Genomic DNA, 132,448 nt, shown 5'->3' with positions numbered 1-132,448 from the left:
CCCTGCAAGTCTTCACTCTGGGCTTCTCTGGCTTATTTCTCCCCTTCTCTCTCCTGCTTCTGCTGCTCTTGGTGCCTGTCTCAATACCCCCTCCATGGCCCACAGAAGTAAACAAGTGAGCTTACAACAATGTAACCACTGCAGGTGCCCCAGCAGGCAGGGCAATCCTAACGGTGGGAGGGCAGAAAAGCCTGAAAGCCATTTACCAAACCATTTACCCTACAGTCAGCATGTGTGCTCTGACGTTGTCTCCACTCAAGGCCATCAGGCTGAAGTCATTCCCAAGGGCAGGGGTTATGGCGTTTGCAAGCTTCGGTCCCTATTCCTGTTTTTCTTAAGTGAACTTAGGATTGGTGATTCACTACAAAAGTTTTTCATCTTGGTCTCAGCCAGTTTCGTCTGCAAGAAGATAAACAGGGCAGGGATGAAGAATTTCTGCAAGAAAAACAAATGAAAACAGGGCGATGACCAGGGATTCCCAATGGCCACTGGGCCGGGGGTGTTCCTGAGGGAATGGAAAGACCAGGCACAGCGTTCAACAAGAAAGCAGAGCGAGGACGCGGACATCAGAGGAGACGAGTGCCGAGGAAGGTCAGCCTCTGGCGTGGGGGTGCCGTGAGAGGGTGGGCAGTGACAGGGGGCTGCAGGAAGTGGCTTGTGGTCAGTGACCTGGGGCCTGAGAGCGGTCCTCTTGCAACCGAGGTTTCCAAGGTGATACGGTTCCTGCTGAGGGCGACATCTGGGGTGTGACAATGGGCACAGACGGATTTATTGGCTGATGGACCTGTGAGGCCGAGCTGCTCAGCCACTGAGAAGGGGTTTCGGGTAGAGGGAAGATGGGGCGCAGGAGCGCGAGTTCTCAGTGGACGCGGGCAACACCTGAGAGGTGACCATGGCGAGGGGAGATGAAGCTGGGAGGATTCATCAGGGCGGAGGGGAGAGGCGATCTGGAAAGACTTTAGGAAGCGAGGGGGACAATGCACTCACTGAGGGCGCTGAGAGAGGAAGCTGCTCTGATAAGACGGGATAAGATCTGAGAAGATTCCTAGTCTGAAGTTGACTTGAAGCGTAAACCAGGAGGGGGACGGGACACTGAGAGTTATTCCAACAGAGGGGGGTAATGGCGGTCAGGCGGGTGGGGCCGGGGGGCGAGTTCAGAACATAACACGGTCCCTTAGGGGAATGTCTGGACAGGGCGAGATGAGCCTGTTGCATCCTGGAGTGGCCGAGGAAGCCCACTGCGACGGGGGGATGCCCAAGGGGCCCAGCCACCGACGGAAAGCGCTCTCAGTAGCCAGAACTGGAGCAACCCAAGCCACAGGTGGGCGGGAAGGGCCTGGATCACAACCAAAGTGTAAAGTGAACGCCCGCGAGTCCCAGAAAGTATAAATGGGTGATTGAAAAAATGAGGGGGCCAGGAGGATAGACACATCTCACATGTGGATGAATTAACAAATAGTCTGTGCAGATCCTTCACCCTCAAGAAGGTGGAACACAGGACCCCACTCCTCAGCTGTGGGCAGTGCCTTGTGACTGGGGCGGGCTGGCCGACGTGCCCCCGCCCCGGAAATGCACCACTTTGGTGTAAGGGTTATTTTGAACGGAGGGCAACTGAGCAGTAGCAGATGCAGGAAAATTCTTTGACGTCCCTCTATTTGCCTAAAAGCACTGAAAACAGGACATTCATTTGGAAAGAAGTCCCCCCACCCCGAGGATGGGGTTCACCATCTCTAAACTCAGCCCAACTAGGCAGGGGTGGAATCTACCTAACAACCCACCAGCTAGCCCTTCTCTTCCAGCAGCGCCCCCATGGATTTGTCTTCCCACAACTTGCCAACCTAGAAACTTGGAATCTTTCCCTTTGTCTTGGCCCTTCTCTGCAGAGATGCTTGTTGTTTCAAGACGCATGGAAGCCCACGGCCTAAGCTCCCCTTGGAGTGACTGGGTGCTGGGTGCTCCACCCGCATGCTGGGTGGGCGCACACACAGCCCTGTCACTTTTTCCTCTGGTCAGTCTCAGTCTATTTGTAGGGTCCCAGTCCATGACCCAAAGATGGGGCGAGGAAGTGCAATGTAGAGTGGGAAGGAGCCACGAGACACTTCACAGCGGGCAGCCCTCGCAAGCACGACCTCCGCCGTGATCACGGTCAGCCCCACAGGGACCGAGGGCATGGATGCCCCCATGGGATGCCAGGATCTCTGGGGTCTCCCTGCCAGCCCCCAAATCCAGCCTTAGTCCTGAGGAAAAGATCAGACACAGTGCAGCTGAGGGACACCCCACAGAAAACCTGATTCCTCAAAACTGGCTGAGTCATCCAAAATGAGGAGCATTTGGGGGACCATCACCACCAAGCGGAGCCCAAGAATCGGGGCTCCGGGGTGTGAGTGTGGCTGGGCTCTTGGGACAGGAGCAGAACATCAGTTTTAAAACAAAGGCAATCAGAGCAAAGTTTGGTCCATTCATTGTGACAAATGTTCTGTGCTAACAAAATATGTTACTAACAGGGGAAACTGGGGGTGGGGGGAACAGGGACTCCCTGAACCATCGTCACAGTTTTCTTTCTTTCTTTTTTAATTTTTTATTTTATATAATTCTTACATCATTTTTCATTTTTGCACAATGTATGCATTTTCATTTTGGTTATATTCCCCATACAATTGCACCCCCCCCTTATTTTGACCCTAGTCCTTCCTCTCTCCTTCCCCCCCCCGGGAAGTTGCTTGTTGATTTTGATTTTTACTTTGTATTAATTAGTCTTTTTCCTGGTCCCTTCTTTAGGTTTTCTAAATTCCTGCTCATCATCACAGTTTTCTAATCTAAAACTTTCCTCAAGTTTAAAGTTTAAGAGGACCAGGGCGGCGTGGTGGCTACAGCCAACCCCGCTGCGGGATACATGGGAAAGTTGTTGAGAGGAAAATTTCCCTTTTTTTCCCTTGCTTTCCTTTCTAGTGCCTCTAAGGAGATAGCAGAACCCACCGTGGTCACCATTTCTCAAGCTTTTAGGGAGAGGATCCCACTTCCAGCCTCCCCAACCGCTGAAGCGTGGCAAGGCTGGTAGTGGGGCCCTCTAAAGGGTTCAAGGAGTCGGGGTAAGCCCGATTTTCACAGATAAAACTAAATGGAACACATTGCATCCTTTGCATCTGAATTCTCTTCCTCGTGGCTTATTCTGACATGCAGCAAATAAATTGCCAGCACCCCCCCAAACCAGCTGCTTCCAGTCGGAGCGAATGGATCATGATTTAATGAAGACAGCCATCTGTTACAGGGTGAAACTCCTAATTAAGCAATATATGAATCAGAACAGAATTAGCCATCAAGCCATTAGTGTTCTGTCACCACTGGAAAGGAATGAGGCGTAGTGACCGCCACCTGGAACTGCCTTCTAAGCAAACACGGGAGCACTGGGGGGACCGGCCCTCACCTGAGACGCCGCGTGCCACGCTGGAGGGGCAGGCCTGGCGGTAATTGAAATAAATGACGCGTCCAGTGGAACTGGCATTCTGAGTAATGAACGCCCCTCCTGTTTGTTTGCCAAATGCCACCGGCCCCCCCAGGAGTGCCTCCAGCCCTCGGCCTCTTGCCAGGTTGCTCCAAGGTCTCCACACAATGTTCTGATTGGACAGCGGGCCCGCTGGCGGGGAGGCTGTGGCCAGCTCTCCTGCCCAAGCGCAGCCTGTAGCTCTGTGCCTTGCACACAGCAGGTGCTCAATAAATAACTTGAGTAGGAAGACGAAGGCATGAATGACCTTCCCAAGTCCTTGCTTTTCTCTCAGCTTAGCCCTGGGTCTCCAGAGAAACATTCAGTGGCTCCCTCTTGCCGCTAACAAAAATCCCTCACTATTACGTGCTTATCAAAAGGTTCTTAAAAAGACAAGTCGCACCAGCAGACAATGCGTCGCCCCACACACCCACGAAGAACAGAGCGCTTTGGGCTCAGCCCTGGCCCTGGGATTGTCCTACTTTGAACAGCTTTGCCGGGTAGCAGTGACCCCTCGCCCGCGCCTCTGCTAGCATTCTCTTTGCTCCTACAGGGAAGGGCGTTTTTCCAGTCTCCCTACTGGAAGAATTCTATTTCTTTTCCTTTTGGAAATTGTCTCTTACTTATTTAACTACAGAAAGCTCCAGTTCTACTTGTTAATGGGCCTGAGGTCTGTATATATAAGAAGAGTAACTGCTGCAAATACTTTTCCTTCTTGTTTTCTTCGACTCCACCCCCCACCCCACCCCACCTCACCTCCAGGCAGAAACGCTCAGAATGTCATCTGAGTTCCTTCTGCTCCTTATCTCCTGTTGGACTTGTAGTAGCACCACACTTAGCAAGTCTTTTCTCCCCAGAGTGTTGATAAATATCTATTTCTAGTTCTTCCAGGGCCTCATTCATGTCCTTTCCTTTCCATTACTTCTGCAGTCCATCCAGAATGCATTTTGAGGTGCGGAGTGAGGGGGTTCCTCTTGGCCCCTGACTTTTTCATTCTCCACGTGATGACAGAGATGGGAGACGAGACCAGGTTAAAACTAGACTCAACTGGAGACCACTGTGAGCCTCAGTGTGTCCTGGGATTGTGCCAGCAACGGGGGGCATCTGCAATTAGGACCCTGGAAAGGAAGCCTCAGCCACCTGAACACAAGTGGACGAAGAAATAAGTCCAGACTTTAAATGTGTTGCCACATCCTATTTCTATTCACTCTCTGAGATTTCAGATCCCCAGCTTTCCGCCTCCTACCAGCACACTGCTCCTCTGGGCCCCACAGCCCCCTATTGCCTCCCATGTAATTAAATACAGGGGCTAGCTGTTGCATGTTGGCCGGCTGGGTCTGTGCTGGAGGGGACTTTGACTTCCTTATTTTCTGTTGCTTCTATCCATCCCCCCACCCACCCACACACCACATTGTGCAGACAGCAAATAATTGGCACCTGTAACGTTCCCCCATGGGCACTTGCAGGTGCTGGCATCTTCTGACACTACCTTCTGAACACTCACGGCAGACATTTTTTTTTAAAGATTTCTTTTTATTTATTTATGCATACAAGAACTGGGGTGTAGGCCAGAGGCGTGGGGGGGATGGTGAGAGGATTCACCAGAGACAGAGTAGGGAGAAGAACAGGCAGATCTACTGAAATCCACTGCTGAGGGGAGCAGCGGGGAGGCAGGAGAGGTCTGCTGCGCCATGTGGGTCATCTCCCTGGCAGGGGATCGAACTCATGCTGCAGCGGCTGGCGATAGCTTCATAACACTGAGACTTCAACCGCTGCACCACAAGGAAGGCCCCACAGCATATATATGTTTTTTTATATATACTTTTTAACAGCTGTTGAGTGTAGTCCGCATAGTTCTCCCACTACCATAGCCCGGTGACCCATCACCATAGGCCCTTGTGCTCTTTCCTCCCCTTTTTTGGTCCCTCTCCCTACCTCTCCCCTTCTGGATGCCTTGAATCTATGGTCAGCTTGCTAGTTTTGCATTTTTCTTGACCTTTTATTTGGTCTCTCTGTGTTCCACATATAAGTGAAACCATCTTCTATTTCTTTTTCTTCTGACTTACTTCACTTGGCATAATCCCTTCCAGCTCCATCCATGCTGCTGTAAATAGTATGAATTTATCTCTTTTGATTGCTGAGTAATATTCCATTGTGTAGATATGCCACATCTTTTTGATTCATTTGTCTATTTGGGGGCATTTGGGTTGTTTCTCTCTCTTGGCTAGTGTAAACAGTGCTGCAATGAGCATAGGAGTGCAGGTTTACTTTTGAATTTGTGTTTTTGTGCCCCTTGGGTAGATTCCTAGGAGTGGAATTGCTGGATCATACAGTAGCTCCATTTTTAGTGTTCTGAGGACTCTCCACACAGCTTCCATAGTGACTGGACCAGTCTGCACTCCCACCAGTAGTGAAGAGGCTTCTTTATCTCCACATTCTCCCAGCACTTGTTTCAGCTTTTTTATGTGGTGCCCTGCAACCTTTAATATTAGAGGCCCCCATACCATTCCTGAAAAAGCAGCACTCACACCCCCTTCCAGACGATGGCATCAGGTCACTGGAGTTCCCCACTTGGGGCACCCCCTGTGCTGCTTCCACTCCTATGGGAAGAGCCTCACTCCTGTCTCCACATGGGGACCCTGCATAGGCAGGACCCTCCTCGTGGGTCTCCCCTATGTGGGTCTCCCTGCCTTGTGAGCAGAACTGAGCCCTCCCCAGTATGGGTACCTGGGGTGAGGACAGCAAGCGTTTCTTCCTGCCTTGGCATGAGAGAAAGGCAGTGGCTTCCCAGAAAGTCTTTCTAGGACTATGTTCTGGAGGCAGCCAAGCCCCTGCCTCCCGGGAAAATCGGGACCGTCAATGGTGAATGGTCACACGTCTGATCTTAGTCCTCCTGCCTGCGGACACCTGGCTGGAGCCGAGCTGCCCCAGCAGGATGCCCGTCCGGGGTGAGTGGCATTTTCCCTCTTGATGACCTCCTGCAGCCTCCTCCTCACCAGAGCGGACATAGGCCCTGACAACGGGCTCTCCACACCTGTCAGAGTCCCTGAAGCTCAGGTGGCAGCAGGCCCAGGGAAATTTGGTATTTTTAGGCTGCAGCCTGTGGAATCTTTCCCCTGGCTGTGGTGTGTTTCCGATAACCTCTGTCCACTCTGAAGGACTCCAGTATCTCTATCTCTATAGTAAAATAGGATTTCAGAGCCCCAAGGGCCCTTCTAGCCTCAGACATTTCAGATGAGGGACTCTGGTGTCAACCTTGCCCTCCCAGGCCTGGTCGACTTCCCACATGGCCCACAGAGTGATCTTTCAAATGCGAATCTGCCTTGTATTCCTTCAAAATCCTTCAAAACTCCGTCTTTCCACCAGGAGACGCACGCCTGCCTCTGCTGAGCAAGGCCTGCGTCATCCCGGTGGCAATACTATTATTTCTTTGGAATTGATGGCTTGGAGCCTCCTGGTGGGCATCGAGGCCCTCGACCCTTCCATGATGTGATCCCGTTTCTCCAGCTTGATGAAGTGCTCCACTTGTGCTTCTGGAGCGCAATCTTCACTGAGCCGGGTGGAAGGGTGTTGCCACTACTGTACAACTGAGAGGCTGGAGACTCACACTCTTCCTGGGCCACGTGCAGATGGTTGCTCAGGCAGGCGTGCACCACCATCCTCCTGGGCTCACTCCTGCTGGTCCTGCTGCGGGAACCCCAGCGTGGTGATGCCTGCCCACCCAGCCTTCAGGCTGAGCCTGGGGCGTCTCTTCCTGGAGGCGTCTCCTGCTCCCACTCCTGGGGCCATGTTGCGGCTCCTCCCCGTGCCCCTGTGTTGGCAGTGCTGCTGCACGGCCTCCTCCCCTCTCCAAGGACTTGGGTTTCCAACTCTAATCTTCCTTGTGCTTGTGGCAAAGTGGACACCCTGAGAAAGTGTGTCTGATGAAGGGAATGAGTGAAGACATAACACCCCGCGTCCACACTTTTCTACAAGAGCGCAGAGCCAGGATTTGCATGCCGGCGGGAGTCCAACACCTGGTTCAAACATCCACTGATGAGCGATGATGCCACTGCACGTGAGTCCCACCTACATCTTCAAAATATGGAAATGACTTTCAGTACTGACTGGGCTGCCCTACTGACCCAGTCATGCTGGAGCTCAGCTGTGACAAGTGGGCGGCTTCAAGTGACTCCTTTAAGCAGGGCACAAGGCCTTCCCTGCAGTCACTTGCCTGGTCACGTTAGCCACTCACTCCCTGCAGCTAGAGCTGTGAGAGGCAGAAACCACGTTATCTTTAGGAACTATAGAGCATAGCGCCCTCTGTCGGTCATTCCAGGGATTGCAAGGACCCCTCGCTATTTCTCTCGCTCATGCATCCTGCACACCCACGCGGCCAGGGCCCTATTGCCAGCACTTTGCCAAGAGTGGTGATAAATGGTGGCCCAGGAATACGCACCCTCCATAAGTCGTGTTGACAATGTGGTGAGGCAATCAGGGCCTTCAATAATCTATTACAAGGGAGCTGAGTATTTCTTGGAAGTGGACATTCATGGCGTCCTGGAGACCTCACCCAGCTGCCCAGGCTGGGGGGTTGTGGAGAAAGGACATACAATCTGTCCACTGCACCTCGTTCGCCGAGTGGCTACCACAAGTCAGATGTTATAATAGTTCTGGGGGTAGGAAGCGGGTCTGCTGCCCAGGAGTTCAGAGTCTGGGGAAAAAGGAGGACAGGAGACTCCAAACTTATGATAATGGCGGTGACAACAAAACAATAGCTATTAGACATTGCGTACATAGCTGTGATCATTGTAACATTATACTGTTGCAATTGTAATAATTCTGTTCTGCAGATGTGGACCTACCTGGTGTTGATATTATTATTCCTTTGGAAAGGATGGCTTGGAGCCTTCTGGTGGACACTGAGGCCCTCGAACCTTCCGTGATGTGATCCCTTTTCTCCAGCCTGATGAAGTGCTCAACTGTGCTTTCTGGAGCGCAGTCTTCACCAAGCCGGGTGGAAGGGCATTGCCACAACTGTACAGATGAGAAGCCGGAGACTTACACTCTTCCCGGGCTGGAGCTGAGCTGGGAGAGAGAGCTGGTCTCCAGCACAGGTCAGGTGCACAGCCTGGCAGGACAACTGCCTGCTGCTCAGCGGCCTGGAGCTCTGAGTCCATGAACATTTTCTCACTTTCTCCTTCCTCTGTCTCGTGTGATTGTCTTGAGGAGTCAAGATAATGTGCTTTCAGAGGTGGCACATTAACAGCCAATAGATGCCCTCTCTATGATTAGCCGTCATCAATTATTACATGCCATGTATTAGAGATGCCATCTATTATTATTATCACCACCCTCAAGGGAATATTTCCCCTACGCCTTGTATTTCCACTACGGTGACACTCCCAATTTCCCCACTACACGCTCCTGCCCCTTTCTCCAGTCTCTGGTGGTGGTGGGGCGGGGCGGGGGTGGGCGGGCAGCATTTACCTGCTGAGGGGATGGAATTGGGTGTTGGCATCAGCCCCTTCTGGGTCCTCATGGAGAGTTGGTTGCTAACTTGGGAGAACTGTCTAATTCAGAGGTAAAATTTTAGGGACCTTGCACACTGAGTCCTTTACCTCAACCTTGCCTTTCTCAGCTGAGGTTTGGATTGCCACCCCCACCACCCCCAGCTCCCCCACCTGCCTCCTGTGTCTTCTCCCTGTAATTTATTCTGAACTTGGGTGAGGAAGTGAACGTCCCCCTGCCAAGGCTAACACCAGGCAAGAGTGAAGCCCAGACCCTTCTGCAACTTCCCACCTGCTCTTGCTGTCTCTGAGGTCTTAGGTTTATGGGGCAGCAGAAGGTGGAACCCACAGTACACTTGCTGTGTAGAAGATTCCAGACTCACTGGGACCTCACGATTTAGGAGAATGATGTGGTGCCCACAGGAACCTGCAGTACAGAGATGGTACAGGGTGGAGAGAGCAGGCAAGGAGCTCAGCTCTCAGGAAGCAGCGTGGGCTGGGGACTAAAAACCCAGTAGCTGCATCACCGAGGCTCAGCGTCCTTCCAGCTCTGGGACTTGACCATGTTTATACAAAGGATTCCGAACTTGACAGGAGGCTCTTGGAAAGCTTGATCTGGGAATATGGTACCTATTCATACATTATTTTAGCCAAAAGGGAATATGAAGTTATATCTATAGATGGATCAGTCAGAATTTTTTAAAGCTGAATTTTAATTTTATAAAATTAAATTAAATTTATAAATTAAAAAAATCATTAGGTTTTTTCCGCTGGTCACTTCTAAGATCTAAGTAACTAGAAAAGACTCTAAATATCAACTAGCATACTTTTTTTTTAAAGATTTATTTATGCATACAAGAACTGGGGTACAGGCCGGGGGTGGGGGGGGGGAGTGAGAGGATTCACCAGAGACAGAGTGGGGAACAGAACAGGCAGATTGACTGAAATCCGCTGCTGAGGGGAGCAGCGGGGAGACAGGAGAGGTCTGCTGCGCCATGTGGGAAGCTCCCTGGCTAGAGATTAAACTCGTGCTGCAGTGGCTGTGGATAGCTTCATAGTTCTGTGTCTTAATCCCTTGCGCCATCAGGGCCAACCCCCCACCCCTCACCGCAGAGCAGTGGCTTTTCAACAAAAATATGAAATGCTGAGGAACCTCTCATCAAGTTATCACCCGACAGCGTTCCCAGGCACCGAGCAGGCATGCCTGGAGCTCCGCAGAAGTCACCCGCCTAGCCTATTTTAATAACACAGAAATAGGGCAGAGAGGGTCAGGTGATTTGTACAATGTGGGTGGGATCTTCAGGGTTTGAGTCCGGTTCCTTGACCCCCACACCTCCCAACCCCCTCTCTCCACACAACTTGGAAGACAAGTCTCTTGGGTGGGAAAGCAACTCCATTTTCTTATTCCTTTTCTCTTTCTTCACAGGCAGAAAGAGACAGATGAAAATGTGGATTAGGTCCATTGTCCCTCAGCATATGTTGCTATTAATAAGTGTGTTCTTTGTAGATTCATTAATCCACAGTGAGAAACTGAAAATGAGTATTTCAGATGCTTAATGCGATATCCCGGCTGCTCTGAGAACCCAGTCCCCCTGGACAGAGTGTTCTTTAATCTTTCTAAATGGTCTGTAATGGAACCTCTGGGCGTGCAATCAGGAACACAGTCTGTTATGACTTATTGACAAGATTTTCTAATAAAAGGCCTCATTAAAAAAGTGTCCCAGATGACAGAACTGAAGTTTATGCTCTTCCATGGTGATGTTTTGCAGTGGTTTTTCCTTCCTTTGTGGAAAAAAAAGCAAGGAGAATTTTGACAGAATTACCAATGACCTGACTTTAATATATCACATACATACATGTGCACGTGTATGTAAAATGCCATTTAAAATATCTGTGATGGTTTGTACTTAAATTTCGCAGGCTGGTAGAACTGTGCTGAATCTTAACTGTTAACCTTGTTGGCATCTGTATCACCAAGTCTGAGATCTTGAGAAGGTTCGTGACTTTTCCAAGGATGCTCTGCAAGTTTGGGGCAAAATAACCCAAAATCCAATCCTTCTAATCGATAGACCAATGTATTTTTCACAGAGTTAAGCTTCAGAAGTGACCCAAGGTAATTCAAAGCTTGTCATAAACTTTGTCATAAAATTATGTAGTCTTTTAAGTAGTCATAAGTAAAAGGAAATCCTTTTTTGTGGAAGGCACAGAGGACAAAAGGTAAGGGCACAGGCTTTGTTATCACACTCTACTCTTGGGTGAAGGAGGTTACCTACCTCATTAAGTCACACCCTTGTCCCTGATAGGATGGGGCTAATTAGCACACTGACAGGAATGTGAGGAGGAAGTGGCAGAAGACAGGAATACAAAGAGTTCCTGGTATGATGGATGGCAGCTATCATTGTTGGTGTTATCGAGCTGTTGATTTTCATATATAGTTGGCATGCTTAAGCATAGAAGAAATTTGCTTCTCTCCACACCAGTTGATGATAAATTCCTATTAACCTGTCAAATGCCAGATTTTGTGGAATCTGATTAAAGCCTATATTCCCTTGTCACCTAAGATCAACACTTCTTGGAGAATTGAAGGCTCAAAGCTATTTGTAGAGAAGACCAATTCTCTTCATCACACATCAGCTAAGCATTTCCTCTGTTCTGTTAGGCTGTAGGAATTGCAGACACAGAAATAGAGATAGTTCTGCCCTCCAGGGGCCCATGCTGAGGGGACCCCACTTGGACTAAAGTGGGTGGTGGTAGAAACACATCCCTCAGTGTGTCTGGATCAGGAATTAAGAAAGCGTTCAACTGGAAGGACAGAGAACGCAATGTGAAGATACTTATGGAGTTAGAATTATTCTGATTGGGACATACGGCAGTATCTCTGAGAGGTAAGATTTGGTTCCAGCTTTAAAGGATGGTAGGTCTCTGGCAATTATAGTGGTAGCCTCTAAAGTAGCCTCAACAATCCTACCTCTGGTATCCATGGTGGTGTTTCGATCTCCCCCCTTGAATAATTTATTTCTAGTGACTAAAAGTCACTTCCATGGTTACATTACCATTATTAAAGATTCTGACTTCCACTTGGCTGATTCCCTTCTTGGATGATATGAATTAAAGAGGTTGCCTTATTGGGGAGACCCTCATGACAAGAACTGGAGGGAATCTCTGGCCAATAGGCAGTTAATAACCACAGTTCTCAGTCCAGCAGCCTTAAAAAAATGGAATCCTGTTAACAAACATGTACATGGGTGTGGAAGTGGAGTGTTTCTGGGTAAAGCCTTTAAATTAGAACACAAGCAAAGCTAACACCCTCACTGCTGTCTTGTGAGATATCCCAGTGAGCTGTGCTGATTTCTGACCCATAGACACCAAAATAGTAAGTGTCTATTGTTTTAAGGTACTAATTTTGTGGTAATTCACTATGTAGCAGTAGGCGACTGACACAATTGCCTCTATGGGAAGGAACACAACAGCAGTGCCCATTCTGAGCAATGGTCCAGGAAGCTATTGCCTTCCCCACCACTCCACTTTTGGGGATATCTTAACGGGAAGATAAGATTAAGGTAACTTGCCCTCCCTGAGCATTGGATTTGTGGAACAGTGATCAGTCATTGGACTAGACCATAATGTTTGTGGAGAGATGCAGCAGGATGTGAGCTTGGGATGCCAGGCTATAGCTAAATAGTGGCGGGTCCTCAGTATCCAGCTAAGGACTGTGAACTATATTGGGAGACAATAGGGAGCCATTGAGGGTCCTGAAGCAGAGAAGTAATTTATTAAAGTTGGGCTACTGAGTATCAATCTCATGCAGTGTGCAGGACAGATCGAAAGGGGAAGACTTGGAAACCTCTGCAAAATCCCAGCAAGAGGTGGCCGGGGCCTGAACTCTGACTGGAGAAGCAAACAAACAGCTCCCAGAACAAACCATAATAGAATTCTCATTTGTGTTGAAAGTTCTCTGAACAGTCCCCTGGTTTGTGAGGCAGCAACTCGATCAGCTATTTATTTGACATCCAACCCATTTCCACGCCATACACAGTGACAAGCTCATATTGGAACTGGAAATAATCACAGGCTTGACTTTGTGGAAATGGAAGGAAATGTGCCCAAGATGGAGAAAGGACGTGATAGAGCTGAGTATTGTTTTCAGTTTCCCAGAGAAGACCAATTTATAACCTTAACAAGAGTGCCAGAGTCTCCATGCTTTCTCTGCTGTGCCTTCCAATGCCCTGGTTCTCAACCTAAGGACCCCTGCTCTCTAGGGATCCCCGAAGGAGGGTTGAATGATGTGCCAATCCTAATATTTTAGAAACACATAAATATCCCTGTAGTTCCTCATAACAGGGCAGCATAGCTTAAAAGGAATGACAAGTCTCTGGTTGGGGCTAGAAGTATAAACAGTTCAGAGTGGCAATTCTGGATGACCAATTAGAGCCCTGGCTGGAACCTTATACTTTTAATTAACAAAAATGGAAAAGCTGACTAATGACCACTTTAAAATTAGAGGATTTTGGTGGCGTTAGCCTAATGGAATGGTCAATAGCAGGATGCAGTTCTGGCTGGACTGCTTGTCAGCTGTGTGATCCTGGATAAGTGATTTCTTAGTAAGATGCAATTATTTTTCATCAGCAAGTCAGGGTCAATAGCTGTTGCCTTTCACAATTGTTATTTTGGATTAAAAGACATAATATATGCAAGGTTCCTGGAACACCATAAAGGGTAGCTATTTTTAAAATAATTGGATAAAATATTTTGGCAAAAGAGTGGGAAATAAAAGGAACTGTGCGTGGTTCTGGAAGCCTGATCACCACTCTTGCCTCTTGGTGCCAGGGGCACTGTTCAAATGTCTTCATTTCTCGCACACTCTTTCTTCAATCTTGAAGCCAAATTTCTATATGCTTGATACAATTCTCCCTCTATCTTTTTGTTAGAGTGATCCCTTAAAGGCACGTATCTAGTTATCTCATGCCCTGGGCAAGTTCTGAACTCCTTCCTTGGCATACAAAACTCTTAAAAATAAGGCAACTTCCTGCTTTTTCATCCACATCTCCCCTCAGTTCCCTCAGTGCTGTAGCCTCTTATACTTCCCCCAACGCGTTTTAGGATCCCATCCTTCAAACTGTTCCCTCTGCTGCGAAATGTTCTCCCTCTTTCTCACTATTCCTTTTCTTCAGTCTCCCACTAATCCTCTAATATCAATTTCAAATTTGACTCTGTTGTCCAATTTTTCTACTCCCAAGGACAATTTAGCTGTACTTTCATCTTCTAAGCACCCAGAATTTGATTGTAAAAGATAATAGGGCTTATCTTTTAACTCTTCTGTCTCTTGCAATAAGCTGGGAGCTTTTCGAAGGGGGTATTCTTCTTTGCATCCTGAAGGCAGGTCAGGTGCTTATCAATAATCAATGAATAAATGAATGCAGTTCCTCTTCCCCCTGGCTCAGCCGCACCTTTGCCCACCAGAGCCAAATGCATTCTTCATAACTTCCTTATTATCTCCTTAAGAATCCACAATTTGTTTTAGCTCACCACCTACCCATTTATTTTACATACACATCTTATCTTCCATACATTGTTCTTGTTCTGTGTTCTTTATAAATGTGTGTGAAAAAGAAGAAAGTCACTAACAACAAACTTCTGATAGAAATAAAATGATTTAGAATCAGAATACTATCATTTCACAGGTTAAGAAACTGAAATCAGAAAAAGAAATGATTCCCCAATTCACACATGGTAGACGACAGCCAGAATCAGGAACCAGCATCACAGTCAACCTTTACCAGCTTCACAGGAGACAGAACTGATGCTTCAACTTAAGTGGTTGTATTATTTTAATATCATTAGATTTTATTATTTACTACAATTAGAAAAATATTGATGTGTCAGAGTCAATGACAGGACTCATGGGTAGCGATGGTTCTTGTAGTCGAAATTTAACACCAGAAATCAACAGGCTTTGTTATCTTTGAAAGGACCTGAGATTAATGAAAGAGACTTAATTATGTTGACTTAGCTGGACACTTATGCACTTATGCAGTTATGAACAATCACAGAAAGACAAATGAGCACAAAATAACAGCACAAAACAAAGGACATGCCTGTTCCGGAAAGGGCACAGAATTTGAGGTCAGACAATCCACCTGTCTTCATTCATTGTTCAGACTTCATTCTGCCAACTCTTGTGTGACAGGGCACAAGCACTTCCCTCCCCCAAGTCAGTCTCCAAATGTGAAAACTTGCAATAAAAAAAAGTCCTTTTCTGGGAAGAAGAGATCAATTTGATAGTGTGAATGGCACTAGGACTTTGGTGGTGGGTGTGGTGAGACCTGTATGCATACAGTGGTGTGAAGCTGTACCCCCAACTCTATATAGTGTTGTAAACCAACAGCAAATCAATAAAATTTTATTTAAAACATACCTTTTCTCACTACAGAGTGAGGACATTTATGTCAATGCTACTTACCGAGCAAGGTGCAGAAGTTAGAGGATTTACCAGATGCTGTGCAAAAATGGTTGAATCAAAGAACAAAACTCACCAGCCCTTCCATACAGACCTGCAGACAGAGACATCATCCTCCCCTTAGGGTCAAAATAAGAAAGGCGTGCTTCCTCTCAGCACCTCTCTCCCACCCCGACCCATCCTGCATTTTACCCTATCCACGCTGTCCCTTCTGACTTCCTCTCCTCTTATTCCACACTCCTGCCCGGGTGAAGCCAACAGCACCTCCAGTGTGGCCCCTGGTCTTGCGTTGTCTTCCAGCCCAGACCCTCTCAAGACGACCCACATGCAGCGCTGCCCAGGATCTTGTTAAATGCAGGCTTTCCTTGATGGCAGCCCGGGGAGCTGGGCTGCCTAACAGGGAGGACCGGCACTGCTGGGCCACAAACCAGCAGGTTCTCATCCAACTCCAGAGTCCAGCCCTGCCCCTACCGCACAACCCACTCTCCACACTGCCCCCAGAGTGATCTTCTCAGGACAGAATAGGCCCGTGTCACTCTAGTACTTAAAACGTCCAGTGAATACACAAATTCGATGCCAGGATTCTCAGTGCTGGCTGCAGGTTTCAGTCACCTGGGAAGCTTTGAAAAACTCGATGCCCCAGGCCCAGTCCAGACCAATTAATTTAAACTGTCCAGAGGAGGGACCCAGGCTTTTAAAATGGCTCTGCAGGTGGGTCTGATGCAACTCCAGGATTGAGAGCCCCTGGCAACGAGGGTTCTCCCGACTCCAAGACTTAAAATTCAGCACATCCTTTAGCCTTCACCATCAACCCACGTAGATTTTCTAACCCCCGGGTGATAAAGCTGTTGCCCCTACAGTCAGCCTGTCTATTGGTGGTCCGCGCCTGACGCTGGCCCAAAGTGCCCCAACTCCCCCCCACATCCACCCACGCGATGGGTGACCTGGAAGCCCCAGCTCCCCCAGGGAATGCAGCATCTGTCATTGTTTCCAGCCTCTCTTCTGGTTCCTCCCTGAGCCCCCGCGGCCTCTGCTGAATTCTGAAGGGGGAATCTGGCATTTTCTACCAAGTGCTCTGATACTTGTGTGTGGCGGTGGATGGAGAGTGACAGCCCTGATCAGTCACCGCGTCCCCGCTGCAGGCTCGGCTCACTTCTCCCTGCCCACGGCGCCAGCAGACGCCGGGCTCGGAGCCGTCAGCGGTGCCTCTGCAAGGAGATGAGAGTCTCCAAATGTCAGGATGCCGGTTGCTGCTGTCAGCTTTTATGGCCCGTGATATTTATCAGGGGGAAACGATTAAGTCCCTCAGAACCAGGGATGTCTCTCTGAGCTCAGGTAGATGGAAGCAAAATGTACAGAGTGAGGTGTCCTGCAGAGCGTGGGCTGGCCTGACTTTGGGAAGGGCGTGTGATGTCAGTGGCCCAGTGGCCCCAGAGTCTCACAGGGCTGTGAGCTTGCCCTGGTGGCTCTTCACTTTACAGACGAGGAAGAAAAGAGCAGATTGGTGTGACATGCCCGGGGCCACCCAGATGCAAGAGTCAGGGCCAGGACTAGACTGCAGTCTGATACCATGGCCTCTCCACAGGGCAGGTGGCTTCCAGCATCTGGCACAGTACCCTGCACGGAGAAGGAGGGGTCAACTCAATCAGTGGATGGATGGATGCATGGATGGATGGATGGATGCATGGATGGATGGATGGATGGATGGATGGATGGATGGATGGGTGACATTTTCTGCCTTGCTGCCCTGGAGACAGCCTCCATCAGTCACTGGGGGCAGCGCCTTGGACAGCACATCACCTTGCTTGTCGAGGGTAGGATACCAGTTCTTTGTAATCGGTGTTGGAATGACTGATAGCCTGGGTTTAGCTTGTGAATGCTGAGTTCTGTTAAAGGGAAATAAATAATCAGATCCCAGGTACACTGGTCCACGAGCTCTTCCCTGCCCTGGGCCTCTAGCTCCTCATCTATAGAATGGGAGAGTTGGATGAAATTGAAATTCAGTGAAGCTTACCGAGGTAAACTTTACACCTCAGCAACCTTTCAACCTGAGGACCCAGGTATCATTAATTTCTGGATTTCACCAATAAGCAAATAGAGACACAGAGAGACTAAAGTCACCCAGTTCCTAGGTGGCAGTGCCTCCAGTCCTGATGGGCGGAATGTGGATGAAGGAAGCTTCCAGAGTCTGCTGAACAGACTGGCTGGTAACACTTGCAAGGGGCAGAGTTCAAAGCAAAGATCTGAAGACAGAACCTCTGAGGACTGCAAGGGGTGAGCGCCCCATCAATCGGCACTAGCAACTGGAAGCTGATGGTGGCAGAGGCATGAAGAAGGGAGGGAGGTGGTCACTAGCAGGGCAGGAAAGCTGGTTAAGAGTGCAGGAGACAGGTCGGCGCAGGACCATCCTCACACCTGGATCCGCAGGCAAGCTCACAGGCTACCGTGGGCGAGTAAGCAGAGCCCCGAGAGCTGACCGAACAAGGAGGCTGGGGTCAGGGTGTTGAAGGGAGGCTTCCCAGAAAGGCCGAATTTGCACTGGACTCGGGAAGGGGGTGCTTTGGCAGGCTGAGAAGGTAGAACTGAGGCCATTGCAAAGTGTGCCGTGGACTTTGTTCTGGCAAAATGCACTGGCTCAGATGCTGGCTTTCGGGATGCAGGTAGCACAAAGCCCTCCCGCTGCTCCTGTCTCTCCCCTGCTGGGTCTCCTATCCCAGGGGTAGCACTGCCCACACCCACCCAGTTACCCCTTAACCTCCACATTCAACCATTCAAGGTCTATGCAGTCCTTCTTCTCAATGACTCTCAAATTTTCTGCTTCTCCCCATTATTTTCTTCTCCCCAATATTTTCTGCTTCTCCCCATTAGAGCTCATGCACAGCTCGGGCCTCTGGTGGGTTTTCACCGGATCATCGCCTGGTCTCTTGCCCCAGGCAGGCATTTCTGTTTTCCTCTGGGAAACAACACGGGCAACTTGCTTCCGTCACTGCCTTTATCACCCAGCATCTCGTGTAGTGACCTCTTCGCCCTTCGTCTTGAGCCGGCACCTGGCCCGGAGGAAGTGCTCAGGGGGACTGAAGTGTTGGCTCGGACCATCCCTGGTGTTTCACTATGTCAGCTCTCGTGGCGCTGGCTTCCAAGGCTGGGCAGACAATGACCCAGCTGAAAGCTAGGGCAGGTCCCGGGGCATTGTCCAGCCCCTCTGACTCCCCAAGGGCACAGTCCCATCAACCTCCCCTGGCCATCAAGGCGGCATTTCCAGGACAGGAAGGCCTGGGCAGCTGCACCCCGAAGGGCTGGTGAAGGCAACAGCATTGTGAGCCTCAGTGGCAGCTTTGAGAGAAGAAGTGATGATGGTGGGGGTGGGGGGGAGCGGTTGCAGCAGCCTGGTGTTGTCAGGGCGCATGACGTGGACCCCAGGGATCCCATTCACCTCTCAGAGACTCTGCAACTCTGCAGCTGTTGAGGAAGAACCAGCCAGGCTTGGGGGCTTTAGCCAACTTCCACGACTTTTGGAAGAGTGGACAGCACGACACCCAGAAAAGAACGTAACTGGGAGTCAGGGGACAGGGGGCGCTGGAGCACTGGAAGCTGGCTATGGGGTCCAGCCGCCTCTGTGGCAAGGCACCCCTCCAGCCCAGCTGCCTGTCCCTGCTAAGGGACCCCTGCATGTGTGACTCAGACTTGCTTGTGAGGATTGTGTTTCTGTGGTTTCCTGCCACCAGGCAGCAGATGATGGGAGCAGAAGCTCTGGTCAAGCTAGCCTGGGCTTGTGCTAGAAACGGGAGCAGGTGACTGAGCCCGCGGATCTTACATAACCAGCCATTCTCTCCACACCCGCCCCTGCTCCCCACTCCCGAGCTCTGCCCCGGGCACACAGCTACCCTATCCCACCTCAGCTCTCCAGCTCCACCACCAGGACCTCCAAGCACCTCTCCCCCTCCCCCCTGCACTTGGTATAACCCAAGCTTCCTTCACGTCAGCCCCACAGTGTGTCTGGCGCCTGTCTCAGTGCTTGTTGCGACCCAATGGTACGCGCCTCAGAACAGGAACCTTCGCCTGGGTTAGGAGTTTTGGCGACTGTCCCTTCTCTCTCCTAGGCGTGCCCTGTGAGTCCACAGTGCCCAGGGGGCATCTGCTGCCTGGCCGAAGGGCAGCCATCACCTACTGAGGCCAGGTCCTGGTCTGGAGCCAGGCCTGCCCCATGACAGCTGCACCTCAGTGCCCATGGAGTGCGGCTCCCGTCCCCATCCTGGTGAGCTATTAAAGACCTTGTGGAGGAGCAGTCTGGGGATGTCTTGTGACACTCAGCATTTACCCCACTCACCTGGCGGTGTGTCCGGAGACGTCTGTGGGGGAGTCGTACAGCCCCACGGCTCCCCAGGATGGACTCGAGAAAGGAGCTGGGTCTCCCGGTGCCCTTCTGGCACCCTCAAGGTTGGAAAGGGGCATCTCAAGCCTGGAGGGGGTGCAAGGATCAAAGCACCAGGTTCCCGGGGTTGCTCCTCATTCCTGCTGCCCAGTGTCCCAAGCCTCCCCCAGCCCCATCTGCCGCTTCCTCTGGCAGCCTGCTCACGCCTAAGCTGGCCTGTCCTGCCATGTGGGCATCAGCCTGGCTCACTGTGGACTGCTGGCTGCATCCTGGACTGTTTCTTCCCAGCAGCCTTCAGCTGGATCCTTTCCAAACCCAAATTTCAGGGTGTCTTGCCGGGGGAGAACTTCCAGCACGTCTGTTCACAGCACAGGTTCCCAATAGTGTTCTCCGGGGCAGTAACAGTGCCTTGGGGAAAGGTGTGTGCCACGCTGGACAGAGCAGCACGCGTGGCCTTGCAGAGCCCTTCCAGTGCCAGGGAGGTTGGGACACTCCCGGAGAGGTGGGTGGGTGCTGTGCCCATGCTTATTGGAGAACCTCCTTTCCCTCTCGTGGAAGGGGCACTCGCGGAGGTGTGTGGGAGAAGCTGCCCTGAAGGATGGATGCAGCCCAAGCGCAGGACCCCTGGGGCTGGGCCCTGAGATCATGGCGTCCAGAGCACTGTGTGAAAACAGGCATTCTGCAGCCACAGAAGCCTGCGGTGGGAATAAACGAACTTGAATTAATGAGGAGGCGATCTCGTGCACCGCTCCCGGGAGAGGCGATGCTGTGGCCTTCTCCAGGAGACACTGATCCGACCCACACCCTGTGCTTTAAAGGACAACGGAACCGCGGCCCATGTGGAGCAGGGCACAGTTATTCCCCAGCCCTGGGCTAGCACAGGCCTCACCGCCACTTCCCCAGGGACTCGAGTTGGGGTCATTCATGGAGAAACACATTTTAGAGAGACGGGGAGGAAGTTACGCCCTCGGCAGCGCGGACCTGGCCTTGGAAGGGAGAAACACTGAAGCCAGCAGGGAGGAGCCGGAAGCCGTGGCAACCGTATTGACCTGCACTGGCTGGGGGCTGAAATAAAGCCTTCTGGGTGAGCAAATCATGTCAGGCCAAGGAAGAAAGCTCCCCAAGAGGAAGGGTGTGTAGAACCCCCAGGGAGGTCTGACCACACTCCAGGAAGCTGTTGTCCAGTAGAGTTGAAGAATCAGCCAATATCCCGGCAAGAGTTTTCTTAAGCATTAGTGCCTATTTCCACTGTTCTGGGGGTGGAGCCTGGGATAGAGCTTTGGGGAGTTGTCTTAGGACAAAGGGGCTGCGGATGGTAGTGGGACAGGCCAAGAAGCCAAGAAGTTTGAATTCAAACTTCCACCTAATTCCATGGGAAGCTGGAGACTGCGTTACCCCTCAGAGCTGGGCCCAGTTTGAGGCAGACTGGACTTTTGTGCCCCCCAATCAGTCTGTTCTTGGCTGCAGGCTGCCCGCCTCCTGGAGAGGTGTAGGTTTTCAACACTCTCTTCCAGAAAAGGAGGCTCCTTTAGCTGAAGACCCTGCTCCAGAGAGGGAACGGCTGAAGGCCCTTAGCAGCCAGCACTCAGAGCTTGTGGGGGATGGAGGCACTGGAGAAGCAGAGGGGGAATGTAGGGGTACACACAGCACCTGCTATCTTCAATGCCCACTGAACATAGCAGGTGGGGGAAGCCCAGAATGACTGTCAAAGGTCACATCACCCAGCCTCTGAATTTAAGGTGCTGTTGTCGCATGCCCTACATTTTCACCCACAGATCCTTGGAGCCAGAGGGCACCCTTTGATGGATCTGCTTTTTGTCCTTGCTCAGCAGAGCCAACAACTGCTGAACCTCAGGGTGGGATGCAAGACGTGTCTCTTTGAAACCGGTGCCATATTGATTTTCCCAGGCCCTGACACTGCTGCATCGGTGGTGACACTGTAATGAATAGCTTTCCCTCTTTGCTTGTGCCTGGGGGTGACTTTATTATGGTGAAAAGGGGGGGCTATTTTAAAAAACAGACAGCAAATCCCCCCTCTACATTTCCCTGAAGGATGAAAATACAGTCTCCAGTGAATATGAATGTTGGAATCATAGAATTTAAAGCCGGGAGCCTCAGAGACCATCTAGGGAGTCTGGCAAGGGGCAACTTTCAGTCCCAATGACAAGGCACCACACGCTTTCTTCACCCACTTTTCCTTTGGCAGATTTTCATTGTAAGCTGCAGGCATGAACACTTAGTCCCTTCCCCCTATTTTATTAACCAGACACAAGTGAGCAATAAAATAGCACCAGGATTTCCTACAATACCCTGTAGAGCCAACCAGAGCTTCTACAAGAACTAAGCTCTCACCTGGGTTGGTACCATTTCATCCCAAGGCAGATGCTAGACAGTTCATCAATTCTGAGAACCTGACAGGAGCAAACGAAGACTTCTGCAGGTGTTTTGAAAATAAAAACAGCTCTTGACTCTCACTATCGACCTTCAGATGCCTCTGGGAGTCTGAGAATGCCCAACTGGAACTCAGTGAATATTTTCATGCTGCAGAAGGGGAAACTGAGGCTGTGAGGGGGGATGTGATTTCCTGAAAGCCACACCAGGCAGGAGATCAGAAGTTTTCCTGGGAACTCAGCTCTGCTCCCCAGGAGCGTGTGCCTGGCAAGCTGCCGCACTCCCCACACATGGCAGCGAGGCCCTTCTTGAGGCCACCCTTTTGGAAGCCTGCCTTGGCAAGCCGTAGGGCGTGAAAAGCCAGCAGGAACATGGAAAGCGCAGGACTGACGCTTTTTAATGAGGAGAACCAGGACATTTTTCTGGGGCGTCTCTGAAGGTGATCCCTGCAGCACTGACCGACGATCCCTCCCACTTTAATAGCAGACTGGTGGCAATATCAGAGCAAATAAATTTAAGTGACATGTGGAGTACAATCGCAGAATTTAAACTGTAGCCAAGCACCATCATTTTTTTCCTGAAGGAGTGACACACAGCTGATTGATCGCATTCCTGAGCCAGATTTATAGGACCAAAAAGCTTTCTTGGCCACAAAGTGAATCAGTTCATGATCTTCAAGACTAATGGGTTGAGAGGCCCAGTCAAGCGGGGTCCACACAACTCTTTCCATCCAGGGGCTGGCATTATGCCTCTTCTCCCCTGTTTCCTCTGAGTTCACTGCCACACTGGCTCAGCCGCCACCCCAGCTGCCGTTCTCATTAATGAGTGTTCCTTCCGCAGGTGCAGAGAATGCTAGGAAGATGCGGGGTCATGGGAAGGATGTTGCTGAATTGCTTCCTTTTGCACATCCTGAAGTTCCATTAGAGTGACTTGATTCAATTTCATTCATTGATGTCTAAGCTGGACGAGAACTGAGAGAAAATCTAAATGGACATCTTCATTGTACAAATGTGAAACCGAGGCTCACGACAGGGGTGTCTCACCTGTGGTCACAGTCAATGACAGGCAGAACCAGGACTTAGAGCTGCTGGCCGCCCCACATGGATGGTGTGACCATGTGCTGTCCGCTTCCCACCTGGACAAAAATATAGTGGGTGTCATCAGCCACTGCGGACAGCACAGCCACGCATCTGTTCTTGCAACACTCACCTCCCTGGATATCCACTACATGCATGCACCAGGGACACAGCGATGGCACAGTGAAGGCTTTGATTTCATGAGCTTCTATTCTAGGGTGAGAGAGGAGCTGAGCAATAGATAAGGAAGCAGATAATGTCGGAGTTAGAAATGCTACAAGAAAAGAACAACGCCGTGTATGAACTTAGAAATTGATGGTTTTAGGGAGGCACATTGGAGACACTGGCCAGGAAAGACATCAGGGGGATGGTGTATAGAGGTGACTTTTGAGCAGAGACAAAGCAATGGAGCAACTTGTATGAAAAGTGTTGCAGGTGGAGTGAAGAGGAGGTGCAAAGGCCCTGTGGTGAGAGGAGCTCGATGCACTCAGGGATCAGGAAGAAGATCAATGTGACTGGAGTGGAAGGAGCAGATGGGAGTCTTTGGACACGAAGCTGGAGAGCTGGGTGTAGGCTAGATCTCCAGTGCGGAATCTGTGGATTGTGCTAAGCCATTTAGTTTCATTTGGAATGGATGGAGATGACCTGATGAACAGTTTTTAATTGTTAGTGTTGCTGATTGTTGCATGAAGAGTTGCATAAAAGTCCCAGAAAAAGCTGTTTGCTGGAGTCTAGGAGAGAACTGTGGCTGCTTTGGGCTTAGAAAGAATTGTTCGGATTCCTGTGTGTTCTGAATGTTGAACTAACAGCGTAGCTCATGGGGTGGATGACAGATACATCCACAATTGAGCCAACGGTGGTGCCATTGACTGAGATGAAGAAACACAAGGAAGGAGTGGCCTTTGGTGGGGTGAGCGGGGAGGGCCCCAGCTTCTGTTTGGGATGTGCTGAGTATGAGAAACCGAGGAAACAACCAAGTGGAGACAAAAAAGTAGGCAACTGATGAATTGATATGTGGGACTGAGGTTCAGCAGGGAGTCTGAAGCCCCTGCACAGCTTGGGGTCAGCAAGCTCTGACTGGTGGCCCACCTGGCCGCTGCCTGACTTCCATAAACGTGATCTTCCTGAAAGCGGCCATCCCCACCCCTGGGCTTATTGTCTGCCGGGCCTTTGCTCCGCAGCAGCAGGAGCTGCAGCCGGCTCTAAAGCAAAAACAAAACAAACCCTAAAATACTTACCACCTGGCTCTTTACAGAGAGCTTGTCAGCCCCTCAAGCGGCTCCAATGGAAGCCATGGAAGTGAGTGTGGAGAGGCAAAGAGGCGCAAAGATTTGGGGCTGGAAGCTTTCAGCACTTAGAGGGCCAGAGAGAGGCGGGGTCTTGCCTTCCAGGCGTGGCCTGGGGACAGGGGCACAGGGGGTTTGGGATGGTGAGAAGTTGGTGGCGGCTCAGGGGCGACCGTCAGAATTAGGCTGGGCGGTGAGCGCGGGCCACCTTGTGGAGATGACGCCATGGGTGGCCCCACTTCTTCAGGCTAAGTGGAGGTAAAGGAGGTGGGAGGCACGGTTGGGCCAGGATTTGTTTGGAGGAGATGATCAGCTGACAAGTAGAAATCTCTCGGAATTCCCAGCAAACCGATAGCCCACGGGCAACAGTACAGGAAAATCGCGAGGCAGCTGGGAATATTGGCGGAAGAAGCCTGCCTCCCTAACCCACACGCTCAGGGGGCTGGGTCCAGGGAGGGTCTGGGCTGGGGGATGGTAACCTAGCAAGGCGCACATGGGGAGAGAGACCAATGGAAATCATCTGCTGAGCAGCTTCCACGTCCCAAACATTGCAGTGGACAAGCCACGCCCTTCGTCCAGCTCCCTCTCACCAGGCCCCCGGAACCGGCCTGGTTCCTCTGACCTTGCAGGTGAGGAGAGAGACCTGTACAGGGGTGGACACGTGCCCAAGGCCACAGACTGAGCGTCGAGGCCAGAGCTCCCTGGCCCGCTCCTCCACCCCCTGCCCACAGCAGGGACAGATTGCCCATCCAGATGTGCCGTCTGCCTGGTTCCGCTTGACCAGATTCTGCCCACCCCTCTGGCATGCACCTACATTATTCACCCATCCAGAGGGCTTCAGATGCCACCTAAGCATCCCTGGATTCTTAAAGGTTGTAGGACTCGCAATCAGAGATAGCGAGGAGTCTTTCCAGGGAGAGACCTCAGTGGGCTCAGGCGCCTGGTGGGGGTGGGGGTGACAGGTGTGCTCAGTGTCTTCCTTGAATTCCAGCAGGCTGACCTTTCCGAGCACAGCTGGTGCATTGGGGGACAGTTCTTCTCAGCCGGACCCTTCTGAGCAGAGATGGGCAATAACCTTCACATGCCCTTCGGTCTGAGCGTTTGCTTTCACTTTGGTGACAGAAGACCCCGGGGGAGCGGCTCATTGAATGAACAGCCTACTTTGCGCCATGTGCCCTGTGTGTGTCGCTTAGGAGGATGAGGCGCTTTTCTGCAGCCCCTAAAGTCCATGCTGCAGGAGTGCGAGAGCCCGCACCACGTGGGCAAGGCCAGACCCCCCCAGGCCTGGTGTGGTGCTGGGAGCTGGCAGGGACGCTGCCGACAGCGAGGGGCACAGCCTCTGAGCGTCCTGCGTCATCACCACCACTGCCAAGGCTCTAGGACAGTTTTGCATCTCTGGCAGTTCCCAGCCGTCCTCCCCAGGGCGCTGCGGCTGCCCATCCCCATTCGGAGAGGCTTTTGACTGAATTCAGCACAAAATCAAAAGGCTGTTTTGGATTGTTCTCCTCCTCTGCTAGGGGACTGTCTGTCATTGGAGCAGATTTGAGCAATTGGCCCACCTCCAGGAGGGAGGGTCTGTAGGAATCTCCCACTGGGACCTGCCCTCCACAGAGCCCTCATTTTCAGAGCTGGTGACTTGCTGCGAAGTGGATTCAAGGCAGTACATTTGGATGTAACCCCATGTATCAGGGTCCCTGTCTCTCAAATCAGTTGACTCTGATCCCCTTGTGTAAATCACAGCCCTTCCCTGGATGCAACTTCTCAGGTACCCCTACCACCACCCCAGCCCTGTCAGGCATGTGGAGGGGCTCACAGCCTGGAGCAGAATAGGGACAATCATTGTAGGGCTTGTGCGTGAACGTGAGGCAGGGGCTCGGTGTGGTGCAGGGGAGGATGTGTCCGGGGCCAGAAGGTGACAGACGAGTGGATTTTCTGAGAATCTCCTGTGTATCAGGCCCTGCCCTGAGCCTATAAGCTGGACCCCCCAAGTAGGGAGGTCCTCCTAAGGCGTAATTCTGGTCTTGCAGTCTCTCTGCTTGAAACCCTTTGAGGGCATTTTGGCCCCGAGGGACAGAGACCCAAACTGTGTCTTATGCTCTGGAAGATTACCCAGCTCTGGGGCCTCCATCTTACACCACTTTCCTTTCTCACAGCTGCAATCAACCTGATGGCCTGTACAGTGTGATGCTAGCAGTCCCCCAAAGGTTCTTCATGCCTCTGTACCTCCACACATGCTGATCCTCTTGATCAGGAGGCCCTTCCATGTCTTCGTCTGGAGATAACATCGGTTTGCTCTTTAACAGAAGCACCACCACTTCTGAATGCACCACCTCTCCTTCTCTACTTTCCTGTCTTCTCCACTCCAGATGAGCTTCTTGAGGACAGCTCTGGGCCCTTCATCCTTGAACCCCCAATACCCTCTATCATCAGAGGGTACCCCCAGTATGTCTCTGAAAACACACGATATATGACAGAACCTCCAGGCCTATTTGCAAACAGACTGGTGGAGTATACCAAATTCCTTTCTAACAGGGTCTGAAAGTTCCTAGCAGCCGATACGTTCTCAGGCCCAGGGAGGCAGTTGGTGTACTTTAGGCCATTTGAGGCAAAGAGGGTCATCGGAGGACTGTGATAGGTGCAGACATGGAGGGAGGCACATTTCAGGCAAGCATAGGAGAGAACACGTAGAAAATCCCTGAGCATGTGGCCTTTGAGGCAGTTATGTCAAGACAACTCAGAGGGCAGCAGAATGCTCCAGGCTCAGCCAGCAGCTTATTTGGCCAAACACCCTCAAGCCAGCCTCGACGATACAGTGACTTCCAACAGCTGGCACAGTCTTCACTGTCCAAGCCCAGCATGTAGACTTTACTCTCTTATTCACCAACTTATTCAATCAGTTCAACACATAACCTGTTAAAAAGGTCTTTGCTGGCACAGTTTGAAGATGGTGAGAGTCTACCCCTGAGGGATAGGGAAAGAGGGGGTCAATCCAGTACCTGGGGGGGCTAGTGGTGGCTGCAAATACAGAGGAGGGCTCCCCACCTGATCAGGGATTCAGGAAAGGCTCGCAGTTGAGGGTGGGTAGTTGGAAACAGGGAGGCTTTCCTGGCTGAGGAATGAGCAGAATCAAGCCTTGAGGGTGTGAAGAAACTTTCCATATTGATGCGTTACCAGGTTATTCCTCATAGGTGGACAACAATGCCAGAGGGGGGCCAGAGGCTGGACCCAGGGAGGCTTGAACGGCTGGTCAAGGGTTGTTGTCTTAACCTTTGAATGATAAGAGTCACCAAAAGGTTTTGTAGAGAAGGACATGGTACACTTTACAGAGACCAGACTGCAATCTGGGCTATGAAGTGAAGTGGAAAGTGTGAGTTCTGGGTGGGGGGTAATTGCATCTAGGAGCACAGCCCATCCCAGCTCTGACCCTTGCTTGGACCCACTTTCTCTGCTGCCAACTCCACACGACATGCAGGTCTCTAGTCCCCTCATGGGGAGTTTGCAGGGCTGGATGCATGCACCCCTTAATGATTTTCCTGGGCCATTTTTGAGGTCATAGGGGACATGCTGAAGACTCAGACTCACCTTCTCATTGACCTGAGGCCCGTTTCAGGCATCTTCAGATTTCTATATGCTTCACAAAAACACAAGATGTCAGTTTCGGGGCCCTTGGAGGCCATGTCGGAAGCCCCGTGTGGACACACCCACCCTGCCCTTTCATCCTAGCCTAGTTCTGCAGGTGGCTCATCAAACACCATCGCCACAGCACTCCCAGGTGCAAGGCTGAGACCTCTCTCTCCTGCTCTTCTCTCCTGACTTTTGTTTATTTGAAAATATCTTATTTTCTCCTTCATTCTTTTTTTAAAATTTATTTATTTATGCGTACAAGAGCTGGAGCACAGGCCAGAGGTATTGGGGGGTGAGAGGCTTCACCAGAGACAGAGTGGGGAACAGAACAGCAGTCTGATCGATGTACACTGCTGAGGGGAGCAGGCAGTAAGACAGGAGAGGTCTGCTGTGCCATGTGGGTTGCTCCCTGGCTGGCCGGGGGATCAAACTTGTGCTGCAGGGGCTGCAGACAACCCCATAGGCTGTGTCTTAACCCCTTGCACCACCAGGGAGGCCCAATTTTCTCCTTCATTCTTAAAGGATAATATTGTTTGATGTAGAATTCCTGGTTGATGGGGCTCCCCCACCCCTTGAGCATTTTAAATATGTAATCCACTACTCTGTTTTCCTTGATTTCTGATGAGAAATCAGCTATTAATCTTATTGAGTATCCCTGGGTACATGGTGAGTCACTTCTCTTGATGCTTTTGAAATTCTTTACCTTTCGGATTTAACAATTTGATAATAATGTGTCTCAGGGTGGATTTCTTTGTGTTATCTTGCTTACAGTTCATTGTTTAGTTAAATATGCACATTCATATCTTTCATTAGGTTTGGGAAGCTTGGGCTATGGTTTTCTCAACTATTTTTTCTGCTTTTTTCTCCCTTCTTCTTTTGGGGACTTTATGATTCGTGTTTTGGTATGCTTGATGGTGTCCCAAGGGTGCCTCTGGCTCTATTCATTTTTCTTTATTCTTTTTTTCTTTATGCCTCTCAGACTGATTAATTTCAATTATCTTCAGTTTCTCTAATCCTTTTTCTGCCTCTTCTAATCTACTGTAAATGCCCCCAGTGAACCTTTCATCTCAGTGATCATGCTGTTCAGCTCCAGAATTTCTGTTTGGTTCTTTTTAATATTTTCTATCTCTTTATTGATATTCTCATTTTATTCTTTATCATTTGCACTATTTCCTTTGTTTTATTTTCTTTTAGCTCATTCAACTTATCAAAGTATGGATTTAATGTTTTTGATTAGTAATTCCAATGGCTGGTTGTAGAGTAAATGATTGTCAGGCTTTTCTGCCCTCCCACCATTAGGGCTGATGATGGATCCCTGCAGTCCTGAATGCATGCCTGATGGCGGGCACCTGGAGAAGGGTGTGGGCATGCATAGGTGGGTTCACCTGAGCTGAGACTGGGCTCGTAAGGGCGGTGTCATGGGACACTGGAAGAGTGGAGCAGAACTACCCAGAAGGAGAACAAGCAAGAGAGCAGAACAGAACCAGCAGAGAACAAGACCATGAGATAACACCAGAGAGCCCAGAGAGAGTGAAGATTCTCAGGGGGCTGGGAGGCCCAACCCCCACCCCGCACCCCTACTTGCTGTGTACCTGGTAAACTCAATAAAAGCCTGGAAAAGCCACCGGGAGCTCCAGGACTCTCCTTCGCCGACCTGCTCCAATCATAGAAAACCTGCCCTGTGCATCCTGCGGCTACATGGTCTTCCTCAGGCGTGGTTTCTGTCAAATTCTTTTCTTTTTTTCATATGAATGGACCAAGCGTTCCTGTCTTTTGTATGTTTTGTAATTTTCTTGTTAAAAACTGGTGTTATCATTCAGTAAATCTGGACATCACTTTATTACCCTTTTTAGGGAACTGCTGAATTTTGCAAGTTGCAGACTGAAGCTGTCCATTTACGGTTGTTCCAGTTGACTTTTGCAAAGGGTGCATTCCCTTTCGTGTCTACTCACTGAAATTTCTGTTCTATTATCTCTGCAGTCAGCTAATGACCAGTCAAAGATTTTATTAAATATCTGGCTCCAAAAAAGAGAGGGGAAATAAAGGGCTCTATTTCATTAGATCTTCCAGTAGATGCCCCACAGGGAAATGACTCCTGCCAAGAGGAACAAAATAAGGCAAACATCTGTGCCAGCCCCATGGGTCACTGCCAGACCAATAAAGATGCACAGCTCCAAGTGTTTAGAGAACAAGACCCCTGCCCACCCTATCACTAGCCCCCCTGCCAAAACCACTAACTGCATGCCCATAGATGCAGTGTACCGAGGAATGGCAGATGGCTGCTGGTTTGCCCACACCACTCAGTTATGCCATCAGCAGACTCGTCCCTCATTGGAAACTCCCCTAGTTGTTATAAATGTCAAATCAGGTTTCAGAGTTACAAAACAGTAGATTCCGATTGCTCCTTCCAGCTTAATGTTTGCTTTGGGAGGAAGATGGACGTCTAGAGCTTCCATCTCCACCATTTTGTGTGGTGTCATTGGGAAGAGATTTCAGGTGCTCCCCTCCAGGGTGCATTTGGAACATCATGGTCAGCTGAGGGCCCAAAGAAGAGAGGCAGAGGCTCAATCTCTTAGGAGTGACTTTAGGATTGGAGTCAGAGTAAGAGAGGTGAAAAGGAAGGGGGCATCGGGATCCTTTTAAATTCTACTCGGCCCACATCAGGATCTTGGGCAGGGTGGAAGAACAACTGACATCTATTGAGTGCCTGACGTTTACTCATTAATGTCTCACTGGTCTTGATAAATGAGGAAATAGAGGCTCAGATGGGTGAAGTGCTATTCCCCACACCGCACAGCTGGTAATGGTGAAGATGGGAATCCAGGCCACTCCCCCAGACTACCATGTTCTAGAAGGAGATTCTATGCAGAAGCTCAGCTTTGGAATTAAAATGTGGCATTTGACTAAACCTTCTCCTGGGTTACATCTCTTAGAGGTTAGGTCACTTCTGCTACTCTGCCTCAGTTTCTTCACCTCACTGTGGGGACTGGAGGTGGCTCATCATTTTCATCTTATTGATTCTATGGAATTATAGAAAATAGAGGTCTGAAATAAGCCTGAATAGGCCAGTTTAAAGCCTTCCTGGGACCCAGGGGGAGGAGTCAGAGCTGGTCAGCCTCAGGCAGTTCATGTTCCCTCTTGGAGCTCCAGCCCTTCTCAAAGTCACCAGCCTAGAACTTTCTTTTTTGTCTGGCCCAAGGGAGGACCAGCTGCTTTACTAAGTCTACCCATTCAAATGCCAATCTGATCCAGAAACACCCTCGTGAACACATGGAGAATCATATTTGGCCCAATAGCTGGGCACCATGTTCTAGTCCAGTTGACATACCATTAGCCACCTCAGAGAGAATCTTGCCTGGGACTTCACCATCCTGCAGAGCAGCTAGTCATTTGGTGGGAAAGTCATAGAGTGGCAGACATCAGTGTTGGTGCCATTGTCACCTTTTCTCTGGGCCCTCTGTTGACCTTCCTGTGCTATTATTCCTCAGCCACATGGAGCTGTTAATAGAAGCCATGCTGTGATGCTGTGAGCCCTGGGAGGTGCCGTGTGAGCACTCAGTAGAGTGTCTGGTGCATAGTAAATGCTCACGATTGTGAGTTATTCTCACTGATGGTCTTATGGACCCCTGTCCCTCCCCCCGATGGTGAGCTGACTCAGTGCAGAGTGAAGGCCACGGGGTTTGGATCAAGAGACAAAGCTGTAGAGAAAATCACTTGCAGTCTGTGTGCCTCGTGCCCCTTGTCGTAAATGGAGACTCTGTGACCTCACTGGGTTGCTTTAAGGATCAGAGAAAATCCAGATAATGTCTAGCCCCTGTGAGCCATTCAACAGCGCTGGTTCCATCTCCACCCCGCATGGCAGAGAACACACCTGCCTCTCCTGAGCAGCCCCTGCGAGCACCTGGCAGGCAGGCAGCACTCATGGGATAGGCTGAATGCAGGGCTTTGTCGGATGGAAAAACAAGAGCCTCCTTTGGGTCCAGCCACCGCCTCTGGGAGGTGGTCAGTGTGGCCAGCACCTCGCTGATGGGAGGCAAGGCAGACAGCTGGTGGAGGGAGCAAGGCCCTACTTCCGAAGCAGACAGAATCAATTATACTGGGGAGCAATTCAGAATAAAGTGGCAGAACATTCCAAGGCCCGGAGCCTGAGGTCTCCGGCCCTGGAGGATGCAGGTCCCGAGTGACTAGGCCGCGTCTCTCGCTCCAAGTCCACCAGGCCCCACGAGCCTCACTCCCAGGCCAGTGGTCTTCCTCGGGTCCGCCTGCTGTCTTCAGTCTGTGAGGGACCTGGTTCTCACCATGTGCCTGAGAGGCAGGCAGCGCGAGGGCAGTTACTCTCATTTTTCAGAGACAGGGCCTGGAGAAGCACAGGGCTTTTTCTGTGCTCACACAGCTGGTGAGCAGTAACTCTTCATCCCCAGACTGTGAAGACCCAACTGCTGACCTTTCCAAGCATCCCTGCTGGCTGGCCCAACAGGAAGGGGGGGGGGGCATGGCTCTACTTCAGACTGGTGAACACCCCCAGTGCCTGGGAAAGAGGATCCTTCACCTGCAACTGAATCTAAGGGGCTGTGACGGGAGCAGTACTCGGGGATCCCAAGTCAGCCCCAGCTGTCAGGACTGTCAGTCTGCACGCAGGTGACTTCCACACCTGCAGCGCGTGGCAGGGTCTGTCCTTCCTTGTCCACCCCTCGTGCTCCTCCTGTCTGTCTTCTCATTTTCTGCTCCTTCTCTTCCTTCTTTCACCGTCTCTTATCACATTGCAACACGAAGCTTTACATTTTAATGTACTGGCCTTGGGATAATGTCCCCCAAATCCTTTAATATCACCTAAGGGGTGTTCCTAAGCTGATGCCATGGACAGTGATTAGCTCTGAAAAACAGATAATAAATATGAAATAATATTAAATAAGTTTGTGGTTCTGCTTTTACGTCAGTGGGAATGAAGGGCCTATCATTTACTGGGCTCTAAAGTGGCACAAGTCCAGAAAGGCCGAGGTCTTCATTACAGTCTCATTGACTCGTTCTTAGCACAAAGGGAAGACAGCAGACACCTGTGTTCTCTGGGCTGGAGCCAAATAGCAGCAACTAAGCAAAGAGGTGTGCACAGGGGGCTGAGGAAAAAACAGACCAGGGTCTACGAAACATGACACATCAGAGAGGTTTGGGGATTTTTAAATCACTCAGTTCAAGATTAGCAACACTTTTCCTTCAGGAGAAGCAGCATTACGGGAGAATTCACTGTGTGCTTGATTATTTGCCAGGAGAGGGTGACTGACTGATGGTTCTTGCAGAAGTGACACACGTCTGGAGGAGAAACACAGCCCGTGTGCACTCACTCCATCTAAAGCTCCGCATGCGAAGGAGTGGGATAGACGGGGGCTGTGAGGACCGAGCGGGATGGAAGGGAGAGTTCCTGGGATGCTGTGGGCTGGGAATGGCACTTGGCATCCAAGAGTCTGTCTCTGGACCACGTGGTTGTCCAGAGAGCTTAGCCGTCTCGGGCCAGTGGGAGCCCAGCGCTCGGGCCGATAGCCTGTTGGCACCTTCTCCTGTTGGCACCTTCTCCTGTTGACACACCCAGCTCTGTCCCCATGAAGAAGCACGAGGCATATCCTTGGGAGATTCTGTGGGCTTAGTTACTGGAGTCACGTGTTCGGATGGAACAAGTCAGGTTCCAAAGTCATAAAGCCCTGAATTGGAATCTTGCCCACACACTGCTCATTGGCTGTAATTTGGGACAAGTCCCTTCACACTAACATTCTCTCCCTGGGCACAACAAGGGGATGAGGACGCCTGATGTTTGATCACGATGCTTTAATGAGACAGTATGCAGAGGTGCTCAGCCCCAGCCTGGCGTGTTCCTGTCCCCCACGAAGACCTGTCTCCCTAAAGGCCAGCCTTTCGGTGCCCTTGTGTTCCTGGAACAGGAATCTGGAGGAAAAAGGAAAAGCCTGGATAGAAACAAAATAGGTGTTCCACAGCTCAAGTGTTACCCCTGCTGGGGGTCCTCTGGCTCCGCTTTACCCACTACCTTGCTTGACTATCGAGCGTTTCCACTTCTTAATGGTAGACCCTGAATTATAATGGAATTAATAAAGGGAAAAGTAAGTCATAAGATATCAAGAAAAGGCACTGAAGAGTTTCTTACACTAAACCCTGGAGCAGAGCCAGTGTGTTAATTTTCAGGGCTTCCGTGCCACCCTGGTCACTTCAGCAGTGGAAGTGGATGGTCTCACCACCCTGGAGGCTGCCAGGGTGAGATGAGGTGCCCAGGGGTGGTTCCTTCGAGGGTTGAGGGTCTTGCTAGCTCGTGGAGGGTGGTTGCATTCTCCCTGAGTGTGTCTGGCTCCCAATGTGTCCTTTTTGTAAGGACACCAACCACGTTGGCTTAGGGGCCACCCACCGTTCCAGAGTAATCTCCTTCGAGCTCATTACATCCACAAGGATCCTATTTCCAAACAAGGCCACAGTGTGAGGTGCTGGGGTTAGACGTCAACCTATGGGGTTGGGAGAACTCAAGTCAACCATAACCAGCCTCAATCTGAAGTTGTTTAGTTCAGGGGCCTACAGCATGGATCTCCTACAAGAAGTACAATATTCGGTCCCAGAACAGCAAGTCACTCAGAATGACAAGCCCAGGATCATTAAAAAGAGATGGTTTGGTTCAGCATCTTCTATACACTTTAGGACAATTGAATGACTAACATGCAAGGGGCTGGGCATCCGAAGCCCACTCCAGGGCCCCTACTACTCACCAAGCACAAGTGGAAGCTACAAAATGCCTCTCCAGGCGTTTCCATGTGTTGAATGTCTTCAACACATAAGCAAATGAGGCCCTTGAGGGCTTGAAATCAACTTTGTGATTTTAATCTTCAACTCTAGGGGTCCCTAGACCATGCACCCAAGATCCTGGGTCCTACAGTGTTGGTGCAGAGCTGACATTCAGTTTCCTAACTGGCAAGCTCTGCTGCAAAGCTACAGGTCACCTGAACTAACCAGGCTGCAGACCGGGATCCAGTGAGATGTTCAAAGGAATCCGCAAGGCCTCTGGCCTCCAGGGCCCCTCCTCTCCAGCGAGCACATTAGTATTGCTGGCTGTGGGTTGCTTGCCCTGCTCAACAGGACTGGCACAGATAGCACCTCCTGTCTGCATCAGCGCTTCCCTGCAGATCAGAGGCTGCCTGGAGCAGTGGGCAGAGCACTAGGAGCACCAAAGAAGCTGGTTCTCCTTGCTTTGTGGAAAACAAATGTCTTGAGGAACAAATGACACATTCTCACTACCAAGGCACTCAGGCCATGAGAGGCTCGACTCTCATCATGGGGCAGGGAGAGCTGGCAAGCGCCTTAACCTCTTTAAGCATCAGTTTTTTAAACTGCAAAGTAGTGGTGACTTCCACACTGGTTGATTGTACATATTAAAGTATCTTGAAGACTTCAAGGTGTGAGACAGATGTCCTTTGTGGAGTTGGACCTCACCCAGATTTCTGCAAGGGGCTGATGTGCCCTCCCCCACTCCCCGGTTGATGTGTGCTTGGCTTGCTAACAGCTCACCTTTCATCCTTTCTGTGGGACAGCCCGTGACTGCTGGGCGCTGGTTTGTCCAGAAATGCCTGGAATGTACGGCCAGACTCCCCAGGAGTGCGTGTGGCCAGTAATCGACTGATGGGGTATAACCACCTCTCTCCCCTGCCTCTGCCTGGACAACCTCCATCGTGCAATTCAAACTCCAGAGCTTCCCCTGTGGGACCCGATCAAGGCCAGACTCCTCCTCGGTCTTTATCTAGCTTCTCCCCCTTCCAATTCCACATTTCTCCACTCCCTTGCAGGTTTGTCCTGAGAACACTTCCTTGTTAAATTACTCACTCAGAGATCTCCATCTCAGGCTGCATTTCCAGAAAATTGGACCCAGGACCAGATGCTCTGCTTGGTATTTTCATTTTGCATTATTTTCTCTTGCAGGGATGACACCTGACCTGATTTGACTCTAAGAGCTCTACACCCACTCTTTACACTGCCCTGAATGTTCTTCCTGAGGATCGTCAGCTGGCTGACTCCTTCTTGTCATTCAGATCTCAGCTTAAATGTCACCTGTGCAGAGAAGCCTTCCTAGGACATGATGTGAAGTGGTCATTTAAATTCCCGGCCGAGCTCTAGGCACTCACTGCTGCCTGCGCATCTCTTTGTTTATTACCCACCCCTCCTTCCCCTCTGGTAAGTGAACTTCAGTTTTCATCTCTGCCACAGCACTATTGGGCTGAACACTCTCTGAGGACCCCTCTCGCTTTGATGTTCCACTTTCCATATTCGAAATCAAACACAGTTAACATTTCAATAAAAAAGGCAGACAAAACAGAGCTGGGCAGGTCCTGACTACCTGCTCACATGACCTGGCACAGTCTGGTCCTCTCTTTGGCTGTTTCCTTGCCTGTAACCCAGAGGAAGAGAGAGGTGACCTCCCTCTCTCAGCCCTGTGTTCCTGATGGCATTTAATAGTTGTTGCTTCTGGTACCTGGGGACACACAGCTCCTACAGAATTGCTTATGTCAAACCTTCTTTGTTTTTTGTCTTCTCTTTAAAGCATTTGCAGTTGGCCGACACAAGGGCACAAAGATGCCTTTTTATTATTTTAGTGAGGCCTCCAGGCTTCGTTTTATTACCATTAGACCTGTGTCCCTCAAGTTTCATCCCTCCAGTCACAGATGCTGAAAAGAAACCTGGTTCTCCTTGCTTTGTGGAAAGCAAATGTCTCAGGGAACAAATGAGACATTCTCACTACCAAGTCACTCAGGCCATAGGAGACCCCAAGCGACTGGTTATAACACAGTGCAGGCATCCATTCATTCTTTGCAGCATTTATTCACACTTTGATGCAGCAGATATTTTAGTGAGTGTCTTGATAGGCTCTGAGGCCAAAACAGTGAACAAAACAAAAGTGCCTGCCTTCATGGAGCTTACATTCTTGTGTCACCTGCTCTCAAAGAGGTTTCACAGTGTTCTCCAGCTAAAGAGAGAGTAATGAGCTCTGCTCGGATGTCTTGGAAGCCAGAAACAATCCTAAGCACATATGCCCCTATTTGAAGTAAAAAATGATGGAGTTGAAAGCAGAAAAAGACAAATTTTTTAATTACAATTGGAGAATACAACATTTATCTCTCAATAACTAATATAACTAGATAGAAAGTTAGCAACAGCATAGAAGAAACCAGTATCATCAATGCAGATCTAATTGGCACTTGTATAGAACACATCACCCAACAAGAGCAGAACAGGCCTTTCTTCCATCACTCAGAGGACAGATAGCAAGATGGACCATTCCTGGACTGTAAGACAAACCTCAATACATTTAAAAGAATTAAAACATATAAAATGTATTCTCCAACCATAATGGAATTAAACTAGAGATAAATTACAGAAAGAAGAAAACATCTGGAAACTAAAAAAAAAAAAAAAAATCTAAATAGTCCATGGTTCAAAGTGAAAGTTTTAAGAGAAATTAAAAAATTCATTGAATTGAGTGAAAGTGAAAATATAACAAAATTTGTGGAATACAGTTGAAGAAAAGGGAAATTTAGGACACTAAATTCATATATTAGGAAAGAGAGAAAGTATCAATCATTTATGTAAGTGGCCCCCTCAAGAATGTAGAAAAAGGAAGTGAAATAAACTGAAAGCAAGCAGAAAGATAGAAATAACAAATGGGGCAGAAATTGATTAAATTGAGAATAGAAAATAGTAGTGATAAATCAATGAAACAGAGTTGGCTGATTCTTTGAAAAGATTCATAAAGTTGATGAACCTCCAACAAAACCAACAAAGAAAAAACCAGAGAAAACGCAAATGATCATTATCAGGAATTACATAGAAGATATCACTACAGACCCTGCAGGCATCTGAAAGATAATAAGGAAATGCTATGAACAATTCTACACACATAAATTTGACAACTTAGATGAAATGGACCAGTTCTTCAAAAGTACAAATAACTATTATTCACCCAATATAAACCAGATAATGTGTATACCCCAGTGGCTATTAAGAACATTAAAAATTTAAATTGTATTTATTTATTTTTAAAGATTTATTTATTCATGCAAACAAGAACTGGGTACAGGCCAGAAGGGGTGGGGGTGAGAGGATTCACAGAGACAGAGTATTTTGTGGGATTTTCTACATAGACATGTCATCCGCATTTGGAAAGTTTTATTTCTTTCTTTATGTTCTCTATATTTTCTTTTTCTTTATTTTTATAGCTTGCCTTACTGCACTAGCTAAAACTTTCAGCACTAGTTTGAATAAGAGGGGTGAAAGAAGTCATACTTGTCTTCTTCCTAATCTTACAAGGGAAATCATTGAATCCTTGACTATAAAGGACGGAAATAGACTGAAATAGACTGCTGAGGGGAATAGAAGGCTAGTCAGGAGAGGTCTGCTGTGCCATGTGGGTAGTTTCCTGGCCAGGGATCAAATTCGTGTTGCAGATAATCTCATAGGTTAGATCTTAACCCCTTGTGCCACCAGGGTGGTCCTTAAATTGTATTTAGAAATCTCCCTCACCCAAGCCTCCAAATGTAGATGCTTTCACTGGAGAATTCTTCCAAAGTTTTAAAGAAGAATCAATACCAATTCTACATAAAATCTTGAACATAGAAGGGGAGGGAATACTTCTAAGTCATTTATGAAACAAAAAGTGACATTACCTCCACCAAAACAGGCAAAAGTAGTGCAACAACAACAACAAAAAGACAACCATCCAACAATATTTGTCATGAATATAGATGCATAAATCTATAACAAAATATTGTACAATAAAATATTACAGTTAACATATTTTATATTTATAGTCAAAGATTCAATGATTTCCCTGTAAGATTAGGAAGAAGACAAGTATGATTTCTTTCACCCCTCTTATTCAAACTAGTGCTGAAAGTTTTAGCCAGTGCAGTAAGGCAATCTATAAAAATAAAAAAAAAGAAAATATAGAGAACATAAAGAAAGAAATAAAACTTTCCAAATGCGGATGACATGTCTATGTAGAAAATCCCACAAAATACTCTGAGAAGTAGTAAGTGAGCTAATGCAGGATACACTATAAACATAGAAAGTTCAAATGTATTTTTATATGCTAGCAATAACACTGAAATAAAAAAATGGAATGCATTAGCATTTTGGATAACTTGGTAAAATAAGTATTTAAGTATAAATTTAACAAAACATGTACAAGACTTGTGTGTTGACAACTATAAAGCACTAGTGAAAGAAATCAAAGATCTAAAAAAATGAAAAGACATACCATGTTCATGGATTGAAAGACTCAACATAGTAAAGATGGTAATTCTCCCCAAACTGACATACAGGTTTCCTATCAAAATCTCAGCATGACTTTTTGTAACTATAGGTAAAATTATGCTAAAATTTATGTAGAAAAGAATTTAAATAGCTAATTATTTTTTTAAATCCATCTACCTGATTTGAAGATTATTATGTAGCTACAGTAATCAAGTCTGTATGGTCTTGGGAGAGGGATAGACACCTAGATAAAAGAAACAAATACAGAAGCCAGAAATAAGTTGACACAAATATTCTCAAGTGATTTTTGCCAAAGTGCAAAGCATTTAATGGAGGAGGATAAACTTTATGCAAGGGTGCTGTAGCTGTTGGACATCCACAGACAAGTAAATGATGCTTAACTTATCTCACACTTACATAAAATCAAGTCAAATTGGATTATGAGTTTAAATGTTAAGTGTAATACTATAAAAATTTTTAGAAAGAAACACTAGAGAAAGATTTCAGGAACAATGGTTTCTTGGATGTGCTATCAAAACTCAATTCATAAAATGAAAAATTAATAAATTGGATTTCATCAAAATTATAAATTTGCTCTGCAAAAGACCCCATTTCATCCTCTGAAATTACAAGCTGTAGAGTGAGTAATATAGGCAAATCTTACTTCTGACAAAGCACTAGCATCTAAAATATATAAAGAACTCTATAAATTCAACATAAGAAAAACGATCCAATGAGAATATGGAACAAAGACATACAAGAGACATTTCACTAAAAAAGATACACAGAGGGCATAGAAGCATATGAAAAGATGTTTCAAGCCACGAGGGAAAGGCAATTTACTCCACAATGAGATTTCACAGTACATCTATCAGAAAGGCTAAGGTTATAAAATGACACCACCAAGCGCTGACAAGGATTCAGAGAAACTGGGCCATTCAAACATTGCTGGTAGGATTATGACATGGTATAACCATTTTTGAATTCTGTTTTTGATTTTTTCCAGTGAGTTAGGGATAAGAGAATATTCCCCCACCCCCATGCCTCAACACTTCCACCACAGAGGGAAATATTGATAAAACTTCCTCCTTTTCTATGAAATGAGACAAGCAGTCCTGTTCCCCTCCTAATACCTAGATGGACCTTCTCACCTAATCTAAGACCTAAAGACAAGGGTCCCATAATAGATGCTGGTGTCTGAAAGGCAATTTTCTAGAACATATATGGGGGAAGTTACAGCTAGGATGGGAGCTGGGCTGATTACAGGGCTTGTAGATCATCTTGGTGGGGAGGGATACAGTTGGGGAGGCACAGTTTTGGGGGAAGTAGTGCTCAATGTTGGAGGAAAAACTGGGCTCTGAGCTGAGAGGTATATGGGTTTGAAGCCACCTTCAACTACTTACCAGATATGTGAACTTCACCTCTGCCACTTAACCTCTTTGAGTCTTTAGTCTTTTGGAAGAGAAAAAGATATCAATTCAATCTGCCTCCTCAGGCTGTGGTGCAAATTAAATGACCTGTTTATAACATGTTTACATATTTAGTAGTCACTCAATAAATGCTTGTTAAAATCTTCAGTGAGACAGACAAGAAAGCTTTATCATTCAGGCACTGATCAGAGAGAGGAAGTCTGAAGGGAGTGCAGTCCCAGGAGGGGTTGCAGCAACAGCCCAGGGACATGGTCAGACACCCAGCCCCTTCCATGTCTGTGCTCAACATGGGCTCACCTGAGGGTGCCTCACCTGTGTACTAGATGCTGCAGGAGCAGCAATATCAGCTCAGGAAAAACTCACCCACACCAGCCTGTGCCTACCTGGGGCCAATGGCATTACCCTTGAACACCATGGGCTGCTTAGAGATAATGAGACTGAGATAATGAGGCTTAGAGATAATGAGACTGAGCTCTGAATCCCAAGATTTGGCCACCCTCCCCATGGGACACAAGGGATAGAGGGTTACCTGGGTAAAATTGGATTCTGTTAGGAAGGAGGAAGGTGGATGCTGAGTGGCTGCCCAAACATTTAACCAACCGCCTCTGTAAGCAACTTTCATTTAACCCCCTGAAATTCAGTTTCCTCATTTGTAAAACAGAGTGAATCTGTCCCACTATCTCTTGTGGGGTTTTGTAATGAGTGCCTGGGATCACAAATAAAGCACTTTGCCGTGGACCTAGATTGTAGAAGGTGGTGAAGAAACAAATACACATTTTGATTTAGAAAACTGAGCTATCACTCCCAGAGCTCTTACATTTCTTCATTTTCCATCTGGGGAAACTGAGGCTCTGAGAAATTGTCAGTGGCATGAATGCACAGCTGGCAGAATGCTCCAGACTCTGGGATCCATGACCTCCAACTGCTCTTCCTTCCAAGGACCCCAGGAGGGAGCAGGAGGCCACCAAAGGGAAGGAGAGGCTGCAGGAAGAGGCAGGGGAGTCTCCAAGGGGATCCCTCAGAGGGTCCAGCGGGGGGGGGGGGGGGAGGCCCCACAGCCCTGGCATAAGCCCCACAAGCCCTAGGCTACCCAGACCTGCTTACTCAGATGGCTTCCCATGGCTTCCAGAGCCTGCCCAAGGAAGAAAACCTCCGCATAAGCATCTCACTGCTGCCTTCTTGTTCAGCTCAGGAAGTGGCCCTTGGGGAGCAAACTCCAATAAACCACCTTCGGAAAGTGTGTGCTGGCGACCAGGGGAGAGGACATGCTGACAACGCTTCCTCTGGCGGGAGAGGAAGCTGAACTTGCTAATTAAAGGTCCCTTTCCGAGGGCCCCTGCCCCTTCCAGGGACTTGGCCCTTCCTTGTAGCTGCAGCTTTCCTCACCATCCCGCCTAATCTTAGGTTACACTTGCCATCTGCAAACACGAGGAGGGGGGTGGGGGTTGGGGGTGGTGGACTCAGCACAAACTCAGCTCGTGGGTCCCATGGGTCAAATCTTAGTTCTGCCACTTCCTAGCTGTGTGCCCTTAGGCAAGTCACTTAACCTCCCTGGACCTCAGGTGCCTGAGCTCTCGGATGAGAATGATACTTTTACCTACTCCAGATCTTCTGTGGCCTCAGTCCTGTCCTCCTCCCATCCACCTATGCCTGTCCTGCTGTGATGGTATTTGGAAATAGGGCCTTTGGGAGATAATTCGAGTCAGATGAGATCGGGATAATAAGGCTGTGGGTGGAGACCCCAGGAGGAAATGAGCACCCTCAGAGGAATCTCCCCACTCTTCCCCTCTTGCCCAGTGAGAGGCGGGCCATGTGGATGCCGAGAGTGTTGGCAGGACCTGAGCCGCCACCACCTGGTCTTAGGCATGCAGCTTCCAGAACTGGGGGCAAATTCAGGTCTTTGCACACCCAGCCTGTGCTCCTGTGCGAGCCCGAGTGGAGTGAGACAGGTGCACGTGACCTGACTCATGTGGTACATGGCATTCAGTAAGTGCTCATTAAATGGTAGGTTTTTTTTTTTTTTAACGACAGGGAAGTTCCATATTTGGCCTCACAGCTTATATGTGTGTGAGGCAGAGGGAAGGTCTATGTCAGTTCAGCAGGGGGTGGGGGCCCCGATGTTGTGCAGCTTCTAGTCACACTGGGGAGATAGACATTCCAGCAAGCTCCGGAGCCCCTCGTTCAGCCCCTTGCCCGCCAAGATTCCTGCCCATGCAGCTTGTACTCAGGGCCCTGAGCGAACGCATCAAGAAGGCACAGAGCTTCCTGGGTAACTGGGGGAGAAAGTGGTGCAGTCCTCAGGTCCAAGTGCAAATCTCCCAGCTCACCTGCCCCGTGGATGGTCAGCATGTTGGACCCAAGAGGGCAGAGGCCTGGCTTTCAGCCCCTGGAGCAAAGAGCGAGCGTTCTTGTTCCGGGCAGACTGTGAGCTTGGACAAGTTACTTAACCTCTCTGAGCCTCGGTTTTCTTATCACCAAAAGGGTCCTTGCCATGTGGCCGTGAGAGGCTGTGTGGTCCACAGTCGGCGCTCAGCCATGCCATGCCCTAATCACCTTGGATGGAGTCAGAGCCAGTCTGTCTCCCTGGGGTGGGGCAGGCGGCCCAGAACCTCCCGCTCCTCTCTCAGCTCCCCCTTCCTGCACTCCCCATTAAACAAGCCATTCCTGTCTCTTGCTGTGAGCCTGCTTTTGAGTCTGGCCCGGTGTTCTGAAGCACTTGGGTGGGGACCCACAAACGGGTTGTTCCCGCGTCCCCAGGATTACCGAGTAAGCCCATCTGACAGCATGTGTCAAGATGGGGGGCCAGGCAGGGACAGTTACTGGGGGAACTGGAGAAGGGGAAAGTCCTGAGGTGCTGGTTGGGGCTGATTTCATGGAGGAGCAGGGAGGAGGGGAGGGTGGGTAGGCAGGTGGGACTGAGAAAGTTCTGAGGAAGTTTCAGCCAGGTCAGCCCAAGGTTCAAGCCAAAGTCGTGGCAGGGGAGTCTCCTAGCACAGGAAAAGCTGCGGCACTGGCTGGGCGGTCTGGGCCTTGCAGGGAAGCTCGCCTAGGAACAATGAGGTGGGGAATTCAGAGCACAGCAGGCTCCTGGCAGCCACGAGCTGGCGGGGGCGGGGCGGGGCTGCACTTGCTCTGGCCGCCAGAGGACCTAGGCCTGTTCTTAGCCGTTTGTCAGAGGTTTTATAGGTTGTGGAGATCAAGCACCGCCAGCACACACCCTCCCCTCGCTTACTGCGTGTGTTACGACCTCGTGAAGAAGAGAGAAAGATTGTTCTAAAGGCAGGACGTTGTAAACATTTAGATATAAAAGTCCAACTTTTTCTAAATAGTTTGGGGCTGTTTCTCTTCCCTTCCACTTTCTTCCCTCCTCCTCCTGCTCCTCCTGTTAGGGGGAAAAGGCAGTCCCAAAGCTAATTCCATACAGGCTTTGTGGACTCCACCCCCACCCCAGTGTTAGGGGGAAAAGGTTGCCCCAAAGCAAATTCCATACAGGCTTTGTGGACTCCACCCCCACCCCAGGTCAAAGCCAAAGACACTGGGAACTCCAAATCCCATCACCACCAAAGGGAAGGTGGCTGGGACCTGAGGGTGGGGTTAAGCAGCCAGGTGGATACAAAAGGCAGACACATGGGCTTTGGGGGCTCTCTCCATTTTGGGGCCCTCGGCCAGCTCGCGGCGTCCGTCTAGCTCTGAGAGTGACTTTGGGGTTTCCAGGTCGTCGGATCGGGTAGGACGCATTAAAGACTTTATTTCCCTATTTTCTCCCTGAGTTGTACATTTTCCTTATTTCTTTTTCTCTTGTAAATAAACCTTTTATGAACCCTTTTGCGTGTGTCTGTAGTAGAGTATTCATAAGTCCCTTTAAAGCGCGCGGGTGAGGACCCACAGCCAGGAACCCGTTTAATATCGGGGTTGCTCTATAACAGCTTGATATCGGGGTTGCTCTATAACACTCCTCCTTATCCAAGTCTGAACCCCACCTTCTTACACCCCGCAGCTCTCTCTACCTCTGCTTCCGGTTGCCTCACCATTTACCATCTACACTGGGCCTGGTGACCCCACAGCCCCAGGATACCAGGCAGCCCACCTGCTCTTAGGAGGTCCCCACCTACCCTGGCTTCCTCAGGGGGCCAGACCCCGTCACCACACAGGGGCGGGCAGCAGAAAGCAGCACGTGCTCTCCCGCTTTGGAGGCTGGAGGCTGAAAGCAGGCGTCAGCAAGCGCCTCCCTCTGGGCGCTGAGGCCGATCTGCCCCACGTTTCTCTCAGCTTCCTGGTGTGGCTGCTGCCCCGACAGTCCTTGGCGCCACATCCCTCACTCCAATCCCCACCTTCACACTACTTGTCCCGCAGCCAGCTTTGCCTCTGCTTATAAGGACACCCACCCTGACCAGTCTGACTTCATCTTAGCTTGAGGGCACCCACAAAGGCCCCACAAAGGTCACATTCATGGGTACTGAGATCCGGCACTTGAAAACATCTTCGGGGGGACATAATGCAAGCCCCGATACCATCTCTTGGAGTAACATTGCATTACAGCACGACATAAGAGGCAGGCGAGGCTCATTCACAACACAGCACTTAACTGAGGGATTGGGGGGGATTCTGTTGCAACCCACGAGCTCTCCTCCGCCAGGGAGCCCAGCCTTCTTATCCTGACACCGTAGCTGCCATGGTAACACACACGCTTAGGTACCTCCAGGTCAGAGGGTACGAGGTTTTCAAAATCTAGAAGTGGACACGTTTGGGTGTATAATAGCCCAGCAAGTCACGGCTCCTGGAAAGGATGGCCTCGGAGAAGCAGTAGTAACTAAATGTGCAGTTTGTTGAACAGGAAATGCCCTATTTGTACGCAAGCTTATCTTAGCTGGCTAGTTTGAAATAGAAAAGGGCTCCTGTTGGATTTATTTTATAATTTTATTAATAAAAAGGGGTCATTTTGGCTTACGTGATAATGCTGACCTGATTGTTTAAAAGCATTTTTAAATGACATAAGATAAAGGTCGTAACTCTAATTTCTGACAAACAGGGCTGGAGAATTTGTAATTCTGTAGTGTGGTATGAACAGTCCTTGATGCCAGGGCCCCATGGCTCCCAGCTCCGAGTCAGGGCCCCTTAGCCTAACCCTATGCCGTCACGGCAAGACCTAACCCTATGCCGTCACGGCAAGACCCTTGCTCGCCTGTCTGCCGGAACCCCCACACGTGCTCATGCCCCCACTTCCAGCTCTCCACTCCCTGGACCAAGTGCTTGTGTTTCCCCAAATTCATGTGTTGATACTCTAACCCCATAACACTGGGGGTGGGGCATTTGGGGGAGACAGCTCATGAGGGCCGAGCCCTCACGTGGGATGGAGAGAGAGTCCTGGACAGGACAGGACTCAAGGAAAAATTTTGCAGAAATTTTGCCACTCAGTCTTACTGTGGCCCCCAGCCGGTAAACAAGAGCTTAGAGACCTGATGACTTTAGGCCAGGACACCTGCTGTTATAAACCCCTTGGCTCATTGGTTTTCCAGTAATTTCCCCCAGTCGGGGCACTCAGAGCTCTTTCCACGGCTGCTCAAGTTGGCTAATATGGGGGGAAAGGGTAGTTTGAAGAGACCCAGAAGAAAAAGAGAATCACAGACCTTGAGACCAGACTGGCTCCGCCTGGCACCAGGCACACGGCCCCTGTGAGGGTGTCGCCTGGAGGTGCTCACAGCCTGCACCCCGACAGCAGCTCACAGGCGCGGGCAGCAGCAATAACAGGCGTTAGCCAAGTCCACTCTCCTTGCTTGCTCAGACAATCAAGTTCAACTTTGTTCTCTGACCCCATTCTGAGGCCTATATGGACCTCAGCTCCAGCACCTTGGGGGTCTCTTGAGTCCAGAGAGGTCTCCCTAGAGTTCTCTTTCCTTGCTCTTTTGCTAACCAACTTAGGCGATGCCTTGCCTGCTCCTGCCATGTCTGAGGAGACATCTCTTCAGTCTCAAGAGCCCTCCCGGGACCCTCACCCATCCCTCCAAATCCCGCAGTGGATGGCAGCTGGCAGCAGCTGGCTGACTCGCCTGCCCTGTGGGGAGCCTGGGGTTGGGGTGAGGTGCCGGCGTCAGTGCCCTAAAAGGCAGAGTCTGGAGCGCTCTCTTGTCCTCCCTCTGAGGGTGAGGACACAGTCAACAGGCAGCTGTCTGCAGTCCCCAAGGCGGTCCTCGCAGAGCCCGGCCACACTGGCGTCCTGGCCTCTGACTTCCAGCCTCCAGGTTGTGAGAAACACCTGGGTGCTGTTTCTAGGCCCCGGTCTGTGGCGCTTGCTCAGAGCAGCCCGAATGGACTCGGATACCACTTTGCCCATCTTTCAAAGACCAAGCACCAACGTTGTTTCAGGGAAAGCTGTTCTGACCAGTATCAACAGCAGGACTCTGCCTGCCACCCAGTGGGGGTCAGTCAGCAGCCTGCCAGGTATGGCTGAGTCCCAGGTGTTTTGGCAGTGGGGCTGGGGGGGTGTGTGCAGCAGCCAGCACAGAGGCCATCCCTGCCCCTGCTGATGGGCTGGCCGTCCAGCAAGACTGGGGACGGCCGTCCCCTCACCTCACGAGGCTGGAAAGAGGCAGGAAGGAAAGCCTGGATTTAAGCTGACCCTCACTGTGAAATGCATTTACTGCAGAGTATCCTAGAAACCTCCCGTCAACGCACCCGAGCACCATCACCTCAGTCCCTGTGCTCCTCCCGCCCTCCCTCTGCATTGGTGAGGGAAACTCTATGGGAACTACACCGAGGGGTTGGGGGAAGCAAATATGTTCAAAAATGAACAATGATAAAAAATTAAAAAAAACTAATTAATAAAAAAAATTTGAAAAAAAAACCCCTCCCTTCAGTAAACTCCATATGACAGTCATTCCTTCGTGTTTCCTCCGCTGCAGGATCTTGTGTTTTCAAACGTGGAGGGGCCTGATCAGGCTGCTGCTGACCATGGGTTTTAAAAAGAACTTACCTTCCGCAAGCACGTGCCGTGCCCCTGCCACCAGGTGCTCGTACCTGACTGGAGTTAGTTGATTTGGCAGCACCACGGAGAGGTGGAGTTTATCTTAAATGGAATCCTTAATTTTCACTTGCAATGTCTTCAAAAAGATTACATTCTGGGGCAGTGTTCAAACAAAAGTTGGTAAAGGCAGAGGAAACTGAGTTGGAGCTTCAGGGGGATTTACTAAAAGGAAGCAAATATTTGAAAAGCGGGGAGGGCCTGCCCCTCTTCCTCGTTGTCTAGAAAAGCATCAACCCAGTGTTCGCTGGACCTGGGCCAGGAGAACACAAACCCCACACCTCAGTGGCTACTGTGGATGTGTGCGTGTGTGCATACACTTTGAATTTATTTTCTTTTTTCCCCAACTTTATTAATGTATAAATGATACACAAGAACACTGCATATATTCAGTGGGGTGCTTGGTGGGTTTGTGCCTCCTTGGGCGCATACACTGATGACATCACCAGAATCAAGGTAATAAACATATCCCTTACCTCCCAAAGCTTTTCTGTGCCCCTTTGCTTTCATTCATTTGTAAGGACACTTAACTTGAGATCTATTCTCTTGGCATATTTTTAAAGATTTATTTATGCATACAAGAACTGGGGTACAGGTCAGAGGTCTGGTGGGTGAGAGGATTCACCAAAGACAGAGTGGGGAACAGAACAGACGGATTGACTGAAATATACTGCTGAGGGGAGCAGTGGGCTAGTCAGGAGAGGTCTGCTGCACCATGTGGGTAGCTCCCTGGCTGGGGATCAAACTTGTGCTGCAGTGGCTGAGGATATCTTCATAGGTTGCATCTTAACCCCTTGTGCCACCGGGGAGGCCCCAGCACATTTTTAGACACACAGCCCGTGTTGCTGAGTATGGGCACGATAATGTCCAACAGATCTCCAGAATGTACTCATCTTGCACGGCTGCAGCTTTACCCGCCTTCCACAGCTCCCCACTTTTCCCTCTCTCCCCTCCCTTGTCTACTGCCACCCTTATTTCTGCTTCTGTAAGTTTGACTATTTTAGATACTTCATATATGGGGGAGTTCCCCAGCATTGTCCTTCTGGCCTACTTCACTTAGTACGATATCTTCCAGCTCCATGCTGTAAAGATGGTATTATTTCCTTCTTCAGTAAGGTCAAGTAGTATCCCTGTGTGTGTGTGTGTGTGTGTGTGTGTGTGTGTGTGTGTGTCTACATATACCACATTGCCTTGTTTGCATATCTTGACTATGTGACTGATATGTCAAAGAGTGTGAGAGAGCTGGTGTCGCTTCAAGATCCCAGTTTCCATTATTTTGGATTTAGAACTAGGAATGGGACTCTGTATCATGTTGTAGTTTTACTTTTAAATTTTTTAGGTACTTCCATACTGTTTTTGTGTAGTTTTCCACCATTTTGCTCTCCAACCAATAGGATTCCAGCATCAGCACACTGCCGCCAAGGCTTATCCTAAGAGGTGTGAGGCTTTTTGTGGCTTTGACGTGCATTCTCCAGATAATGAATAATGTTGAACAGCTTCTCATAAGCCTGGTGGTCATTTGTATGTCTTTTGTTTTTTTAAGATATGTCTGCATATAGGTAAGTTTTTGTCTTGTGAGATAAATGTAGAATAATGGAGACACACGTGGAGGGATGGACACACGTGTGGAATGATGGACACTCGTGTGGAGGGATGGCACAGGTCAGGCAATGCCATTAGGTAGTGGCCGGAGAAGTTAACTGCTCCTTTAGAACAGATTAGCAAAGGCTCAGGCTGGGAGTCAGTGTGATCGATCCAGGCTAATGAAAGAGAGTGGCTAGGAGTCATGATCTGACTTTAGAGAGCAGTATTGTAACTTCTAGCAACAGAAATTCAATTAGGGGGGAAAAATATTGAATTTATCCAAGTAGGAAATTCAGACTGAGCACCAGTGTCCCCTACAAGTCCTGAGTTATGCTGCCATTCTCAGGACCTGAGGAAGGCAGCTGCAAGTAGGGGGGCAGGAGGGAGCAAGGGAGGGATCCAGGAAAGCCAGTGGTGTAAGTTTTGGGCTGAGATCAAGTCCAAAGGTCGGAGAACGCAGATGACCCAGCTTGCAGACTGATGTCCCCACTAGCAGACAGGCAGAAAGAACACATTATCTTCCCTTGGTCTTTTCATTCTCTTCAGCCTTTTCTTCTGTTCCTCAGTCTCTGAGGGGCTGAACGAGGCCCACCCACAACGTGGAGGGTCATCTGCTTTGCTTCTGGTCAGTGCGTACCTCATCCAGAAACACCCGCACAGACACACCCAGAATCACGTAAAAGGAACCACCACAAGAGCACAATTGCCTTGTGCATCTGAGAAGCCCAGCAGCTCGGGGGCATGACAGGACCCAGTGTGTTGCTCAGTGTTTCCAGGTTCCATTTGCTTGACATTTGCATCCTTCCCAGACTGATTCTTCCTTCATGGCTCCAAGATGGCCCCAGGCTCTCTTTGGGGCTACACATTTCCTTGATCCTCCCTCTGGGGGTGGAGGGAAAGCTCCTCCCTTAACTACTACCCAACAAAACCCAGGGCTTTCATCTGGTTGGAACAACATGTGTCATGAGTTCTGCCCTGTGTCAGTTGTATGAGGGAGAGGATGGACTGGGCTGATGAGCTTGGCCCAGCCGTGGCCCACCCTGGAGCAGGAGCTGCCTCCCTGAGCTCAGTGCCAAGGAAGGGTGGTCAGTTAAACACAAACTGGTGCAGGTACCAAGTGGAGGTAGTGTGAATAGCAGGTGGCCCCCGATCCCAATTGTTCACTACAGTGGGCCAAGTACACTGCTGCCTAAGGAGGTATATACGTTTCTGGTGGCTGCTGAAGCAACTGGCCACAACCTTACAGTATGACACCACACAAATGTATCCTCTTACAGTTCGGGAGGTCACATGTGCAAAATCAATTTCACTGGGCTGAAGCCAAGGCAGTGGCAGGGCAGCCCTCCCTCTGGATGCAATCGGGGAAAATTAATTTCCTTGTCTTTTCCTAGAGCTTCATTTCTTGGCTCATGGCCCATTTCTCCATCTTCAAAACCAGCAGCATAAAATCTATTATCCCTCTGCTTCTGTGGTCACATCGCCTCCTCCCGGCCCCCAACCTCTGTCTCTCGCTCTCATTATCCTTCCATCCAATCATCTATCTGTCTGTCTATCTGTCTATATCTATCTATCTATCTATCTATCTATCTATCTATCTATCTATCTATCTATCTATCATCTGTCTATGCATCCGTCACCCATTTATCTCCTATCTATAACCTATCTAGGTATATCATCTAAGTATCTATGTATGCACCCATTCATCCATCCATCTACCCATCCCGTCTCGTCCAGTCCCATCCTATCTATCTGTCTATCTGTCTATCTGTCTATCTATCTATCTATCTATCTATCTATCTATCTATCTATCTATCTGCCAAACTTAAGTAGCCTGTTCGGCCACCATTTTTGTTACCTACAGCTCTGCATTCCTATACAAGGTCAGAAATGCCTGGTCAATCAGTCACAGGCGCCCAAGCTTACAAGGTGCCTTTCGAATCAACCAAGAGCAGAAAGTTTGATCACCCTGGGAAGGGTATGCATAACAAGGTATGACCGGGATCACCTGGGGGGCTGTTGACTGATATATAACAAAGTACCCCAGAAGCTCATCAGTGGAGTGCCTTGTTGATAAGATTGGACCTGTGGCCAGGGACCTGGGGACTGGTTTTGATCACAACACTTGGTCATCAAACTGATGAGAACGATCTGTTCACAGACTCATGTGCCCCTGAAGCCCTAGATGACATAAGCACATTTTCAGTTTCACCCATTTTCCCCTCCTACCCCAGGTAACTGATGCTGTGTGACTATTCTTTCAATAAAAAGGCCAGGATCTTGCTCATTCAGCAGCATCCTGCATTGTGTAGCCTGCAGCGTGGTTCTGCCAACACATCATCTATCATCTTTTTCATCTGGCCCTTCTGCTCACCCTATCTCTTATTAAGGAACCTTGTGGTTCCATTGGATCCACCCTGGGAATCCAGGATACTCTCCCCATCTCAAGGTCCTTAACTGAACCACATCTGCAAAGTTTCTTTTGCCATATAAGGTAACACAGGTTTCAGGACTTAGGACCTGGGTACCTTTGGGGGCCATTACTCAGTCAACCACATGTGACCCTCCTGCTGGCCTAGCAGAGTAGGTGCCTCGAGGCCCTTATCCCCACCTGTGTTGTGACGGCTGTCCCTGTTGTCACGGGGTCCTGCATGTATCTGCAGATCTGCCCCCACCCAGCAGTGAGCGCCTTGGTCCTTGGAGTTCTCTGCTTATTTCCTGAATGCAGAGTGTCGAGGCTGGCCCAGAGTAGGTTTTCATGAATGAAGGAATAAATCTCTTCACGGGAGCAAATGTAATGCCAGTTAAAGGCATAAGGCCTGAGGGACCAGTGCCGAGGTGACTCAGAGACAGTGTGGGGTTAACGCCAACCCGCATCCCAGTCCTGAGTCTCCAGACCCCTCCCAGGCCTCCGCACTAAGGCTGACCAAGCACATCTTATTCCTGAAGCTTGTTTTTGCAATCCCTCACTACTAGCAAGCAACATCGAGGCTATAAATAGAAACCATGGATTTTATGATCAGAGAAAATGAGTCCATCATATTAAAAAGCCACACACGCACTATTTATAGCCCAGGATTCCACATCCAAGCATCCTCACTGAGAACCCCTGGCTGATTCCTCCCCACTGTACGGGGCTTGCAGGAATGTGACAGGCAAGGGAAAGTATGTCATTCTAAATTGCCTTTATTTTTGCAAATCCATTTTCTAAGAGAGAGGATCATGCAAAATGTATGAAACTGACAGGAGTCTTTTAGAAGAAAAGACTCATAAGGCTGGTTGTGGGGTAGCTCAGGACTCTGAGGGGCCTCTGGGGGCGGGGACCAAGTATTCGTGCAAAGACATCCCAAGTGCAACACAACACAACAAGTGGCAGAAAACCAAGAGCCAGGAGCCTCTGAGCTAGTGACAGCCACCCACCTGCACGCAGCACCCTGCACCCCACCCGGGCAGGGCCTCCAGCGTCCTTTCCTCTCCTCCGCCCCAGAGCACAGCGTCTTGGTGCTATCACTACTAAACCTGGATTGCAGATGGGGAAACTGAGGCACAGGGCAATTGAGTCGCTTGCACTGAACTAGACCGTCAGCATCATGGTCTCGGGGTCGGGGGGCAGCATGAGGCCACGTGCTCCTGCCTTCTCTGGCTTTGAGTCCTTCCATAATCCGTCTCCACAAGACACCCCACCCCCCCAGACCAAGCTCCTTCTCTTGCTGACTCCTCCTCCTTCTTCTCACCCAGAAAATTCGGCCTAGTGAGGGAGGCTGCCACTCAGCCAGATGTGAGAGACTCATGTGCAGATCATGCGCCTACTCCCCAGCCAGCCCAGGATGGTGCTGACAGCAGGACAGCAGCGGAGGAGACAGTCAGGCTCGTCCCACCAGGCCCCCACAGCCAGTTCTGGTCCCACGCGGTGATTTCTCTTTCTCCTACCTGGAGCCCCAGCCCACCTCCTCCTCAGGGGCTTCTCCGAACACTCCAGGGTCTGCCACGTTCCGTGGTCCCATCTCCCTGGGGACAGGCAATGACGCTCACCCCACTCCAAAGACCTTGAACGCCTTCAGTAATCAGGTGCTGCCGGCGTCAGTAGTCAGCGCCCAGGACACAGGCATCAGCAGCCACAAGGGAGGCAGGGACTCGGCCCCAACCTGGGCGTGACAGATGGAGACATGGGCAGCCGGGCAGCGGCAGGGCCAGCGCAGGCTGCGGGCTGAGCAGGACTGCGGGGGACACTCATCGTGTCTACTTCCTGCTGGGCCATCTCTGTCCTTGCACTTGTCCAGGCACCGCGGCAGCTCCCCTGGGCTCACACAGCCCCTGGTTTGTGTCCTTTGCCTCTGCCTCCCACACCCCATTCACTCCTTTTTTTTATAAAGATTTATTTATTTATTTATACAAGCACTGGGTATAGTCAGAAGCGCGGGAGGGTGAGAGAATTCACCAGAGCCAGAGCGGGGAGCAGAACAGGCAGACTGACAAAGTACACTGCTGAGGGGAGCAGCGGGCGGCAGGAGAGGTCTGCGTGCCATGTGGGAGCCTCCGCCGGTGGCCGGGGAGCAGGGGGATAGAACCGGTGCTGCAGAGGCTGCGGGGAGCTTCGCAACCCAGCGCTCAACTGCTGCGCCACCACGGGAGGCCACTCACTCACTCTTCACACTTCATGAAGAGTGAAGATCTTCCAAAAACTCAACCGGGCGATGCCTGACCCTCTCACCCCATCCCATGAATCCTCCTCCTGACCCTCCATGTAAATCATAAGCTTCTGACCGTTCTAAGGTCTTTACTGGTGCACAGTGTCCCCTCCTCTGCAGTCTCTCGCGCTGCTGCCCCTGTGGGGCTCTCTCTCCAGCCAGGTACCCTGAGCCCTGAGCTCAGATGCACCTGAGCCTGGAGTCTGCCCAAGCTTGGGACAGAGAACATGTCTTACTGTCTCCTTATTCCCTGATCTGTAGGAGATGCTTAGCATCGGTTAGCAGGTAAATGGGTAATGAATACTGTTTTTTGTCACTCCCCGGCGATTCTTCACCACTGCCTTCAGCCTCCTTTCACATGAAGTCTCCCTTGTCTGAGGCCCTTCAGTCTGTCAGGGTCAATGTCACCAAGCCCTCTGTGAGCCTAGATTCTGAAGCAGTTTCTGTGTGTCTGCCTCCCTTTTGGTCCCACCCAAGGGCAGACTTTTTTTTAAATAAAGATTTATTTATTTATTTATGCATACAAGGAACTGGGGTACAGGCCAGAGGTGCAGAGGGTGAGAGGATTCCCCAGAGACACAGTGGGGAGCAAAGCATGTGGATCTACTGAAATACACTGCTGAGGGGAGCAGCAGGCGAGACAGGAGAGGTCTGCTGTGCCATGTGGGTCAGCTCCCTGGCCGGGGATTGAACTCAGGCCACAGTAGCTCATGATAGTGTGATGGTGCTGAGACTGAACCCCTGCTCCACCAGGGTTATCTGGTGAGTGTATCTCTAGTACCTGACACGATGTTCTAAATTTTAATGACTTTATGAACAGAATCACTATCTGATCCAATGAATGAACGAAGAAGCCCAGGGCACACACACATGGTCGCATGGAGGGTGAGGCCTAGCTGGGGCCACACCCTGGTGTTCTGGTTTCCAGAACTCTGTCCTTGTTAATACTGCCTGGTGCAGACCGGAAGCTGGGGGTTTCATTGATTTTAGAATTTTTTCCCTAAGACTTTGCAGTGCCACAAAGTACACCAAGCTCATAGGAATCATCCCAGAGTGACCAAGAAGACTGTGTTCCCCTGTGATTCCAAACTCAGTCTCTCATCAGTGGTTTCTTCTCTGGAAGAAAGGCTCCCAGGCCCTCACTTGTCTAGCCTTGTATCCTGAACGACCAGCCACAAAGCAGGCAGTGAAGACTTGGGAGAAAGGTTGTGAGTAGCAAGAACAATGAGAACATGTTTCAGAGCTGGGAGCTTTGGGAACAGTGGGGAGACCCCTGGAGAGGATCATCTTCTCAAACCTTCACTGCGTGACCTGGAACATGTCACCTGGGCTCTTGGGGTCTTGGCTCATGTCTCTGTAAAACGAGGGAATCAGAATATATTTTCCCCAAGGCCCTTCCCAGTTCTCAAGTTCTGTGGGTTTATATTTATAGACGCCCTATGGAAGGACTTGGGAGTTCATAATGAAGACAGAAGTTTTCCAGAAAGGAATAGGTTTATTTTCCAAGAGGAAAGGTGGGAAAATTAAGAAAAACAAAACTTGGAAAAAGGTTTCCTGGAAACAAAACTACAAGATGAAACATAGAATCAAATCACTTGCAAGTGACATCCTAGCCATGATGCACCCCATTACCTGGAGGGCCCCTCAAGGTCCTCCACTTCTGCTACTCCCTGTCCCTTCCTCTACTGGAAATGCCCTCCTACCCATTGTGTGAGGGGTAGCCGGGGAGATGGAGGCCTGGCTCACTCTCTCTCCAGGGTTCAGCCCCAAATTCAGGTCATAGTGCATGTGCAGTAAATGTGGTTGAAAAAATAAAAGTGAAGCTCACATCCTAGCCTTCAGTTCTGTGAGTGATGAAATTCAGCGACAGTCCTTCCAGTGACCTGAACATAAATAACATAGTCTTTCAACCTCTGTCTGGTACTCCGTGGGATTCCACACCTTTAAAATGAAGGGGAGAGAGGGAGGGAGGGAGGCAGGCCTTTGCCAGACTCAAGGTGCTTCCATGTAGATCTATTTAATTCTCACAAGAAGCCCCTGAGGCAAGCCTGTGATCCCCAATATACAAACGAAGAAATGAGACTTGTTAAATCTCTTGCCCAAGGTCACACTGCTAGTAAAAGACAGTCAATAAATTGCACGGCCTTCTTGAGGTTCTATTCTACAGAGCTGAGAACAGGATGGAAAAGAGAAAGAATAAACCCAGGGTAAGCCACAGGCAGACCATTTCTCCTTCCCAAAGCGAAATGAAGTTGAACCTGTCTTATCAGGTAAAGCCATACGGTCAGCAACTTCCTCTGACTGAACTACAGTGAGAACAGTCAACAGTGAATTTCTGCTCTTGAAAGATGGGGCCCCAATAAAAGCAGTTTATTTAATGCTAGGTGACAGAATAAAATAGCTGCCCTTTTTGCCAATTTCTTTATAAAGTTTCATCCTCACAGTTGCCGTTAAAAGAAATTTCTCTGTGATTTACACTAACTTCTAATTAGCACCTCTTAGAGTTTTACAACTTCTGATATTTTGCAGAAAGCCAAAAGAAAAGGAAAGAAAGTCACAAGATGCAATTTGGTGTGGAAAGCAAATTCAGCCCTTACACAACACGCATAACTGCTTATTTTGGGTGACTTGGCTTGGAAAGGCATTCATTTCAAAGCAAGGCACATTTGTTGAGAGTCTGGTACTTGGCATGAGGAAGGGGCTGCCAGAAAGATGAACAGCACTGATCTTGACTTTCAGAAATTGAACATATGCTGTGGGAGAGGGACCAGCAGCCCCCTCCCTGGAGGGTGAGCCCCCACCACCAAGTCCAAAACAGCGCTCTCCCATTTCTGGGACTGAAGTCCGGATTTTTTACCCTCTCTGCAGCCACCTTTTTGTGTGTTTCAAGAAGAAAAACAGTTTATCTTCCCTCTATCTTACTTAATAACAAATTCTGTCACAATACTGCTGTTTTTAACAAAAATAAGCATTTGCATAGTGCTTCAAAGTTTACAAAGCACTTTCCCACGCAATAGGCCTTAAAGATCACAGAATCAAAGATGTTTAAACAGGCGATATTTTTTATTTGAAAGTATTTATGTTCAGTATCTACAACTAGTGAATTTTTCCCTCAAGTATTGTAAAGAGAACCCCTTGCGGGCCATTTCCAGTTATGCCAAAATGCATGCTGACACCCTTCAACTATTAAAAAGAGCAAGCAAAACATTTCAACTATTTTGACTCTGTGAACCAAACCAGCGGGAAATGCACATGACTCTGCAGAAACAAAGAACATTATTCAGCAAAAAAAGACATGCATTCTGCATTAGGCTATAAAATAATTTTTTTCCTAGAGCATATTTTTAGATCATTGGACTGCAAGAATGCTGATCTCTTTATGAAACAAATTTATTATCAAGAATGACTGAAAATGTTAAAAAAAATAGCAACTAATCTAAATTCCTTCTCTGAAAAGTATTAAAGAAAATTAGGTTACTTATAGCTACAAGAAGGATGTGCTCTGTGATTCATTCATGTATCTGTCTCTCTAGCTACACTGTAAATCACATCAAAACCAATATTTTCACCCAGGAAAGTTTTCACTTTTTATACCATATATTTTTCATCAACCCTTCATCCATGGATGCAGGAAATCATTGTTCTGTCAAAGTGAAAATGCATGGAGGGGCCCTGCACCTGTGAGCTGCTGTCCATGGCCCTGAACCACCTGACCTCTCACCTTAGAGTCTGGTGGTTTCTCCTCCCTTGTAAGGGCCACACTTAAGAGCTGAGACTTAGCACCCTGTTCTGGCACCACCACTGCATGACTAGTCTGTGATCTGGGACAGATTACTCACTTGTTTCCTCTCAACCTCAATTTTTTCAGAACATAAAGTCAACAAGTTGACTTTAGAGCTCTAAGCTCTAACACTGTATAGTTAATGCACTAAAATTGTCCAAATATTTGAGCAAGTTACAGGGTTCTCAGTTTGTTTCAGCAAAATATTATTAAGGGTCCTCTCTTTTATTACATGTACTGTGCTAGGCACAAAAATACATGGTGACTTAGAAACTTCACTTGAAAGGTACTCAAAACACCCTGGCTTATGTGGGGAAAGGGAAATAATGATGGGGCCGCTTATAGAATTACACCTTGGACTGAAGTGCGTTGGGAATGAGAACCTGTAATGTCCTCAGATCTTCTTTGTTTATTCTTTCTGATTTATTCCAAAATGGGTTTTTCTACCTAGAAAACTGAGTCAGGGTTTGAGATAATCCTCAACGACCCCAGCTTCCTAAAACTCATTGCATAATTCCCTCCCCTTGAATGCAGACAGGCCCTGAGATTGCTTCTAACCAGCAGAACACGACAGAGGTGATGGCATTTCACTCCTGTGATTACATTATGTAAGTCCGTAACATCTTGTTAGCATATTTCCCTTGCGGGCTTGGATGAAGACAGAGGGCATGTGGGGGAGTCTCATGTGGCAAGGAATTGAGGGCAGCCCTCAGTCAACAACAGGTAGGAACTGAAATTGATTTCTGGCCAACAAGAGCCAACAAATTACCCTCTCCTCTCCAGTCCTATTGGCTAAAAGGACCTGGGTAGCACAAATAACCACACAAACTTGGAAGGAGATCCTTCCCCATTTGAACCTCAATATGAGACAGGGGTACCAGCCGACATCTTGATTGCAGTTTTCACAGGAGATCCAGGAAATTTTTTTTTTTTTTTTTTTTTTTTTTTTTGTGGAATCCTCGCCTACAGCCAGGGAACGAACTGGCGCTGCAGAGGCTGTGGGCAGCCTTGCAGCCCAGCGCTCAACCGCTGCACCACCAGGGAAGGCCCAGATCCAGGACATTTGTGCCCAAGTTTTTGACTCACAGAAACTCTGAGGTAAAAAATATGTGTTGTTCTAAGCCACTAGTTTTATGGAGCTTTGTTATTCATTAGCTAAGCAATACAAAGGTTATAACAACTAAAATCCACCAATGAACAACTTCAAGCTTTGGTAGCTGAAGACAGCTCTTTCTATCCAGAAAATTCAGTCTGGATCTGAGGACCGCTCTTTGTCCTTTCATGTTAAAAAATCCTAATGAAGGGCCAGACTGGTCCAGCTTGAGTGAGATTTCTACCCTGCTAACCACGATGGCCAGGAGGGTTGGAATTAATAGAATATCTTGCAAGAAAGAAAAAATACCATTATGGGCAGACAGGACAGTAGCTGTCCCCTAGGGTGGAAAATGCAACCATATTCTTTGTTCGTAATTTAGAGGTAAAAGTAGATGAGATAATAGCCTATGAAAATGCAATTGTTCAAATGCTGCAGTATGGAAAATACAGGTCAAAGAGGACCTTTAACAGGAGTCAGGAAAGAATTCCCAGGGAACATGATACTTAAGTTAGAACCTGGAAGCTGAGCAAGAATAATCCACGGAAACAAAGAACAGGTAAGACTGTCTCCAACGCAGGCACTATCATGTGTCTGAGAAGGAATGAAGTATTGGGTGTCCTCCAAATATTTTAATTTTTTAAGGATATTTATGTGTTTGTGTTCTGTCTCAGTCTACTGAGTTTCTTAAGACTAGTTACAGGGCCTCCCCGGTGGCGCAGCAGTTTGAGCGCTGGGTTGCGAAGCTGCCCGCAGCCTCTGCAGCACCGGTTCAATCCCCAGCTGCTCCCCGGCCACTGGAGGAGGGTCCCACATGGCGCGCAGACCTCTCCTGCCGCCCGCTGCTCCCCTCAGCAGTGTGCTTCGGTCCTTCTGCCTGCTCTGTTACCCGCTCTGGCTCTGGTGGGTTCTCTCACTCTCCCGCGCTTCTGACTGTACCCAGTGCATGTATAAATAAATAAAAATAAATCTTTAAAAAAAATGCAAGTATTATTTCTTAAAAAAAAATTAAATCTAAAAAAAAAAGACCAGTTACAGAGATTAAGTTATTGTAAGATAACATAAAATACAAAATAGTTGAGGGGTTTGAGAAAAAGAAGCTATATTTAATAAGGATTAATTCTCATTCTCGTTTCTTTTTTTATTAATTAAATTTTTTTTACATCGTTGTAGTCACCAAAGTTCTCCAGTCACCATTTCCAAATATTTTTAATACATTCCAAATATTTTTAATACAGTCAGACCATAGTATGGAGATTGTGGGGAAGTGCCAAGAGGGAGACCAAAGGAATTTGTCAGGACTGAGACATAGAAGGCCTTGTACTGATGAGCAATCTGGTGGACATCTCATAGACCCCACCCCATTCGTTAGCTCACAGGGTTGAAACACCATATGCTGCAAAACCTGTGTAACCAGGACTAATATTAAGCAGGCAGGGACACAATGGCTAAAACTCCCAACCACTGGGCTCTGATCATCTCAGACTGTATACCAGAAGCTGCCGGATTCCTACACTGTTGTGCCGACAAAGACCATCTCCAGGGCTGTGATTGGACCAGCTGCCTCATGCAGCACTTGGACAGCTAGCTCCACAGGAGGAATGTGTTTGGAGAGCCCAAGGCCCGCGCCTGCCTTCTAGCAGCAGGAATGTCCTGTTGTTGTTTTCCTTTCCTTTCTTTCCTTCCTTTCCTTCCATGGGATGGTGGGAAACCTGTGGGAGTTGTCAAGCGTAGACAGGTTGTTTAAAAGATATCGCACATCTGTGATTGACAGATGTCCATCACAGACCTCCTGAGTCACCCAGCGAGATCTGAAGTTTCCTTGGGGGATGGCACTGAAGGGATTTAAGGTGTGTGGGGGGGATGTTGGCAAGGGTGCGCTTAGAATTTAGGAGGTTCATTGTCCTGCAGGGTTGAGGACAGACTTGAGGCAAAGTCCATGTGCTAATGTGCCACTTTCCGTCAGGGGGAGGATGTTGGAATCCCTGAGATAAAGCTGGTGTAATGGGGATGGAGGGCAGGGCATATCCAGAGGATCCTAGAACACAGAGCAGCACTTTTTCTTATGTAGATAAAGAAAATCAATAAATGATTTGCCTTCCCTACCTCCTGTCTTAGCAACTCCTGATGATTGTCCTCTATTCAAGGGGTCAAACTTGAATTTTTAAGTGTATTTCTCCAAAGCATTACAAGCAGTGGACTCATGGGGAAACTATCATTGCTTCTCTAACAAAAGGCATCCAACTATCTAGTTACCAAGGGCTCATTCTTAATTGAAATCCAATATAAATTATGAGGATGGATGTTACTGGTGTTGGGGGAATTCTGGGTGAGAACTCTGGTCTCCCTCTCTCCTTCAATATTGACCCTGAAGGAGCCCTGCAGAGCCCCGGGCTTTGCAGAGGCTGGTATAAGGACATGTACCTCCTCCAAGCATACCCACAGGCACACACGGTTTGCAAACAGAACTAGTTCACAATTATTGTGTTTGCTACTATCAAGGCTAGGGATATCCCCTGGGGAGGGAAAGGAAAAGGAAGATTGGAATTGCCAGAGGCTGTTTCTTGGAGCAAAGTGTGACTGGAGCAGAGCCTCCCAGGAGAAGGAAGATCTGGTGAGAAGGAAGCAACAGGAAAAAAATTGCTGGAGACTATGTGCCATCAGGGACACAAGAAGTACGTGGATGGGGGTGGTGGGCAGACTCAATGATGCCCCAATGACCCTGCTTCTGGAATTTACACCCTTGTATGAGCCACTTTTCTTGCTTATGGGCAGGACCTGTGACTTGCTCTTAACAAGTAGATGAAGGTAATGGAATGTCACATCTGTGATTAGGTTACATAAGATTACAGCCTCCATCTTACTAGAAGACTCTATTGCTGTCTTCACTTGCAGATATCCAGGAAGTAAGCCTTGGAGACACTCATATGCAAGGAACTGTGGTGCCATCTGGCAACAGGCCACTGGACAGTGAGGCTCTCAATCCAACTTCCCCGAAGGCACTAAATGCTGTCAACAATGATGTGAGCAAAAGTGTGGGAATGGTACGACCCTAGTTGTGCCTTCAGAGTACACCCCAGCCCTGATTGACATGTTAGCTTCAGCTTTGTAAGACACCTGAGAACAGAGGACCCAGCTAAGTCTCACCCATATTTCTCACTCACGGTAACTGTGAGATAATAAATGTGTGTTGTTTAAGTCATTGTATATTGTAGATATCTGTTCTAAGCCATCGATCACTTAACTCACTGAGTGTGTTCTTAGTATTATTGACCCCTCGGGCCTCCCTGGTGGTGCAAGGGGTTAAGACGCAACACTATGAAGCTACCTGCAGCACCTGCGGCACAAGTTTGATCCCCGACCAGGGAGTTGACCTACAGGGAACAGCAGACCTCTCCTGTCTCCCCGCTGCTCCCCTTAGCAGTGTATTTCAGTAGATCCACCTGTTCTGCTCCCCACTCTGTCTCTGGTGAATCCCCAAACCTCCCCATACCTCTGGCCTCCACTCGAGCTCTTCTATGCATAAATAAAAAAATCTTTAAAAAATATATCTGACCCTTGGCATTCTTCTCTCTGTGGGAGGATAACAGTGGACCACCTCTCCGGTTGGGTGGATGTAAAGCACTAGTATCTTGCAGGACTGTGGCTGGTGTCCCATAAACAGAAGCCACCACTGCCACCCCACCCACCACCACCAGCACACAAAAAAGAGATAGCCATCAATAAATTCTTACAAGCTGTGCATATTTGCAGCCTAGTGGGAGAATCAATATGGCCCTGTGAACTGCTCCCAGAAATTTATCTCCAGAATAAGGGCAAAAAGCCTTCTAGAAGCCTTAAACCCCTTTGTTTTAAGGCTTGGCCCTAACTGTGCAGGCTTCTCAATGACATTGCACCAAAGAAATCCGTAGGTCCAGTGCTGTTGTTGGATTTGTGATGCATACAAATTAGTTTAACTTACATTAGGAGGGAGAAAGGCAATTTGTGCTAGTTCAACCAGCATTTCACCAAGTTACTGTAAAAAAAAAAATAATAAGCTTGCATTTTCTTTCTCACTCCTCCATCATACTTTACCCCCAATGCAGATGATAACCTTTAGATACTAGCTACTCTCTCTTGCAATCCTTTAACTTAACAGGGTAAACATATATTCTGCACTGCTTTGCCAGAAAAGCTTGGCTGATCTAAGAGATTTTAACTCTGAGGGACAGATTTTGCTGTATTTGTGCTTTCTTTTTTTTGTTCCATCTTCCCTGGAGGAGTGTTAACTCAAAGCCATCACGAGAGACCCATCGCTCCTGCTGCTTCCAGCACCATCACCTGCGTCTCCCGCTTTAGAACTTCTCCAGTCTCTGATTAGCGCGCAGGCACTCATACACAAATAGAGGATGCCATCCCCTTCAAAATGCCGACAGTCTAACCGGGAAATGGAGAAATCGTAAGTGCATGTTCATTTTACTGATGACAGTTCCCTCCAGCTTTCCCCCATTCCGCTCAAGCCAGCGGCCAGACCTGCTCTTTTGAAGTAAAAGCTGCTTCAAAAAGCAGTGAGTGAGTGATCTCTGAAAGGATTTATAAAGACCGAAGAGGGTGGGAGCTAACAGAGAGGTACCCTCTGGACTGGTAATGATCTTTAAAAATGTAACAGATTACAATGATGCTTTAACAAGGTGGCTGATATTGAAACATTAGCTATTTAGATAAAAATCTAGGTAAGAGAAGGAAAAACATTTTTTCTTTGCCCAAAAGTAGGTACAGTAGCTAAGTGTTTTTGAGTGGGTAAACTGAAAAATAATTGTAGTTTAAACAGCTAGCCATTTAGAAGGCAAAGAGGTAAGGCTTTCAAACCTGGTTTGTTTTGTTACTCGGAAAAGTGATTTCTTGAATGTTCTGCCTATGTGTTCCCTGATGTGACAGAACGCATTGCATTTATTAGCTATAGCCTTTGGCTCACGATGTAAATATATTTTACTGTTTCCATGTACTTAATGGCTTCTAACAACTTGAAAGATTCATTCCCTAACTTTAGGTTTTTGAAGATTAAAGATAGACTCATTTGTAAAGTGAGGATAATAAGAGAGACCTGTCGAGTTTTTGTGAATTTTAGGTTGAACTAGTGTTTGTGAAAGTTCCTGGGACAGAATAGAGATCCAAATATGCTGGCGGTGATGGTGGTGATGATGATGGTGGTGGTGATGATGATAATGATAATGAAGGTGGCGGTGATGGTGATGATGGTGGTGGTGAAGATGATGATGATGGTGATGATGATGGTGGTGGTGATGGTGATGATGATGGTGGTAGTGATGATGATGGTGGTGGTGATGGTGATGATGATGGTGGTAGTGATGATGATGGTGATGGTGGTGATGGTGGTGATGGTGATGTAGATAATGGTGGTGGTGATGATGATGGTGGTGGTGATGATGATGGGGTGATGATGGTGATGATGATGATGGTGCTGATGGTGATGATGATGATGGTGCTGATGGTGATGAAGGTGATGGTGATGATGATGGTGATGGTAATGAAGGTGATGATGGTGAAACTAGAGCAGACTATACACCCTAGTCATTCCTATTGAAAGTTTTCTTAACGTGTGAATGTATGCAAATTTTCCTAGGTGGATTATTAGTGTAATCACTCTAGCAACTGAAAGGGTTTGTTCTACAAGTTATTACTTTTTTCAGAAGCAATCCAAAGCCCCTTCCAACTAGGTTTGGCTGTGGGCAAGGCCTCTACTAGGTCAAGTCTGCCTCTGGTCCATTTGCTGGAACAAATGAAGTCTCAGTGCAGATCTTAATTGAAAAGACAAGGTGGGGAGCCCCTGCCTTCTTTATGTTCAAGAGACTCATTTTTACATGTGACTGAGGTGACAGTGTGATGGCTTGTCCAGCCTCGGCGGAGGGCATGGCTAACTGGGTGTGTGCAGCAGAGGGGGCAGGTGAGAGGATCCCATCTCTGATCACCAGTCATCTCTGGGACCTGTCACCTCTTCACTTCCATGGTGTTTCACCAGAGAGTATCCGTCAGCTCTCAGAGCAATTAAAATTATGGATAATTGAGGCTGAAGAAGGATGAGTGACTTCAACAACATTCACATTTTTAGTAATTTTATGGAAATGTCTATTTTATGGGACAATCTCCCCAGTAGAACTGAATTACTACATTAATATTAATCCTTCGAATAAGGTAATGTGTGTTGGAATGTACATAGAGCAATTAATTTAGCAATTCTTTCCAATGTCACTTTGGGAGCTGAAACCAAGTGTGCTGACACTGGGTAATTATCAATAAAATATCTAGGAATCATTTTATTGGTAATTAACTGGGGACCAGGCTATTATTATCTCACCCTCTGCTTTGCAAGTTGTAAAATACACACGTGCGTGCACACACACACACACACACATACACAAATCAACTCACATTTAACACCTACCAAGCACTGACAGGGAAAGATTAAACAAAGTCTAGGCTTCAGCCTTGAGATTAGGCGAGCTGTGTCGCAGACAACCAATAGGAAGAGAAGACAAGGGAGGAGCCGGTTCCGGGTGCCCCATGGGATATTTTGGTGGCTTTTTGGTTTGTTACCAGGTGGAAATCCCTGGCCAGCTCTGTGGTCTTTTAAAATTCTACATAAACACAGAGCAACACTAAACTTTCCCTGGAGCTAAAGAGCGAGCCTAACTTTGGTTCGAATAGGTTTTGGGCCTGATACAGGGTATGGGAATGGATGTGTGTTCTATCTGGATGTTTCTCAGGACCAAAGCTCTTAGGGGCATCCGTCTTCCAGCTGGCGAATCCTGGCCAAACACCGTGACCATCCCACGGCCACCTGAAAACAGAAGTAGTGGCAAGAAAAACAGAAAATGCAAAAATGCAAAATGAGTTTATTGCTGCTGCCATTTTACTTGGAGAAGAGGAAGGGATTCAAAACTCAAAGCAATGCTCCTTTTAGTAGAGTCAGGACCTGGAGTGCACCGAGGTGTGGGCTGGAGCAGCAGTCCTCATGCAGACAGGACATTTCTTGTGCAGACAGGACAGTCCTAGTGCAGACGGGACAGTCCCTCGTGCTGACGGGACGGGACAGTCCTTCATGCAGATAGGACAGTCCTTCGTGCCGACGGGGCAGTGCTTTGTGCAGACGGGATGGGACAGTCCTAGTGCAAATGGGACAGTTTTCGTGCAGACACGGGGAACAGTGTTTAATCAAATTAGCCTTTGCTGATGCAATTCATAAGGGAATGTTCTTTTCTGTTGCAAAATCTTTGCTTCTCCAAACAGGCTTGGATTACTGCATGAGAAAATTGTCTTTTGTTTCCATCGTGGTGTTTGCAAGACAGTCTGAGATGGGGAAATGGAAAATGTATCTGATTTGAGAAAAAGACAGTGGAACGGCCACAGCCATTTTTTTTTTCCCCTGAAAGAGACTATTTTGCTTTTCCTTGCTATGCCCCCTTGGAAAGAATGTAAATTCCTGTTAATAGTGCTGGGTGGCAATGTCGCACCTGCCTGAGTCTCTCTCTGCCTCTGGGATCTACCGAATACTCATCACATTCTGACCAAGCTGGCTGGGGCCTCGGGGACCAGCTCTGCAAGGGCAGGTGCAAGGTCTGCCACTGAGTTTGCTGAATAACGTCCCCAGAGACCCCAACAAAAGCCCAAGGAAACTAAATTAGCGTGTGTCATAGCCAGTCCCTAGAAACCCACAGGAACATGTGAGTCATGGCCTGGTGGCCCAGAAACCATCCGCACAGGCATGCATCGAGTTGACCCGTGAGTGTGCCCTTCCCAGTGGGGGAGGCTGGGGTGTGAAAAGGCTCCTAGAAGATGCTGACTCCTGAGAGTGCCTGAAATTTTACATTAGCTAACATATTAGATGGTCAGAAAAAGCCATTGCTCTTTTTGAAGTACTTCAGGTGCAAACAAAACTATAGGCCTGAGGTCCTATAGATCCATCAGTACTTGTGACTCAAAGGAGGCCTCCTTTGTAGTGCAGCACATACCTGCAGGCAACAAGTACCAATCCAGGCCTGGCCACGCCCAGCTGACCGCTCCCTCCCCCTGCAGACTGAGCAGCTTGCCCACTGTGGAAAGCCTGGAGCCACTGATGCTGGACAAATACCAAGTGCTCTGTGAACACTCCGAGATGAATGAATACATAAAGGGACAAGTGAGTTGTGGGGAAAACCTGAGAGTGGGTGTCCTACTTCTGCGATGCACAGGCTGCCAGCCCACCTCGCAGACATGGATGACAGCCTGTGTCCCTCACAGTGGCCCCCAAGTGCGGCATCTGGCAGGGACTGTGACCCCAAGGACACTATGAGTAACAGGAGTCAGGGAGTCAATCCTGGGGGCGCCTGCAGGCTGGTTTCTCCCCTCTAGTTCTTTGTCCCACTGTCTCTCCCACTCAGCACCCCATATATCTGACTCAGCAGACAGCCTCTCCTGCGCCTTCCAGGGGGGCCAGCACTAACAGGGGTGTGGCCTTCCAGCTCCTGTCCATTCTCTTGCTTTTCTGTCTCGGGTCTCAGCCCTGCCCACTGTGCACAGCTCGGTGCTTTTCCCCGACCTGTTCCTCCCGCTCAGCCTGTCCCTGCACCTGTCCCTACCCAACGCCACCTACTCATTCCTGGAGACCCAACGCCAGCCACCTCCTCTGTGTAGCTGGCTGCAATCTCTCAACAGAGCGTAGTCATTTTCCTCTGTGCCTCCAAGAACAATCCTTGCCAATTCCACTGAGATATTTTATCGATTCAAAACAAAGTGGCAGGTCCAGCAAAAATGACAGCTGCTCCTTGGAGCGCTTGCTTTGCCCAGGAGCTGGGCTATGCACGCCTCACCTGTAATCCTAGATAGCAGGTAGGTCCTCTCTATAGGAGCTTTGGGATCAGGGAGACTGGGTTGTAACTCCTAAGTCCATCATTTGCCAGTTGTGGGAACTTAGGGAACCTTCTGGGTTTCCCTCCAGTAGGGAAAATGGACCCGCCTTCCAGGTTTTGGTGAGGTTAAAATGAGCTCTTGGGAGAAGTCCTTACAACCTGGAGTACGTGGCAGGGGTGGAGCCTCCCGAAATGCCTCATGAGAAGCCAGCAGACAGAGGGCGTGTCTAGCTGATCTTTGCCTCCCTGGGGCCTGGCTTGAGGTTGGTGCCATAGCTGCTCCTTACCAGAGTGGCATATCCCCCCCTGCAGGGCAGAGACATCCTGGAGAGATATGACAGGGCGTTATGGGCTTCCCTCACCCCAACTTGCTAGCGCATGCCCCACCTCCACTAATGGAGAAAACCGTGAGGAAGGGCCATTCCGATTCCGTGCAGGGAGGCCCCACCTGCTGCCTCTCACCCCCATGAGGGGTGAAGGTGCTGCCTGCCGATTTGCCCAGGCACAAGGAAAAATTGTTCAGATCTTGGTGAGTTGGTGAGCAGGGGATGAAATGCTTGCGCTATCAGATCACATTCCTACAGGCTACCCTATTTCCTGCGAGACTGGGGTCCAGTGGCCACTGCAGGGGCGACGGGTGCCGCCGAGGTCTCTTGATTGCACAGCCTGGGGCTCCCTGACCAAATGAAATGTCGTGTGATACCTGCGTGCTGGGAAGTGGGGCTGGCTGCCAGTCTGGCCCCAGGAAATGGTTGTCTGGTCTCTGTGGACCAGCTGCTGGGGCCACCACTGGCCGAGAAATCCAGAGGAGCCGCGCTGCCTGCCCCCCCACCCCGGGGTCCCTGGGAGCTGGCTCTCACCTGTGCATGTGAGCTGGGTGCAAAGTGCACCCCAGCAGCGCTGCCTTTGGGCTTTGGTTTCTAGGAGACAGGTTTCTGTTCAGATGGGTTTGCAGGGCAGTTCCACGGGACGGGAGTTGCTGCACTCGCAGGGACGTTCCTACAGCTATTTCTACTGCTGCTGCTACCACTAGTAACTGGAGGACGCGCCCTCAATATGACAGACAGCAGAACCCGCGCAGGTGCCAGAAAATCCTCTTAAGCACTGCCACTAGGATGGAGGTGCCCTGAGCAGGCGGGACCCCTCCTTCTCTTTTCCCACATGTACTCGGGACAGCAGAGAGGACAGCAGGGCGGCAAGGGGTGTGCGCCTGATCCTGTGGGGGAGGTGGCAGGTGCTGCCCATCCTGGAGCAGGGGTGGAGGTTCTTCTGGGGAATGGGGAGGGGCCTCGCTGGACCCAGAAGGGGCAGAGGAGGGGCGGGGTCTGGGACTGGCCCTAGCTCTGCGTCAAAGCACCCTGTGGACTTGGGCAAATCACCTCCTAGAAGCAGTGGTCCCTGCCTGCTTTGGGGACTTTTGTGACCCTTCCACTTGCCTCAGGTTGGGTGTCTTTTGGTGAGCCCCAGAGCACGGGGAGGCAGGCTGCCTCTTTACAGCAAATGGGGCCCATATACGCGGTGCACCTTGGGAGCCAGGACTCTGGGGACAGGAGTGGGGAAGGAGCAAGCCACTCTCCTGAAGACGCTAAGGAACTCGGGGAACAGGCCGCAGGCGCCAGGGCATTGGAGGACAGGCGGTCTGAGGTCTGAGGGAGGCGAACCCAGAACCAGAAGGGTGCCCGGGCTGGCGAGAGGACTCCTAGGTGAGTCACAGAGGAGGGTGTGGGGAGGGGTGGCGCCCGAGGGTCCTCATCACCACGCAGGTGCCTCGCAGCCCAGGCCACCCGCAGGTGCTCTGGAAGGTGGGAGAAGCTGGAGGGGGGTCAGCTAGAGACCTGAGCTGCCGAGTGAGGAGCCAGCCCGGCGGGGGCAGCATGCCCAGCGAGGAGGCCGCTCCTGCTTCCACCCCGTCCCCTCGGTTCCCCGAGTGCGCACGTGGGAGGGAGCGGGTCCCACACACCCACGCGCCCGCAGCCACATTCCCGAGCTCGCGCTCCCGCCGGGCCGGCCCATCTCCGCGCGCCTGTGGGCACCGCCCCGGGCCTCCTCGCCGCCACCTGCTGCTCGGGAAAGCGCGGGAGCCTCCGGTGCCTCGGTCCCTGCCCGGCGGCCCCCACCACCCCCGCCCCCAACCAGCCGCCCCGCCGCCCACCCTCCAGGGCCAGGCCGCGGCCCGGCTTCCTCCGGCCCCTCCCCAGCGCAGGGCGGGAGGCGGAGGGAGGAGCTCGGGACCAGCCGCCCGACCCCCCCGCCCTCCCCGCCCTCCCCACCCTGCCCCGCCTTGCCCCTGCCCTCCCCTCTCCTGCCCTTCCCTCCCCGCCCCTCCTCGCCCCTCCCCTCCCCGCCCCTCCTCGCCCCTCCCCGCCCCGCCCCGCCCCTCCCCTCGGCTGCCGCAGCCCGCCGTCGCGCGTCCGCGTGGGCTCCCGAGCGGGTCGCTAGGTAACGGGCAGGCTCCGCAGCCCCGCGGCCGGGGAAGCCCGCGCGCACCGTCAGCCGCGGCGCGGAGGCGCGAGGGCCGGGGCGCCGGACCCTCCCCGGCGAGGCCCGCAGGCCCCGGCTCGCCGGCGGCCCCCTCGCGGGATGCCTTAGCCCGGCCGGCCGCCGCGGCCGAGGGGCGCCTCCCTCGCGGAGACCGGGGCGCGCCGGCCCCCTCCTCCCCAGTGCGCGCGCCGGGGGCGCCTCGCCGCCGCGCCGCCGCCGGTAAGCCGCGCCCGGGGCCGGGCCGGGCCGGGAGGGCGGGCGCGCGGGGGGAGCGCCTCCGCCGCGGCGGCCGGCCCCGCCATGTGCTGAAGTTTCTGGGGCCCGGCGCCCCGGCGGGAGCGCAGCGCGGCGCGGGGCGCGGTGGGTGGGGCCGCGCGGTCCTGCGGGGCGCCCGCCGCCCGGCCCCGCGGCGCCCTCGGCGCGCTCTCACGCTCTCTCTCTCTCTCCCCGCGCTGCCTCCCGAGGTCCGCCCGCCGGCCCCCGGCGCGGGGCATGAGGAGCCCCGGGCCCGCCCGGACACCGCCCGGCCGCGCGCGCCTCGCCGGCGCCTGACGGGGACATGAGCGGCGCGCGCGGGCTCCGGCGCCCGGCGGCCAGCCCCAGCCGGCGGCCCGCGGCTCGGCGCGGCCGGGGAGAATGAGGCGGGAGCCGGCGGCAGCCTCCTCGCTCCTCTCCGCCTCGCCGCCCCCCGTCTCCGGCGCCCCGGGCCCCGGCCAGACTGTGCTTGTGCTGCGTGCCCCGCGCGCCCCCGGCCCGCCTCCGGATGCGCTGCTCGGTAAGCCAGGCCCTCGCCTCGGGAACAAAGCCCCTTCGCACGGCTGGGAGGCTGCCCGGAGCCCCCCGTGCGCCCCCGCCCAGACCCCAGAAGCTGTGGGGCTCCCAGTGGAACCCCGCCACCCCCCTCAAACCTTGCCTGGAGGCTGAACTGCCAGGCGCCTTCGAGTCCTGGTGGTTCCTGGCCCCTGGGGGACGCAGGCAGATGCGGGCTTGACACGCAGGCCGAAGACCTGTTTGGTCTAGATAATGGTAAATGCAACCTGGGTTCACACTCATCCTGGGGGGGGGGGACTCTTCCATATATAGTAACCACGTAATGGGTGTGCAGGCTGTGCTGGGGAGCGTGCATGCCTCCAGACCACTCTAGGGACTAGCTCCTTTTCTTCCATGGCTCAGGTTTGGAAACTGAGGCCCAGAGAGGTTGAATGACTTAATCAAGGTCACAAGATCAGGAAGTGGGGGACCAGGGTGGGAAATCAGGGTGCTCTTTCTACGTTTCCACCTAGCTGATGCTTTTGCAACAAACACACTGCCCATTTCTTGTACTAGCTGCTTCCGTCTGATCGTTGTGTGCGTGTGCGGGGAAATACTTGTAACGACGAGTCTCTGCTCAGATGAAATATGTTGCTGGTGCATGTAGTTTTTGTCATCTGTCCACCACGTTGCTGCTTGTGCCTTATGCGAACTGTAAGTGATGAGGTTACTTCTCTTACTGAAGGGGTGAAAAATAATATGTGGCCGTGGTGCTCTCCTTCCTGATCCCCCAAAAGCTGGGAAGGGCAGCATTGGTTCCTCTCGTGTGCCCCTTCTTTGGTGTGTGTGCCCAGCACATGCTCATCCTCAAAAAGTGTGCCAAACCTTTCTGTGGGAGAGGGCTGTCCAGGCTACTGCCGTGGTTGTGTAAGGCTAGGACATGGTTACTTAACAGGCTCTGGGGCTGGCCCCAGATGGCCACTGTGCAGGAGCCGACCCTGCTGGAAATTTTCTCTTGGTGCCCATTTGCCAAGGCCCAGTGTCAGCAGGACTTCACACTTCTCAGCCCAGAGAAAGGGGGAGGAGCTTTAACGTGGCCAGGAAGCCTCCTACTTGTTCCCAACCCTCTGATTGGCACTTTGCACTGTTTGCCTGAGCACATGTGGGTCGATTCCCAAGCAGGAGTGAATCTTTTGGTCCTAGTGCGAATGGCTTGTTTAAGGGGTCAGCCGGTTCCCCGGGAGTGGGGTGTGGTTGTCTACACTACCGATAGTATAGTGTGGGTGCAGGGAAAGGCCCTTCACAGCCAGGGGCCTTGGTTTCCCTGTGCACAACAGGAGCAGGGTCCTTTGGATGACTCTTTGGGTCCCTTCCAGCTAAGCTGTCCCACCAGGGTGGGCAGAGTGGGTTACAGGACAGAACTGGCGTGTGAGCTGGTCAGACACATGCATTTGGACTAGTAGCTCAGGCTGACTAGGGTGTTGATTTCCAAGACGAGGAGGTGGTGTCGAGGGAGCTGAAAGATTCACGTTCCATCCAAAGTCGGTGGAGCAGAACCATGCTTGAGTGGATTATTTATTGAGTTAAAGCTTGGTGACTGAAATGTCTTAAGGGGCCAGGTGAGGGTGATGGGACAGGTCAAGCATTTCATTTGGAGAGTGACATGCACCCCTAAGGACTGATGAGCTATACTGGATCAACTGGGGATCCAGCACCAAGAAAATAGCAATGGGTGAACCTACCTGACCCTTCCAGGAAGAATCCATCATAGTGGCACAGCTCAAACATTGTCAGCCTGAGCAATGACTGCAGGTGAATCAAGGGTTTTAGAGTCTCCCCTCTCCCTCGCTCGCCGATTACATTAGTGATGGGGAGCCTGCCTCAGTGTGTGCCTAGAGGGACTGGGACAGAGCAGTGCCCCCCGCCCCTGGGATGTTTAGACGCCGACATAGTCTTTGCCTATTGATTATGATCAAGCTAAAGTCATCAGCTTGACATATAGGCCCTCGATGAGTTTGTCATCGGTCTTTTAGCGAGATAGATTAATGAAACCTCTGGAGTGCTGCTGAGCCGTGAATGAAATGGGTGCATCCCACCATTTTCCCCAGAAACTCGGTTCCCAGCGGGTTTTGGAAGTATTGGAAATTCACATTTTTGAGACGCTCACCGGGTCTGCGAAGGGCAGGTGATGTGTCTTGCGTGGGCATGTCAGTCTCCCACATTGTGTAGCTCCTCGTGACTAACTGAAAGGGTTTTGAATCAACGTGAGTGCAGGGAAACGGTTACTTTGCAAAAGGACAATGCCGTTACGAAAGGACCATGTTTTTGCCGAGGTGTGCCACCCTCGCCCGAGGCTGGACGCCACAGTAGAACGTGACTTGTTCTCCATGCTGAGTTTTTCATTCATCAGTTTTTTTCTTCTTTTTTTTGCCTTCTTTCCCCCCTGGCATGAAATTGTGCAGTCAAAAATAAATTCTCCCTTTTCAATTTGTCTTGGTCTTAAACTCATCTCTTTTCTAGAAGATCCCTAAAGCTGAGCTCTTCCACACTGTTTATATAATGGTATATTTATAAGATATATTTTAGGTGCCTTCGATTTCTTGGGGGCGTGCAGGACGGGGGGTGTATGTGTCACAACTGAATAACAGCAAGGAGCCCTTTCCCTTGTCAGCACCCATTGCAAGTCCCGAGTCCATATCATGAACTCTTTGGGTCCGAGCTGCCATCCCCAGCACTGTAAGCACCCAGTGCAGCATCAGTTCAAGGTTAAGAGTGTGTGCAGGTATCTCGGGGGATGTAGAGGGAAGGAACACCCTCCAGACACCAGGACACCTGGATGTGTGCCCAACTCTGCTGTCGATTGACTTTGTGACCTTGGACCAGCCATGCCGTTCTCTAAGTCTCAGTTTTCATATCTGCAAGGGTGTGCACGCTGGGTGCAGCACTAGGTATGTGTGCGCCTGTGTGTGTTAGTGATAGGTGATCCCTCCAACTTGCAGCTAGAAGAGTCCTCAGAGTTTGGATACAGCTGGTTATTAATAGCTCCGGAATGCTCGGTAAGTTAAGGTTACGTAACATCTTCAATTAGCTGTCCATATCAACAGTAAGGAACTGGTCATTCTAAAGCAGGCTACTTGTTATCCCGTAAGGGAGGGGGAAACTCTACCCTGAATTTGTGACAACAGGACTTGCATTTAAAGGCCATGATGCCAGCTTCTCCATCTGGGTCCTCCCATGGTAGAGTCTCACATTCCAAGGGGCTGGGCTAGAATGAGCCAGGACCCTCCCTAGGGTCCATGTGATGGGAAGCTCAGGACCGTTATGTGCCAGGTTAGTGGGGTGGAAGGATATGGTGTTCTCTCTGCAGCTTGGGGTCCAGGGACTCACAGGTCTTGTCTTAGCCTCTGTCTATTCCCGGAGGCACGGAGGGGAAGTATATAATTACTGTTTGCCATTGTTTTGAGAATGGAAAGGACTGGAATGAAGACCTTGAATGAAGGACTTGAACTCAGTTCAGATTGAGAAATGGTAAGACGGTGATAGATTTGACTGAGGTGTTTCCATGGAATTTTTGGGCAGGATTCTTCAAAATACCTAAGTCATCTGTTGTGGGGGGTCAGGTTCCCGAGTGAAGTTGCAGTCGCTGCCCGATAAAGAGGGGAAGAGAGGAGACAGCGGGAGGGAGGAGCCACCAGCCCCTAAACACTTGGTCCTCACAACTCTGCAGAGAGGGTCCACGAACCCTGCTTCTAGATGGGAACCCAGGAAAGCACTGAAATGTGTTGCTCAGACACCATTAATGACTGGCAGAGCTGAGGCACTTTCAGATGCACCTGCTGGGGCTCCAGGCACCCCACACCACACCTCATTTCCACTGTTGCTGCCGCATTTCTGGCAGCCAAGTGGTGGTCTTCACCCCGAGTCCAGATCACACCATGACACGCAGCAGAAAGCAGAAGGTGGGCCGTGAGCACAGGGAGGGGTGAGTGTAGAGGGATAGAGCTCCCAGCTTCCCGGGCATTTCGTTAGAACTGGGATTTCTTGTACCTCTCTGTCAAATGCGGTTGATTCCGGAGAGATTCACAAGTAAGCCAAATGTTGCCCCCAAAGCGTTAGTGTTGTAGTTTGGGGGGAAACTGAAATAGCTCCCTTAGGTGTGTGTCACCCTGGGGCTCCGCGGGAGGAGCTCACAAGTGGGCGCGCAGGACATGTGGCCAGCCTGCCCCTCCTGGAAAGGGCCACAGACTGTAAGTTACGTAACGGCTGGGAGGAGCCAGGGTGCCCCCACGGGTTAATCCTTGCCAGGCGGCAAACCAGAGGAGGAGGAACAGATAGGAGCGCTTAAAGGGTCACCTCCAGCTCTTAAGTATTTCCAGGACTTGGGAGGAATGTAGCTTTGGGAGAACTTTTCAAGCCGCCAAATACAGATGCTGTCACATCAGATATCTTGTGTGGCCTGCGGGTGTCCGCCCACGTTAGTGGAGCTGCGGCTGCTCTTGGCTGGCGGCCTGCAGGTTGGGACCAGTGTCATCCAGCAGCACAGGAGACTCCAGAATCCCGCCTGTAACACACGACTTACCGAGAGGAAAGGGGCCGTGGAAACACTCCAGCCCCCTCTCCCGGCCTCATATTCTATTAAGTACTCTCGACTGGCTCACCAGCTTATAATCCTCCAGGCCTGAGGTTGGCCTTGCCCAGGTGATGCCAGTGGGGTCTTGCCCAACGGGAAGCCCCTTACCTCTCTGCTCAGGTTCCTAGGCTGCTGACAGGCCAAGACCTTCACATTTTGGTGATTAACATGAAGAGGGAGACGGAATGAGGTAGACTGAGGTGGATAACTCACTTGTGGTTCTTCTGTCACCTGCAAAATGCCCAGACAACTGAGCAGCTGGTGCAGAGTTTTGATTTGGTACATTACATTCACCAAGTAGCAGCACGAGTCTCCAACAAGACCCCTAGCGTCTGTACCTTTTGCCCCCCATCTTGAGAGAACAGAAGGCCGGGCCAGATTGCTCTCAGGTGTAGCTGTCAAATAACAAGAAAGGCAAAAGTGGCTGTCAGGGATGGCAGTGGCATCCGTCGTCTCTGATTTGTGATGATTTTGCACGTTATCTGGACACGGGAAATAGAAATGATTTAGCATCGTTTCCAGCATCAAGAATTACTGGTGAGTAAACACACTGAAGAATTTTAGATGCTTGCCCGTGGCCTCACGACAGGGGCACCCGCACCTGTGCGAGCTCACCTGGTGGACTGAGGGTGAGATGCTCGTGCTGACTGCACTCTGTGCTTCGGCAACGAGCCTCGGCCAACCCGAACCGCAGGGTCAGAGGGCCATGTTTAGGGGGTCAGTGTATTCCCAGCTGGCTCCAGTCCTTAATAATCCATGATGAGCTGTTGCGTGAATCTCTTTTAACCTCCTGAAGCAGAACGGCAAATAGCAAATAGCCAGGGACCTCATGTTTTTCCTTCACTCCAGGTTTTAGCCTGCAAACCTTCCCAACACACCCGTCCGGTCCTGCTCCCCCCTCAACCCCACGGCCAAGGAGTCTTGATTTCTTTCAATTCAGAAAATGCATGAGTGTGCCGATATCTTCTTGTGATCAATATTGACAAGCCCTATATTTCTAAATAAAGTAAATGTCCCTGGAGAACTTAATGCACAAGCTTAAAGTGATTTCTGGACACAGGGCGTTCCCAGTCACCTGCTCTGTCAATGCTGCTAAAAAGCCAGCCCAGCCGTGCAGCGCTGAAACCTAAAGGCAGAACAAGAGCAGCATCCTGTGCTCCTCCAGGAAGGGGGAGTGGAAAAATACACTTGGTTTCTCAAAGGAAATGTTGAGTCTTTCCTCGTCGGTTTTACTGACACGATCCACATTGCCTCGCTCTGAAAATTCCCTGTAGGTGCTGCCGCCGCCTCGGCTCTGGGCTGGCTGTCCACGGGCCTGCCCAGGCATCCCTGTGGAGTGTGAGAGCCGCTCTGTCCATCTGCCCAAGCACTGGGGTGTGCCTCCCTCTGGTGCTGCCTGATTGCTGCGGCCCGTCAGACCGTCCTTCCATCAGATGGGCTGGTTAACAGTTTAACAAAAATGTGTCATGCTCCGCTCCACTCTGGCACTGCTGGCGCTGGGGCTGCTCTGGTGGACAAAGGCCACCGTGTGTCCACGCTTGCTCCTGCTCCCGCGAGCCTGGTTTGCCACCCCTGTCCGGTCCATCAAAATTGAGAGGCAGTTGCCGTGGGGGTGCCCAGCGGCTGGGGGAGTCACGGGCCCACTTGCCAGCCTGCCTTCTGCCTGATCTTGCTGGGGGGCCTGGGACCAGCTTCTGTCCTGCTCTGTCCTCTGCAGGGTTCTCTGACTGTCAGGTGTGAGGACCAGGTTTTGTCCTTCCATGAGAACACCCAGGAGCTTCCTAGAATAGATTCCTGTGCCGTGTTGCAGATTTGTTGAATCAGAACCTCCATGGGTGGGGAGCTAGAAGCTGTATTTTTAATACCCTCCCTAGTAATTCTCCTCTGGGGTACAATGAATTTCGGGAACCACTGGTTCTCACAGGTAGTTGATCATGAATGCCCCTTCCTGCTCCCAAGTACTCAGAATGGGGTCCCCTCCCATGATGGCCACGTGGTCTCTCCACCCACCCCCGTGCCACCCTCATCTCTCTCCTACACACTCTTTCTGTGCTTCCTCCACCCTCTGCATTTCCCAGCGGGGGGCCTTTGAAAGGATGGTGCCCTCCTCTGCCAGAGCTCTGAGGGCTCCCTGCATTCCCAGAGCAGTGGCTGGGGGTTTCCGAGGGACTTGGGGGCCTTGAACATTTGGCCCTCGGTCTGCCACCTGTCCGACCTCCTGCCCCTTGCCATGCGGGCTTCCATGCCACTCCTAACACTACACAACCACCAGGCATCCAATGGGAGAGGCTGTCGTACCTGGGAACTGATGGGGCAGGGCGCTCGGAGGGTGGGGATGAGCCCCAAGGAGCTGCCACTTGTGGCCCCATGGACCCTTTGAAAACCCAGACAGACAGATGCTCGCAAAATCCATCAGGCATTCTGTTTCCAGGCCTTCTCCCCTGGTAAAAATGGATTTGGGAGCAATTCTTGAATTCTGGACACCCCATCATTGGGCAACTCTTCACTGGACTGGACTGGATTGTCAAAGTGGATCAAGCAATCTCATGTGGAGTCTCTAGATACTGGCTGAACCCCAACTTGGGTGGGTCTGTTCCTTCAGCCACCATTAATCCTAATAGCTATGCCATCCCTCCTCTTCCTTCCCTGAATGTTCCAGGGCACCAGCGACATTCAGGCTCCATCTGTGCTAGACCCACAAGACACAGACATAGCAGCTCCAGAGGACAGAGTCACCTCTGTCTCACCTCTGACGCCCACTTTCATGCCCATGGAGTGGTGAGATAGGATGGTGTTCACCAAGGAAGAGGCTCTGGCCTGTTTATCACGAGTGCTCTCCTGGGGCCTGGGTTAAGCAAACTGCACTCAGAAATATTGATTGCACGGTGTGTAGGCGGCAGAGAGAGACACCTGATAAGATACATCTCGGAGGCGAGCTGGAGGGCCACCTGGGTGTAAGTACACAAGACAGAGGAATCTTTTAGACGGGACACCTTATAGTGCTGTGCGTGCAGGTGCTGGCTTGGGGTCCCTTGAAGCCAGTCCGCCCAGCAGCACACCAGCACGAGGAAGGCCAGGACACAGCTCAGGTCCGGCCCCTGGTTGATGCTTCTGTTTGCCGCTCACGGAGGGAAGCATCGATCTTGCAGATTCCCGTGGTGAATGTGTCAACCACACCTCTGCCGAGAGCCATCAGGCAGGGTGGTGTGGGACGTGACGGTAAGCACGGTGTTCCCTGCCTTCTGCAGACAGACTCCATCGTGTTACATAACCACCTGTAACTGACTAGCGTGTTTTACCTGCCGTGACGAGGCCAAGGTGCAAAGGTGGGTTGGATGGGGGAGCAAGGGGCCTCTGACTTGGGTCTTGGAAAGTGTAGGAAGTTGTTGAGCAGAGACAAGGGGCAGAGGCATTCCAGGTAGGAGGGTCTGAAGAATATGGCCAGGTGTCACAGGGGGCTGCAGGAGCATGATGGAGAGGAGTTTGCATCTATCTCACCCAAAGCCAGTGGCTCTGCATTCAGGGGTGGTTTGTGTGTTACAGGTGAGAGAATCAGGGGTGCTTTGAGCGAGGGTGGGTTTTATAAAGCTAGTTGGTGGTCCTCTTTCATCCTCCCAGTAACTTCTAGACCCTGGTGAAGACATGTAGAATGTTCTAGGGGATGTGCTGTGGGAGTGGGCATGATTGTCCAGGTGTGACCTCCCACTTGTCTGCAGCTACTGAGCATCCTTCATGCCCCGTGGGCCAGACCCCACACCCTTTCTGAGCTTGGAGGAAAGCGAGGTAGCCGCTGGCTCTGGCACTTGCTGCCCAGCCATCATGGACTCCGGCCAACAGGAAATGGAGCGGGCAGTGTCCCAGCCTGATTCACCGAGCCGTGGGTCTCCCTGCGCCTCTGCAAACACATTCAGGCTGCTCCTGGCCTAAAAACAATGCTCTCAGACCTACATCCACAGCTGAGAGAATCCAGGGCATGCGTCCGCCGGCCAGCTTCCCTGAACTTCCCCAGCAGCGGGCTTAATGGTCAAGAAAGGGGGTCATTGTCAGGGACAGAAGCCTGTGCTGCTTAGTGATGGTTTGCTGGGAAATCAGCATGCTGGACAGGACGACTGAGCCCTGCAGAGCTGGCTGGGCAGGTGGGACGTGATGAACATCCCAGGGGTCACTGGTGCCTGTGCTACTTCTGCCCTCCACCTCCACCTTCTCATTGCTAAGGGAGCAGGAAGTTCTTAGCTGTTTCTGGGGAGTTTGGCCCTGGTAAAGAGCCTGCTTCTGGGTGGGCTGACTGCCAAGTCACGCCAAGGGCAAAGCATCTCAGGCAGTTTGAAGAGCTGCTGTGGGGGTCACCGTACAGGAATATGGACCCTGGAAAGGAATGCCCTTCTGCCCCCCAGCTCATTAGCGCCATGGGTGGGTCAAGAAACTGAGGCTCAGAGAGGTGAAGTGAGGTCGCATAGCGAACTGGTGTTTAATCGGGTCTTCAAGTCATTCTGGTATCGGTCATGATCCTCGAGACTGGCCAACGTCCAGAGTTGGCAGAAGTCCATGTGGAAATGGACAGTGTGTACTCACACTGCCTCGCTGCCAACCCAGCATGGCATGCGTGGCTTTCTTTGTCTTTCTACTGAATCCCATAAATACAGTGTTTTTTCCCATATACACAAACCTATGACAAAGTTTGATTTATACATTAGGCATGGTAAGAGATTAACAACTAAACAAAATAGAGCAATGACTCAAAAACGTGTTGTGACAAATGTTACCTGCTTGTGCCATCTCCTAGCAGCATGTCCCTTTGTCTTCCCTCTTGGCCCCCAGGCTGAGAGCCAGGGTCCTGGGCCAAGGAAAGGGCATTCCTTTCCAGGAGAGGGCTGGGCATGAACTCCTTTCATTTCTACTTTTGTGGATGTTTAATGCAAGTGGAGTGAAGTTATCAGAGTGGGTTAGCCTGGTTCTTGGGATCTGGGCATGGAAAGAAATGAGGCTGAGGTCTTTGCTTGGAGCTCTGGGTATCACGACAAGCCCCTTCAGTTGTCAGGAAAGCTGGGACCCTAGGGCCTGAGTTTAGCCCAAATCGCAAGCAGTACCTCCATCCCTGTCTCACTGTCTAGTCCCCGAGTCTCCAGCACCAAGGACAGAGCTCTCTTAAAGCCTCTTAATTGCTCTATGCCCCTTAGTGGATTAGTAGGGGTGCAAAGAAGGGACATGTTTGCCGGTGAACTGGCTGAGCTTCTGGAGCCACCTGGCCTCCCCGGCTGTGTTTCGCCTTATCCAGTGTGTCCTCCTAAATGCATGGAAGTTGCTGGCAATTCTGCAGGCTGACATAAGAACAATAAAACCTTCAAGGCTTTATTAGGCAGATATATAAGTACTGTTCCCTTCGCAAACATGTCCATTGCAGCCTCTTGGAATGGGAAGAGATTGTTGGCAAACTTTCCAGATTATTACCCTCTAACTTGGTAAATATGTGAATTATATCAGTAATCTTGGGCAGCCCACACAGGATTGCAGTTTGGGCAGAAGTAATGTACCTGCTGGCAAATTTCACAGATTTCATCCCTCTATTTTTATTTTTAATGAAAGAAGAGAGCACACAGAGCTAGAAAACCTACCCTCGTGGGGGGGATGCTGAAATGTTCTGGAAATTGTACGATGTCAGGTAGGTACCCAGGACGATTATGATTAAGATATTGTGAACATTTGACCTTAGTCCCTCTTGCTTTCTGGCCAAGGCATAACCCCTCCCAGACTGAAATGTCAGCTCGTCAATGAGATTGTGATTAATGTCACAACCACATCCAGAGGGCACGAACCTCTCATTTGAAGGTTCTTAGGGTCAGCCCTGGAGCAGCCGCCTCACCGTGTGACTCAGTGACAGGTGACCTCAGGATTCCCAAGCCCTGTTTGGTCTTCTGCACAGTGGCTGTAATATAAATCTGCCCCAACTTCTGATGGGGTGATGTCCTGATAAATCCTTTGTAAGGATGTAATGCACCTACTCCACCTTGCCCGTAGGTTAGGCAAGCCTGCTTTAAATAAGCTTGGGACCCTGGCATTAGCCTCCAGTTGCAAAATCATGTAACACACAGCTCATTTCATAATAAAGTGTTGAACAGCTCATGTAATTGATTGAATGTTGTGCTTAAAAGAACACAACACAAAACAAAAACCCAACAATGCCCTAGCTCAAAATTCTGAGGTGGTTTCTACAGAACGTGTATTGCTTTTGTACCGACTTAAAGTGGAAGCATCGTTATGTCCAACCATCATACGTCAGGGACCATCTGTGATAGCAATTATGAGAACCACAGCTTTTGTACCCTGACTTCTTTCTCTGGACATAGACCTTGTGCTAAATAAGGCTTTTCAGTGGGTCATTGCATTGAATCTGTGTAACAGCAGGATAAAGCAGTTATTTTTATTAGCCCCATTTGACAGATTACGGAAACTAAGGCAGAGGCATGACTGCACCCACAAACCTCCTCCGAATAGTAGCTTCAAACACCAGACCACCATGGTTTTGCCTGCGAATGCAGGGGCTGCCTGGGCGCAGTTAGGATCTTGCTGGGGACCGTGTGTGAGATGACATTGGACTATGGCTGGGCTGCAGTCTCTGGTCCTCCCAGCTGGGATGTGCATGGGCTGGAGGGATAGGGCAGCTGGCTGATCTGTGGCTCTCTGGGGCTCATCCACGTGCCTCTCCAGCTTGGTGGCAGCACAGTGGCCGGCCCCCTACATTCTGACCCCAGGCTCCAATTCACATGTCCCCAAAAAGAGCGAGCCAGGAGGTACTTCCTGCGTCACCTTTTACGGTTGAGCCTAGGAAGTCATGCAGCCCCACTCTGGCAGGTTCTGTCCGTGGAGCAAGTGACTACAGCCAGCCCACGTTGTCGGGGGGGGGGGCAGGTAGTGAGACTCCGTCTCTTCATGGGAGGGCTAGCAAAGACTCTGCTGCATGTTTTAAGCGCCTGTGGAGAGTTTAGTTGATGCGGGGGAGGAGGCGTTGGTGGGTGGTGGAATAGGGAACAATGCAGGGAACACCCCCATCATATCTTAGCACCCCTCTGACATCCTTAACCACTGCACATCCTGCACTTCAGGAAAAGCAGGGCTCCCTAACACCCGCTCTGCTTCCCGGTCACCCCAATCCTCCCGCCAGCAGAGCTGTGCAGGGCCCAGGTGTCGGCTGGCAGGTTCCAGGAGGTGAGATACAGACCCCAGCTGGAGCCACCAGCCTGCACCTCCCCTGCGCCTCCTCCCTTTTCTCCCCTTCCCTTCCCCCCAGGACCCCTGGTTATTTACTGGGCCCTCAGCCTTTCTGCCTCCAAGGCCTCTGCTGACATACAAAAGAAAATAATTCTATGACTGAGTGATATAGAGATGAATATTTCACGATTCTATATTAAAACATTTGCTTCTAAAAGTTCATCTTTTTTCTTATGATTTTAAAAGAAATGGAATCGTGTTCACGGGCCCTGGGGATGGGGACTGTGCCTACGTCCGCTAAAGAAGCCCCGTCGGCTGGCACCGGCCCCTCCCTCCCCCCAAATTCTAGTCCTTCCTGACTGTGAACCCCAGGTTCTTCTCTAACCCCTGGACTGGCATCCTGTCGCTAGACCCTTCTCTAGGAAAGGACCTTCCCCATCAGCCCTCCAGCCTCCCTGGTTTCTGGAAACAGCCCCAGAAAGTCCTCCCTCCTTATTCCAGGACATTTAGACGGGGAGCGTGCAGAGAGGCGTCTCTGGGGCTGCTCCTGAAAGCCTGCATCGTGGTTGTATTCTTGGGGTCACAAGCATCAGACCGCACCCCCTGGCCCGCTGAATCATCCTCTTATCCACCTTGAACTTCTCATGGACTAGCTGCTCTGTGCCAACAGGCCCAGCTCTGTGCCAGCTGGTCTTGTCCTCATGGAACTTAAAGGGACAGAAAGACAGAAAAGCCAGCACACAAGTTATGATTAGCAGCGGGATGCCTGGTGGGGAATCAGCATCCATAGCGACCGGCAGGAAGTGTGTGAGGATGACCCTCCAGGGACCGCGTGTCTCCGTCCCCTGGGCCTCACCTCTGTCCGGGGCCTCACCGTCATCTCCCTGCACATCTCTCAAGGTTGCCTTTGTCTTCCTGCTCCTCTAAACACACGGCCGAGTAAGGCCCCCCTCCCTTGCCAGGGTCAGCCCTGCATGTGCGTGACCTCACTTCCTGGGAGACCTGATTCCCAGGAGTAGAGTGGCCTGGCTTGGGTGAGGGGCCCTTTGCTCTAAAGAGCTGTCGCTGCTGGGTGGGATCCCTGTAGGGACCACAGCCTCCCCTTGGGTGCAGTTGGGAAGGCCCCCCAGGAAGGCGAGGGGGGCAGGAGCTAGAAATAGCCCCTTTGCCGTCCCCTGCACCCCGCCTGATGCCTGCCACTGCTTCAGGGCTTAGGGTTACAGTAGCCCCTTTTTGATTTGCATAGTGAGGACCTTTGTCTAAATCAGCAGGTGGCATGGCATTGCCAAGTCTTAATCTGCCCTGTTATCTTCATCAGATGGCAAATAAGAAGAAAAACAGGAAGATCCAGCACTGAACATTTAAAAAAATTGATTATTGCTGTGAATTCATTTAACTAAGTTTAGTTTGTCAATCAATCAACATGCGTCATTCTAGGGCTTCTCAGTTCACTAAAGGCAAATGAGGCTTCGGCCAGAGACATGATCTGATCCAGGGGCCCACCTTGGGCAGGCACCCAGGGGCACTAGGGGTCCTCGGAGGCCAATTAGCGGCAATAGCAGAATGCTGACCGCAGCGAGGTGCCTGGCGTTTCATCCTGCGTCTCCTGCAGCCACTGCTGCTGCCCCACCTCCCCAGATGGAGATCACATGCCTTGTCTGGGGTGCACAGATAGCAAAAGGAGGAGGGGAGTTGACTCCTGTGGAAGGGCGCTTTGAGGAAGCCACTGGGTGAGAGCCCATGCATCTGGCAGAGAAGCCTGGAGGGGGCATGTGCTTGCGTCGCAGCTGACGGCCAGGCTGCTCAGACTATGAAGAGGAGAATGTCGCTGGAGAGGTGTGGACTTGGGCCTTGGAAAACAGGAGGAGGCCTGGGCATGGGAGGACAGGGCACCGAGGCCAGGACAGAGGCCTGGCACCTTGTTGGGGGCCCAGACGGGCTTGCCTGTGAGCTGGCCAAGGCGGGGGTGCAGGGAGGCCGCACGATCCAGTCTGTGATAGGGAAAGAGCCCGTTGGCCATGAGGAGGTTGGACCAACATTTGCAAATTAGAAATCTGTGCTGGCAAATGCTTTTACATGTTTGGCGTCTGCAGGCGCTCAAAGGGACTGATTTCCGAGGCCAGGTTTGGAGCGTAGGAATTCAGGGTACTAGGAGACAAGAGCCTGGAGCAACCTGGTCGGGCACAGGCTGAGCAAGCCTTGCCCTTTACGGAAAAGTTTGCTGCAAAGACAAGTCCCAAGTGGCCCGTGGCCAGCAGGAAAGGGCTGGCTTCGGCTGCCCACACAGCTGTCAGGTTGGACACATCCTCGCCCCTGGGGTCTGGCCCTGATTCCTGAGCTGCCTGCCTGCTCCCTGAGGCCACGAGCTGCTTCTGAAAGACCCCCGCCACCCCAGCAGCCAGCTGCACGGTACCCCAGCTGCATACTCAGCATACTACGCTGGGTGCATAGTAGGTGCGCAGGTAGAAGACAAGAGCTGAGTCCTGCCCGAGTGCTGGGGTTCCCCGCTAGGGCAGCGCAGCAGCTGTGTCCCCCGGGAGCACTCGAGTATGCGATGCTTGCCCCTCCTCGATTTGCATTCGGTGGCACTGCACCCAGAGCTCAGACCCTGCCAGGGCTGCATCTGGGTGCTACTCCCGGGCATGCGCCCTCCCTGCCGGGGAGTGTGGGGGCTGCTCTGCCGCAGCCTGGCTGGCGTGATGTGTGTGCTGGGCCCCCCAGACCCGCCTGGCACATGGACGCCCTGGCCCCTGGAGATCCCACGCAGAAAGTCGATGGTGCCATGTTTGGGTGAGCAGCCTCCTGGTGAAGCCACTGTGCTGGGGGTGGGGAAGGAGGCAGGAGGCGGCCTTGCCAGTGGCCCCAGGCTGGGTTCGGGTGGAGAGCGCTGGGTAGCGGGTCTGGAAGGGTGTTTGAGGGAGTGGGACCCATCACCTCAGACCCGGCTTCTTTTGGTAAAACAAATTAGATTTTATCAGAACTTGTCTCCCTGGGGCTCTCATTGACCCACGTGCGAGGGGCCGGGGACCTCGAAGCTTTAGACATTAAACAAAGCCCTACGTGCCCTGGTGCCCTCCCCCAACCCACCCTGACCCAGGGTAGCAGGAGATGGGAGGGACAGACCCATCGGCTTGAGACCTCGAGAGGGGCAGGGCCTGGAATCACTGGCAGCAGCTGGTACAGCGAGAGACTTCTTGGTGTAAACTATTCCCAGCCGCCTGAAGAAGATTTGGAATCAGGCCCATGACCTTCTGCAGGTGCTGAGCTGTGGGTCTGTAGACTTTTAGGTTCTCACATTAAAAACAAACCACCCAAGGCTGTGCCTGAAAGAACAGGCTTCCCCGCAGGCTAAGCCACTTCCCTTGTGCCACCCTGGAGCGCAGGCCGTGGGATGGAGGCGCCTCAGGAGGGACTGCATCTACCCGCAAAGGAGTGGATGTCCTCACGCTGCGGGGGTGGGGTGGGGGGGTGGACAGAGACCTGGGGCGTCCCCCACTCAGATTAGGGATCTCTTGGAGTGTGTGAGGTGCTGTGTGGGCCCCCAGATAGGCGCGTGGTCCCTTCCTGCTGCATCCCCCTGCTCTGGGCTGGGCTGAGGGCCGAGACAGCCAGGGAGGCTGGGTCTGCATGGGGGCTTGGGTGGATGGCAGGGTCTCTAGAAGGTGGGGAGGGGTGTTGCCAGCCAGGTGAGTGCAGGGGGCAAGACCACAAAAGGTGGAACCAGGGGGTCAGAGCAGCTTTTCTGGGGAGACCTCTGAGCTGTGAAGGAGCCAGCCATGCGGAAGAAGATGGTCCAGGCAGGAAGAAGGGATGTGTGTTCTGGGAGAGGAGCGCAGCGGGGCCATGAGGGCAGGACAGAGTACGAGGGTCTGGGAGACAGATTTGCATGCAGGTCTGATTTGGTGGAGGAGGCGCTGGAGCCCCCGTGTCACTCAGTGTCCAAAGAGCTTGGTTTGGCAAAAGTGCCTGGCGTGTGTACTTGGTGCACGTATGTGCGTGCATGTGTGCGTGCATGTGTGTGTTTGTGCTTGCGTGCTTCTGGCAGGAGCACCAGAGAGGGAAGCATTCTCTTGCAGAGTGGTGTGGGGCTGGATGGCATATTCGGCCTCCTTGGGTAGACCGAGGCGAGCCACCAGCCAGAGAGTGTGACCATCAACCCCACTAGTCAGCTCTGCTCTGCAGGTGGGTTCAGGCCAGGACACCAGGTGCCAGGGCTAGCCGCTCCCTGTCCCAAGGTCATGGCTTACTTGCCTTACAACCTTCCCACAAAGGGAATTTTCATCTGCATTTTGCCAGTGACTTAAAAACCTTAGGGAGGTTGGGCAGGGCAGGAGCTTCCAGAGTCCGGATCTTCCCCACAGGGTTTCCTAAATCCTCCCTCCCCATTCCCACCTTGTACCCCCAAACCTGGGAGCTCAGTCCATTTCTCCTTTGACTGAGCCATCACATGGGCTGTGTCCTCCTCTGGAGCTCCTGCTCCTCCTTCAGGCCTTAGCTCAGGCACCCCCTCCTCTAATGTGCCCCCCCCCCAGCTGTTGCTTTGCTTTCGGGGCTCCTCTGCAGACCCTGCCATCACAGCAGCAACAGGTGGTTTTCACGCGCTGAGCCCCTGCAATCCTGCAGACATACCTGCATGCCTGCTATGGACCTGACCCCAGATAGGTGCTGAGTACCGTGTTTGTTAAAGAAATGAATGAATTGCTGAATGCTCAGTGAGGTTAAGAAATGCTCTAGTGGGCTTCCCTGGTGGTGCAAGGGGTTAAGACACAACCCATGAAGCTAACCGCAGCCACTGCAGCACCAAGTTCAATCCCCGACCAGGGAGCTACCCACATGGCACAGCAGACCGCTCCTGACTTGCCCGCTGCTCCCCTCAGCAGTGTGTTTCAGTCAGTCTGCCTGTTCTGTTCGCCACTCTGTCTCTGGTAAATCCTCTCACCCCTCCACACTTCGGGCCTGTGCCCCGGTTCTTGTGTGCATAGGTGAGTAAATCTTTAAAATAAAGAAATGCTCTAGAAATATAAAAAACAAAGCAAAGGAACAGGCTAAACAAAAGAAATGTCATAGCAGAACAGGGCCTGCCAGAGGGGTGGGCTGTGGTGGAGGATTATTGGGGTGTGATGTGATGACTTGTATTTGTGGAGGGGGGTGTGAACCCTAAAACATATACTATGTTGTCAACCAACATTAACTCAATACACGCATTTAAAATAAATCAATCAAGAGAATAAAATCAATCAAGAGAATAAAAGACAAATGTCCTCAAGTCCACACTGCCAGCAAGGACAGAGTTGGTATTAAGACCCCGCCCTCCACACCTGTGGGGTCCCATGCACCCCCAGTCTCTGCATCTCATGCCACCCCGAACAGTTCTGTGACAGTAGCTAAAGGAGAAACGGGACTCGGCATGGAAGGAGGGCACCTGAGAGGTCAGGCCACGTGTCAGGGCCTCAGTCTCCCAAAGCGATGGAGGCAGCGCCCAGCAATAAGAGCTCTGATTGCCCAGCTCAGGGTGGGTGCTGTGGGGCTCCCCCTGGGCTGGAAGCCACTGTGTCATGGCACTAGGGCTGGTTCCAGCCCCACTGCCGGGGATGAGCCACCTCCTGCCCTGGTAGGCACAGAACAGAGCTGGCACTTCCAGCTGGTACTTCCTGGAGAGCCCCCCAGGAGCTGCACCCCTGCCTCCTGCACCTCCTGCGCTCTGGAGCCCTTCCTAGCCCCAGTGGTTTCTCTTCATGTAAATACATAACAAACATGATCCTTACTCTGCAAATGACGTAAATAATTGAGTAGAATTTGAACCCCACTTGCAGGTAGTTTTTCAAGGGCCCAGAAGGTGCACAGACTTACTTTCCGTTTGCAAATCTGCTTTCACTACGTCGTGGTGTCACTCTAATGCAGTGGGAGAGAACTCTGTGAGGGCAAAGAGCAGAATCTCCTTCCAGGCTTCTCCCTGGAAAGCCTTCCTCATCCCCTCCTGCCCCCAACACTGTCTGGGTTCTCATTAGCTGCAGCGCCAGCTGCCTGCCTGCTTTATCATCTCTAACATAAGACATCACGGTTCATGCCCTGATCCCAGTTCACTTTTACATTTGTTCCTTCAAATAGTTGTTTGGCCTTTTTGTTGAACATAAAACATTCTTTTTTAATTAACACACGCACATGCTGTCACAAATCAAATTATACAGGCAAGGGTATAATCAAATATGGGAATTAAGTGAGGTTACTCCTGTGGATTCACTTAATCCTCCCTGGGCCCCATCTCTTTTTATATGAGCCAGGATGTACATCCAGACCGCGGATTTATTACCTTTTGGCCATAACTGTGGATGTTTCAAAGTAAAAAAGTAAGATCTGATTCTTCCCCTGTTCATTCTTACCTATTTTTATTAAAGTACTTCCATCAGTTGCTCTTCAGTCTCTAAATGAATTTCTTTCTCCATCCTCCTTTTGTGGTGTATTGATGCCCTCATCGCATAAGATAGGGTTATCGGAGTCCTATGGTCTTCCTCTTTCCCTCAGCATCATGTACCTTCTAAACTAGGGTGGGTGTTAGGCTGTGGTAATTGACATTTACATTCTGTTCTGTATTCTCTACCATGTGCTTGGTGCATAGCGTGAATTTAAAGTCAAAAGCAGTTGGTGCCTGTTACATAATTATTGCTGTATGAGAAGGGTGTCATGCTGGGCTGAATCACGTGCGGGACAGCATTACCTTCAGAGATCAGCTTCACAGTCCCAAGAACACTGGAGATAGTGTCCCATAACATAATCAAGTGGATTATCTTTGCTTATTCTTCATCCAATGCTTAAAATCACACTGTTTGAATCACAGCTTTATTGTTCAATATTTTGTTTTTTGTGTTTTCTCTTTTCTGGAGTTTCTAATTGCCTTTCTTTTTTACTTCTTGCTTTATCTTTCTTCATTATATCTTCTCTTTCATAGTCTCCCTTTTTTAATGCCACCTTTATATTGGGCCCCTCCCTGGGCTGATTTGTTTCTTTTGGGATTTTATCTTCTCAGCACCCTCCCTGTTTCTGTACCAAGTTGTACTGCTTCCCCTACATGTCTACTCCCCAGAGGCCATCCTAGGGGGCCTGAGACTGTTACTTCTCAACTTACTTCCTAAGAGATGGTATATGGAAAGTAAACTGTCTGAAAATGTCGGTATTTTATACTCATACTGAGGATGTATTTTCAGGTCTAAAATCATTTTCCTTCAGAATTTTGAAGACTCGAGCTTTTTATGTTGCTGATGAGAAGTCTGATTTTAGGTCTTTTGTAGATTTTCTGCTTTTCTTTCATGGCAGATTTTAGGAGTGTAAAAATTCATCCTGATGTTCATATATTTTGTGAGATATACTTCAGGATGAGTCTGTTCATGTTCTGGACACCATAATCTGTAGACTCATGCCCTTTACTATGGGGGATCCTTTATATATACATATGTATATTTAATCTTTTTTTTTCCATTTTATGTTTCTGAACTTCTCATTTTTTGGCTCTTAAACCTTCTAGAATGGGTCTATACATGTCTACATTTTCTCATTTCTTCACCTTTTTTTTGCTATTTTAGATCTTATTGACTTCATTTACCATTCTTTTTATTTTTTTACTGCCTTTCAAACATATTTTAGGACTAATATTTTTTACTTCTAAGAGATTTTTCAGATTTTCTGATTGCTCCTTTTATGACAATCTATTTTTGTCTTGTAGCTATTACATACTGAGTAATAGGATACTAATTAGAATTTTTGTATTTGCTTTAATTTTATGAGTTATTTCTCTCTCCCCTGAGATCAGTGTTGATTGATCTTGATCTTTCTCTTCTTGTGGCTCGTTCCTCATGTTGCCTGCTCAGCCAGAGCTGAGAAGGTCTACCGGCTGCTGTGAGTTTCTTCCTCAGCTTACTAGTCATCAGACTCAGAAGACTGACTGGCCAAGGTCACGCAAGTAGAAATGGTGCAACTGGTTCTCACCCCCCAACTTATGATTTCTGATCTGCTCCTTTTCTCTGGATACAACTCTGCTTTTCAGTAGGTGGTGTCACCCTTTTTATCCGTGGCTGGTGCCTCCTCCCAGTAAATGCCAAGCCTGGAGGCAGGGCTATGTCTTTCGTGTCTGAATAGCTTTCTTCTGGCATCCTTACATATTGCAGCTTCCTGGGTCTCATAGTGGTTACTTGATTTGCACTCTCTGACTGTGCCAGTAGTCCTCGGCTTCTCAGATCTTGTAATCTGACTTAGGTTTGGAAAAATAAACAGCAAATTTAGGGTGCCCATCCCAGTGCTTTCTAGAAAGCAGACTTTTAGTACCTGTTTCCAAAAGACTTGACTGATTTTAGGTAAATTTCGGCCAAGACTCATTCGCTTTGATAACTGTATGAACCCTGGGATTTTTTGCTAGCAGTAGTTTGTGGGGAAATGTGGCTCTGGAATATCAGTGAGAGAGCCAGCAACCTGGTCCTCTAAGCCTCAGAAACCCCAATTCCAAAGGGAAATTAGCAAATGCATTCAGCTTTTCACCACCTCCCCCTTTCATGATTCAATAATTTTCTTTTTAAAGTTTTAAAGGATAAAGGTAACGTTTTAGGGCAAATATGGTGTAACAAATGACCATCGAATATACTGACTCAGACACAGAGAAGTTTATTTTTCCCTCATAAACAGTCTCAGGGAGTGTTCCTGATTGGTGGACACCTTTCTTCCGTGCAGAGATTCAGGGACCCAGGCTTCCCTACTTAACCAGTTCCTCCATCCTCTGCAACCTTGTGTTTGTTCCCATCATTTGTTCCAGAATGGAGGAAAGGCAAAGAATAGCTGGGCGACTTGCCCTCCCAAAGCCCTGACCTAGGAATGGCACCCATTGCTTTGCTCACATTCCTTTGGCAAAACCCCAGTCACATGGCCACACCTAACCACAGGGCAGATGGGAAATGAAGCCTGGCTGTCTGCCAGGGAAAACTGGAGCAAGGATTTTATGGGTTAGTAGTCTTCCCAAGAGGGTGCTGTGAGCCACCCTAGAGCCATCTGCAGCGCCCCACCCATCCAGCCAGGTGCCTAAACTGGGCTAAGTGCTGGGAATACAGAAAGGAATAGGCACGCGACTGCTCAGCAGAGTGTAGCTGGAGGGCCGGGGCTGGCAGGAGCATCAGGGAGATGCTGCTTTGCTCCTGCAGGGCCAGGTGAGTGTTGGCCCAGTGTGCGGGGAGGAGGAAGCTTTTTCTGCTGGGGGATTTTAACCGGCTTCTACAAAAGCCTGGCTTTCCAATCCTGTTGTACTCTCACATGCATTACCCAACTCAGGCTATTCAATACATAGGATGTGGAGCCAGAAGCAAGCCCAGAGTCTGTGCTATCTTATTATCCCAACTCAGTTTAAAGATGGAGCAGCGAAACCTACAAAGGGGCAGCAGCCTGCCTCAAGTTGCTCAGCCTGCCAGTGACCAACACTCCTGTGAGCTGTGCCATTGAGGACCTTCTGAGGTTTCTGGTTTTTGGGGTGGGGGATTCACCCCCTTTCTGCACTGACAGCTCCTCCCCTGCCCAGTGTCCTTTGTCAAGGCCAAGGCCTGCAGAAACCATCCCAGGCTGCCCCCAGCACTAGTGAAAACTCAGGCTCCTCCTCCTCAGGACAGGAGCCCCTCCTCTTGGGGATGCTACCTGGGGGTCCCCGTGGAGCAGCGCCCCCCTAGGGGGACTCTCGAGTTCCCAGGGTTCTAGGAGCATACAGGATTTCAGGTGCAAATTGTGGAATGTGGAGTGAACATTAACCATTGACACTATCACTCATTTTCCCTTATCGTCCCCTACTGAGAACTTTCTCCTCTGAGTGTCTGACCTACAGAGAAAAGCAATGAAATCACTTCGGAGAAATGTTTTAAGTCTTCCAGTTTTAGGAAGGTCCTCAAATCATGTCGGATAGGAGACTGAGGCATTTACCAGGAGCTTTTACGGGTGCCTTAATGTTTTTTCATTAATTCACCAAATGTGTCTGAACCGTTCCTGTAAGGGTGAAACTGCCCGTCATGGGGGGGCGGGATGTGGGTGGGGGGAAACGGGGAGTTGTGAGGACCAGGCTCTGCGCTCAGCCTGGCCCACCTGAGCTGAGTGTTAGTGGGTGCAGACTTGTGGCAGGCAGGGCTGGGCACAGAGAGCAACCAGGCGAGCTGCTGAGCTTGGCCCTCCTGGGACTTCTGCGCAGTGGGTGGAGAGGCCTCCCACACGGAGCTTGGCCTCCCACCTGGGAAGGGCTTGGGGCCTCTGCAGGCAAGGGCAGCGCTGGGGAAGAAAGAAGCCCGTGGAGGGGAGGCAGGCAAGTGGGGACCGCCGTCCCTGCCCCTCCTCCGGGCCCACTGTCACCCTGGACGGCAGGACGGCTCAGTGAGAGCTGGAGGCAGGTGACGCTGGGCTGCCTAGAACCCTTGGCGTCCACAAGGAGTAGCAGAGAGTGGGGAGCAACATGATGGGGGGAGGAGGGGGGCCCAACCCACCCAGATTCCCATTTTATGGATGAGCAACAAATAGAGACTCCTGGAGGGAAGTGTGGGCTCTGTGTGTGTGTGGTATGTGTGAGCGTGTATGTGTGTAGATGTGTATGGTGTGGTATGTATGTGTATGTTTGTGTGTGGTATGGTGTGTATATATGTGTGCATGTGAGTGTGTGTGTGTGTGTGTGTATGAGAGAGAGAGAGAAAGAGAGAGAGAGAGAGAGGAGACAAGACTGAGGCCTGGGTTTGTAACTGCTTTTCGAGTCCTGCTTTTGGGGCCTTCTTTACTTACCTTTTAAGGGCGTGTTTTCCTTGCTTCTTATTTTCAGTGATCATTTATTGATTCTGTCTTTTATTCTCTGACATAATATTTGAGGTGGGTAGGAGGTGATTCAAGAAACAGCTTCACAAGGAACGTGCTTAGCAGAGAAATAAGGCCGTGCTGAGCCTGGCCTGGTTAAAGAACGTTGTGACTTCTGCGCAGACCAGGACAGTTACCACGTACGGATTGCTTGGTGGGGCTGGGACTCCTACAACCCCAAGACTCCAGACAGAAACCTGGGGGTGGGTAGAGGAGGGACTGTTGTATGAGTGCCCACAGGGGAACAGCCTCAGGTTGCCTCTCCCACCCACCACCACCCAGAGTCAGGGGCCAAGAGACTGCTCGTGCACTCAGACCCACATGGGCAAGCATTTCTGGGTTTCCTCTGGGCACCCTCGTGCCACACAGGTGCAGAGTGAAGCTGTGGGGAGGCCAGAGTGCTTGCCCTGAGCTTGGAGCGCACACCATGCAGGTTTGGAGCCAGGAGTTGCTCTGATGGACTTGACTCGGAGCAGCCTCAGAGCTGATGCTCCTTGTGGACCATCGTGGACAAATCCCGTACCCATGGGGGAACCTGCTTCCCCTCCTAGAGAATGGAAATTGTACGGGATATCCGAGCAGAGCTGAATGCTAGAATATGCCAGTCAGCACGAACAGCTGGGCAAAGTGTGCCGAAAAGGGGAACAACATGTGCAAAGGCCTTAGGGTTGTCCCCTACTTGTACACAGTCCCAAGGGTGCTAATGTAGGTACAGGAATGACCAAGAGGGAGAGCAGAAGGAATCCAGATGGGTAGGCAGGAATTCTCCTACATGTATATGTATTTCAGGGATGAGACCTTTACAATAGAATCCATCAAAAATATGTATTTTTTTCTCCTTCAATGAGCTTTGGACAAGAATTGGATCAAAATTATAACCTTGACTTTTCTCTGCATGTCAGGAGCAGTTCCTTCAAAAAGGCTCTCATTCAGACAGACACTGTTTGCAGCCCGGGCACAAGCACACTTGGAGAGCTCCATATGCAGAGACGAGATTCTTATATCTTGGTAGAGGACAAAACCAGTTGTCCGGGGGTGTCGGAGAAAAATCACATTAAAATGCAAATGCTCCTGAGTAAGTGAAATGTTGATGGGTACAGCCCTCCAAAGAAAAATATTCATGAAATACAGGCTGTTGATCCACAGCGGCCTGCAGAGCGCTGGCTGGTGAGATGTGAGTGGTCGGAAATCTCCATCACAGGCTGTGCCCTAAGGAAAGCCAGGAATCACCCCTGGGGAGTCTAGGAACGGGGAGGGTCCAGTACTGTGGAGTCATGAGGTGGGCTGGGGGCGCCCTTTCTGGTCACCCCCCTTTGATGTTCTGGTTGGACCTCTCAGCACAGACCTTGGCACCAGGAATAGACCCGTTGCCAGAGGGAGGAAGGGAGGGCCCACATGCCTCTGCACTTGGCTCAACTCCTGTGTTTCTGATCTGACCAAGGTCTGCAAGTCAAGTTTCCTTCAAAACCATTACCCTCTCCTTTGAGGGGTTTTGGGGAGGGAAGGAGCTTGCATTTTCTCAGCAAATGTCCTGTTGGCAACGGAGTCACCCTGGAGAGCCAGGGAGAAGAGTGCCGGGTGCGCTGGCCGAGCTCTCCTGTGGCCCACACAGCAGTTCCAGGGCCACGTCAGTATGCCTTGCAGACCAGGAAACTGGGCTCCGAGATGGGAGGGGGAGAGGGTTTGTGGCTGTTCTGGGGAAGCGGCCCAGGGGGACACTTGGGAGCATGGGCTGGGGAGGGATGCGGGTCCTGCTGGCTGTGGGCTCTGGAGGGATGCCCCTCCTCCTCACCGCCCCTCACTCATTTATGAAACGCTTTCCTCCCTCTGGCTATTGTGAGAATTAAAATCGCCAGTGGCGAGGAAGTGCTAGAAGGCTCCCAGCCCCCAGGAAGTGCTCAGTCACCTTGGGGCTCCTTGGACGCAGGACTGGGGTCCCAGAACCCTGTGCTAGCCGGAGGCGGGTGCATGAGTGTCCTGTGGGCTGCTCTGGACTCCAGCCCAGAGTTCCTGCCTAGCCCTCTGGATGGATGAGATCTGGGGTCTGAGTGCAAAGACTCGCGAATGAACCCGCCCGTGGATGCCCCATGGGCCCCACTCGAGGCAGCCAGCTGGGTCCATAGCCCTGCTCACACCTGTCTCCTGTGAGTCCCTGGGCATGCTGAGCCCCCTCTGCAGGCGAGATTGGTGGGCACCTTTCCCTGCTGCTCGCCCAGGAGCTCTGTCTGCCTGTTGACGCGTCAGCTGCACTGGAAGTGCTTGTTGCATGAAACAAACCATCCTTTCCTTCAAGATTGCAAATCGTCTCTTTTAGCCAGTGTCCCACTACCTATTGCTGCAGCAATGAGTCAACTTAAAACGTCTAAGTTGGACGCAACTTATTATCTCTCCCAGGTCTGCGAGTGGACTGGGCTCAACAGGGTGGCTCTCACTGTCGGTGCCCCATGCTGTGGTCAGCGGAGCTGGACATTGACCGAGCGCTGCGGGATGTCCCTCCCCAGGTGGCTGGCTTGGGGATCCCCACTGCAGGCAGCCTCAGGGTGCCTGGACTTGTTCCAGGTCAGAGTGGAGTGTTCGAGAGGCAGGGAATGGGGACTGCCAGTCTCCTAGGGCCAGATGCAGAAGCCGGCACAAGGACACAGAGGGGGAGGGACACAGAGGCCAGCCTTTCCACTGGGGAGTGTCCTGGGGTTCTCGGTCATCTATAATTCACCACAGCTGGGGAGGAGGGGGCCAGCAGACGCCGTGGGATCTGACTGCGTTTGATGTGGGTTCTTCCAAGTCCCGTGGGCCAGACCTGGAGCCTGGCCTGGCACACCTGGGCACAGGCCAGGTGACCTGTGTGATTGGGTTAGTCCGTGACCTGCATCTGTGGGAGCTGAGAATGTCAGTCAGCAGGCAGACTGAGGTTAGGCAAGCAGTCGTCATGTGAGGTCTGGGGGTACTGGGCAGAGGGCAACGTATCAGAAAACCTGAGCTGAAGGACAGGTGTGGGAAAGGTAAGGGTGCACAGGCAGCTTGGCCCCCTGGCCTTAAGAGCAGAGCAGGCAGGGATCTGGAGAGGGGCCAGGTACCAAGTTGACCCAGGCACAGGGTCAACAGGAACTCATCAGAGGGTGGGCGGGGTCTGTGGAAGGGTCAGGAGGCAGAGGGCTGCCCAGCTGGGACCAGTACCCCTCAGGACCTCAGCCCTGGCTGAGGACTTTGTACAGAATGTTCTGCAAGTTCCCCTCAGTTCTGCAGCTCCTGTAACCAAGGGCCGACCAGTCCTGCCAGGTGCTGGAGGCCCTGGTTCAAACCCAAGACCCCTTAGCATCTGTTCCTCCTCTCCCACCTCCCACCACCCTAAATAAGGTCTAACATAGCCCTGGTACATTGGCGCAGCATCTGTGAAATCCTTGAAGGGTGAATCCAAGCATTATCTCTTTATTTTTCTCAAATTTCACTGATTTGCCATTTGTTTAATAACTGTGATTTGGGGTACAAGCTTCCCCCTGTCATAGTTGCACATGCTCACTCACTCCCACCAGAGCCCCAGGCCCCATGCACCCCGCCTTGCCCTCCCTGCTGCCAGTAACCACCTTATATTTCACAGAGACTAAGAGTTATTTGTGTTGTGTTTTGCCAGGTTTTTTTTTTTTTTTGCTTATTTATTTTCCACAAAGGAGAAAAACCATCCAGTAATTGTCTTCCACTTTCTGACTTAATTTTACTTAGCATAATCACCTCAAGATTCATTTGTTTTGTCCCCAAAGGCACTATTTCATCTTTTAAAATAGCTGAGTTGGATTCCATTGAGTCCGTGTTCCGCAGTTTCTTTATCCAGTCGTCTGGGCATCTAGGCTGGTTCCACCACTGGCTGCTGTGACTAACACTCCCGCGAACATCGGTGTGTGTCAATCTTCTCACGTTGGAGTTTTCCTATTCTTTGGATAAATGCCTATAAATGGTGTTACTGGATCTTTCAAGCAAATCAACGTAGACTTACAGAACACTTACAGAGACAGTGCAGAGTTTCTAGATATGTCCCTCAAGTTAACACCTTGCACGCCTGCAGAGCGGTCAGCAAGCCAGGAGTCAGCGTCCCACACAATGTCACACCAAACCACAGCCCTCATTCAGCGCCACCCGCTCCACCCATGCCTTCTCCCACCCCAGAGGCCCATCCAGGACCCTCCTGCTTCAGCTGTCATGGCTGCGATGTCCCCTTCAACTTGCAGCAGCTCCGGGTCTACCCTGGTCTCTCCCGACTCTGCCGTCATCTTGAAGACTATTTCCCAGAACGTGGCTCTCTGGGGCCCAAGCCAGAACCCAGCCGCAGCTCGCCACAGTCCCAGGCCCTGTAGGATTCTTGGCCCAGCGGAAGCAGCAGGCAGGCAGGTGTGAGGTGGCCATGGGTAGGGGAGAGGCTGTGGGCCTGCATCTCACTTCCGCCACCTGCTTTATGCAGCCAGGGTGGTGTGGGGACTGGGTTTCTCAGGGAAGTCCAAGTCGAGGTAACTGACTTGCCCCACAACTAAGAAAAGTGCCCACCTCTGAGCAAGGGTCATACTGAGTGATTCAGCTTAAGTGTTAGTGCAGGGAGCTGTTTTTCTCTATCGATGTTAACACAGCAAACTAAGCCTCCCTATCTTCAAACGTCAAGTGGGAAGGAAGCCAGCAGGTGCCAAGGGCCCCACGGCCTTCTCGGGTTCCTGCTCTCGGTGGGGGCAGGGGTGGGGTCACAGGACTAAGAGCCCACGCTCTCTCCCACATGGGAGTAGAGCAGGAAGGTGGGCCAAGACTGGCCTGCTGTCCTGGCGTCACCACTTGTAGACAGTGGACAAGAGATGGAAGATGCTAGAAGCTGTGGGAGCCGAAAGAACCATCTCTGCAGCATCTCAGGCCCCACTCTCCCCCGATGAACATCCCCACCCCACCCCCAGCCACAGAGCAGCCCTACACACCGCCCACCTGCTGAGCCCAGCTGGAGAGTAGGAGGGCAGGAGGGCATCCTGACTTGGTTTCTCTCCTTACTGCTGTCTCTATAGTGAGCCCCTTCCCATCTGGACTGGGCTAGACCCTCCCCAGTGCCCATGGAGTTGCCCTCCCCTAACTTGGAAGCTGGGTGTCAGCAGGCTCACCTGTGTAACATCATTTCATTCTCTCGCTCGCTCACGCACTCATACACCGAGCACCAGCCATGCTGCAGACCAGCGCAGGAACCAGCGGATGTGGAGGTGACCAGAACCAGCCTGTTCCTCCCAAGGAGCTCACAGTTTAGTGGCCAACAACCCAGGTAGAGTGACAGTTAGAGAATCAGGCAACTGATGCCGAGATCTGAGTGCAGCCAAGCTCCTGGCGTCAGCGAGGGTCCCTGGAGATGAGGCCAGCGAGCCGAGCCCGGCGGGGGACTGCAGTTGTCTAGGCGGGGAAGAAAGCTTGAGCAAAACACTGGTCAGAGCGCGGTAAGGCGGAGAGAGGCGCGACTGGAGTGGGCGGGTGTGTGGGTGGCCACTGGGTTCTGTCTCGGCTCAGTTTTTGATGAGCTCTTTGTTTTATTCACTGCTACACCCTGGCTGTAGCCTCCATCGGTGCTGGCGGGTATAGGTGCTCAGCATTAGCTGAGTAATTAGTTGGCATCTCAACTGTTTATCTCTAAAATGGGAATTGCACTTACTTTTGTCTGCACTGTTGTATCCCAGTCTTTGAGAGGAGGGCCTGGCATCTAGTAGGTGCTCAATAAATGTATGTCCAGTGAGGGGATGACGGCTGACAATGTAGTGCTTGGCCTGTACCCTGCATGGACTAATTTCAGCTGTGGTTGCTCTTAGCATGTGTAGCTGGAGAAGCAGTTACTGGGCATCTAGGATGGGTCATGTATGCAGAACACTCCAGAACATCTCTCTGAGTGTTGCTGATGGTGGCAGCGGTGGCCGCCTCTGTAGCTTCTGGAACTCCTGAGAGGGGAGGGCGTCACCAGGGATGTCCAGGCTGCCATCTGCCTGAATGACCATCCTGGTGCCATCAGGACTGGGCCTGGGTGCATGTGCAGGCTGGCACCTGGCCTGGGTGTGGGGTCTGTTTCTTGGAGAGAGGCTCCTCCTGCTTGACTGAGCTGCCAGAGGGGAAGGAGCCAGGACGTGGCCGCGCTGGAGCCCACCCTGTCCAGACCTTTCACCCTGAGGAGCAAGTTACGGTGTTTCACTTACCATGGTCTGAAGTGCAAGCAGGCTGTTATGGATTTATTGTGAGGTGGCCCAGGCTTGCAGAGAACTGACTGTGTGTACACACAGCCGAGAAAATAACCAGGAGGTGGACATCCATGTGCCCATCACAATGACCCAGCACATTCCAAAATTCTTCCAGGTGGCCATGAGAGGCCCCTCTGTCTCTTCCTCCCTGGGCCCCGGCTCCCGGCACATGGCCCTTGGGACGCCTGGCACCCCGACTGGCTGCACCCTTCTGCACCCTCACTTTTCTGCACACCTGCCAGTCTGCTAACGAGATGTCCTCGTCTGCCACTGGCCTTTTACATCTCAGCTTAGCCCCCCTTCCGGGGAGACTCCCTGCACACCCTCCCCGGCAGGTTGGGCCTCCCCAGTCTCTGTGTCACCACAGCGCCCTGGGCTCACGTGGCTACAATGACGCCCTGTCACGAGGGTCTCCTAAGAGGGGTGGGTCAACCCTCCTCTTCCGTTAGCCTGTGCTGAGGGCCCAGCCCAGGGGAGTGCATAGCCCAGAGCAGCCTGGGTGGTTAGGGGAGGTGCGGGAAGCCTAGGCTCGGGCTGAGGGTGTGCTGCGTTTCAGGTAACCGCTGAGGTCTTTTTTTCTAGAGAGGAGTCGATGCTTCCTTAATGCTCTGGCGTCATCGACTCCGTTCATCAACCCAGTGTTTGTGAATTTCCAGGCAGGAGCTCATAACTGTGAACAGGATCAGAACGAACCTTCCTTACCCCAAAATATGGAGATGTTCTCTTGGCGGGGCCTCTGGGGATGATGGCTGGGCCCGAGCCCTCCAGGGGGCAGCTGGTGAGTCACGGGAGGAATTGGTGACGTCATCCCTCCCATCTTTCCCTCCCCTCAGCCCATGGGGAGCCAAGGTCTAGCTCCAAGGCTGGCGTTATTTTGAAAGACGAGATGGAAAGGACACCGAAGCCTGCGCCATTCAGCCTGAGCACCCTGCTCTGTTATAGAAGGATTCGGGACCTTCGTCTCGCATGCAGCCACGACCCCTTCCTGGCTCAAATTCCGGCCCCTCTGGGGCAGAGATATATGGACACAAGACGTCTCCTTGTGCACTGGCATCCAGCGCGGTCGGAGGCTGTGCGTGCTGTGCTGCAGGGGAACAGACCTCCAGCCGTCATGGTTTACGGATGTACACGTGATCAGAGTAAAATAGCATAACCAAGTGCCCCACAGAAAATTCCCGAATATTCTCCAGGCATTTTTTCCTGCACAAGTGAGATTTTAAAAATATTCACAGTCCTAAGTGGGCCTGAATTTTCCCTTCCTGTGCGCTTCTTCTTGTTACAGAACGTGCATTTTCTTTAACGTTCATTGGCCTTTGTCACCACCGCTGTTAAGCGCGGTTGAATGTTTCGTGTGACTTTTCCATTTACTATTTATGATTGATCATCAAGTGTCTTGTTGAAGGCAGATTCTACTCTAGTCAGTGGGCCTGAGAAATTGGTAGAGGAGAAATAGATCGCGGATCCTGAAAGCAGAGTGGGGAGAGGGGGAGAGGCAGCCTGGCCCTGGAGACCGGCTGCCCGTCAGCCTGGCCTTCCTTCGGGTAACAGAAGGTAAATCCAGACCCTGCCCCTCTGGATAGACCCAGATGTCTTAGCTGAACTTCATGTCTTTGTAGAAAGATGGAGAACTGTGGGCAACAACAGCAGCGGGACATTGGGAGAGTGCTAGTTACCGAGCCGGCGTTAGCCTGGAAACCTGATCAGAATGGAGAAGTGAGCCCCCTAGACAGCAGCGGGAGGGCGTCTGCTGCTGGGAGGAAAGGGACTGGGCAGGAATCTGGAGTCCTGGGGCGACTAAGGTGGTCTTACTGGTGGCACAGTGGGCAGTCAGGGCCTGAAAGGTAATGTCACCCAAATACAAAGTCTGTCCTGGGTCCCAAACACACCCTCCCACTAACAGGGAGGAGCAAGGTGGCCCCCCAGTGTGGTGAGCCAGCAGCACAGTATTGCGGCCCCCGTGGTTCTCACGGGAGCGATGGGGGGGCTTCCCATTGGGCCGGGAGGCCTTACCTGGAGGTTTTCCTCTCCTTATGCCCTGATTAGGGACTATACGAACAAATAGGGAAGAGGGGTTCCCAGCTAGAGAAAAGGGGGCTCTTGGGGCTGTCTTCACCATTATGTAATCATAGTAGCTGCCAGTGCCTGAGCAAGGTCATTTACAACCTTATCTTGAATCCTATGTACGAAGTGTCACCCCCCTTTCCAGGTGAGAAATTGAATCGCAGAGAAGTGAAGCGATTGCCTAAGTCACAGCTGGTAAACCGTGGAGCCAAGCTCAGGTCCCAGCTGGATTTGAGAACAGAGTTGTCATTTCTTCCCACTGAATATCAATTTTTCAAAAGAGAGGCTTTGCCTTGAGAAGATGGCAGGGCTTTCTTTGTTGTTTAGTTCTTAGTTACGGAAGTTGAGCCAGTGGGTGCAAGCTTTAGTAAGAGTACTTTCCTGAGTGAATTTTTGCGAGTGGGCTAGATGACTTCCAGATGGATGGGGGTGTATCCAGGAAGAGGTTCAGCTAGCCCTTCCTGGAGTTCTTTCAGGGGAAATCTGAAGCTCGAATGAAGACGGAGGTGGGTTGGCAGGTCACCAGGGGGTGGGCATGTTCAGCTTTCTAAGGTGACATCGTCCTGTTTTCCAAAGTGACGGTGACCATGTTGTTCTCCTGCGACTGGTATCTAGTCCCTTTGTTTCACCCCCTTTGTGTTGCATGTCTTGTAGGAGTTTTTACCGCTTGTGCATCTAATGGCTATTGGGTGGGGACCTGTTGTGGTCTCTGCTTGTTGAGGTTTCGCTTCTCTGAGGACCTTTACACGTTTGAGAAGTGCCTGGGCCTGCCTCTTGCCCAGTTTTCTACTAGAAGTTTTTATTTTCTTACACACTAGTGCATTACCTGTCATGTAAGCAGCACGCGTAGCACGCATAGGATACACACATATCCATACACTCAGTCTATGGTGTAACTATTCTTTTCTGAATATTTTTTGATAAACAGGTTAAATTTAATTTTACTGAATTTATTACTATTACCCTTCAACTTTTGTGTCTTATTCAGAAAACCTTTTCTAGTCCAAAGTCATAAAGATATTTACGTATATTGTCTTCTAAATGTTCTTAATTAGGTTTTCCCTGTCACAGTTGTCTGGAATCCATCTGGAATCTATGAAATACTGGTTCAGTTTCATTATATTTCCATATAGACACTCAATTATTCCAGAACGTTTATCCAAAGACCTGTTTCCCCCTAGTGATTAACAATACCCAGGTACGTATAGTTGCCTTTCCCCTTTTTGTGGAAGGGTTCATTGCTGAAGCTGTACATAATTCTTGGGGCAAGTCTGCTTCCCTTATTCTTCTTTAGGAAATATCTAGGGCTATTTGATATGTAATTAAAATCAACCTTTCCAGGATCATCAAAAACCCTGTAGAAATTCTGACTTCAACAGATCACTTTGGGAAGAACTGGGGCTTTTAGACACTGAATCTTACCCTTTATGAAAATGGTCCCTTTTCCTTCCCATGCCAGTTTCTTTGTATGTCTCTTTGCAAAGTGTTTTAATATTCTTTAGAATGACTTTACACGTCTTTGTTAGATTTCTTTCTAGACATTATTTCAAATATTATCGCACATGCTATCTTTTTTAAAATGAACGTCTCGATTGAGATATAACCTATAAACTACAGAACTCACTTAAAGTATAAAATTGTTTGACTATAGTCACCCTAATCTTTAGGTCTCTAGAACATTTGTATCAGCCCCCAAAGAAGCCCTTTTCCATTAGCCGTCCCTCCCTCTGCATGTAGCCCCAGGCGGGAAGGAGGGAGAGAGAGTGAGTGAGTACCTGACTTGCAGACTCTATGTCAGATACTACCCAGCCCCAACCTTTGCTTTTTGGTGTTTTTTTTTTAATTAATTTAATTTTATATGTATTTTATATCGTTCTTCCTTTTTGTACAATGCATGCTTTCTCCTCTCAGGAGTAGTTCCCGCAAAATTCCCATCACCAATTTACCCGTGCATTTTGGTTTTGTTTTCCGCTTCCACCTGTATTGGTAAGCTAATCTCCATCTCTTTCATCCTCCTCCACCCTTGTCATCCTCCACATCTTGGCCAGACAACTTTTTCCAAAGAAAACAAGGTTCCAACTGCTTCTCCCTAAGGTAGCTCCCCGGGGAATCCAGCTGTTCTCCCAACTCGGTTTCTATGGGGAAAGCGGCTGATGACTCAAGTGCCTTCCAAACAAACTTTGGGGATGCGACTCTTCTGTGCCTTTGGTTCACTGCGGAGTGCTCAGAAAGTAAACACAGCCGACCTGATTATTCCCCTCCACTTCCTCCTGAGTCAGAGTTATCTCGGGTTAACTCAGGGAAGAGGCTAAATTAAGCCTTGAAACCAAGCAGCCTCCATGACAGGCACTTTGTTTTGCTTGAGTGACCAGGGGACGGGTGCTGGTTTGAGGGCAGCACTAATTGTATCTCTTTAGACCGACCTTGGTGATCTGGTCCCTGCCCTGTGGAGATGGGGAGAGGCCAGGCCCCACCTCCCCTACCCAGGACCTACTGGTCCATCCAGCCAGTGTCAGGCACTGCGCTTGGTGATGGAGACGCAGGGCTTGGAGCCAAGCTAAAGTCACTGTGAGAAACAAGAGACTCCTGACAAGACAGGAGTTTGGAGAGACACCTGCTCAGAGCAGAGATTGGAGATCTGAGGTACTTGGGCCTTTTTGTGACCTGGTGCAAAGATTGGGCCACAGAGTCACAAAATAAAAGAGGATCAGCTGAGCACTTGTAGACCAGCAGGCAGATCCAGCCACTGTGAAAAGCTACTTACCAGCATCTACTAAGGCTGGCCACACACATACCCCATGACCCAGCAATTTCCCCTGGGTGTATGTAGCCAATAAGAAATTGTGTGCATATGAATTTTATATCAAAAGAAAAAATTGCAAGCAAATATGGAACTCATTAATGTATGCATACTGCAGTATTTAACGGGAAATGTAATAATAGGCTCACCGGTAGAGATTTGATAAAGCTAGTACGGGAATATGTTAATGGTGGAATTTGGGGGGTGGCTTGCAGTAAATATTTTTTCAAATTTACTGTGAAAATTTTCATAGAAAATGTTGGAGGGAATGCATGCGCGTGTTCGCCAGCAGACGTGTGCAAGAACGCTCCCAGCAGTGCAATGGCCTGAAACGGAGCAACCCAAATGCCCGTCCTCAGTGTGAGAGACGCCATCTATGGTCTGGACAGATGATGGGGTACTGTTGCAGTGAGCATGAGTGGGCCCCCAACCACACACAATAGCAGCGTGAGTAAAATGTCAGAGACCAGACTCAAAGGAGGACTCACTATATGATTTCATTTCTAGAAAATTCACTAACAAGCCAGTCTCACCTCTGGTGTTAGAAATCAGGAAAACGGTTTTCAGGGGAACAGAGAAAGGGATGGTGACTGTATGGGACGCCATGGGGGCTTCTCAGGCTACTGGAAGTTTCTGCTTCTTGGATCTTGGTGCTTGTTAAGCAGATGTGAACATATATCCAGCCGTGCACTTCAAGTTTTGGGCACTTTCCTATATGTGTGTTATACATTGTTAAAAACTATGCTGGAGAAAAGGGAAAGAAAACCAAACAGATCCAAGTAGAAGCTTTGCCTAGCTGAGCTATGGGGGTAAGGAGCCACTCGATGATTCTGCAGAGAAAGCCAAAGCTGTAAAGGAAAATTCCCTTTTGCACATTCATGTGGGTGTTCATATTGGATGAATTACTCCAGTCTTCACTGATGTGCCTGTCTCTCCTTCACGCAGATGGCTCTTGGCAGATACTGTGCCCCAAATCTGAACTTGATCCAGGACATGACCCTTTACAGCCACACCCCCAGCCTTCTGGGATTCCTGTTTGTGATCATTCCTTGATATTTGCCCTGATAAAACCTTTGACCCCCGTGTTAGTTAGGGCTCTCTAGAGATACCGACCAATAATATATAGAGTATAGATAAATGATAGCTAGCTAGCTAGATCGATAGATAGGATGAAGAGATTTATTATAAGAAGTTGGCTTGTGTGATTATTGAGGTTGGCAATTCCCAAGCTCTGCAGGGTGAGTCAGCAGCCGAGAGACTCAGGAGAGCCGATGGTTTAGTTTCAGGCCAAGGCCAGCAGGCCCAAGACCCAGGAAGAGCAAATGTTTCAGCTTGAATTCAAAGACAGGAAAAAGCCAGCGTCCCAGCTACATCAGTCTTTGTTATGTGTGGGGCTTCCTCCACGTGGCCACATGTAGCCTCTGTCCTTCCATCCCGCCGTGTATAATACTCACCGTGTGGACGCGCCCACTGTACAGACACCACCCCTCCTGCTCTGCTGCTGCTGCTGCTCGGGCAGGCTCCACCCTGGAGGCTTGAGGCTCACAGGCGCATCCTGCCCTGGTCTCCATCACGTCCACAGGAGTTCCAGGTGCACCGGGGCAGGCACTTTTGTGGAGTGTACACCTAAGGGAGGGAAGGCCCCATTCGCTTGTAGAACATGTGTCTCTTCTCTTCCAGGTAATATTAGAAACTTCCCAGAATGATTGTGCCACCTGATGGGTCAGTTAGAGGTTAGGCAAGTTTCTCCGGGTGCAGTCCTCATCCTCTTGCCATCCCTGTGGTCTCAGTAAATCACCTTCCTGCCGCCAGCGCTCAGAATGGAGTGTGTCTATCCCACCGCACACACTTCCTGCACACACAGGACAGCACATTTCTTGGGTGTGAGTCAGTGTGTGATGTGTGTAAAGTTCCCACCACTGGAGGAGACACACGCATTCCGTGGCCTGTGTGAAGCTGTCTCCATATTCCCTTCAAGAAAAAGTGGGAAGCAAGCTCAACAGCGGGTGGCGCTGGCCAGATGCCTGGGCTCACCTCTTTATCCCAATGTCAGAATAGGCTTGCTTAAAATTGGCCAGCCCTGCCCTGTGTTGCTCCGCAACCAAGAGGTTGTGTCCCAAGGCTGGACCCGTGGGTAGTTTTCCCTCCCACCCCTGATGGAGTCCTCAGACCTGACCCCCTCGCCACCAGACCCAACTGGCTACAGAGAAGATGCTTTGCCAATGATAATATTTTGTGCTGCCTCTTTCCAATTACAGGTTAGCCTGGGGAGGAAGATAAAGACATTTGCAACCAAGATGGTAATCACGGGTGGAAATGATGATGACAGAGGAAGCCAAGAAAAAGAGAGTAAAGAAGAGAGCGTGTTGGCCATGCTCGGGATCATCGGCACCATCCTGAACCTAGTCGTGATCATCTTTGTGTACATCTACACCACGCTGTGAGCAGCCCGGGAGGTCCTCAGAGGCCTCGGGGTGGCCAGAAGATGGGAGTCCTGTGTGTCCTCCAATCAGTGACCCAGCACACACGGCAGGCACTTGACCCACACACACGACTCACGAGATGCACCTTTGAACGCCCTAAAAGGTCACAAAATTAAACCAATCTTGCTGCAAGGAGCAGACACTAAAGCACAATGAATCCAACAAAACTCATTCGCACAACCAGGAACTCAATGTCTTGGGCAGGGGGCCTGGAAGAACACCTGCAAGACCAGCCTGGGTGCCATCGCTAGTGGGTGGGCGCCGAAGCCCGTCGCCCCGACAGCTGGCGAGGTCACGCCTTCGGAAGGAGGAAAGGACGCAGCTCGTCAGCGCGTCTCCTGGACACGCGTGTCGCCTCCACACCGTGAGCTGTTTAGTATGAAGCCACGAGGGCCGTTCTTGCAGGATCCCACTCATCAAAAGTGTCTAAACTCTTTGATACCAGGGAGATAACTTATTTTTCTTTTTTCATTGGCTTGACGTGTGTATCTGTTCATATCAAGGTTTATAAATATATATTTTTAATAAATGTGCTCTATTTTTTAGCATGAACCAAATATTTGGAGAGGCGCTCCTGGATTCATAGAGCTTCCCTTGGTCTTACCTGCTTCGCCCCCCTAGACTGCAGATGTTGTGTCGTGTAATCATCCCAGACTTACCTCTCTCTCTCTCTCTCTGTCTGTCTGTCTGGAGGATACTTTTCCATAATACCAGCTGTGGTCTTGGTTGGTGCATGTTTTAGGATTGTCTGTTCAGTGGCTTTTTGTTGTTCTATCAGAGATAGCAAATGATCGTGGGCATGTGGACCTTAGGTGCACCAAACCCTTACTGAGAATTATGCATGATCCAGGGCTGAGTGATAGATCAGCTTTAAAAACTTTCACCAGGACTCGTGTCAGGGAAGAGCGTGGCAGGGTCTGCAGATGGTCTCTTTGGTGGAATGTTCAGCTTCCCTGGGTGGCTTCATATTATTTCACTCCTGTGGCCATTTGTTAATGATATTGTGATTTCGATGGCCAGGCATGGCGGAAGATGGGGGAGAACAAAGTGGGGCACTCAGCAGTAGGTGCATAATTCCTTCCCATCAAAGTAGGTGGGTGCTGTGACCCACCCCCCTCGGTGAAGGCTCCTTCTGGGCTTTTCAGGCTGGGAGGACTCCCCTGTGGCAGGTGACTTTGTGAGGGCACTAGAAGGGCACATAGCGATCACCCTAGAGGATCGCTGTGCTTCTTAAAGCTCCTAGTTTGCACCCACAGGAAGCGGCTGCTCCCTGGCAGGGGTGGTTGGGTGAATACGAATGTGCCCTGTTCTCTGCTCCCTGAGATGCACCTTTTCCTGGCAGCAGTGGCATGGCCTTAAAAAGGGGTCAGAATTTATCTGCTAGCACCAGCCTCCCACATGGGCAAAGGCAGCAGCAGCCTGCTGAGTTGGATTTGAACGATGCCCAGGAAGTCTTTGCTGCCAGATTTCTCACTTGCCATGTTGTAGTGTCTGAAATTCCACCAGTAGAGAGTCATTTCTCAGGCCTCTCTAAAGACCAGGCTCTTTTATAAATCAAATGCCCCTGCGCATCTGGCTCTGACATTGATTCATCAGGTGTTTTCTCTTCCCCGCCAGAAGGAAGGAAGCTGACAGTGTTTAGGGCACACCGCGTGCCACACACTCTATAGTCCTTATGTTGTTGGGCCTCCCAGGAGTCCTGGGAGGGAGGGAGTCTTCCCCCACGTTGTAGAAGAAAGGGGAACCCCGAGAGATCAGGAAACTTCCCCATGATCACATGGCTACGGGCGGAGCGTCAGGACTCAAACCCAGCTCTGTCTTGTTGCTTGGTCAGCCTGCAGGCTGCTGGGAGGTCCTGGAGGGCCCCCGGATCTGTGGGAAGAGAGGAAATGGGGGAAGAGGGCAGGAAGGGCTGTTGGGGTCAGGAAGCAAATCGATGGCTTTGCTGAGGACTAGCTCTGCACCCCCCCCACTTCCCCCTAAACATAAACCCGGACTCCTTAGACACTGGCAGAATATCATACAAATGAGGATGAGGGATAAGAGGAGGCTGGTGCGAAATGCAAGGCATGTTGGAGGGAGGGGTGGTCTCGCAGGCTCTGTGTGCTTCTAGAAGGACTGTATGAAAATTCTGAGCAGTGAACGGAGTAAACAATAAAGGTGCAATGGAAAAAAAAGAAACTCTCCATGTGCTTTTGTTCCCCAGCTCCATGGCATTTAAAAATGTCAGTGTCATTCCTTTGCCTCCGTGTATTTTTTTATTTTGTTAACAAAAACAAAACTGGACATGACTCTTAAGCTGGAAGTGTTTCCCTGGGACTGTGGAAGCTCTGGTGATTTTACAAGTCCGTGCATTTGAAATTCATTGAGGGAAACACTCTTTCCAGCCCTCTGATCAACTGGGGGGGGGGGGCGGGGGCTTCTCCCAGGTGGTGCTAAGCCGCTGCTTGGAGTAAAGCTCCGTCCAGGGGCACCAAGCACAGGTAGTCCCCCACCCCCTTCCCATGCCTTGAAGAGGCCCCGAGGACATGCACTGGGCAAATGCACGGCTCTCCCAGATCTGAAGGGCTCTTGGTGGCATGGGGCCAGGAGAGGTGTCCCCTGCTCTGGGTCTTGGAGGCCAAGTGTGCTGAGCCCTGTGTAGCCTTGGCAGCCATGGCAGTAACCAAAATGACCCCAGGACCCATGCTTCACCCACCGTGGGCAAACCCCCTAGCAGCAACCCCCGAGGCCCATGTGCTTCTCCTTCAACCAGGTGAGGGGACAGGTGCAGGGAGGCCTGCACATGGGGACCCAACCTTCAAGCATGCGTCTAGCATCTGCCTTCTAGCTTGTGACCACGTCTGTCCGCTCGGCCTGGGCTTTGGGTTGGGGCTCCTGGAGCCACCAGGCTGCCTCCCTGCAGCTCGTGGCTTCCCACCAAGGCTGCCTGGACCACAGTGCAGCTGCTGACAGCTCAGCTGTGCAGAAACCTGGCTCTACTGGGGAAAGAGGCTCTGAAGGCCACGTCCTGGCAGTGGAAGGCCCACATGCTGGCAGGGCAGCCTGGTGCTTTGGGGCTGCAAGGTGCTTGGGATTCAGAAACCACCAGCCTGAATCCCATCTCTGCCCCTTGCAACCTGGGTGACTGGGTTTCCCGCGCCTGTCACAGGGGTCCCCACCTGTGAATGGCCCCTAAACTGCATCAGGTAGGTGTGCTCACCTCACTTAACTGATGCAGAAAGAGGGACTGATGTAGAAAAGTGAGTCAACCTTCAGGGCCCAGGCGTGGCTGCCTCAGCATCTAAGCCCTGAATGCAGAGCCTGGCATGGGAGGGTGAGTGGAGAGGGCCCCGCCCCGTGAAGTCTGCAGGTCCTATGGCTGTTATAGGTGAGGGTGGGCACTACTAAGACAGCTGAGTCCGAGGCGGGGTGGAGTCCCCACGCCACAGAGGCTTCCAGGGAGCTTGGGGCAAGATCTGTAGTGAGGATTTTTTAAAGTTCTGGTTATTGGGGGCTGGATCATGAGATCCTTCTCCAACCCCTGATTCTGTGATTCCTGGGCCCAGCAAATTGCTGAGCCCTGCTCTGCCTTGTCCCCAGGAATGTGGCACCCAAGCACCAAAGGGCACAGGGAGGCCTGAGAGAGCCTTTGATGCCAATAACTCAACGGGCCTGAGTGACAGCACCCCCCCTAAAATTCCTCCCCGCCCCTCCCGCCCCCGTCTTGGCTTCTCTTGTTACGAGTCTTCCCGGCAACCACGCACGTAGTCACACCTGGGAGAAAGTGACCATTTTTCAAAAGTCTGTAATTTTTTTAATGAAAAATAGTTCCCAAATATGAGCACCCAAGGCCCCACTGTTTCTGTCATGGATAACTGGCAGCCCAGGTGGCTGTGGATCTGTTTGGGGAGAGCCTTTTCCTTGGTGAAACAGCGTTTATGCTCCAGTGCCTGTAGGGGGCTCACCCTTATTCTTGGTCCCTGAGTTCCCTGTGGTCAGCGCCCACATTTCTGTTCCTTGCTGCGTTGGGAGACAACCCAGGTGGTGCTCTTGGAAGGCCCCCCAGACACATCCCCATAGGGAGTAGGTTGAATGTTCTAATTTACATCAAACAGCCAGGCTGGGAACCCAGTTTCCAGGCACTTTTTCTAAATGTGCTCCCACTTCGGTGACTTTGGCCAAGCCCGTGACGGCTGGTCATGTTCTATTCTTCGCATGCACCACCGTGTGCCTCCCTGCCCTCTGGCTGGTGGATCTTTGGGTTCCTGGCAGTGCTTGCCCTGAACGCCCTGCCTTACTCTTGAAAGGATCCTCTGCATTACTCTGCCTGTCCCGGGGCCACTGAGTGCATAGAGGTGAAAGTCTTGCATAGGCTCCAACCAGGCCTGGGGTCCTTCCTGAGCCCCCGCATGGGTGGGCACATAAACATGTCCCTCCACAGACGACCACTGGCCTGAGAGTCTGATGCCAACCCTCCCTGGGCACCGGGGTTGTGACCGGCTTGGGCAGAGGCCTTGGTCTCTGGTCTGGATCTCATCTACAGAAAGCTGATGGTGACGTCTGCATCTCCGGTCACTGTGAGAGCGCATCACTGGGAGGCATGGTCACTGGAAACCCTTCAGTCCCTCCCTCCTTCCTTCCATCTGTCCTCTCCCCTCTCCTCTGTGCCCCTTCTTTGTTCCCTCTCTCCTCTGAGCACCAGATCTCAGACCTCAACTCACTTTGCTTTGAACATTGCCGCACCCCTGCTTATTCATTGAGCTCCCTTTTCCCACAAGCTGCCCGCAGAACACCAGAAGGCCCCCCGCCTCCTTGTTTCATTGTTCTCCAAAGAACACTGGCTTTTAAGCACATTCCTGATAGCTGTTTCAGTAGCTCAGACCAGCATATATGTCTACATATAATGCCACATGTCGGGAAGAGAAAGTTCCAGAGGCCAAATTCCTGATTCCTCTTCTGAGAACGCTCTCCTGGAGGGCCCCGTGGCCTCCACCTCCCTAAAGGCAGGTGTTCTATTATGGGACATCACCAAAAATATCCCCGCCGCGGGCTGGAAGTTCTTTGACATCACCGTGTGATGATTCTTCCCTCTCACGGGAAGCAGATGGAAGGAACAGATTTAATATTTTCTGCTGTTCATATGCAAGTTGCACAACACTGTATTTACTCTTCTCCATATTGCCACAATAAATAATGGCACATAGTAGCTGTACATTTTCCATTACTAGGCTCTTTGTTGAAGGCAAGCTTGTTTACTCTCCATTTCTGTTGGAGAATAATAGAGAGGCTTTTGCAGAATGAGAGATTAGAATCAGGGCTGAATGTCGAGATTTGACTTCAACACCTGGGCATTCAACTCTGCCCCAATTCAGTGTCCAGTTCAGACAGTTAAAACACCCCTTATTCCAGTTAAAGGTAGGAAATCATGGGGTCACAGCTGAATGGTCCTAAGCATTGTAGTGATTAAAAAATAAAGAATGAAAGGACAAATCTGTTTCATTGGGACTAAAGGAATCAAAGTCAGCAGATACCAGAAGGGATTCTTGCCAGCTTCGATTCTGGCAAGATCCAGGGATGAGTCCTCAAGCCGCCCTCGTACTATAAGCATCTTCCTTAGACAGGTCACGTTCCTAAGAGGAACAGTGAGGAAGAGCCTCTGACCAGTGGGTGTTGCTAAAAACCAACTGGATGGTAGAAGATGGAGCTTTTCAAAATCCACCCCCTGAGCGGGGCTGATGGGAAATAGGGGTGGAGCTGAGATTTGGGGGCAGTTACGCTTTAAGACAGTTAAACTGCTGGTGAGGAGGCATATCCTGGAGAAGCTGCCTGCCTGCCACATGCAGCTTTGGCTTGGACCTTGGTCTCTGCTTAGCAGATGCTCTGGGATGGGACAGATGGCATCTGGCCGCTAACCAGCCTGTAATTCTCTCTCTCTCAGCTCTCATTTGCCTTACTCCTTGCATAAATAGATCCTGTTATTGTTTCTTTCCATGTACCTGCCTTTGGTTTGTGTCCTGGGTTCGTAAGCCCCTTTCCTCTGGGTTGTCCTGTTTCGCGTTTACCACAAGAGGCCCAAAGGCACAGACTGATGTCTATCCATGTGGACCAGTCACACATCAAAGCTACTGAGCGGCCTGCAGACCTCTAAATCTCTGGTGCAGACCCGAGATAAGGCTGCATGGCCCAGAATAAGCCTGCAGACCCCACTGGCGTCCACCCGAGGTTAGCTGAGCTGAGCCTTTGTCAGCCCCAAGGAGACATATGTATAGCACTTAGGACAGGAGTCAGGGCAGTCCCCCCTCCCCTGGTGCGCCCACATTCCTCCTACCATCTGGCCCCTGCTCTCCAAGCCTCTGAGGTTGGCCAAGTTCTTTATTTGGTGACTTTGTTTTCAGTTGATTTTTTTTTTTAAGTTTTTTTTTCTGTAAGATTTATTTATTTATTTATTTATTTATTTATTTATTTATGCATACAAGAGCTGGGGTACAGGCCAGAGATGCAGGGATGAGCGGACATACCAGAGACAGTGGGGACCAGAACAGGCAGACTGACGAAATACACTGCTGAGGGGAGCAGCGGGCAAGACAGGAGAGGTCTGCTGCACCATGTGGTTGCTCCCTGGCTGGCTGAGGATTGAACTCATGCTGCAGAGGCTGCGGATTGCTTCACAGTGCGATGCTTAACCCCTTGCGCCACCAGAGAGGCCCTGTTTTCAGTTTTAAAGTGCCTGCTTTTGTGTTTTTAGTTCTGAAGACTTTTTTTGTGCGTTTTTAGTTCTTCAGAACTTTGGGTTCTGAAGTTCTGAGTCTGCCACGGTGTTCAAGAAACGTGTGGACTCAGCTTCCATGGGTCGTTTTGGTTTAATGAGGACTTGGCCACTTGGGCTCAATAATAGTTCTTGTTATCATACTCCACCCAGAAAAGTCCGTGGATGAGTTCATTGCCTGTGGGTAGTAAACGGGTGCAGAAGGCCCACCACACACTCCTCCTCAGTGACCACTCCCCTGCCTTTTCTGAGAACCAGGAAATAATTCAGAAATAGGGGTGGGGTTCAGAACCAGAAAATCTATGTTTAAGTTCTAACTCACACCTGATTGACATTGATCTTAAGCCAGATGTGATGTTTCTGAACCTTCATTTTCCCTAAGTTCAACCTTGCATTTGATACAGTCCCTGTCAAATTTCAGCAGTCTTTGGGGGTAACAACTGACAAGTTGATTCTAAAATTCATATGGAATTCAAAGGACATATAAAAACCAATTTTTGTGTGTGTGTAGAAGAACTGGGGTGTAGGTCAGAGGTGTGGGGGTGAGAGGATTCACCAGAGAGAATGGGGAGCAGAACAGGCAGATTTACTGAAACACACAGCTAAGGGGAGCAGCGGGCGAGACAGGAGAGGTCTGCTGAGCCATGTGGATTAACTCCCTGGCTGAGGACTGAACTCAAGTTGTATTGGTGAGAGCGCTAAGACTTAACCCCTAGGCCACCAGGGAGGCCCCCAAAATAAATTTTTAAAAGAAGAGAAAGTTTACAGTATTTCAAAACTCTTTCTAAAGTTACAATGAACAAGATGTGGCAATATAGGTATAAAATTGACAAAGGGATCAATGAAACAGAATAGAAAAGCCAGAAATAAACCCATATTTAATAAGATAATTGAGTTTTGATGATTTGCAATTTAATGGGGAAATTTAAACTTTTCAAGTGAAATCTTCTCAGGTTTAATTAATTGAACGTTTCGATGGGACGAAATTTGAATCTTGACTCCCCATTTCATACAAATAATACAAAATTACTTGAGATGATCCAAAGACCAATACAGGAACCAAAATAGAAAACTGTGCTAAGAAAATACAAAAGAACATCTATTCAACCTTGGGATAAGCAGGACTTCCTAGTCAGGATCTAGAAAACAATTAAGAAAACAATAAATTAGACTTCATAAATGTAAAAGTTAGCAAAAGGCGCAATTAGGAAACAAATAGTCAAGACAAACTGAAAGAAAAATTCATGATACATTTATCTGACAAGGGTCATGGAATCAGGATATATAAAAATCTTATATAGCTCAATTATAAAAAGAAAGACAACCAAATTTTAAAAAATGAGCAAAAGATTTGAGCAGACATTTCACAGAAGAAAAAGTACAAATGACCAATAATAATGAAAAATTCATGAATCACCAAGAAAATACAATTTTAAAATGCCAACTACACATCCACATTCTGAGTAAAGTTTCTTTTCATCTTGTTTGTGTCTTATGAGTGTCCAAAAATATTTGTTAGGCTCTTGAAGATGTCACCCTCAGTGGAAGGCTTAACCAGTTTTATAACATATAGACCTCATTACGCCTGCTCTAAAGTCTAAGCTGTCATGTGTTCTAAAAACCATCCATTTTGAGATCCTGGAAGCTTGTTCTCTGTTCGGCGTTAAGTACAAGCTTCTGCTCTGCTTTCTAGACTATGCTCATATTAAGAATCCAGCTCTGGTCTTGCACTTTTGGTCATAATGCCAGTTAATTCCGTTAAATATGCGGCAATTTTTGGGCTTCCCTGGTGGCGCAGGTGGCTGTCGGTGCAGCCTCTGCAGCACGGGTTTGATCCCGGCCGGCCAGGGAGATACCCACATGGCGCAGCAGACCTCTCCTGTCTTGCCCACTGCTCCACTCAGCAGTGCATTTCAGTCAGTCTGCCTGTTCTGTTCTCCACTCTGTCTCTGGTGGATCCTCTCACCCACCCACCCCCAGCATATCTGGCCTGTACCCCAGTTCTTGTATGGATGAATAAATAAATCTTTTTTTAAAAAAAGAGATTTAAAAAAATATGTGGCAATTTTCCTGGAAGCTCTTCCTGCATTGGGCAAGCTAGTATTAGTTTATATAGGAAAGTAACTGATGTCAAAAATTTATTTCACAAAACTCAAAATAAGTGTGTCCCCAATTACCATCCTTTCAATCAGATAGCAACGATATTTGCAGTCTCTCAAATGGCTGACGGAGGGGAATCAGATCGGAAAGAGACAGTCATATTAATCAATTGTGGTTAAAATATTTTGCTTTCATGAAAGGTCATGAAAACATTTGACTGCATGGACATGTTACCAGCACCCATTCCCACCCCAGGGCCTTGTAAAATACCTTTCAGATCTGAGAGGTCCTGAAGGGCTGGCTTTGTTAGAAGAACAGTGTCTTTTGTCAAAGCAACCTCTACCAGACTTTAAAGCCCCTCTCATTAATCTTTTTTCAAAAAGATATATTCAGGGGCAGCAGAATTTGGCTCCCTTACAACACCTGTGATCTCATTTGCAAAAACACAACTCGGTCATATACACGGTGCCCTTTTCCCATTTGGTGTGATCCCTGTGGGAACTGGCATCCTCTTCCAGATGTCACCTGTCTGCAATCCCCCTACTCGTGATGGGCTCAGGGGCGAGTCATCAGAGTAACGTGGCCAGCGTTGAATGGTCTGAGCTGGGACAATCAGAAGTGAAGACCAGGAAGAGTTGGTGCCTTAGCAATGGCAAAGCTGTTGGATGTGGCAGCCGTCATCATCGTCGAGTTTCCTGAGCACTTAATAGTACTGGGGGCATGAGCCAACATCATTCTCATTTTACCGAGGGGAGTGCCGACGCTTGGGCAGGTTAACAGCCTTGTGTTGGGCAGGTTAACAGCCTTGTTAGCGAGACAGAGCTAAGAAGCAGGAGCGTCCAGGCAGGCTGAGCCCAGGCAGACCAACATGAGGTCCCTGTGCTTACCCGATACATCGCGTCACTTGGCTGCTGGCTGTGGTTGGGCGCCGGCCTAAGAGTGAAGCTCGACTCAAAACACGACGCAGATGTGAGCAGGAGTCCCTGAGGCCCAGTGTGTCGCATCCATTCTTGGGCTGTGAAATCGCAAATGTGTTTCCTGTCAATCAAACGAGCCCAACTCAAGACCACTGCACAGAATCTCTTCCACACCGTCAGAGTCTGTGTGCAATGGCAAAGGAGGAAGCAAAGTGATGAACCGATTCTGAGTTCCCGAGAACCCAAACATTAGTTTCCCTCCCCAATCAGCCCTCTTGAATACACCTCATTTCCTTTTTCTTGGTGGCTTGTGGACCTACTTCAGCATCTGATCCCTCACGGTCTGCTGTGCGCGGACCCATGAATTACAGCCTCATATAGAGGAAGCTTCAGCACCTGCAGAGTCTTCTGGGGGGGACAGGAAAGTCACAAGCTGAGTAGGCGGCATGACACATGAGTATGCCCTGCCTTCAGAAGACACAGGTGGAAGGACCCAGCCTGGCACATCTGCCTTCCAGGCGTGGTGGCAATCTGGCTGCCTCTGCAGAGGAGGTGGTGGCCAGCTGCTGGGAGGAAGAGCCAACCCATTTCCCGGTGCCACCTGAAATTGTGGCCATCCTTCCTGCCAAGTAATGTGATATATTTGTTTTCTTTGTTAACAGCTGGCCACTAGATTTATGTCTTGTGAATCTTTATCCAAGTGGAGAATATATGTTGATTCTTGAGTCTGGCACACAGACTGTCAGGCATATAAAGACCTGGATATGTTCCAAAACCCCAGATTTGTACAAACTCCTCCAAATGTCCATCCAGAGCCTCTAACTTCAATTTCTTGGCACAATTGACCCCATGGGGCTGTGTAACTTGCATAACAACAGTGAAGATGGAGCTGGGTGTGGAGAGCATGGCAGGATGGGGGCAAAGCCAGAAGAATTCAGTTTGAGGGGCATGCAACTTATCAAGGAATTATATGGCACTGTAAGGCCAGCACCCCAGAGTTAATGCCCCTGATTCAAATCCTATCTTACTACTTACCAACTTGGAGACCCTGGCAAGTTCCTCAACCTCTTTATACTTTCATAATCTTCCCTGCGAAGTGAGAGTGTTAATAATAGAGTCACCGAGGAGGGGAAGAATGGCAATCACAGGTGCTGCCAGGCACTAGGGCAACCTGAGATTCCTTTCCAGTTTATGAGGAGACATGAAGAGCAGCACTTCCTCTTTTGATAGCAGAAGAATGCTCTGCTGTGGAGGGTCCAGAATGCTGTTCCCTCTGCATAGGGCAGGCGCCTGGATAGCTCAGCTCATCTTCATCTCTAACTCGGAGAAACCTTCAGCTCCAGGCCTGAGAGGAGAGGAAAGCCTGGCTGGTGGGGCCAGTTTCTCCCTGCCGCAGGACCTTTGCACATGCCCTCCTTCATCTGAAACACATTTTCCTCACCTCTTCCACCTGTACTCCACTATTAATCCTGTATTTATGGGTCACATTATGTCATGTGTCTTTAAAAAGAAAAATTGCTGCCATTACCTGTGGGTGCATCATATTGGGTATCCCCAACTTGAGATGGCAGACTGTGGGGAGCTGAGTCACTTAGCAGGGATAAACATTGGAAAGGTTGATAGCTTCTTAGCCCTCTGGACCTCTTTTGGACATCATGTGCTCTGAGACTCCTCCTCTGCACCCCAATTCTTGATTGGGGAACCCTCTTTTGTGCTAACACACCCTCTGAGCCTATGCAGTGATTGAGTTGAACTCTGGGGTCAAAAAGGCCCGGGATTTCATCTGACTCCACCCTTACTAACGCTGAGGCCTTGCTCCATTGTTTAAACTCTCTGTGCCTCAGTTTCCTCATCTCTATGATGCACAGAAGGTGGAGCACCTTTGTCTAAAGAAACCGAGATAAAACAGGTTCGGGGTTTTCAATAGTAAGTGGGAAGGATCAAGATGGTACTGAGAGGTGAGGGAGCTGTCTCTCCCAGGGATTGAGAGGCTGGATTTCACTTTTCACAATTTTATTCCAGTGCCTAAAACAGAGCCTGGGAGATGACCAGCCTGAGAGCCAGAGTCTGCCAGGGGGCATGTGCGCCAGGTGCACATATGCGCCCTAAGGGTCCTTGTAGTAACCTGAGGTTTAATCTCTCATTCCTGTTTCACAGACATAAACTGAGGCACAGAGAGGCTAAGGGGCTCCCCAAAGAACATACTGTTAATTTTTGGTGGAACTTGGATTTGAACCTGGGCCTATTGACCCTGGACTCCAGGCCTGTAACCACCTGCTGCCCGAGCTGTGGACTTCTCTCAGTACTCCAGTCCTTCTTCCCGCTGCCCACCCTGGCCTCTTCCTGGGCTGATCATGTTGTCTTTCTGCTTTGAAAGCTGCAGAGATTCTGAAAGCTTGACCTGGCACGCTGACTTCTCTGTGGCTCCAGCACAACTTCCGGACCCCACCCCCATCCTCACTAGAGCCCCCCAGCACTCTCTCTATACCTTCTGGGGGCAGCAGTGTGCCTGCCCGGCCTGTCAGCAGGGAGGGCTCCCCCTGGTCTCCATTCAGCTGCTGTCCCTGTGGGCACACCCCCCAGACTCCGGCTGAGGCCCTTCCGCCCAGCCTCTGCCTGTCTCATAGCGGGTGCTCAGTAAATGCTTATTGAGTGGAATTGATTTGAAACTGTGCCTGAGAGAAATCCAGTGCCACCTCCAGGCTTCCATCGATTTCCTTTTCCCGCTCATAAATTAGCCTTTCATAAAAGGAGAGCTCTTCTGGGAGGCAGGAACAGAAATGCCCAGCCATGTGTGTATCCAAAACCACAGCCTCTGCTAAGGGCCCGTGCAAAATGCCACCTTCCATGGCATGAAGCAGTTTCCTTCCCTGCTGAGCTTCCTTTCATATAGGGAGCTGAAGTTCTGGCTCCAGGCCTCCGGAGACAGTCACCAGGGTCAGGGCATGTTAAATTGTAGTGCTGGCCAGGTTTCAACAGGAGATAACTTGGGGAACCCCTCTTGCTCTGGAGAGAAGCTAATTCTGTCTTCTCCAGATAGATAGGGGGTGGAGTCCTGGGAGATATCATAACCAGGGACTTTGGGAACACTAGCACCTATGCTGAGCCGCTGCTGCCCACTGCCCCAGGAAGAGCATAGAGGAGACATGACATCAGGGCAAGGCTGGGTGGGAAATGAAGTGACACTTAACCCAACCCTAAGTCAAGGATGGCACTGCCGCCGCCACAGACGTGGCCACGGGACTCTGTGCCATGCTGTGCCAAGTGAACGTCCATGATCTCGTTCAAAATCACAAGCTGCCCGTGACGTGGCATCTTTGATTACCCCATTTCACAGGGAAAGAGAAAGAGATTTAGGTTCTGAACCTGACCCCAGTCTCTTGGCTTAGTGACAGCCAGAATACAGACTTTGCTCTCAAGCCCAAACTCTGGTGCATGCGTCAGAGTAGGAGCTGCTCTTTGCAGGAGCAGATAAAACCCGCATTCTCTCTGGCTGAATGCAACACACTCGTGTCTCACTCCCTTTGTGGCCCAGAAGGGATGCTCCTGGCTCCACGTGGTCACTCCAGGACCCAGGCTTCTCTGGCTATGGCTTGCCCTCCTCTTGGTCCCGATGACAGTGGTGGAAAGGGACGGAGCAAGGGTCATGGGGGAAGATTTTATTTCCAAGCCAACCCCGGAGGAGGCGGGCAGGCAGCAAGCGCTGGCACATGGTTAACAGTCAGAAGGAAAAAATTTGATTTGTATCATTACCCGATTTTTACTGCAGAACTCCTCCACCATGGCTATTATCAAGCTAATAACACTTTCACAACCAGATCACATTTCTGAAATTTAACCCTCAGCCCTTGCATCCAGTCTGAGCCAGTTCTGCCACAACAATGCACCACGCCTGCTCACGTTCCAATGGTCACACCTCTTTACCAGGTAGGCGTGTGGCAGGGAGGGAGAAGAGGTGGGTTCAGGTGAACACAAGGCCACTGCTGCTGCTCCATGTCTGGAGAGGTGGTTTGGCTCAATTACCTGAGCTTGATGTCCTCTTCAGCTTCGTATCAGGAAGCAATACAGCTGAGACACTAGGACGAGAGAGAGAGAGAGAGAGAGAGAGAGAGAGAGAGAGAGAGAGAGAGAGAGAGAGAGAGAGAGAGATCTCTCACATTGGCCTGGGCATCCAGGGTCGTAGCCAGACTCTCTGTCCCATGGAAGAAGATGCCAAAGAGAAAGGAAAGCAAAGCAAAGAAACTGACCACTGGGACTCCCTGGGAGCAAGGCCTTCTCCCTGACATCTCAGCCCACGGAGGTAAGGAAGCCGTACCCACACCCGGTGTCTCCAGCTGGGCACAGTGCAGTGCGTGCAGCCCTGGGATCTCACTGGCTCTGTTCTGCACCGAGATACTCTTGAAACCAGCTCTTTTGTTAGAAATCAAATATTAATATGAGGGAGAATAATTTCCTGGGGAGCCTGAGTACCTGATATACTCAGGGGAAATCCCGGAGAGTCGCTCTTGATGTGCCAAGGCCTGCACAGGCCTAGCTCTTTCCATCAAGTTCAAAGTAAGAGGCAGTGGATCCAAGTGTGGGTTCCACAGCCAGGCTGCCTGCCTGCTCCATCACTGCTTGGGGGAATGTGAGACATCATGATCTTGTGTAAAACTAGAAATACCCAACTTGCTAGGAGTTGTGAAAAGTCAGAAAATGGGATGCAACATCAGATGGCACCCTCTTACCGGTGACTGGATACCCAATGTCTCACCAAATCGCCCAAGTCCACCCAGCACCTAGCACTCCCCATTCAAGCTCCTCCTTCTGGCCACCACCTTCTTTCTGGTCCTGCTCTGGGGCTGACTCTACCCCTGGGTGCCAAGACCTTTCCTGTCTCTGGGCTTCGCCAGCTCATCTGTGAGGGACAATCACCTCAGGATTCCTCCCAAGGGCGATGGTGAGAGGCAAAGGGGATTTGAATGCATTTTGGTGAACTGCAGAGCTCTAGTGTGGATAAGCTGTACCGTCCTCTTCTGCACGCGCGTGAGAAAAGGAGCAGCAAAAGGCCCATTTCGACATATGCTGCACTCTCAAAGCAACGAAGGTCTTTTTCCCACCCCAGATGCCACTAGCTGCAGAGCTTATGGCCGCCCTGGAGCTTGGCTCCCGCCTCACTGTTCTGTGGTTCATCGCCAACTGCAGCTCCTTCAAGGGCGCAGCTGAGAGAGACACAGCAGCGAGAGGTGGGGAGCAAACACAGATGCTCCCCTTCAGTACTGCGCTTTGTTTGTGGGCACCATGTACCTGAATTCTCTGCAATAACAAACACACATGTTGGATAAACGTGTCCACGCGTGCCGTGCACGCCAAGGTGGTGTCAAGTAAGGGTGCCCTGATTCTAATCCCACATCTGCTAACTGGGTGCTGAGCCTGACCGAGTTCTTTAATCTCTCTGCTGGTTTGTTCACTTATAAAGTGGTAATAAGAGCCCTCCCTGATGGCGCAGGGGCTAAAGTCTCCTCGCTATCAAGCTATTGCCAGCCACTGCAGCACAAGTTCAATCCCTGGCCAGGGAGCTGACCCACATGGAGCAGCAGACCTCTCCTGACTCGCCTGCTCCTCCCCTCAGCAGTGTATTTCAATAGATTCGCCTGTTCTGCTCCCCACTCTGTCTCTGGTGGGTCCTCTTACCCAACGCACCTCTGGCCTACACCCCAGCTCTCGTATGCATAAATAAATTTTAAAAATGGTAATAATAAATGTCTACCACACAGGGTTGCTACAAGAATGAAATGCTTGTAAGTGTAAAACTAAAGACAGAGTTTGGGTGACCTGAGTTGTTTTGGGTGACCTGAGTTGTTAGAGACTGGGTGCCCAGAGTGAGGGGGCAATGCTTCGTGAGGCTCTGTGGTTTTTGATTAGCCTCTTGTTATCATTATTATTATTCCTTTATCCATCCTTGAATGCTAGTCACCTCTTGCTGGACTCCTGTTTCCCTACCCATGTTTTCCCAGGTGGGAACAGTGGCCTCTGGGGACAACCACAGCCCCACACCCTCACTGGACCGTAAGTCCTCACATGACAGGCTCTGTCCACAATGGAATGAGGCTACAAACTGAGCCCCCACTCCTGACCCCGCAGACAGGGTTGGGAGGTTGGAGTAGGTAAAGGAATGGATAAGGCTGCCTCGGGGACAAGGCCATAAAACCGACCACCATGGCCAGATCCAGCCCCGCTCCAGCAACACAGGAGCAGGGGCCAGAATGTTTCCATGTCAAAGCCCAGTACCCGAGACCAGACATCCCAGCAGGTAACCGGTGCAAACTGGCACCCCACGTTAGAAAGCCTGTGAAAACAGAGTATAAAAGAGCCTCAAATCCTCCTCAGAGCTCAGACTTCTCCTGTCTCACCTGCTGCTCCCCTCAGCAGTGTATTTCAATAAATCCACCTGTTCTGTTTTCCACTCTGTCTCTGGTGAATTCTCTCACCCCCATACCTCCGGTCTCACCATGATCTCCCCGCAAAAGGTTCTTAGAAGGACTTTAACATAACAGTTTCCAAGACTTGTTGGAACATAAGCTAATTCACAGAAATAAGACTTAAGTTCTAACGGCACGTTTCAGTCACAAAAACATCAAACTTCTAAATAAAAAACCCAAACACATCTAATATTAAAGCACCACTTGTATTTGTTCTTCATTTTCCAACCTGATTATTCCAGGAGTTCAGGGTCGTGGGTGACCAGAGTCCATCTCAGCAGCTCAGGGTGCAAGGCAGGACCCCACCCTGGAAGGGGGACCCTCCTGCCACACCCATACCCAGCTCACTGACTGAGGGTGCAGGCACAGCAATGAAGCATAGGTGTGCATCTGTGAGGTGCGGGAGGAAACTGAGGCACCTGGAGAAAGCCCACACGGACGTGGGAGCTGGTGCAACCGTTGCAGGGAGTGGCCACCCCAGGAAGGACTTTTTCTCCTCAACGGTGTGATGAAACGAGGTTGAAGAAAATGGCGTGTGCAAGCAAGAGGTCCTGACATTGTCTGTGACTGGGGTCCTGGCATCTTCGCCCATCTGACCCCGGGGGCCCTCGGAAGACACAGGACCTTCCAGGCAGCTCCTGGCACAGGTCTGCCAAGTAGTGACCCTTCAGGGGTTAAATGGAATTTCTCTGAATGAGAAACACAACCGCCTTCAAAGTGAAAGCATTTGCCAGCGCAGCCTCTGCCGTGCGGGGGGAGCTTGGCCAGCAATGGGAAGAAAATTAGCAGGATCTCCCGTCCCCAGCCCCTCTGAAGAGGCAGCTGAGATTTTCCCCTCGGAAGAGAAATTAATTCTGCCCAGAAATAAATCCCTAATGAGTCTCCCAGGGAGACCATTAGGGAAGCACATCTCCTCGCGGCAGGAGTCCCCTCCTGTGGAAGCCCAGTGGAGCGGCTGCTGGATCCTTCTCTCCTGCACAGCCGCCTACCCTGAGGGGTGTCTGACGATTACAGGAGAGTGAGTATCTCAGCCGCGCCGGGTCAGGCGTCTCAACAGCCAACAGGACGCTGCTTCTCTTTCCTTTAAACTGCTTATTAAAACACAAGGTTAAGTCCAGCAAGGGAAAACCTTTGCCTGCCTTCTCCTCCAATTAGCCAGCTGTTGCCTCCCGAAACCTTCTTACTTGAGCAACACCTCTGCATAAACTCTGGGCCGGGGTTCCCTTTAGGGGGCCACGGGAGTTCCCAACTTGGAATCAGATTCAAATCCCTAATTTCTCCTGAGCCAGGTGTGTGGCCTTAGTCAGTCACTTGTCAAATTTCTGGGCTTCAAGTTCAAGAAAACGGGGAGAGAAACACCACCTGCAATTGCAGAGACTGTGTGACGCAGACTGTGGAGGCACCGCCCGCGGGCAGCTGCCCGAGCCATCGCTGCTTCTGCTCCACACTGGCGCCCCCATTCTTTCAGACCCCGGGAGACGCCAGCAAGGGAAGGTGCATTCTGCCCGGCCCAGGACGGGTTTCCTGATTGATGCCTCCAGTCGTGCTGTAAGAACGATAGGCACAATTTATTGGCTAATGAAAAATGAAAATAGACATTCTAGGCAAGGGGCTGGGTCTTCTGGGAAAGGGATCCTTACTTCCAAAAGGGCTACCCCAAGGACTGGCAATAGTCCCTCACCCCTAGCACCCCCACCGCCACCCCAGCGACAAGTATCTGGCAGCCAGTCCATGGACACAAGCGCTTCTGCAGAAGCTTTGGGACCCAGGGAGGGGGCTGTGACCCTCTGGTGGTGTCCCTAGCAAGCATGGCTGCTTTTCAAAGGCAGCCCCTTGCCCTGGCAGACTCAATGACCGAGTCCTGGCTGGTTACACCCACCACAGCCCTGTCTGGCCATGGCCGCCAGCATATTCCAACAAAAGACCCTACAGGAGTCATACCCATCTTTGCCCCATGAAACAGACCCACTGACCTCAGTCCTGCCTGTGGAGCCTGAACCAGCTCTGGCCCTGGTGCCAGACCCTCGTAGACACCAGTCCTGCCCACCCAGACACCAGGCAGGGGGCACGCCCATTCAGAACCCCCTGAGCAGGCCCGAGGGCCCCAGTATGATCCCATCCCCAAAGGGCCCTGTAACCTGGCTGCAGCCCTCTCAGTCTCAGCCAGGAACACTCCGCCTGCCTGGGGGACCCCAGAACTTGCAGTCACTGTGTCCTTGAATCATGCTGCCCCCAAGGCCTGGATGCTGGCCCTGCCCCCTTCCTCACCATCCTCACCAGGAAAGGGCCCCACATGGGGTTGGCTGCCTGTGTTTCTTTCTGCCAAATCTGCATGGATGTCTCTGATGATCTGAATTTAGGCAACATTCTCAGCTGCTTGAACGGCAAGCTCATTTCTGGCTTCTACTTAAGGAAGAGACTGAAATGTGGCAATTTCCTCAAATTCAAGAAAAGTGTTCCAAAATGTTGAGTGATAGCACAAATGTCCACTGTTCCATCTCTCCCGAACTCTGAGCTCGCAGGGCTCCTCTTGAACAAGCTGGCACTTTCAAGGACATATGCCAGTTTGGGGGTTTGTAGTAGTCCAGTAGACTAGAAATCTGCAGACTGGGGTTCACATCTCAGCTCCATCACTAGCCACACGGGACCAGACATGAAAGGTGACCTGGTGCTGCCCCCAGACTCAGTGGAGTCAGCTCTTTGCTTCTGGATCCTCAGACTCTCAGGCACGAAGTCAGCGCTGCTGCGTTTCAGGCCAGGTCTGGCCCCGAGCTGGCTACACAACCTTGAGCATGTCACAGAGCCTCTTTGGGCCTTGGTGTCCACACTCTAAGGATTTGCATCAGCTGGTGTCATTGGGTCTGTCCTGCCTTGTTCCTTGCCTCTAAAAAAGGTGTCACGTCCCATGATATTGCAGAGTGAGTGTGGTTTGGGTAGTGATAATTGCTCATTTAAAGGTGAGAAATCACCAAGATACAGCCTCCCCAAGGAAATGTGAGGAGTAGGCATCAGGAAACTTGCACCAATATCCCCCCAATTAAAAGTGACAGGGAAGCATTTTGCAAAGAAAGCATCACGTCAACACCTGCTAATAATACACCGATCTCTCCCCAAAGACGTGCCAGCGTCCTGTGGCAGGCAGCTGCCGGCTGACTCATCCACCCAGGGAAGAGGACTTGGCCTTGAGAGCCAGCCTCGCTCAGTGCCTCTGCCCCTCTAGTCTGAGGACACCATCTCCTCTTCTCCCCTCAGACTCCCCTGGGGGGGGGCTCTGTCTCCTGGCGAGAAGGGATGACTTCTTTGTCCCCCATGCTGGAGAACCCATGCACTAGGCACACAGCCTCCTGGTTTCTCACTTTCATGGCACAGAGCGTGCCACCTCCTTCCCCACTCTCGGGACCAGAGCTCAGACTTCCCAGACCCCAGCACATCCGTCCAGCGGGCCTGGGGTGTGCTTTAGCACCAACGTGCCTGTCTGACCGTCCAAGCCTCTAACTCTCTTTCTGAGCCTCAGTTTCTCCATCCTGTAACACAGGGCTAAAAATACTGTCCAAATGATTTAACAAGTGGATATGGGAAGTCCTAGCCTGGTGTCGGGCACTTAGTAGGTGGTCAGGGAGGTAACTTCCCTGTCTTCCCTCAATGCCCTAGTTTCCTGGATGGCCCCTCTCTGCAGAGGACTCCCAAGTGAGCCCCTCCTCCTGTGCAGCCCTCTCTTCAGGCCTGTCTGCCAGAGCCTCTAAGCTTCCCTCCGCCGCTAATGGCGCAGGATTCCTGCTCTCCTTTCACACCCGCCTTTCCTTCTAGCCCCTCAGCCCCTCCCGCTGCTGTGTGCAGAGCTGCGCCCCGTTTCAATGAACTGAATGGACCATCCAAGCTGTTCCCGAACCCCAGCAGCAAGAATGGCAGACGTCATGAATTGCAGTGCCGTTCATTGACAAAACCTTAACTCAAAGGAGGAGGTGCGGTGGGCTGTGGCTATGGCTCCAGCTCACACACACCCCTCCCCTGCTGGGAGCCCCAGCTGGCCTTGTCTTCTTTGTGTCTTTGTTATGTCAGTGACCCAAAGCGGGGCTCCTCTGTGTTTACCTGATGTGTGAGTCAGGACCCCACTGTTGGCGAGCACCGCTTCTGCCCTGGGGACCAGGAGGCCGAGCTCAGGCCACTGCCTGGCCCTCACCTGTTGCGGGGCGGTGTGGAGCGCCCCTCCCCCCCCGTAAAGTGAGTGTGTGGAGTAAAATGGCCCGCGTCTGGGGAGCACGTGAGTCAGACACCCCCTTGCGCTTCAGCAGATTCAGTCATCGCTACAGACGAGGAAGGTCCGTGGCATCCCACTGAAAGGAGAGGAAACTGAGGCACAGCCCCAGGTCCCAACCCTGCTAAGTGGTGGGGAAGGATTTGACCCTTGGACCCTGGGCATGACCCACCCATAGTCTCCCATTTCCCCTGCATGCCCAGCTCCTGGGCATCACATTTTAAGTGGAAAGAACATTCCACACACCCCAGCCATGTAAATGCGTTCATGGGTCCAAGTCTAGGGACCCCACCACACCCCAGAAGGATACTTGAGAGTTCAAGAACAATCACTGGCTCCAACCTGCCTGCCCAGCGGCACCATTGCACTTTGGCAGCAGCACAGGTCCCGGGCTTTGGAGGCAAACAGAGACCATGGGTGCAGGCACTTCCCCTGCCTGAAGCTCAGTGTCCCCCCCCACCTGTGGGATGGGCCTGATTCTGTCCCGATGCAACCCCAGGGAGGGTGACACTGATCACGTGTGCAAAGAGCTGAGCCAGGAGGCACCACGCAGCTGCTCAGCACTACGGAATTGAGACTGACTCCTGCCCCCGCCCTACGAAGCAGGTGCAGCCGCTCGCTTGCAAAGGACGCACTTCTGGACAGCTTAGGGAGGGTTTGCACCCCAGTCCATTTCCCCTCTGGCCTCTCTTTCCCACTCCCTCCCTCCTCCTCGCTCTCCATTCTAGAGAGAAGGCTGGGGTTTCTTCTTTAAAAAGGTGGGGGGTGCACTTGCAGCATCCTCCTGCTCCCTTCCCCTCCAGCTGCTGTTGTCATAGCAACCAAAGGCATCTGCCTTTCTCTTCAGCTGCGCCTCCTCCCTGCCTGTGTGACTGGTCTTTCCCCTGCCCTGGGAGGGCTCAGAAACCCACTGTTAGGGTTCCCCTGTTTGTTCTTAAATTTCCCACTCAGCTCTGCACCCTCCTGCGCTCTTAATCTCTTATGCCGCAGCAGCAGAAAGGCCCATTCCAAGCAGCTGCCCAGGGCAGTGACAGCATTCATTCACTCATTCACTCATTCACGCCACAGATGTCTGTGCCCCCTGCTGGGCACAGTGTACCAAACAGAAATTTGCCAGTGCTAGAATGAATGAGGAAGACCCTCATTTTAGAGCTGAGGAAACTGAGGTCCAGAAAAGGGGTGAGGCTGCCTGGCGCTAGAGGTGGCAGACGCTGTGCCCCCGTCCTGTTGGGAGCCTGGGTGAGTGCTGGGCTTTCATCAGACTTTGCCAAGGCAGCCACGCGCAGGCCCAGGTTGCCCGTCTGCAAAGGCCACGGCGCCCTCGGTGATGGGCGTCACTGGCCAGTTCTCCTCAGACGGGTGGGCACCCCTGCCCATGCGCTGTGCCCCGCCCAGCTGCATCTGCTCCCGTGCTCACCTGCCAGCCCCACGCGTGGGCTGATGTCACTGCCCCTCCCCCGCCCGTTCACATGCATGTGCCTCCTCTCTCCCGCACCACGAGGGTTTGCGGGGCACAGACCCCACCTGTGGGGGCGGGGGGGAGGGGAGGTGGACGTCCACACACTGTGGACGTGGAGGAAACCTGGCTCTGCCCCCCCGGGGCGGCTGGAGAGGCTCCTGGATGCCCCGGGCTCTGAGGCTTGAAAAGGAATCCCTAAACATGAGCACTGACTGTCAGCTGCTCCCTCTTCAAGGAGTGAAAGGGCCAATGCCACACCCTGCCGGCCTGGCGCGCGTGGACGCTGACGTTGCTGTCACCATGGCGCTTACTGCGCGCTGGGCACGTCCCTCCTGCCGGGCCTGAGCTCCCCGGCTGCAGCTCTCACCACCTGGGCTTTCTGCAGCTCACTCTCTGCGCTCCGGGGGTGCCTCCGGGACAGACACCCGCTTGCTGCTCCTTTTGCAGACTCTCTGCGTAGTCACTTCCGTAACTACAGGTGTAGTTTTTTATAGTGACTTGGGGGTGTCATCATCCACTTTCCGCGACAGAATTTAGCCCTTTCACCGCCTCCTGTGCCCACACTTCCTGCTTACATCCTCCTAACGTGGCTATTTCATCATTTTATTTCCATCACCAGCCAGTTAGCATGATGATGAGGGTGGAAATGCAAAACCAAGCCGAACCTCCAGGGCTGTTTGGTTTTCTTTGGAGCAGTGACAAGAGAACAGACCAAGCAGACCTCTCCCTCGCAGGGAGGAGGGACAGCAACTGACAGGTGGCCCCAGCTGCTGCTCCTCTGGCCCAGCCCCACCGCACCCTAAGGCCACATTCCTGCAGCCAGGGCTGAGCACAGGCCACCCCTGCAAGATGTGAAACCCCTTCGAGGGGTCCCTCAGGCTGGAGAACCCCCTCGCTCTGCTGCTCCTTCCTGGGAACTATAAGCTGCAGTCCAGGCTCCTCCTACCCGCTTCTTCCAGCCTGCGCCGCCCTCGTAGCCATTCATTGTCCCCAGTCCATCTTTCCAACATCTAATCCATCTTGTCCTTATCATTAATCCTGAACTGTCAATCAGAGTACCTCTCCCACACCCTCTTTGTTCAGTTTTTCAAGCATGTTGATCAATAATTCAGCCCTGATCTCTACTAGTGTGTAAATCTCCTTCCCATCGCGCGCAAACATACCAGGTGATCTATCAATTTCACCTCTAAGAAACTTGTCCAGGTGCCTTTAACCCACTCCCTCCTGGACCCACCTCTCTGTGTGTGCTCTGCTGCCCAGCTACCCTCGGCGGTCTTCCTCTACCCACCCTCTGGTGATTCCCTCCCACCTCCACTTGGTGCACCCCTTGTTACTGTTTCCCAGGCCTTGCTCCCCCTCATCTTGGCTTCACTCGTCCTCAGTAGCTTCCTCAGGTGGGAGCGAGGGCTGCAAATCCTAACCTTGTCTTTGGCCTGTCCTCACATTTCAACGGGAGCCTGGCTGGCCGTGGCATTCTCGGCAGAAACCATTTCCCTTCCTTCGCCCCCAGTGCAGCAGCGCTGGTGTTGGGGAGTCTGCAGCGACTCCAGTTCTCCATGCCCCCTGAGAACATTCTTCTCCCCTCTGGAGGCATGTGGGGTGCCTCCTTGCCACCAGCATTCTCGGGAACCCCAAGGCCGTGTGCCTCAGCTGCGGGCCCGCCTTCCTCCCTTGTCCTGGGTCTTATGGTCTTTTCAGATGAGAAGCTCAGCTCCCTCAATTCGAGCAAAACCCCTGAATTTTTGTCACGGGTGAGTTCCTCCTCTGTTTCCTGTCTTCCCATTTCGCTTTCATTCAGATATCGAACCTTCTAAGCCCCTTCTCCTGTTTTCATCTCCATCTAGCTCCTTATCTTGTTGTCTTCCCCGATTTCCCCACTTGCACCCCTTGATGGGATTTTTCATTTTTCCTATGATGTTTTTTAATTTGCAAAAGAGCTCTCTTGGTCCTGGGATGGTCCTCTGCTTAAAACATCTCCTCTGCAAGACAAGCTGGCCTTGACCCTGACTGCTAAGGCCAGCAGGGTTTATCTATTCAAAGCTTACCCCTCTCCTTATAACTTCTGCGACTTTGGGTCTTCATTCTGAGAGCTTTCTTGTTGAGAGTGTTCTCAAGTTTTCTTGACTGACTGGTAGTATTTACCAGGAGACATTACAAACATAAAAAGCTGGCAGGAAGTCTGGGGGAGGCAGTGGGGGAGCTTGTTGGTGGTTCTCATGATGGGAGATCGGCAGAGCATTTTCCTTGGAAAATTCCAGTTCTTAGTATTTTGGGTTCTTTTCTCTTGGGCTGGTTACATTTCCCAGAAAGACTCCTACGGCCGTTCTGGATGCCAGCGGAGGAAGGTGATTGGAGTTCCACCTCCAGCAGCGCCCTCCTCAGTCTGTTTCCAGGACAGATCGTATTTACAATCACAATCGTATTTACAATCCCCTCCTCTACATGATGACGTTATTTTCAGTACTAATCATGTAAGGATCAGTATTAATCTTTTCTTAAAATTTCCTCTTTTGTTTTAAAACAAACTATTAATGCTTACAATGGAAGAATAAGATGTCAGAGATATTATGCAGGTTCAGTAAAATATGTCACATGGGCAAAAATGTGCATCTACCAATCAAAAGCATCACATTCAATGCAGCCTCTGATTTTACTAGTTTAAACTGTAACGGGAATAAAGTTCCAAGCGGTCTTGTGAATGGCAGGGGTGGGGGTCCCCCCAGCCTGTTTCTGTCCTGATAATCACTGTGTTCTCACCATGGCTCTGCAGCTCCTGGGCGCATATTCACAAGTCCTTCCGGCCCTGGGGGGACAGTCTCCTCCTTCCCCATACATACCCCTATGGCTGTTTTCCACTCAGCTACCTTTGTTTTTTTGTTTTGTTTTGTTTGCTTATTTCTAAATTCCAGTTTCCTTCATTTGCTCAACAAACACTGGATACTTATTCTGGACCTTTCCTGGTGGTCACTAGGAATGCTGCGGTGCCTGAGACAGCACCCCTCCCCAGGAGCTCACAGATCCCAGGAGACAGAGGGTCAGCAGCCTCTGTGTGGTATGGTTTGAACTGGGATG

The 132,448-nt window shown here is 50.8% G+C and overlaps 1 protein-coding gene and 1 long non-coding RNA gene across 4 annotated transcripts; both read left to right on the top strand.

Moving 5' to 3' along the window:
- The first annotated feature begins 33,915 nt into the window (after positions 1 to 33,915).
- Positions 33,916 to 38,209, top strand: LOC119238347 (uncharacterized). Of its 2 annotated transcripts, none has more exons than XR_008550969.1 (3): positions 33,916 to 34,434; positions 36,139 to 36,390; positions 36,758 to 38,209. It is a non-coding gene; the product is annotated as an uncharacterized LOC119238347 (long non-coding RNA). The 2 variants fall into 2 exon arrangements; XR_005123557.2 differs by lacking the exon at positions 33,916 to 34,434 and adding an exon at positions 34,518 to 36,005.
- Positions 38,210 to 69,622: 31,413 nt separating this feature from the next.
- TUNAR (TCL1 upstream neural differentiation-associated RNA) lies at positions 69,623 to 109,600 on the top strand. 2 transcript variants are annotated; one of them, XM_054692650.1, is made up of 2 exons: positions 69,623 to 69,644; positions 107,212 to 109,600. In XM_054692650.1, exon 2 carries the CDS (start codon positions 107,251 to 107,253, stop codon positions 107,395 to 107,397), a length of 147 nt encoding a protein of 48 aa, XP_054548625.1. In that variant the 5' UTR covers positions 69,623 to 69,644; positions 107,212 to 107,250; the 3' UTR covers positions 107,398 to 109,600. The 2 variants fall into 2 exon arrangements, with proteins under 2 accessions (XP_054548625.1, XP_054548622.1); XM_054692647.1 differs by lacking the exon at positions 69,623 to 69,644 and adding an exon at positions 71,168 to 71,197.
- The last annotated feature ends 22,848 nt before the right edge of the window (positions 109,601 to 132,448 follow it).

The sequence above is a fragment of the Talpa occidentalis genome, unplaced genomic scaffold (genome assembly GCF_014898055.3).
Source record: "Talpa occidentalis isolate TD23 unplaced genomic scaffold, MPIMG_talOcc4v2.1 talOcc4.11, whole genome shotgun sequence".
Lineage (NCBI taxonomy): Eukaryota > Metazoa > Chordata > Mammalia > Eulipotyphla > Talpidae > Talpa > Talpa occidentalis.
This window is presented reverse-complemented; position numbering and strand designations above follow the sequence as displayed.